The sequence below is a fragment of the Hypanus sabinus genome, chromosome 7, assembly GCF_030144855.1.
Source record: "Hypanus sabinus isolate sHypSab1 chromosome 7, sHypSab1.hap1, whole genome shotgun sequence".
Classification (NCBI taxonomy): domain Eukaryota; kingdom Metazoa; phylum Chordata; class Chondrichthyes; order Myliobatiformes; family Dasyatidae; genus Hypanus; species Hypanus sabinus.
The window spans coordinates 86,346,363-86,490,541 of NC_082712.1; the positions used below are offsets into that span (position 1 = coordinate 86,346,363).

General features: G+C 46.7%; 4 protein-coding genes across 11 annotated transcripts in view; 1 reads left to right on the plus strand and 3 right to left on the minus strand.

The window, feature by feature from the left end:
* Positions 1-30,187, minus strand: part of LOC132396937 (ephrin type-B receptor 3-like) — a 145,056-nt gene extending 114,869 nt beyond the window's left edge. For all 3 annotated transcript variants that reach the window (XR_009513182.1, XR_009513181.1, XM_059975064.1), the window contains exons 1-2: positions 30,001-30,187; positions 24,745-24,809 (exon numbers count right to left, since the gene is read on the minus strand). Coding sequence is in view for 1 of the 3 variants with exons in the window: in XM_059975064.1 (XP_059831047.1) it covers positions 24,745-24,809; positions 30,001-30,052 (117 nt within the window). In the remaining 2 variants the exon portion in view is untranslated. The remainder of the gene's footprint in view (positions 1-24,744; positions 24,810-30,000) is intronic.
* A 5,735-nt stretch (positions 30,188-35,922) lies between these two features.
* LOC132396935 (slit homolog 3 protein-like) lies at positions 35,923-46,869 on the minus strand. Of its 2 annotated transcripts, none has more exons than XM_059975059.1 (2): positions 46,809-46,869; positions 35,923-39,851 (listed from the first exon to the last, which is right to left on the minus strand). In XM_059975059.1, exon 2 carries the CDS (start codon positions 39,847-39,849, stop codon positions 35,923-35,925), a length of 3,927 nt encoding a protein of 1,308 aa, XP_059831042.1. In that variant the 5' UTR covers positions 39,850-39,851; positions 46,809-46,869. The 2 variants fall into 2 exon arrangements, with proteins under 2 accessions (XP_059831042.1, XP_059831041.1); XM_059975058.1 differs by lacking the exon at positions 46,809-46,869 and adding an exon at positions 40,319-40,421.
* Positions 46,870-48,558: 1,689 nt separating this feature from the next.
* Positions 48,559-98,802, minus strand: slc25a11 (solute carrier family 25 member 11). 3 transcript variants are annotated; one of them, XM_059975063.1, is made up of 9 exons: positions 98,495-98,802; positions 87,896-88,048; positions 84,454-84,660; positions 70,707-70,797; positions 62,816-62,906; positions 60,787-60,886; positions 58,521-58,572; positions 57,790-57,949; positions 48,559-48,691 (listed from the first exon to the last, which is right to left on the minus strand). In XM_059975063.1, exons 1-8 carry the CDS (start codon positions 98,794-98,796, stop codon positions 57,794-57,796), a joined length of 1,152 nt encoding a protein of 383 aa, XP_059831046.1. In that variant the 5' UTR covers positions 98,797-98,802; the 3' UTR covers positions 48,559-48,691; positions 57,790-57,793. The 3 variants fall into 3 exon arrangements, with proteins under 3 accessions (XP_059831046.1, XP_059831044.1, XP_059831043.1); XM_059975061.1 differs by lacking the exon at positions 48,559-48,691 and adding an exon at positions 50,534-53,455; XM_059975060.1 differs by lacking the exon at positions 48,559-48,691 and having other exon boundaries at positions 50,534-57,949.
* A 44,066-nt stretch (positions 98,803-142,868) lies between these two features.
* The window catches only part of LOC132396938 (uncharacterized), a 20,429-nt gene continuing 19,118 nt past the window's right edge, over positions 142,869-144,179 (plus strand). For 2 of the 3 annotated variants that reach the window (XM_059975065.1, XM_059975066.1), the window contains exon 1: positions 142,869-143,080. In XM_059975065.1, the coding sequence (XP_059831048.1) occupies positions 142,870-143,080 (211 nt within the window). In that variant the 5' untranslated portion in view covers position 142,869. Of the gene's footprint in view, positions 143,081-143,190; positions 143,282-144,179 lie in introns of those variants that run through there. The other variant, XM_059975067.1, reaches the window with a different exon arrangement.

A 144,179-nucleotide genomic window follows, 5' to 3' on the forward strand; every position in this document is an offset into this window, starting at 1 on the left:
AACAGGGTCTAGTTGCTCAGTCAGCGAACAGGGTCTAATTGCTCAGTCAGCGAACAGTGTCGAGTTGCTCAGTCAGCGAACAGTGTCTAGTTGCTCAGACAGTGAACAGGTTCTAGTTGCTCAGACAGTGAACAGGGTCTAGTTGCTCAATCTGTGAACAGTGTCTAGTTGCTCACTCAGTGAACAGTGTCTAGTTGCTCAGACAGTGAACAGGTTCTAGTTGCTCAGACAGTGAACAGGGTCTAGTTGCTCAATCTGTGAACAGTGTCTAGTTGCTCACTCAGTGAACAGGGTCTAGTTGCTCACTCAGTGAACAGGGTCTAGTTGCTCAATCAGTGAACAGAGACTAGTTGCTCAGGCAGTGAACTGTGTCTAGTTGCTCAGTCAGTGAACAGTGTCCAGTTGCTCAGTCAGTGAACAGTGTCTAGTTGCTCAATCAGTGAAAAGGGTCTAGTTGCTCAGTCAGTGAACAGGTTCTAGTTGCTCAATCAGTGAACAGGGTCTAGTTGCTCAGTCAGTGAACAGGTTCTAGTTGCTCAATCAGTGAACAGGGTCCAGTTGCTCAATCAGTGAACAGGGTCTAGTTGCTCAGTCAGTGAACAGGTTCTAGTTGCTCAATCAGTGAACAGGTTCTAGTTGCTCAATCAGTGAACAGGGTCTAGTTGCTGAGTCAGTGAACAGGTTCTAGTTGCTCAATCAGTGAACAGGCTCTAGTTGCTCAGACAGTGAACAGGTTCTAGTTGCTCAATCAGTGAACAGGGTCTAGTTGCTGAGTCAGTGAACAGGTTCTAGTTGCTCAATCAGTGAACAGGCTCTAGTTGCCCAGACAGTGAACAGGTTCTAGTTGCTCAATCAGTGAATGGGGTCTAGTTGCTCAGTCAGTGAACAGGTTCTAGTTGCTCAATCAGTGAACAGGTTCTAGTTGCTCAATCAGTGAACAGGCTCTAGTTGCTCAATCAGTGAACAGGTTCTAGTTGCTCAGTCAGTGAACAGGCTCTAGTTGCTGAGTCAGTGAACACGTTCTAGTTGCTCAATCAGTGAACAGGTTCTAGTTGCTCAATCAGTGAACAGGCTCTAGTTGCTCAATCAGTGAACAGGTTCTAGTTGCTCAGTCAGTGAACAGGCTCTAGTTGCTGAGTCAGTGAACACGTTCTAGTTGCTCAATCAGTGAACAGTGTCTAGTTGCTCAATCAGTGAACAGGCTCTAGTTGCTCAGACAGTGAACAGGTTCTAGTTGCTCAATCAGTGAACAGGGTCTAGTTGCTGAGTCAGTGAACAGGTTCTAGTTGCTCAATCAGTGAACAGGCTCTAGTTGCTCAGACAGTGAACAGGTTCTAGTTGCTCAATCAGTGAATGGGGTCTCGTTGCTGAGTCAGTGAGCAGGTTCTAGTTGCTCAGTCAGTGAACAGTGTCTAGTTGCTAAATCAGTGAACAGGCTCTAGTTGCTCAGACAGTGAACAGGTTCTAGTTGCTCAGTCAGTGAACAGGTTCTAGTTGCTCAATCATTGAACAGTGTCTAGTTGCTCAATCAGTGAACAGTGTCTAGTTGCTCAGTCAGTGAACAGGTTCCAGTTGCTCAATCAGTGAACAGTGTCTAGTTGCTCAGTCAGCGAACAGTGTCTAGTTGCTCAGTCAGCGAACAGTGTCTAGTTGCTCAGTCAGCGAACAGTGTCTAGTTGCTCACTCAGTGAACAGGGTCCAGTTGCCCTGTTGGTGAACAGGGACTAGTTGCTCACTCAGTGAAGAGTGTCCAGTTGCCCTGTTGGTGAACAGGGACTAGTTGCTCACTCAGTGAACAGGGTCCAGTTGCCCTGTTTGTGAACAGTGTCTCGTTGCTCACTCAGTGAACAGGGTCCAGTTGCCCTGTTGGTGAACAGGGACTAGTTGCTCACTCAGTGAAGAGTGTCCAATTGCCCTGTTGGTGAACAGGGACTAGTTGCTCACTCAGTGAACAGGGTCCAGTTGCCCTGTTGGTGAACAGTGTCTAGTTGCTCACTCAGTGAACAGGGTCCAGTTGCCCTGTTGGTGAACACTGTCTAGTTGCTCAGTCAGTGAACAGTGTCTAGTTGCTCACTCAGTGAACAGGGTCCAGTTGCCCTGTTGGTGAACAGTGTCTAGTTGCTCACTCAGTGAACAGGGTCCAGTTGCCCTGTTGGTGAACAGGGACTAGTTGCTCACTCAGTGAAGAGTGTCCAGTTGCCCTGTTGGTGAACAGGGACTAGTTGCTCACTCAGTGAACAGGGTCCAGTTGCCCTGTTGGTGAACAGTGTCTAGTTGCTCAGTCAGTGAACAGTGTCTAGTTCCTCAATCAGTGAACAGGGTCTAGTTGCTCAGTCAGTGAACAGGGTCTAGTTTCCCTGTTGGTGAACAGGGACTAGTTGCTCACTCAGTGAACAGGGTCCAATTGCCCTGTTGGTGAACAGGGACTAGTTGCTCACTCAGTGAACAGGGTCCAGTTGCCCTGTTGGTGAACAGTGTCTAGTTGCTCACTCAGTGAACAGGGTCCAGTTGCCCTGTTGGTGAACAGTGTCTCGTTGCTCATTCAGTGAACAGGGTCTAGTTGCCCTGTTGGTGAACAGGGACTAGTTGCTCACTCAGTGAACAGGGTCCAATTGCCCTGTTGGTGAACAGGGACTAGTTGCTCACTCAGTGAAGAGTGTCCAGTTGCCCAGTTGGTGAACAGGGACTAGTTGCTCACTCAGTGAACAGGGTCCAGTTGCCCTGTTGGTGAACAGTGTCTAGTTGCTCAGTCAGTGAACTGTGTCTAGTTCCTCAATCAGTGAACAGGGTCTAGTTGCTCAGTCAGTGAACAGGGTCTAGTTGCTCAGACAGTGAACAGGGTCTAGTTGCTCAGTCAGTGAACAGGTTCTAGATGCACAATCAGCGAACAGTGTCTAGTTGCTCAATCAGCGAACAGGGTCTAGTTGCTCAGTCAGCGAACAGTGTCTAGTTGCTCAGTCAGCGAACAGTGTCTACCAGGGTCTAGTTGCTCAGTCAGCGAACAGTGTCTAGTTGCTCAGTCAGCGAACAGTGTCTACCAGGGTCTAGTTGCTCAGTCAGCGAACAGTGTCTAGTTGCTCAGTCAGCGAACAGTGTCTACCAGGGTCTAGTTGCTCAGTCAGCGAACAGGTTCTAGTTGCCCAGACAGCTCACAGGTTCTAGTTGCTCAACCAGCGAACAGTGTCTAGTTCCTCAGTCAGCGAACTGTGTCTAGTTGCTCAGTCAGCGAACAGGGTCTAGTTGCTCAGACAGTGAACTGGGTCTAGTTGCTCAGACAGTGAACAGGGTCTAGTTGCTCAATCAGTGAACAGGGTCTAGTTGCTCAATCATTGAACAGTGTCTAGTTGTTCAATCAGTGAACAGGGTCTAGTTGTTCACTCAGTGAACAGGGTCTAGTTGCTCAATCAGTGAACAGTGTCTAGTTGCTCAATCAGTGAACAGAGACTAGTTGCTCAATCAGTGAACAGAGTCTAGTTGCTCAGTCAGCGAACTGTGTCTAGTTGCTATGTCAGTGAACAAGATCTAGTTGCTCAGACAGCGAACAGTGTCTAGTTGCTCAGACAGCGAACAGGGTCTAGTTGCTCAGACAGCGAACAGGGTCTAGTTGCTCAGACAGCGAACAGGGTCTAGTTGCTCAGTCAGCGAACAGGGTCTAGTTGTTCAGTCAGCGAACAGGGTCTAGTTGCTCAGTCAGCGAACAGGGTCTAATTGCTCAGTCAGCGAACACTGTCGAGTTGCTCAGTCAGCGAACAGTGTCTAGTTGCTCAGTCAGCGAACAGTGTCTAGTTGCTCAGACAGTGAACAGGTTCTACTTGCTCAGACAGTGAACAGGGTCTAGTTGCTCAATCAGTGAACAGTGTCTAGTTGCTCACTCAGTGAACAGGGTCTAGTTGCTCACTCAGTGAACAGGGTCTAGTTGCTCAATCAGTGAACAGAGACTAGTTGCTCAGGCAGTGAACTGTGTCTAGTTGCTCAGTCAGTGAACAGTGTCCAGTTGCTCAGTCAGTGAACAGTGTCTAGTTGCTCAATCAGTGAACAGGTTCTAGTTGCTCAGTCAGTGAACAGGTTTTAGTTGCTCAATCAGTGAACAGGGTCTAGTTGCTCAGTCAGTGAACAGGTTCTAGTTGCTCAATCAGTGAACAGGGTCTAGTTGCTCAAGCAGTGAACAGGGTCTAGTTGCTCAGTCAGTGAACAGGTTCTAGTTGCTCAATCAGTGAACAGGTTCTAGTTGTTCAATCAGTGAACAGGGTCTAGTTGCTGAGTCAGTGAACAGGTTCTAGTTGCTCAATCAGTGAACAGGCTCTAGTTGCTCAATCAGTGAACAGGTTCTAGTTGCTCAATCAGTGAACAGGCTCTAGTTGCTCAATCAGTGAACAGGTTCTAGTTGCTCAGTCAGTGAACAGGCTCTAGTTGCTGAGTCAGTGAACACGTTCTAGTTGCTCAATCAGTGAACAGTGTCTAGTTGCTCAATCAGTGAACAGGCTCTCGTTGCTCAGACAGTGAACAGGTTCTAGTTGCTCAATCAGTGAACAGGGTCTAGTTGCTGAGTCAGTGAACAGGTTCTAGTTGCTCAATCAGTGAACAGGCTCTAGTTGCTCAGACAGTGAACAGGTTCTAGTTGCTCAATCAGTGAATAGGGTCTCGTTGCTGAGTCAGTGAGCAGGTTCTAGTTGCTCAGTCAGTGAACAGTGTCTAGTTGCTAAATCAGTGAACAGGCTCTAGTTGCTCAGACAGTGAACAGGTTCTAGTTGCTCAGTCAGTGAACAGGTTCTAGTTGCTCAATCATTGAACAGTGTCTAGTTGCTCAATCAGTGAACAGTGTCTAGTTGCTCAGTCAGTGAACAGGTTCTAGTTGCTCAATCAGTGAACAGTGTCTAGTTGCTCAGTCAGCGAACAGTGTCTAGTTGCTCAGTCAGCGAACAGTGTCTAGTTGCTCACTCAGTGAACAGGGTCCAGTTGCCCTGTTGGTGAACAGGGACTAGTTGCTCACTCAGTGAAGAGTGTCCAGTTGCCCTGTTGGTGAACAGGGACTAGTTGCTCACTCAGTGAACAGGGTCCAGTTGCCCTGTTTGTGAACAGTGTCTCGTTGCTCACTCAGTGAACAGGGTCCAGTTGCCCTGTTGGTGAACAGGGACTAGTTGCTCACTCAGTGAACAGGGTCCAGTTGCCCTGTTGGTGAACAGTGTCTAGTTGCTCACTCAGTGAACAGGGTCCAGTTGCCCTGTTGGTGAACAGTGTCTAGTTGCTCAGTCAGTGAACAGTGTCTAGTTGCTCACTCAGTGAAGAGTGTCCAATTGCCCTGTTGGTGAACAGGGACTAGTTGCTCACTCAGTGAACAGGGTCCAGTTGCCCTGTTGGTGAACAGTGTCTAGTTGCTCACTCAGTGAACAGGGTCCAGTTGCCCTGTTGGTGAACAGGGACTAGTTGCTCACTCAGTGAAGAGTGTCCAATTGCCCTGTTGGTGAACAGGGACTAGTTGCTCACTCAGTGAAGAGTGTCCAGTTGCCCTGTTGGTGAACAGTGTCTAGTTGCTCAGTCAGTGAACAGTGTCTAGTTGCTCACTCAGTGAACAGGGTCCAGTTGCCCTGTTGGTGAACAGTGTCTAGTTGCTCAGTCAGTGAACAGTGTCTAGTTGCTCACTCAGTGAACAGGGTCCAGTTGCCCTGTTGGTGAACAGTGTCTAGTTGCTCACTCAGTGAACAGGGTCCAGTTGCCCTGTTGGTGAACAGGAACTAGTTGCTCACTCAGTGAAGAGTGTCCAGTTGCCCTGTTGGTGAACAGGGACTAGTTGCTCACTCAGTGAACAGGGTCCAGTTGCCCTGTTGGTGAACAGTGTCTAGTTGCTCACTCAGTGAACAGTGTCTAGTTGCTCAGTCAGTGAACTGTGTCTAGTTCCTCAATCAGTGAACAGTGTCTAGTTGCTCACTCAGTGAACAGTGTCTAGTTGCTCAGTCAGTGAACTGTGTCTAGTTCCTCAATCAGTGAACAGGGCCCAGTTGCCCTGTTGGTGAACAGTGTCTAGTTGCTCACTCAGTGAAGAGTGTCCAATTGCCCTGTTGGTGAACAGGGACTAGTTGCTCACTCAGTGAACAGGGTCCAGTTGCCCTGTTGGTGAACAGTGTCTAGTTGCTCACTCAGTGAACAGGGTCCAGTTGCCCTGTTGGTGAACAGGGACTAGTTGCTCACTCAGTGAAGAGTGTCCAATTGCCCTGTTGGTGAACAGGGACTAGTTGCTCACTCAGTGAAGAGTGTCCAGTTGCCCTGTTGGTGAACAGTGTCTAGTTGCTCAGTCAGTGAACAGTGTCTAGTTGCTCACTCAGTGAACAGGGTCCAGTTGCCCTGTTGGTGAACAGTGTCTAGTTGCTCAGTCAGTGAACAGTGTCTAGTTGCTCACTCAGTGAACAGGGTCCAGTTGCCCTGTTGGTGAACAGTGTCTAGTTGCTCACTCAGTGAACAGGGTCCAGTTGCCCTGTTGGTGAACAGGAACTAGTTGCTCACTCAGTGAAGAGTGTCCAGTTGCCCTGTTGGTGAACAGGGACTAGTTGCTCACTCAGTGAACAGGGTCCAGTTGCCCTGTTGGTGAACAGTGTCTAGTTGCTCACTCAGTGAACAGTGTCTAGTTGCTCAGTCAGTGAACTGTGTCTAGTTCCTCAATCAGTGAACAGGGGTCTAGTTGCTCAGTCAGTGAACAGGGTCTAGTTGCTCAGACAGTGAACAGGGTCTAGTTGCTCAGTCAGTGAACAGGTTCTAGATGCACAATCAGCGAACAGTGTCTAGTTGCTCAATCAGCGAACAGGGTCTAGTTGCTCAGTCAGCGAACAGTGTCTAGTTGCTCAGTCAGCGAACAGTGTCTACCAGGGTCTAGTTGCTCAGTCAGCGAACAGTGTCTAGTTGCTCAGTCAGCGAACAGTGTCTACCAGGGTCTAGTTGCTCAGTCAGCGAACAGTGTCTAGTTGCTCAGTCAGCGAACAGTGTCTACCAGGGTCTAGTTGCTCAGTCAGCGAACAGGTTCTAGTTGCCCAGGCAGCGCACAGGTTCTAGTTGCTCAACCAGCGAACAGTGTCTAGTTCCTCAGTCAGCGAACTGTGTCTAGTTGGTCAGTCAGCGAACAGGGTCTAGTTGCTCAGACAGTGAACTGGGTCTAGTTGCTCAGACAGTGAACAGGGTCTAGTTGCTCAATCAGTGAACAGGGTCTAGTTGCTCAATCATTGAACAGTGTCTAGTTGTTCAATCAGTGAACAGGGTCTAGTTGTTCACTCAGTGAACAGGGTCTAGTTGCTCAATCAGTGAACAGTGTCTAGTTGCTCAATCAGTGAACAGAGACTAGTTGCTCAATCAGTGAACAGAGTCTAGTTGCTCAGTCAGCGAACTGTGTCTAGTTGCTATGTCAGTGAACAAGATCTAGTTGCTCAGACAGCGAACAGTGTCTAGTTGCTCAGACAGCGAACAGGGTCTAGTTGCTCAGACAGCGAACAGGGTCTAGTTGCTCAGTCAGCGAACAGGGTCTAGTTGTTCAGTCAGCGAACAGGGTCTAGTTGCTCAGTCAGCGAACAGGGTCTAATTGCTCAGTCAGCGAACACTGTCGAGTTGCTCAGTCAGCGAACAGTGTCTAGTTGCTCAGTCAGCGAACAGTGTCTAGTTGCTCAGACAGTGAACAGGTTCTAGTTGCTCAGACAGTGAACAGGGTCTAGTTGCTCAATCAGTGAACAGTGTCTAGTTGCTCACTCAGTGAACAGGGTCTAGTTGCTCACTCAGTGAACAGGGTCTAGTTGCTCAATCAGTGAACAGAGACTAGTTGCTCAGGCAGTGAACTGTGTCTAGTTGCTCAGTCAGTGAACAGTGTCCAGTTGCTCAGTCAGTGAACAGTGTCTAGTTGCTCAATCAGTGAACAGGTTCTAGTTGCTCAGTCAGTGAACAGGTTCTAGTTGCTCAATCAGTGAACAGGGTCTAGTTGCTCAGTCAGTGAACAGGTTCTAGTTGCTCAATCAGTGAACAGGGTCTAGTTGCTCAAGCAGTGAACAGGGTCTAGTTGCTCAGTCAGTGAACAGGTTCTAGTTGCTCAATCAGTGAACAGGTTCTAGTTGTTCAATCAGTGAACAGGGTCTAGTTGCTGAGTCAGTAAACAGGTTCTAGTTGCTCAATCAGTGAACAGGCTCTAGTTGCTCAATCAGTGAACAGGTTCTAGTTGCTCAATCAGTGAACAGGCTCTAGTTGCTCAATCAGTGAACAGGTTCTAGTTGCTCAGTCAGTGAACAGGCTCTAGTTGTTGAGTCAGTGAACAGGTTCTAGTTGCTCAATCAGTGAACAGTGTCTAGTTGCTCAATCAGTGAACAGGCTCTAGTTGCTCAGACAGTGAACAGGTTCTAGTTTCTCAATCAGTGAACAGGGTCTAGTTGCTCAATCAGTGAACAGGCTCTAGTTGCTCAGACAGTGAACAGGTTCTAGTTGCTCAGTCAGTGAACAGGTTCTAGTTGCTCAGTCAGTGAACAGGTTCTAGTTGCTCAATCATTGAACAGTGTCTAGTTGCTCAATCAGTGAACAGTGTCTAGTTGCTCAGTCAGTGAACAGGTTCTAGTTGCTCATTCAGTGAACAGGGTCTAGTTGCTCAGTCAGTGAACAGTGTCTAGTTGCTCAGTCAGTGAACAGGGTCTAGTTGCTCAGTCAGTGAACAGGGTTTAGTTGCTCAGACAGTGAACAGGGTCTAGTTGCTCTGTCAGTGAACAGGGTCTAGTTGCTCAGACAGTGAACAGTGTCTAATTGCTCAGATAGTGAACAGGTTCTAGTTGCTCAGTCAGTGAACAGTGTCTAGTTGCTCAGTCAGTGAACAGTGTCTAGTTGCTCAGTCAGTGAACAGTGTCTAGTTGCTGAGACAGTGAACAGGGTCTAGTTGCTCAGTCAGTGAACAGGGTCTAGTTGCTCAGTCAGTGAACAGGGTCTAGTTGCTCACTCAGTGAACAGGGTCTAGTTGCTCACTCAGTGAACAGGGTCCAGTTACCCTGTTAGTGAACAGGGTCTAGTTGCTCACTCAGTGAACAGGATCTAGTTGCCCTGTTGGTGAACAGGGTCTAGTTGCTCACTGAGTGAACAGGGTCCAGTTGCCCTGTTGGTGAACAGTGTCTAGTTGCTCACTCAGTGAACAGGGTCCAGTTGCCCTGTTGGTGAACAGGGTCTAGTTGCTCACTCAGTGAACAGGGTCCAGTTGCCCTGTTGGTGAACAGGGACTAGTTGCTCACTCAGTGAACAGGGTCCAGTTGCCCTGTTGGTGAACAGTGTCTAGTTGCTCAGTCAGTGAACAGTGTCTAGTTGCTCACTCAGTGAACAGGGTCCAGTTGCCCTGTTGGTGAACAGTGTCTAGTTGCTCACTCAGTGAACAGGGTCTTGTTGCTCAGTCAGTGAACAGTGTCTAGTTGCTCAGTCAGTGAACAGTGTCTAGTTCCTCAATCAGTGAACAGGGTCTAGTTGCTCAGTCAGTGAACAGTGTCTAGTTGCTCAGTCAGTGAACAGGGTCTAGTTGCTCTGACAGTGAACAGGGTCTAGTTGCTCAGTCAGTGAACAGGGTCTAGTTGCTCAGTCAGTGAACAGGGTCTAGTTGCTCAATCAGCGAACAGTGTCTAGTTGCTCAGTCAGCGAACAGTGTCTAGTTGCTCAATCAGCGAACAGGGTCTAGTTGCTCATTCAGCGAACAGGGTCTAGTTGCTCAATCAGTGAACAGTGTCTAGTTGCTCAGTCAGCGAACAGTGTCTAGTTGCTCAGTCAGTGAACAGTGTCTACCAGGGTCTAGTTGCTCAGTCAGCTAACAGTGTCTAGTTGCTCAGTCAGCGAACAGGTTCTAGTTGCCCAGAGAGCGCACAGGTTCTAGTTGCTCAATCAGCGAACAGGGTCTAGTTGCTCAACCAGCGAACAGGGTCGAGTTGCTCAATCAGCGAACAGGGTCGAGTTGCTCAGTCAGCGAACAGGGTCTAGTTGCTCAGTCAGCGAACAGTGTCTAGTTGGTCAGTCAGCGAACAGGGTCTAGTTGCTCAGTCAGCGAACAGTGTCTAGTTGGTCAGTCAGCGAACAGGGTCTAGTTGCTCAGTCAGCGAACAGGGTCTAGTTGCTCAGTCAGTGAACAGGGTCTAGTTGCTCAGTCAGTGAACAGGGTCTAGTTGCTCAGACAGTGAACAGGGTCTAGTTGCTCAGACAGTGAACAGGGTCTAGTTGCTCATCAGTGAACAGGGTCTAGTTGCTCAATCAGTGAACAGTGTCTAGTTGCTCAATCATTGAACAGTGTCTAGTTGTTCAATCAGTGAACAGGGTCTAGTTGTTCACTCAGTGAACAGGGTCTAGTTGCTCAATCAGTGAACAGTGTCTAGTTGCTCAATCAGTGAACAGAGTCTAGTTGCTCAATCAGTGAACAGAGTCTAGTTGCTCAGACAGTGAACAGGGTCTAGCTGCTTAGTCAGTGAACTGTGTCTAGTTGCTATGTCAGTGAACAGGAACTAGTTGCTCAGACAGCGAACAGGGTCTAGTTGCTCAGACAGCGAACAGGGTCTAGTTGCTCAGACAGCGAACAGGGTCTAGTTGCTCAGTCAGCGAACAGGGTCTATTTGCTCAGTCAGCGAACAGTGTTGGGTTGCTCAGTCAGCGAACAGTGTCTCGTTGCTCACTCCGTGAACAGGGTCTAGTTGCTCAGTCAGCGAACAGGGTCTAGTTGCTCAGTCAGCGAACAGTGTCTAGTTGCTCAGTCAGCGAACAGTGTCTAGTTGCTCAGTCAGCGAACAGTGTCTAGTTGCTCACTCAGTGAACAGGGTCCAGTTGCCCTGTTGGTGAACAGGGACTAGTTGCTCACTGAGTGAAGAGTGTCTAGTTGCCCTGTTGGTGAACAGGGACTAGTTGCTCACTCAGTGAACAGGGTCCAGTTGCCCTGTTTGTGAACAGTGTCTCGTTGCTCACTCAGTGAACAGGGTCCAGTTGCCCTGTTGGTGAACAGGGACTAGTTGCTCACTCAGTGAAGAGTGTCCAGTTGCCCTGTTGGTGAACAGGGACTAGTTGCTCACTCAGTGAACAGGGTCCAGTTGCCCTGTTGGTGAACAGTGTCTAGTTGCTCACTCAGTGAACAGGGTCCAGTTGCCCTGTTGGTGAACAGTGTCTAGTTGCTCAGTCAGTGAACAGTGTCTAGTTGCTCACTCAGTGAACAGGGTCCAGTTGCACTGTTGGTGAACAGTCTCTAGTTGCTCACTCAGTGAACAGGGTCCAGTTGCCCTGTTGGTGAACAGGGACTAGTTGCTCACTCAGTGAAGAGTGTCCAGTTGCCCTGTTGGTGAACAGGGACTAGTTGCTCACTCAGTGAACAGGGTCCTGTTGCCCTGTTGGTGAACAGTGTCTAGTTGCTCAGTCAGTGAACAGTGTCTAGTTGCTCAGTCAGTGAACAGTGTCTAGTTCCTCAATCAGTGAAGAGGGTCTAGTTGCTCAGTCAGTGAACAGGGTCTAGTTGCTCAGACAGTGAACAGGGTCTAGTTGCTCAGTCAGTGAACAGGATCTAGTTGCTCAGTCAGTGAACAGGTTCTAGTTGCTCAATCAGCGAACAGGGTCTAGTTGCTCAATCAGCGAACAGTGTCTAGTTGCTCAGTCAGCGCACAGTGTCTAGTTGCTCAGTCAGCGAACAGTGTCTACCAGGGTCTAGTTGCTCAGTCAGCGAACAGTGTCTAGTTGCTCAGTCAGCGAACAGTGTCTACCAGCGTCTAGTTGCCCAGTCAGCGAACAGGTTCTAGTTGCCCAGACAGCGCACAGGTTCTAGTTGCTCAATCAGCGAACAGGGTCTAGTTGCTCAACCAGCGAACAGTGTCTAGTTCCTCAGTCAGCGAACTGTGTCTAGTTGCTCAGTCAGCGAACAGGGTCTAGTTGCTCAGTCAGCGAACAGGGTCTAGTTGCTCAGTCAGTGAACAGGGTCTAGTTGCTCAGTCAGTGAACAGGGTCTAGTTGCTCAGACAGTGAACAGGGTCTAGTTGCTCAGACAGTGAACAGGGTCTAGTTGCTCAATCAGTGAACAGTGTCTAGTTGCTCAATCATTGAACTGTGTCTAGTTGCTCAATCAGTGAACAGGGTCTAGTTGTTCACTCAGTGAACAGGGTCTAGTTGCTCAATCAGTGAACAGGGTCTAGTTGCTCAATCAGTGAACACAGTCTAGTTGCTCAATCAGTGAACAGAGTCTAGTTGCTCAGAGAGTGAACAGAGTCTAGTTGCTCAGTCAGCGAACTGTGTCTAGTTGCTATGTCAGTGAACAGGATCTAGTTGCTATGTCAGTGAACAGGATCTAGTTGCTCAGACAGCGAACAGTGTCTAGTTGCTCAGTCAGCGCACAGTGTCTAGTTGCTCAGTCAGCGAACAGTGTCTACCAGGGTCTAGTTGCTCAGTCAGCGAACAGTGTCTAGTTGCTCAGTCAGCGAACAGTGTCTACCAGCGTCTAGTTGCCCAGTCAGCGAACAGGTTCTAGTTGCCCAGACAGCGCACAGGTTCTAGTTGCTCAATCAGCGAACAGGGTCTAGTTGCTCAACCAGCGAACAGTGTCTAGTTCCTCAGTCAGCGAACTGTGTCTAGTTGCTCAGTCAGCGAACAGGGTCTAGTTGCTCAGTCAGCGAACAGGGTCTAGTTGCTCAGTCAGTGAACAGGGTCTAGTTGCTCAGTCAGTGAACAGGGTCTAGTTGCTCAGACAGTGAACAGGGTCTAGTTGCTCAGACAGTGAACAGGGTCTAGTTGCTCAATCAGTGAACAGTGTCTAGTTGCTCAATCATTGAACTGTGTCTAGTTGCTCAATCAGTGAACAGGGTCTAGTTGTTCACTCAGTGAACAGGGTCTAGTTGCTCAATCAGTGAACAGGGTCTAGTTGCTCAATCAGTGAACACAGTCTAGTTGCTCAATCAGTGAACAGAGTCTAGTTGCTCAGAGAGTGAACAGAGTCTAGTTGCTCAGTCAGCGAACTGTGTCTAGTTGCTATGTCAGTGAACAGGATCTAGTTGCTATGTCAGTGAACAGGATCTAGTTGCTCAGACAGCGAACAGTGTCTAGTTGCTCAGACAGCGAACAGTGTCTAGTTGCTCAGACAGCGAACAGGGTCTAGTTGCTCAGACAGCGAACAGGGTCCAGTTGCCCTGTTGGTGAACAGGGACTAGTTGCTCACTCAGTGAAGAGTGTCCAGTTGCCCTGTTGGTGAACAGGGACTAGTTGCTCACTCAGTGAACAGGGTCCAGTTGCCCTGTTGGTGAACAGTGTCTAGTTGCTCACTCAGTGAACAGGGTCCAGTTGCCCTGTTGGTGAACAGTGTCTAGTTGCTCAGTCAGTGAACAGTGTCTAGTTGCTCAGTCAGCGAACAGGGTCTGGTTGCTCAGTCAGCGAACAGGGTCTAGTTGCTCAGTCAGCGAACAGGGTCCAGTTGCTCAGTCAGCGAACAGGGTCTAGTTGCTCAGTCAGCGAACAGTGTCTAGTTGCTCAATCAGTGAACAGGGTCTAGTTGCCCTGTTGGTGAACAGTGTCTAGTTGCTCAATCAGTGAACAGGGTCCAGTTGCCCTGTTGGTGAACAGTGTCTAGTTGCTCACTCAGTGAACAGGGTCCAGTTGCCCTGTTGGTGAACAGTGTCTAGTTGCTCACTCAGTGAACAGTGTCTAGTTGCTCACTCAGTGAACAGGGTCCAGTTGCCCTGTTGGTGAACAGTGTCTAGTTGCTCAGTCAGTGAACAGTGTCTAGTTGCTCACTCAGTGAACAGGGTCTAGTTGCTCAGTCAGCGAACAGTGTCTAGTTGCTCAATCAGTGAACAGGGTCTAGTTGCCCTGTTGGCGAACAGTGTCTAGTTGCTCAATCAGTGAACAGGGTCCAGTTGCCCTGTTGGTGAACAGTGTCTAGTTGCTCAGTCAGTGAACAGTGTCTAGTTGCTCACTCAGTGAACAGGGTCCAGTTGCTCAGTCAGCGAACAGGGTCTAGTTGCTCAATCAGTGAACAGGGTCTAGTTGCTCAGTCAGTGAACAGGGTCTTGTTGCTCAGTCAGTGAACAGGGTCTAGTTGCTCAATCAGTGAACTGTCCAGTTGCTCAGACAGTGAACAGGGTCTAGTTGCTCAATCAGTGAACAGGGTCTAGTTGCTCAGTCAGTTAACAGGGTCTAGTTGCTCAGTCAGTGAACAGTGTCTAGTTCCTCAGTCAGTGAACAGGGTCTAGTTGCTCAGTCAGTGAACAGTGTCTAGTTCCTCAGTCAGTGAACAGGGTCTAGTTGCTCAGTCAGTGAACAGGGTCCAGTTGCTCAGTCAGTGAACAGGGTCTAGTTGCTCGGACAGTGAACAGTGTCTAGTTGCTCAATCAGTGAAAAGGGTCTAGTTGCTCAGTCAGTGAACAGGGTCTAGTTGCTCAGACAGTGAACAGGGTCTAGTTGCTCAGACAGTGAACAGTGTCTAGTTGCTCAGTCAGTGAACAGGGTCTAGTTGCTCAGACAGTGAACAGGGTCTAGTTGCTCAGTCAGTGAACAGGTTCTAGTTGCTCAGTCAGTGAACTGTCTAGTTGCTCAGTCAGTGAACAGGTTCTAGTTGCTCAGTCAGTGAATAGGGTCTAGTTGCTCAGTCAGTGAACAGGGTCTAGTTGCTCAGTCAGCGAACAGTGTCTTGTTGCTCAGACAGCGAACAGTGTCTTGTTGCTCGGACAGCGAACAGTGTCTAGTTGCTCGGACAGCGAACAGGGTCTAGTTGTTCGGTCAGCGAACAGTGTCTAGTTGCTCGGTCAGCGAACAGGGTCTAGTTGCTCGGTCAGCGAACAGGGTCTCGTTGCTCAATCAGTGAACAGTGTCTAGTTGCTCAGTCAGTGAACAGGGTCTAGTTGCTCAATCAGTGAACTGTCCAGTTGCTCAGACAGTGAACAGGGTCTAGTTGCTCAATCAGTGAACAGGGTCTAGTTGCTCAATCAGTGAACAGGGTCCAGTTGCTCAATCAGTGAACAGGGTCCAGTTGCTCAGTCAGTGAACAGGGTCTAGTTGCTCAATCAGTGAACAGTGTCTAGTTGCTCAGTCAGTGAACAGGGTCTAGTTGCTCAGTCAGTGAACAGGGTCTAGTTGCTCAGACAGTGAACAGGGTCTAGTTGCTCAGTCAGTGAACAGGGTCTAGTTGCTCAGTCAGTGAACAGTGTCTAGTTCCTCAATCAGTGAACAGGGTCTAGTTGCTCAGTCAGTGAACAGGGTCCAGTTGCTCAGTCAGTGAACAGGGTCTAGTTGCTCAGATAGTGAACAGTGTCTAGTTGCTCAATAAGTGAAAAGGGTCTAGTTGCTCAGTCAGTGAACAGGGTCTAGTTGCTCAGACAGTGAACAAGGTCTAGTTGCTCAGTCAGTGAACAGGGTCTAGTTGCTCAGACAGTGAACAGGGTCTAGTTGCTCAGTCAGTGAACAGGTTCTAGTTGCTCAGTCAGTGAACAGGGTCTAGTTGCTCAGACAGTGAACAGGGTCTAGTTGCTCAGTCAGTGAACAGTGTCTAGTAGCTCAGTCCGTGAACAGGGTCTAGTTGCTCAGTCAGTGAACAGTGTCTAGTAGCTCAGTCAGTGAATAGGGTCTAGTTGCTCAGTCAGTGAACAGTGTCTAGTTGCTCATACAGTAACAGTGTCTAGTTGCTCAGTCAGTGAACAGGGTCTAGTTGCTCAGACAGTGAACAGTGTCTTGTTGCTCAGACAGTGAACAGGGTCTAGTTGCTCAGTCAGTGAACAGTGTCTAGTTGCTCAGTCAGTGAACAGGGTCTAGTTGCTCAGTCAGTGAACAGGGTCTAGTTGCTCTGACAGTGAACAGGGTCTAGTTGCTCATACAGTAACAGTGTCTAGTTGCTCAGTCAGTGAACAGGGTCTAGTTGCTCAGTCAGTGAACAGGGTCTAGTTGCTCAGACAGTGAACAGGGTCTAGTTGCTCAGACAGTGAACAGGGTCTAGTTGCTCAGTCAGTGAACAGGGTCTCGTTGTTCAATCAGTGAACAGGGTCTAGTTGCTCAGACAGTGAACAGGGTCTAGTTGCTCAATCAGTGAACAGTGTCTAGTTGCTCAGTCAGTGAACAGGGTCTAGTTGCTCAATCAGTGAACAGGGTCTAGTTGCTCAGACAGTGAACAGGGTCTAGTTGCTCAGACAGTGAACAGGGTCTAGTTGCTGAATCAGTGAACAGTGTCTAGTTGCTCAATCAGTGAACAGGGTCTAGTTGCTCAGACAGTGAACAGGGTCTAGTTCAATCAGTAAATAGGTCTAATTGTTGAAACAATAAACAGGGTCTAGTTGCTCAAAAGGGCAAATAGTTTCGTTGTTCAGTTAGCAAGCAGGGTTTAGTTGTTCAAACAGTTTACGGGATCTCGTTGCTGAAACAGTGTACAGGGTCTAGTAGCTCAAATAGAGTGGAGGGAGAAGTTGTTTAATCAGTGAACAGTGTCTAGCTGCTTCCCCCACCTCTCGTCAGCACCCTCCAGAGTTCCTCCCTCAGCCACACCCTGAGGGTTGAGTGGGGCAATTTACAGCAGCTGATTGGCCCAGCGACCCTGCGCGTCTTTAGGATGTGGGAGGAAACCGTGTACCCGTGGGGGGGGGGGCATGGAGGGCGGACCCATGTGGTCACAGAGAGAAAAGCAAGCTCCACGCTCATGCACAGAGCCGGGGGGGGGGGGCATTGGGGGACAGGATCTACTCTGGGCTTTACCCACTGCTCCATTCTCAGTGCGTGCAGGAACTTGACCGGAAATATCGACATTTCGACAGCTGCCCCCCCCACACACACACGCACACACATGCTGCTCGTAATGAAAAGTATAAAATAGGAAGAATCCCCCCTCCCGCGTAGAAATGTCAAATACTGTAGGGCATTTTGTTTAAGGCGAGTGAGGGACAGTTTGAAGGAGATACGTGGGACAAGATCGTTTTTAGAAAGAGAATGGTGAGCGCATGGAGCAGACATAATTTTCTACAGTTACATGAATAGTGGAGAAATGGAGCGATATGTATCATGTGCAGGCAGATAGTTTAATATAAGTTAATGGCATCGCGTTCAGCACTGACATGATGGGCCAAAGGGCCTGTTCCTATACTGAACTGTTCTGTATTCTATATAGTTATCCTCAGCTTCTGGTCAGTATCACTTCCGCTGAAGTGACTCCATGAACGTCATGAGAGAATGACCCCATCCCAGTCCCACCTTGTTGGGGAGTTTCAGGGGGCGGGGACAGTGATGCGCCTGTGATTAGCTAATTGGGTGTCAATCCCAAGGATGGCGCTCAGCTCAGTGGGGAAACACCTCCGCGGCGTCCCGAGGGCAAGAAGGTCTCTCGTGAAACACCACTCTTAAAGTCAGCCGCACAACACAGGAACAGTTCCTTCGGCCCGCTCAACCCTGCCGACTGTAACACATTCACACAAATCCTACCTGCCTATATTTGCCTTGTAAATTTCCCACTCCTCTCCTGTCCAAGGACTCTCTAACCGTTGTAATTGTATCTGCCTCCCCGATAACCACCTCCCTCCATCGTAACTGTCAGATCGCTTTCAAAGTGTCTCCCCTCTCACTTTACCCGTGCTCTGGGGGAAACGGCCTACCTGATCTAAGCCCATCATGAATCCCGGTAACAAGGTACCGGGAGGGTAAATTGTCCCGTGATTAGGCTAAGGTTAAATCAGGGTTGTCCGGGACTGTTACGGTCTACTCCGAGCTGTATCTCTAAATAAATAAATATCAGCAGTGGCACAGAAATAGTCCAGAAGGTCAGGGTACATTGGGATCAGAGTGCGTTAGAAAATCGGAGACAAAGTTCGTCTGCTGGTTGCAAAAAAACTGGTAGTAGAGGATTTATTTTAAGATCGGGGTGGCACAGGGTCCCCTGTTGTTCGTCATATACTGTATATTAATAATCAAGATGATCATGTAGATGGGTAACACGGGGGCGCACAGTTTTAAGGTGCTTGGAAGTAGGTACGAGGGGATGTCAGGCCTAAGTTTTTCACACAGAGAGTGGAGGGTGTGTGGAATGCACTGCTGGCGAAGGTGGTTGATGTGGATACAATAGGGTCTTTTTAAAAACTCTTAGATTGGTACGTGGAGCTTAGAAAAATAGAGGGCTGTGCAGTAGGGAAATTGTAGGCAGTTTCCAGAGGAGGTTACATGGTCAACACAACATCGTGGGCCGAAGGGCCAGTAATATGCTGTAGATTTCTATGTTTCTATGACAACGATAAGAAACTTTGCTCAACTGGGAAAATGGGTAAAGCAATGGCAGATGGAATTTAACTCAAATGAGTACAAAGTGATGCATTTTGGAAAGGAGGTCTGGGTGGCAGGGTGGAGATGCATCTCCACCAAAGGAGGGGTGAGGTGCTCCTTCCCTCCACTAGCCTGCAGGTCACCCTTGGGCGAGGTGTAGCACCTGCTTAGACCCCGCTCCCCCCCCCCAATCAGTGTCACATGAAGCCATGGGAGCAGGTGGTGGACAGTCGTATGAGCAGCCGGTGCAGATCACAAGTCCTGGTTTAGCTTTCCAAAATGCACCAATTTGCTCTTGTTTGAGTTAAATTCCATTTTCCATTCTCTTTCCCTATTTCCCAGTTGAACAACATCCCGTCATGAGCTTATGCGGCCTACTTTGCCGTCCACCTCATCACCGGTGTTGTCCTGACACACAAACCTACTAATCATTTTCACCTACATAATCATCTTGACAGGCGGCAGACAATCTCGGTAGAGTACTGATCATGGCTGGGGCCTCCTGTCTTGTAAAGTCACTGCCCAGAAGAAGGCAATGGCATACCACTTCTATAGAAAAATTTGCCAAGAACAATCATGGCCGTGGATAGACCATGATTGTCCACATAATACGGCATGGCACAGCACGGGGTAATGATGATCATGGTGAAGCCAGGGCAGATCGTGCCGAGAAGGTGGTAGGGCACTGGGGAGTGTTGTTGAACAACAAGACCTAGAGCCACAAGCATAAAATACTGGAGGAACTCAGCAGGCCAGGCTGCATCTATGCTAGGGAATAAACAGCCGACGTTTTGGACTGGGACGCTTCAGTGCGACTGGTCAATGGGGAAAGGGAAAGAGGGCCAGAATAAGAAGGTGGTGGGAGGGGAAGATGTACAAGCTGGAAGGTGATTAGGTGGGCGGACAGGGAAGGGGGGTGTGAACTGAGAAGCTGGTAGCTGATAGGTGGAAGGACCGAAAAGGAATCTGATAAGAGATTAAAGTGAACCATAGAAAAAAGGGAGGGATGAGGAGCACCAGAGGGAGGTGATGGGTAGGTATGGAGAAGAGAAGAGGTGAGTAAGGCTTTTAAGAGACATTTAGATAGGCCCATGAATATGAAGGAGATGGAGGAATATGGGCATTTTGTAGGTAGGAAGGATTCGGTTTTTTAAATTTACTTTTTAGCTGCTTCAGCGCAACATTATGGGTCAAAGGGTTGTTCCTGTGCTGTACTGTTCTATGTAGGATAGGGAATAGAAGAAGGAGGTGGCGCAGACATTACTGGAGGCTCGAGAACTTGATTTGTCAATTTGGAGGCCACCCAAATGGACTATGAGGTGTTGCTCCTCAAATCTGAGAGTGGTCTCATCTTGTCAGCAGAGGAGATGACATATGGTTGACCACCGGGAAATTCTGCCTGTTGGGTACGGGGCGAACGTGCTCGACTTACAGTTTCAAATACGTAGTTCCACGCTGGGAAGAGCAGTGAGCAAGGTGTACGGCACAGAGTACAAGAGTTGGGAAGTCATAGTTCAGTTGTATTTTCTTTTTACTTAGATTTTGAGCCTTCCGGCCCCAAGAGACTACGCTTTGCAATCACACCCATGCGATCAATTAACCCATAGTTTTTGTACTGTGTAATGAAACCGAAACACCCGGAAGAAGCCCACGTGGTCACGGGGAGAACAGACAAAGTGTTTACAGGCAGCGGTGGGAATTGAACCTGGGTCACTGGACTAACCACTACACTACCGTGCTGTCCTGCAGCATTGTGTAAAGTTCTGGTCTCCTCCCTACAGGAAGTTCTTGATTAAGCAAAAGAGGGTGCAGAAAACATTTTCAAAGTTCAAAAGTTCAAAGTAAATCTATTACTAAAGAACATATTTGTCATCATATTCTAACCTGAGATTCATTTCCTTGTGTGCATTTACAGGAAAATAAGTAAATAAAATAATTAAAAAAAAACAACTATGCGTAAAAAGTGGCAAGAGTCTGGAATACGCTGGTGGGACGCTTAAGATCAGGGGTTCCAATTTTTTATGCCATGGAGACCTGCCACTACCATTAATCGAGGAGTCCATGGACCCCAAATTGGGAACCATTGTATAAGAGACTCTTGGATGAAAGAGGTAAAATGGATGGCTATGTGGAAGGGATCTCCAAGAAAACTACGATCTTGCGTGTTTCAATGACCTGGAGAGCTATATTGGCTAGAGTTAGGGCTTTATGCTTTGGCTCTTGGGAGGGTCACCCATGCCAAACAGGTCAAAGGGTAGAGGTCAGACTAGGAGTGGTCCATCGGCCCTATAGGTTCAGGGGTTCAGCTCAGGGCTAATAACCCAGAGTGGTAAAGTTCAAAGTAAATTTTATTATCCGAGTATATATATGGCACCATATACAACCCCGAGATTCATTTTCCTGTGGGCATACTCAGCAAATCCCCGGATTAGTAACTATAACAGGATCAATGAAAGACCAACCAGAGTGCAGAAGACAACAAACTGTGCAAATGCAAATATAATTAAAAGCAATACATAACGAGAACATGCGATAATGAGATGAGCAAGTGAGTGTAGTTATCCCTTTTTGTTCAAGAGCCTGATGGTTGAGGGGTAGTAACTGTTCTTGAACCTGTGGTATGAGTCCCAAGGCTCTTGTACCTTCTACCTGATGGCAGAAGCAAGAAGAGAGCATTTCTGTGTGATGGGGATCTCTGATGAGGGATTCTGCTTTCCTACAACGCCATTTCATTTAGAGATTTACCTGTGATAGAATCCTCTACCTGCTGTAGGATTTTCCATTCAAAGGCATTGGTGTTTTCATACCAGAATCAAAATCATTACCAAAACAACAATGAAGAATCCTTAAACATGAGGGAATTTGCCGATGCTGAAAATTCAAGCAACACACACAAAATGCTGGTGGAACACAGCAGGCCAGGCAGCATCTATAGGGAGAAGCACTGTCGACGTTTCGGGCAGAGACCCTTCGTCAGGGCTAACTGAAAGAAAAGATAGTAAGAGATTTGAAAGTGGGAGGGGGAGGGGGAGATCCAAAATGATAGGAGAAGACCGGAGGGGGTGGGATTAAGCTAAGAGCAGGAAAGTTGATTGGCAAAAGTGATACAGAGCTGGAGAAAGAAGAGGATCATGGGACGGGAGGCCTCAGGAGAATGAAAGGAGAGGGGAGCACCAGAGGGAGATGGAGAACAGGCAAGGAGTAATTGTGAGACAGGCAGAGAGAGTAAAAGCGGGGGGGGGGGGGGGAATAATAAATAAATACATTAGCAATGGGTTAAGGTGGGGAGGAGGGGCAATAATGGAAGTTAGAGAAATCAATGTTCATGCCATCAGGTTGGAGGCTACCCAGACAGAATATAAGGTGTTGTTCCTCCAACCCGAGTGTGGATTCATCTTGACAGTAGAGGAGGCCATGGATAGACATATCAGAATGGGAATGGGACGTGGAATTAAAATGTGTGGCCACTGGGAGATCCCGCTTTCTCTGGTGGACCGAGCGTAGGAGTTCAGCGAAACGGTCTCCCAGTCTGCGCTGGGTCTCACCAATTTATAAAAGGCCACACTGGGAGTACCGGACGCAGTATACCACACCAGCCGACTCACAGGTGAAGTGTCGCCTCACCTGGAAGGACTGTCTGGGGCCCTGAATGGTGGTGAGGGAGGAAGTGTAAGGGCAGGTGTAGCACTTGTTCCGCTTACAAGGATAAGTGCTAGGAGGGAGATCAGTGGGAAGGGATGGGGGTGGATGGGGGGAGGGCAGATGTGTGGGAAATGGGAGAGATGCGTTTGAGAGCAAAGTTGATGGTAGACGAAGGGAAGCCCCTTTGTTTAAAAAAGGAAGACATCTCCTTCGTCCTGGAAAGAAAGGCCTCATCCTGAGAGCAGATGCGGCGGAGACGGAGGAATTGTGAGAAGGGGGTGGCATTTTTGCAAGAGACAGGGTGGGAAGAGGAATAATCCAGGTAGCTGTGAGAGTCTGTAGGCTTATAATAGATATCAGTAGATAAGCCGTCTCCAGAGATGGAGACAGAAAGATCAAGAAAGGGGATGAAGAATCCTTCTACATGTGAGTGTGACGGTATTCCTGAGTCTCCCCCCCCCCCCCCCCCCCCCCCGGGACTTGTGTGACTGATAGTGAAAACTGAGAGGAAGCTACTGAAGTGATGAGGGAAGCCCTGAACACTGCCGGGTGGAGGACCTTCATTGCTGCCCCAAACGCCAGCGGTGTAACGGGCGGTATCTGGAAGGGAGGGGTTAGGTTGATATTGGAGTAGGTTAAAGGTTTATCCAGGAGCTGTTTGCACGTTGCGCATGTATGGGTAATTTGTCACGTGGTTTAGGGTGCGGTAGAAGGAAGAGTACAGGCACGTTTCCCGCTCTCTGCGTTCCGTTGAGAGGGAGAGAGACGGGGTGATATATTTTTTCGTGACCGGTAGTTTGGAGGTTAGCTCCTCTAATTTCCACTACCATATGAACAATATAAATCCAAACATTCAATTTACGATGGGGATGGAGATGAACGTTCCCGGACCTACTAATCCGACGGAAACCAGATGATAGCCCCGGACATGGCGTCTATCGGAAACCCACTCACACGGACTTAAACCTCAACAACAGCCACCATCACACCTCCCAAAGTTCTTTCTACTCTGATTAACGGTGCGAAAGCTATTTCGGACCCGGAGAGTCTCCCGAAGAAAATAAGACTATTACGCATGACGCTCCTGCGGAACGGCCAGAAGGTGGTGGAAATCAATCGGGCCCTTACAGGGACTGACAGAAAAACCAGGAATCCTAGCAACGAGGAGGAACCTTTCGCTACCGCCTGTCTTCACTATATTTCCGCCGTTTCTCGAAAGACCGCCAGATCCTTAAGAAATACCATCTACAAACCCCTAACGAAGCTCAAGTTGCGGCTTATCTGGGTCAAAGGTGACCTGGGACTCAGGTCGGCCGGTTCCCTGTGAAAGCGGAGCGGTGTATATCGCTCAGACAGGACGCTCGATGGAAACCCGCATCAAGGAGCACAGGGGGTGCATTCGTTTGGGTTACCCAGAGAAATCACCGCACTCGCAACAGCCACAGGATTGACTAAGGGGGCACTGTACTGCGCCAATAGCCTTTGGGACCAAGCCAATGAAATAAAACTAGAGAGACAGAATTTTAACGAAGACGAAGATCTGACTCTACGGAAGAACTGGAAATCGATAGTAACCAAAATGGGACAGCGAAAACCTGATTGGATGAGGACTAACCAATCAGGAGGGACATACTACGGGGTATAAATACCCCCGGACTTGCCCTGCCGTGGCGTCATCCCCGATGACGATGGCGGAGTTTGATGTGGAAACGTCGGTTACAATCTATATCTGTGCCCGACTGAAAGCCCGAGAAGAGTTTATTCGTCATATACGCCGGGAAAACACTAGATCCTCCTTTTTTAACTCTAATTTTGCTGTTTCGCTAACTTAGTTTCGTTAATATAAGATGGTACGTTTTTGCTGGCTTCGTGATAAAGGATCGAGCGAACTCCTTTCGACTTGCAGTTCGGTGATTTGGAAGAGCGTCGTACGGTGTCGAGTCCTGACACAAACCGCGGATTCGGCAGCGCAGTCGATGCGGAAACTGCGCTTGTGAATTTGCACGTGTCACGTCATTATTATTTATCGTGATAGTATTTAACTCCATTCTTGTTTTCGTAGCGCTTGTCGAGACTTGGACAGAACACAGCAACGCTTCGCTGCTGTTTTGCATTCGGCCTTCCCTGAGTTATTGGACTTTCAAGTCAATTGGCTCTGAAGACTGGCGGTATTTAGTATTTAGATGTTCTTTGCAGCCGCGATGTAGGCTTTGTTTTCCCTTTTGAGAGTTCTAGTTAACAACCCTGTTTGGCCTAGCGTTTATTGTTTTATTTTCCCTTTAACTACTTTCGAATTAAAGTTGTGAACTATCGACCTGCTTCAGTGTCTCTCAGTCAGCACTTGCCCCATATCCGAACTGTGGAGACATAACCCCCTATAGCCTGGACTGTGCTGGACTGGTTTATGTTCTGTGTTCAATCAACTCAATCTGGCACATAAAGATGTTACCTGGGATTGGAAGACTTCAGTTATCAGGAACAGTAATCTGGACAGGGACTTGAATGAGCAAGGCACAGCGGGATGAGGTAATTTATTATATAGAATCAGAGTAGATAGGCATGGTGGTCAGTACAGATAAGGTGGGCCGAAGGGTCTGGCTATCTCTGGGCTGGCACGGTAGCATGGTGGTTAGCACGACGTTCTACAGTACCAGCGACAAGGGTTCAATTCCCGCCTCTGCCTGTAGGGACTTTGTACGTTCTCCTCGTGGTCACGCGGGATTCCTCCCACAGTCCAAAGAAGTGCTGGCTGGTAGGTCATCGTGAATTGTCCCGTGATTAGGCTGGGGTTAAACTGGGGGTTGCTGGGCAGCACAACTCAAGGGGTTGGAAGGGCATCTTGCAAGACGAGGGAAGAATTTGTGAAAGTTGGCACCTTACCCCGCTGCTGGGCAGCGCCAGCCAGTTCAGCTCCTCCGTCTCCAACTGAGTGTCCATGAGCTCCTCTATCAGAGAGAAAGGGGAGAGGTTTGTATTTCGATAGAACCTTTGACAACCCGTCAAAATGCTGCCCCTGGCTGTAGCTGACACGTTGCTCCCACTTTGCCAGGCTTCCTTCTGCTTCTTCCTTCCCCTTTCTGCGTTTTTCAGAAGCCCGGTGATAACTAACAACTGCGCAATATTCACATCTGGTTAAACAGGTCTTCATCTGCTCTTTAGATGGAAAAACTGCGGATGCTAGAAACCTGAACGTGCTGGGAACACCCAGCAGGTCAGGCAGCATCAATGGAGCGAGAACAAATCTGAAGCAATGCCTTTCTTTCTGCCTAGATGCTGACTGAGCTGGTGCCTTTTGCTGGTTTTATTAATGTTCCCTGAATTGCCTGATTATCGTCCTATCAGAGGAATTCCTACCCTTGTCCCTTCCCCACCCGCACCAACTTGATTCTCACTTTCTCGGCACTGATGAAGAATGCTAGATTCAAAACAAGGACTTTATTTCACTAGAAACACGCGTGAAGATGGGGAGGAACTCATCGGGTCAGGCAGCAACAGTCGGCGTTGCTGGCCGAGGCCCGTTTCTCTCTCCATTGAGGCTGCGTGATCTGCCGAGTGTTTCTGGTTTCAGTTTAGCTCGGATTTCCATCATCTGCAGCTGTGTTTTCCTCCCCGCTCACAGTATTCCATGGCCGCCTCTGATACATGGAGTGACTGCGTTCAATGTGCGCACAGCAAGATTCCAATGAGAGCAACCTGACAACGACAGGGCAAATACCGGGCCTGAAATTATGGAGGAGTGGAACTCCCTCGCCCTCAAAGAGCCGAGCTGGGTTTCACGCTCTGGGTCCCTAGACACTCAAATCACAGGACTCAACCTCGTGGCAAGACGGCTGCTGATATCTGGCAGAATTCAAGAATAACCCAGAGAGAGTCGCAATGACTCTCAATCGCAGGAATCAGGGAGACTTCGGCAGTTCAAACTAAAGATTTATTACAGAAATCAATCGGAAAAACTAGTAAGAGCTCAGGCAAACTGTACAGAATCTTGCCGAACTAAAATCACTCACAAAGAAGAGCCTGGTCTGAGTTTCATTAGACAAGGGACCACGACGACCCAGCAAGGAGGGGTTAGCATGTCTTCTCTGAAATACTGTACACCCTGGAACAGGGCCAAGCAGACAACATGAGTGTCCAGGCAAAGCAACATAGTGGCCAAACTGGGCGGAGTTAAAGATGCGCCAGTGGGCGACTTCTCCCAACTCATCAGGGAAACTGCTAATGTTTTTCTATTCTAATGTCTCTACTTTCCTTTTCGGGGTGGTTGGGGTTCTGTCGGGGTCTTTGAGCCACAGCGGCGCTCAAAAACTGCGCCTCTGCTCGCGTACTCGCGTTCTCGGAGCCCCGCTGATCGGCCGCGTTTCGGCAATACTGGATGCCGGTTTGGCCTGAAGTCGAGTGACTTCGGGGTCTGCACTGCCCTGCGGACGCGAATTCTCACAGTGTCCTGCACTGAAGCGTAGCGGGAGCCGGAACATCGAAGACAGCGAGGGTGGCGCTGCACCCGGTAATCCATCTGCCGACCCTCAAGTTGGGGAACTCGGAATAAAAGAGCAAGGCCTCAGACTGGCTGCAACATCGAAATGGCGGCTGTTGTCATCCCTGTCGCTGTGGAAGGAGAGACATCTGTCTCTCCCTTGTCGTGGAGCGAGCGAGCCTGTGAGATGTCGATGGACTGTGGACCATGGTCTCTCTGTTGTTGGTAAGGTGGGTGGTGGGAGCGCACAGCCATGAAAGCTCACTTGCTCCTCGACTTCCTTAGGAGACTGAAAACAGAAACGATCCTCACAGTCGTTATCGATGCCCCGCAGACAGCATTCCCTTCGGAGGCATCCCACTGCCCTGCACGGGACCGCCAGAAACTGCAGCGAGCCGTGGACAGCGCCCAGCACATGACAAAAGCCAGCCTCCGCCATGGACTCCGTCTACACTTGTTCCTCCCTTTGTAAAGCTGCCAACATCAGGACATACAGTACCCCCCGCCACCCACCCCTTCGGGCAGAAGATGCACGTACACCCAGACTCAAGGACAGTATCCACCCCGTTGTTAAAAGACTATTGAATGGTCACCTAGTACAGTCAGATGGACTCTCTGCTTCACACTACGCCACGGCCCTTGCGCCTTACCTGCGCTCTCCCTAAGTGCAACACTTTATTCTGCCTTCTATTACTGCTTTTCCCTTGTACTACTTCGCTGTAATGCACGACATGCAAAACAAATTTTGTCACCGTACCTCAGTAAAGGTGACAGTAGGAAACCAATTACCAATTTCTCTCGGACATCTAAGGTTTTTGCCTCTGCCAAAAGGTTCACTGCTTTCAGAAATATATGTCCAGTTATAATGGACACCAATTACATTTTAATTTATTTATTTATTGAGCTACAGCGTGGAATAGACCTTTGCTGGCCCAGCAACCACCCCGATTCGACCCTAGCCTAATTTAGGGAAAATTTACAACACCCAGTTAACCTGCCAACTGACATGTCTTTGGACTGTGCAAGGAAACGGGAGCACCCGGAGAACACGTGGTCTCGGGGAGACTGTATCGGCGGCGGCGGGAATTGAACCCTGGCCGCCTGTAACTGTAAAACGTTGTGCTAGCCACTACGCGACTCTGCTATGCTCCCCTAGTTTGGAATAAAGACTTTGCGACCGCTCTTCACGATAGTTGGGATATCACCACACTGAACCCAGGAAGAATTCAGTCGAGCTAACCCATCCATATCCCGAGAAGCAGGAGTCCGCCAGCAGTACAGTTCTAGCCAGCATTTTCTGTGTGAGTGTGTGTTACGCCGGTAAAGGGGTTAAGGGTTACGGGGAGAATAGGGTTAAAAAAAAAACTCAACCATGGTTGATTGGCGGAGCACACTCAATGAAATGAATGGTGTCAACACAACAGGTTCTGCAGGTGTTGGAAATCCCGAGCAACACATACAAAATGCTGGAGGAACTCAGCAGGTCAGGTAACATGTATGGAAATGAATAAGCAGTCGACGCTTCGGACCGAGACCCTTCAACAGGACTGGAAAGGAAGCGGGAAGAGTGGGGGCAGGGGAAGGAGGAATCTAGACTGTGATAGGTTACGCCATGTGGGGGGAGGGGGTGTAAGAAGTTGGGAGGAAAGTTAAAGGGCCGGGGAAGAAGGAATCTGATCGGAAAGGTGAGCGGATTATGGGAGAAAGAGAAAGAGGAGAGGCACGGGGAGGGGAGGGGGTGATAGGCCAGTGAGGAGAAGAGTGCAGAGTGGGAAAGTGAAGATGTGGGAAAGGAGTCGTTTTTTTTTTACACGCAAGTTGGAGAAATCGATGTTCATGCCATCGGTTTGGAGGCTACCTGGACGGAATATGAGATGTTGCTCCTCCAACCCGACAATAGCCTCATCATGGCAAAGGAGGAAGAAGACGCCGGAAATGGGAATGGGAATAGGAATCGAATTGGCTGGCCACAGGGAAATCCCGCTTTTTGGAAATGGGAATGGGAATAGGAATCGAATTGGCTGGCCACAGGGAAATCCCGCTTTTTGCGGATGGAGTGGAGGTGATCGACAAACCCGTTCCCTCAATCTACATCGGGTCTCACCAATACAGAGGAGGCCGCATCAGGAACAGCAGACACTATAGACGACCCCAGCAGGTTCACGGGTGAAGTGTTGCCTCACCTGGAAGGACTGTTTGGGCCCCTGAATGGAGGTGAGGGAGGAGGAGGTGAATGGGCAAGTGTCGCACTTCCGGTGCTTGCAGGAATAGGTGCCAAGAGAGAGATTAATGGGGAGGGGCGAATGGACCAGGGAATCACTCAGGGAACGATCCTTACAGAAAGTGGGGAATTGGGTGGGGAGGTACGGGTGTGCGTGGCGGTAGGGTCCCGTTGAAGGCGGCGGAAGTTGTGGAGAATGATGTGTTGGGTGCTGAGGTTCATATGGTCAAGAGGAACTCTATCACTGTTAAGGCAGCGGGAAGATGGGGTGACCGCGGATGACCAGGAATTGGAGTGAGGGCAGCATCAATGGCGGAAGAAGGGAAACGCTGTTATTTGAGGAAGGAAGATATCTCTGGTGTTCTGGAAAGGAAAGCCTCATCCTGAGAACCGATGCGGCAGGGGCGAAGGAACTGAGGAAAACACTTTCACAGGAGATAGAGGTAGTCGCCGTAGCTATGGGAATCGGTAGGTTTGTAAAAGATGTCGGTTGACGGTTTGTCTCCCAAGCTTGAGACAGAGATATCGAGAAAGGGGAAAGAAGTGTGAGAAATACAGCAAGTGAATTTAAGGGCAGATGGAAGTAGGAGACAAGGGGCATAAAGCAACACCGACGCAGTCGCCAATGTGTCGCGGAAAGTGCTGGAGAGCATTGCCAGGGAAGGCTTGACCTGTTCGAAATTGCCAACGTAAAGACAGGCATAACTGGGGCTCCTGCGGGTGCCCACGGGTACACTGAGTTTGCAGAAAGTGGGAGGATCGAAAGAGAAAATGTTTGTAGTTGGCTCAGCTGCGTGGACCAGCCGTTGCACTGGGCGGGGTGGGGGGGGGGGGGTCTTTACACGGCTGGAAAACGGTGCGGCACTTGAAATCTTTCCGATTGGCAGTACGCAAACTTAGAATGAAAATTGAAAAAAATCACGTACGTCATATCCCATGAATAACACAACCGACTCTTTGAGATTCACCTTTACTCCTGGCAACTCGCCATCTGACATCTAAATTAATCCGGTTAAACTTTCTAATCTTTCTACCAGTACCATCCCTATCAATGAGCCATGCAGCTTGGAAACAGGTCATTCGGTCCATCGAATCCGTACTGACCACCGTATTGACACCAATCTTATTTCGTTCTCTCCACATTCCCATTAACTCCCTGCAGATTCTACTCCTCGCCATACAATAGGGGCAAATTACAGGGGCCGATTGACTCAGCGACCCGTGCACCTTTGGGACGTGGGAGGGAACAAAGCTCTCCTGGGGGTGGGGGGAAGAGACCACGCAGTCACAGGTAGAACGTGAAAAACTCCACACACACAAACCCGCGCGTCGGGATCCGATTCCGGAGCCGTGATGCAGCGCCTCCACCCCGATGCGCCATAGACCCTGTACGACTGGGAATCGACACAATGTGCTGGATAAATTGCATCTTTAAACCTACCGTCGAAAGCCAGCGCTGTGGAAAAAAAGCAGAGGGACAGCCAGATCGCCATGGCCAGTGGCCTTTGGGCTGGGACTCCGCAGGGACCGTGGAGCGGACTCTGTGCCCCTGTCCACCTCAGCGCTGTGGGAAAACAACGAGGGCGTCTGTCTGACTGCTCTCACCCCACAAGAGTCCCCGCCCCTCGCAGCCGGAGGCTCAAAGTACACCCACTCGCTGACTGATTTTAAAAAGGGGACTCGTGTTTGGAGAGGGAAGTTGAGATAGGGCAGTCACACACAGGGCAGCGGGTCACGGGACAGTCCGATAGTCACAGCGGTGAGTTGTAGGGGGTCAGTGGGTCCTGCGGGGTCATAACTCCAAGGCTGATGGCCAAAGAGCTCGGGGGTCTCTCTCCCCCTCTCTCCGGCCACTCTGTTAGGGCACCGTTACACCTGGCCAACATGAAAATATCTCATCAGCCAATCAATGTGGCAGGAACTCAGTGCAAAAAGGCATGCAGACCTGGCCAAGAGGTTCAGACCGAACATCGAAATGGGGAGTGTTATGTTCCGTAACTTCAAAACATTAAGCTAATTCAAAGAGGACACTGGAGACCGAAATGAGGGTCTCACTGCGTGTTCACTTTTAGCGAGGCGCTCGCATGTCACGTGGCAGCACAATTCACGCCTCCACACACATATAACACGTGACAAACAATTTAACAGGACCGGAATGTGTAATCCAACTCAAATATTGCTGAACTGTCCAATACACAACAGGGAAGAAATGTGATCGAAGTGACTTTGACTGTGCCAGGCGGGGTGGTCAGAGAAACTGCTGATCTCCTGGGATTTTCACACACAATACTCTCTGGAGATTAGACAATATGGTGAGGGGCAAAAAAGGTCAGCCAGTGAAAGGCAATTCTGTGGGTGAAAATGCCTTGTTAATGAGCGAGGTCAGAGGTGAATGGCCAGACTGGTTCAAGCTGACAGGAAGGCGGCAGTAACTCGTTACAACAGTGCTGTGCGGAAGAGCATCTCCGAGCAGAGAACACGTCGAACATTGAAGTGGGTGGGTGGCCGACACCGGCAGAAGACGACGAACACACACTCAGTGACCGCTGAAAGAGGTACGGGAGGTATCTAATAAAGTTGCCGCTGAGTGTAGATGTAATCACGGGGAAGTGGTGGAGAGGGCGGGGTCAGAAACGAAATTTCTCTCAAGGTTAAGGAAGTTCACTGAACTGGAACAAATTGTGCAGATTTGTTGGAAGCATTATCACCAGGGAGGGATGGATATCTGTAACACGCTGCTGGGGGTGGTGTCACAGACCGATACACGACAGACATGTGGAGACTGAGGCACATACAGGATTGTTTTAAAGTCTTGGGCATGTAGACAGCTAGGGTGCCTGAGACGTTTGCACAGTACTGGATTAATTTTATGTATTGCACTGTACTGCTGACGCAAAAAACTCATGGCATATGTGAATGATGTCCTGATCCTGACATGGCTCTCTATTGTGGGCTGAGAGAGGGAAGGGGGCAAGGAGAGGGTATTCATGGTTGGGTCCCATAATGATCTGTAATGATCAATCAACCAATCGCTTGGAATCAAATGCTTCTTGCCTGGTGTCTCAGGGCTGGGTAAGTCAGCACCCGCGCCACCTGTCACCTTTGGTGCTCCTTTTCTGCCATCCGTTCCTTCACCGGCATTGGGTCGACATCCTGGCGCTCTCACCCGATCAGCACCGCGGGTGTACCCCAACCCCTCAAGGACTGCAGAGGCTCCACAGGGCACTTTCTCGGGGCAGCTAGGGACGGGTGGCTCAGCTTGCGAGGCCCACATCCCTCTACAGAATGTACAAAGCAAACTGGACAGCAGAACCAGAATGAATCGAGAATTGGTTTATCATTGTCACAGGTGCAGCGAGGAGCTTCTGTTGAAGTGCCACCCAGACAGATAATTTCATCCATAAGCTCGTCGGGGTAGTACGGTAGCGCAGAAGGCAGAGTTCAGTCAATCAGTAACACCAGAGATTCTGCAGGTGCTGGAAATCCAAAGCAACACACACAAAGAGCTGGAGGAACTCAGCAGGTCAGGCAGCATCTCTGGAAATGAATAGGCAGTCGTGCCGAGATCCCTCTATCTGCTGACCTGCTGAGTTCCTCCAGCACTTCTCTCTGCAGTGAAGTGCAGTGTTCCAGTTCCAGAGGAGGTGCAGTGCCGGCAGAGGACGCAAGGCAGACTGAGAGATCAGGAGCTCATATCAAGCAGTAGTCAATCAAGGCAACTGGACTTGCTGGACAACTTAATTTGTTGCAGCTTGCCTGGATTGACTACTGCTTGATTATACACTGACCTGGACGACCGAGGAGCTCCATAGACATCAGGAGTTCCTCTTCAGCGCGCAGGGGTCTAATAACACTGGACAACAAGGTTTTTTTCCCGAAAGTGTTGCTTCCTAAGAATTGACTTTGTGGTTCTGAAAGAACGCTTGAAGCTGAACAAAAATATAATTTTACGTAGGAGTGTAGAGAAGCAAGGAAACAGCTTTTAATGAATATAATACGTTTAATATCAGAACGGTGCTGTCGCTTTGCAATAGTTCAACTAAGCTAAAAGTGCTTTGTTGATGAATTTTGTTTGCACTCAGTGTCTGCGGCCTCTCGCGTAAGTGCCCAACATTGATGGATTCCAGTTGCTCTGATTCCGAAATAACAGGGGGCTCCCTTGAGCTTGGTGATTCTTGTTAGAACATGGATCATTACAGCTCAGTACAGGCCCTTCGGCCCATGATGTTGTGCCAACCTTTTAACCCACCTTAAGATAATCTAACCCTTCCCTCCTACATACCCTTCCATTTTCTAGCACCCACGTGCCTATCTAAGAGTGTCTTAAATGCGCTTGATGTATCAGTCTCTATCACAACCCCTGGCATTTTGTTACACACACCACCAAACTCTCTGTAAAAGACATACCTGGGAATGAGTGAAGCATGAGGAAAAATGACCATCTCTTTGGATACAGGGTTGGTATTGGAGCACAGGGAAGTGATAGCTGTTACTTCTTTGTTCAGAACAGTCCAGGGATATACAAGGAGGTCAGGAGTGGGAAAGCTTGTAGACACACTTATCCCAGCAGGATTCATAGTCTCGGAGGTAATCAAAGGGATGCTGGTGTTATGGTCTGGTCCGGAGCCTGCATTCCGGGTCCTGATTTGGTTCGCAGACTCCGGACTCTGGGTCTTGTAGCCGTCTCTCCTTTCCCCCTTGAGCCCAATTGGTCACACCTGTGGATCATCGTGGCTTCTTGGGGCTCAAAGAGGTGCACCTGATGCCCATCGGCTGGCGGTGTATATCGGGGGATCTGGGACTGAGTGGAGTTGGGGGGTTGTCCTGCCTATCCTGTTCCTCCAGTTGCCCTGGCTTGGAGTTCCCCTCATTAAAGATGAGTTCTTTGAGTAAGTCTGGAAGTCACCCTGGATCTAGTTCCCTTCCTATCCCTTGCCTCTGTCGGGCAAGCGTGGCCAGACTGCTGCTGGCCCTTTGCATCCCTCGCTGCTGACGGGTTGTGCTCTTCAATCTACCCAGGTGCCCCATGACCTGCTCAGGACCCCGTGTTCCTGCCTGAGTGGTCCAGGCCCTGCCCAGGAGTTATGCTGCCCGCCCAGTAAACTCCAAGATCCTGCCTTGCCTGAACTCCGGGATCCTGCCTTGCCGGAACTCCGGGATCCTGCCTTGCCTGAACTCCGGGATCCTGCCTTGCCTGAACTCCGGGATCCTGCCTTGCCTGAACTCCGGGATCCTGCCTTGCCGGAACTCCGGGATCCTGCCTTGCCTGAACTCCGGGATCCTGCCTTGCCGGAACTCCGGGATCCTGCCTTGCCGGAACTCCGGGATCCTGCCTTGCCTGAACTCCGGGATCCTGCCTTGCCTGAACTCCGGGATCCTGCCTTGCCGGAACTCCGGGATCCTGCCTTGCCGGAACTCCGGGATCCTGCCTTGCCGGAACTCCGGGATCCTGCCTTGCCGGAACTCCGGGATCCTGCCTTGCCTGAACTCCGGGATCCTGCCTTGCCGGAACTCCGGGATCCTGCCTTGCCTGAACTCCGGGATCCTGCCTTGCCTGAACTCTAAGACTCTCCCGGAACCCCAGCATCACATTGAACGTCACGTCCCTCCCACACACCATGGTCACCACATCTTGTCTATTGTTTAGTTGTTCCTGTCCTGCCCTAGTACTTCAGTGCCTGCATCCTGCACTTGGGTCCAGCCTCCTGTCCCCTTATGACAGCTGGCACCGATCAGTTGTGGGCAAATTGCATTTCGTCAATAATATAGTACGCTTTGTTGATGAGGTTGAAGAAATTAAGAAAAATAAGGCACGGACTTTCAGGCAGTTATCTCCTTGATCCTGATCAGCCAAGTGTTGAATAAAAAACCACTGATAAACGGGTCTAAAGCTGAGGCTGTGACAGGCCTCAGAGGCAGGTTTCAGTCCTGGCGTTCAAGGGGAATTGGGCGACTTTATATTAGCAGAGGAATTGCAAGGATGAGGGGAAAAGGGTTGGTGGTTGGCATTGGGGAGATGCGCCTACATGACTCCACCACGGATAGGATGGGCCGAATGGTCTTTCCCCATGCTCTACCCAAAGAGTCATAGAGCAACAGAGCAGGGAAACAAGCCCATTCATGCAACCAGTCCATGTCACCCTGTAGTTCAAATTCCCAGCGCTCGGCCCATACCTTTCCAAACCGCACTCCTTCAAGTACCTGTCCAAGTGCTTCTTAAATGATGCCTCAACCACTTTCTTTAACAGTTCATTCCATAACCTAACCACCCTCAAAGAAATGAGTGCCCTTTTGGTCCCTTTTAGAACATCTCCCACTCGTGCCCTCCTAGTTTTTGACTCTTCTACCCTGGGGAAAGACTGTTACCATCCACCTATCAATGTCTCCCATAATTTTAAACTCCTCCAGTAGGTTGCCCTGAGTTCTATGTTCCAAGGAATAAAGACTTATCTTGGCCTACCTTCCTATAACTCAGGTCCACCAACTACACCCAGTCCTGAAAACATCTCATAAATCATCTCTGCACCCTTTCCAGTTTAACTATGTCTTTCCTATAACGGGGTGACCAGAACTGTACACAATTCTCCAAGTGTGGTCTCACCAACAACTTCTACAACAGCAACATAACACCATAAACAATTGGTGCTACATGCTAAACCCCCTTTTCACCTGTGGCGCAGACCAGTGAACCACGTGCATTTATTCCTAGGGCCCTCTGGTCTGCCCTACACATGTTTGACTTTCCAAAATGCATCGCCTTACACTTATTTGTATTGGAAGCTACTGCAACAAAAAGTGAGTATGACTGGTCCGTGAATATGTCTGCTCTCTGTGAGCCATCTCGTCCTCATCAGGACCACCCATTGGCTGATGGGACAGCCCTGATGTGTGGTCTAGATGTGGGAAGAACCCAGGGGAATCTCTGTGATGCAGAGAGAATGTGCAAATCACCTTAGACTAAACACAGGACAATTTACAATGATGCTAACAACTGGTACGTCGTTGGACTGTGGCAGGAAATCAGAGCATCTGGAGGAAACCCGCGTGGTCACGGGGAGAACTTACAGACTCCAGCAGGAATTGAACCCAGGACCCTGGTATTGTAAAGCATTGCGCTAACCACTACACTACAATCGCCCCAATATCTTCTCTATAAAATTACAATATGGTAATATTATACTGAATGTGGCAATACAGAACAGGAGGGGAACATGTGCGGGGAAATAATAATCCATTTGATACATATAATGTGCAATATTTGGTGCATAATGAAGGTGGGCCCAACTCCTTTTGCATGTATACAAATAAACCTTATAAAACTGAGAGCTTTCAATCCCAAAGCATTCCTTTGCCCCAGATCTGTTTAGAGGAAGCTAGTGAATGCATCTCCAGCAGCCTCGGTCGCATTACTGGTCCACTCCTCTTCCTCTAGTGGGGAGGCCTCTGTGGCATCTGGGCTGAAGGCAGCTCTTGGCGGAGGATAGATCTGCTGTAAGTAGGGCAGAACCAGGCTGTAGCGGACCAGCCTGATGTACCAGCTCCGTCGGGACAACTGCCTCAGGGGTCGGTAGAGTCTCCGGTGGAACCTGAGGATGTAGAAGGAGAGGGCGGAGATCTCAAAGAGGACCAGGCCAAGTGAGAGGCAGAGCAGGGTGAAGAGCAGCAGGCAGTTCCGTCCCAACTGTCGGAGAAATTCCAGCAGCCCTGATCTTCTTCCCGACCTGATGAAGGTGTTGGTGGTGCTGGGGTCGCTGGGGTCGCTGGGTGCTGCTGGGGTGCTCACAGGTGCAGAGGTTACAGAGGTGGTGACTGCACAAATTTGCCCGATGGCAATGTGTATCAGAGGTCTACCGTATAGATCTGGGGGGGCTTTACAGGTCACTGAAGTGCTGTCATTGACACCAGCATGGCTGTACACCATGTCCCTGTTGATATTAATCCATTCAACCATGTAATGGATAGAGCAATTACAGTCCCAGGGGTTGTCATAAAGGAGGACATGAAGAAGACTCTGGTTTTCAAAAAGGCCTTGAGGGATTGTTCTTAATACATTAGATGAGATATCAAAAGTCTCTAGAATTACCATTCTACTCAGAGCATCCTTGGGGAATTCCTTGATTTTGTTCGCAGAGAGGGTGAGATGTCGAAGCTCCTCCAGTGGGTCAAAGATGTGGTCAGGAATGGAAACGATGACATTCCCTTTGATGCTGAGGTCTTCCAGGTTGATCAAGGGCGCAAATGCTCCCTCCGGGAGAGCTGATATTTCATTGACATCAAGGACCAACTTCCTGAGGAGAGGCAACTTCGTGAAATCAGGAAGTGTGGTTAAGGCGTTAGACGAGAGATCCAGTTTCTGAACTGAGAGGGTGTAATCAGTGTGCAAGTGTCTAATTTGGTTGTTTGAGAGGTCAAGGTCATGGAGCTTAGTGAGGTTTGTAAAGGAGCTTAAGGAGACAGAGGTGACGTTGTTGAAACTCAATAGGAGGACCTCGGTATCTGTCGGGAGGGACAGAGGGATGGAGTCAAGAGATCGGTTGCTGCAGTTCATTGCCAGCTTTCCTTCTAGGTCAATGTATTGAGCACAGATCTCCTGGTGTGGAGACGTTTGATGGAAAAGCGTGTCAAATGTTGTTGGAGTTTCATCAACAGTGGTTCTCAGAGTCATCACTTCTGTTGTCACACTGGGACAGATCTGGTGGGCAGTGATATTAATAATTGGAGTTCCCTGCCAAGTGGTGGGAGTTGCACAAACCACCGTCTCTGAGTCCGGTTCCCCCTCATTTTTGTATATATTCCCGTCGTTTTCATCAATCCATCCCTTCAAATACCTCACTGCACTGCACTCACAGTCCCAGGGATTATTGTACAGGTACACATAAAAAATCGTGTTGTTTTCAAAGAAGTCTTGAGGGATTGTTCTTAGTTTGTTGTTTGAGATGTCAAAAAAGTGCAATCCTTCCAACCTGCCCAGTGTGTCCTTCGGGAATTCCTCGATTTTGTTTGCAGAGAGGGTGAGATATCGAAGCTCCTCCAGTGGGTCAAAGATGTGGTCAGGAATGGAAACGATGACATTCCCTTTGATGCTGAGGTCTTCCAGGTTGATCAAGGGTGTAAATGCTCCCTCCGGGAGAGCTGATATTTCATTGACATCAAGGACCAACTTCCTGAGGAGAGGCAACTTCGTGAAATCAGGAAGTGTGGTTAAGGCGTTAGACGAGAGATCCAGTTTCTGAACTGAGAGGGTGTAATCAGTGTGCAAGTGTCTAATTTGGTTGTTTGAGAGGTCAAGGTCATGGAGCTTAGTGAGGTTTGTAAAGGAGCTTAAGGAGACAGAGGTGATGTTGTTGAAACTCAATAGGAGGACCTCGGTATCTGTCGGGAGGGACAGAGGGATGGAGTCAAGAGATCGGTTGCTGCAGTTCATTGCCAGCTTTCCTTCTAGGTCAATGTATTGAGCACAGATCTCCTGGTGTGGAGACGTTTGATGGAAAAGCGTGTCAAATGTGGTTGGAGTTTCATCAACAGTGGTTCTCAGAGTCATCACTTCTGTTGTCACACTGGGACAGATCTGGTGGGCAGTGATATTAATAATTGGAGTTCCCTGCCAAGTGGTGGGAGTTGCACAAACCACCGTCTCTGAGTCCGGTTCCCCCTCATTTTTGTATATATTCCCATCGTTTTCATCAATCCATCCCTTCAAATACCTCACTGCACTGCACTCACAGTCCCAGGGATTATTGTATAGGTACACATAAAAAATCGTGTTGTTTTCAAAGAAGTCTTGAGGGATTGTTCTTAGTTTGTTGTTTGAGATGTCAAAAAAGTGCAATCCTTCCAACCTGCCCAGTGTGTCCTTCGGGAATTCCTCGATTTTGTTTGCAGAGAGGGTGAGATATCGAAGCTTCTCCAGTGGGTCAAAGATGTGATCAGGAACGGAAACGATGACATTCCCTTTGATGCTGAGGTCTTCCAGGTTGTTCAAGGGCGCAAATGCTCCCTCCGGGAGAGCTGATATTTTGTTGACATCAAGGACCAACTTCCTGAGGAGAGGCAACTTCGTGAAATCAGGAAGTGTGGTTAAGGCGTTAGACGAGAGATCCAGTTTCTGAACTGAGAGGGTGTAATCAGTGTGCAAGTGTCTAATTTGGTTGTTTGAGAGGTCAAGGTCATGGAGCTTAGTGAGGTTTGTAAAGGAGCTTAAGGAGACAGAGGTGATGTTGTTGAAACTCAATAGGAGGACCTCGGTATCTGTCGGGAGGGACAGAGGGATGGAGTCAAGAGATCGGTTGCTGCAGTTCATTGCCAGCTTTCCTTCTAGGTCAATGTATTGAGCACAGATCTCCTGGTGTGGAGACGTTTGATGGAAAAGCGTGTCAAATGTTGTTGGAGTTTCATCAACAGTGGTTCTCAGAGTCATCACTTCTGTTGTCACACTGGGACAGATCTGGTGGGCAGTGATATTAATAATTGGAGTTCCCTGCCAAGTGGTGGGAGTTGCACAAACCACCGTCTCTGAGTCCGGTTCCCCCTCATTTTTGTATATATTCCCGTCGTTTTCATCAATCCATCCCTTCAAATACCTCACTGCACTGCACTCACAGTCCCAGGGATTATTGTATAGGTACACATAAAAAAGCAGGTTGTTTTCAAAGAAGTCTTCAGGGATTGTTCTGAGTTTGTTGTTTGAGATGTCAAAAAAGTGCAATTCTTCCAACCTGCCCAGTGTGTCCTTCGGGAATTCCTCGATTTTGTTTGCAGAGAGGGTGAGATATCGAAGCTTCTCCAGTGGGTCAAAGATGTGATCAGGAACGGAAACGATGACATTCCCTTTGATGCTGAGGTCTTCCAGGTTGATCAAGGGCGCAAATGCTCCCTCCGGGAGAGCTGATATTTTGTTGACATCGAGGACCAACTTCCTGAGGAGAGGCAACTTCGTGAAATCAGGAAGTGTGGTTAAGGCGTTAGACGAGAGATCCAGTTTCTGAACTGAGAGGGTGTAATCACTGTGCAAGTGTCTAATTTGGTTGTTTGAGAGGTCAAGGTCATGGAGCTTAGTGAGGTTTGTAAAGGAGCTTAAGGAGACAGAGGTGATGTTGTTGAAACTCAATAGGAGGACCTCGGTATCTGTCGGGAGGGACAGAGGGATGGAGTCAAGAGATCGGTTGCTGCAGTTCATTCCCACCTTTCCTTCTAAGTCAATGTATTGAATACATGGAGCAGATATCAGGCTGGTCACCATTGTGTAGAGACAGCAGAAAGTCAACAGGTACTGTATCCTTGACTGCCACATGTCTAAAAGAGAAGCAAAGTATTATTACAGTTGGCCAACAAATCGCTGTTTCCCTATCAATTACCATAAATTGATGTCAAATCCTGGGTGTTTCATGTCTTAGGGCAGAGTGAGTCCTGTGAGAACAGGCCCCGAGCCATCAAGTACTCCTCGTACTTTCACCCTTTCATTCTCGCAGAACCTCTTTGAATATTTTCAATGCCAGGAGATGTCATGAACCCTTTGCATCAGCGGTAGGTCCTCAAGGGCCCAAGAACTCAGTGCTCAACTTCTCATGAATATTGGTAGTTTACCTAATTGTGGTTTATTTTGCCTGTTAATTGCGCCCTGAAGTTTTCATTTTGTGCAGTTTATCGGCAACTGCAGATCTCCCATGTGGCCTTGCCCTACTTAAGTTACACACGCTGAGTACTCGTGGCTCAATCTCTAACTATCGTTTCCATAGTGAGGTTCCAAGTGACTCACGTACCTTCATTGAATAAACTCCTGTCAGTGCTTTATACTCGGGTTTCCCATTACTCCACACCTGGATTCAATAGCTTGAGTCCATCATTAGAGCAAGTCTCAGCCTTCACGGACCTAACGTGGTTTGATCACAACATTGACCTTTCAAAAGAGTAGTTGGACAGCATTAACATTTGTTCCAACAGATACTAGCATCATTGGATCAATTACGTATGATGTTGGCCTGTCAGGGAGAAGCTGTTGGGAGATACTAACCTCGCTGCAGAAGTTCTGTTGAGTCTTTCAGGCGAGACTTACGTCCTTTTGAGATTAGTTCTAGTTCTGAGCACTCACCTTTGCGTCCTGCCCTGGATTCCCTTAACTCCCCTGAAGAATAGTTAAACCTACCAGCTCCTGATAGCAACTCCAAGTCTTCCTGGGGCCTTGAGATTGAAGTAAGTTGGCGTACATCATCTCATTTCTTTAGAAGAGAAAGATTTGCCCACCTGCTTCAAGTAGACACACTGGTGGTCAGCAGGCCGTCAACAGGCTCTTCCATCAATGTCAGGATATGCAGTCTGTGCTGGACCACCCTACAGAATTCTACACTTTGGTTGCTGAGAGCGCTTGGAACATGGAGAGACTTAGAACAGAGGAGGAGGAGCTACCATGGCGCTAGAAAGCAGCTTTTTCGAGCTCATCTGCGGATACAACTTAATTTCTACCTTTAATGTCTCGTTTTTTTTTCCCTTTTTAGGGTGGATGGGGTTCTGTCAGTGCCCTTGACCTGCAACTGCACTCAAACTGCAGTTCTTTACAGTGATGGTACCCACTTCTGGGTCTCACTGAACAGCTGTTTTTCGATATCCCAAGGGTGCGGCCTCGAAGACCAGCGCGCTTTTAGGGTTCCGAGGCTCTGCGGATGAGCCGATTTCAAGCCTGTGTCACCAACTGAAGCATCTCTCGAGAAAATGGAACATCGGGTACAGTGAATCAGCTGGTGAAGACCTCTGTACTCGGTGAATTGCGCATTGTCACTCTCTTTCTCCTGCTGGTGGGGGAGAGTTTGCTACCGATTCTTGAGTCAGACTTTAACATCACAATCAGTGAGTTTTTTTTATTATTGTTTTGTTTTTCTCCCTTCTTGTTGTATGGCACCTCTCTCCCCTTTTATTAGGGAGAGAGAGAGGGGGAGAGAGGGGGGGGAGGGAGGGGGAGAGGGAGAGAGAGGGAGAGGGAGAGAGAGGGAGGGAGAGGGAGAGAGAGAGAGGGAGAGAGAGAGAGGGAAGGAGAGAGAGAGGGAGAGGGAGGGGGAGAGGGAGGGGGAGAGGAAGAGGGAGAGGGAGAGGGAGGGAGAGAGGGAGGGAGAGAGAGAGAGAGAGAGAGAGAGAGAGAGAGAGAGAGAGAGAGAGAGAGAGAGAGAGAGATCCTATATTTCATGGTAAGTCCCGATTTGCCTTGTGACTCATCAGAACTGGACTCTAAGTCAACCCAATTGTCTACAGTGCCTCCAGAATATTCGGACTTGCTGAAGGCACTTAGCAAAAGAGAGTCACAGCACTTCCCGGTATTAATGATGGACAAACGGTTTGCACAGTTCGCGACATTTTGGACTCCCGCTTGGTTTGTGGCAAAATACAATTTTTGGTGTATGGGGAAGGACATGGTACAGAGGCAAGGTACTAGGTTCCTTCTCTGGCCATTTTGGACCCTGAATTGATAATTGATTTTCACAACTGCCATTCTGATTGCCCGGCCACAAGTGGGGAAGGGGGTGGGTCCTGTTATGAACCCTTTAGATCAGTGAGAGGCCTCCGAGTGCCCCAGACCTCAGTGTTCTATTTCATTTCAATATAATTGTGGCTTGTTTTACTGGTTAATCATTTCTTTAAGATTTTCCTGCTGTTTATTGGTAACCGCGGTTTTCTCGTACGACCTTGTACTGTTTAAGTTACGCGCGCCGCGTTTGCCTGCGTGAGTTACAGGAGAGGGTCTGGGTAAATCCATTTACCCCTCAGTTAGTGGTAAGGGTCCATGGTACACGAAAAGGATTGAGAACCCCTGCCACTCAGCAGGCCAGGACACATCTGTGGAAAACAGTAAACAGTCTACGTTTGGGGCCGAGACCCTTCAACAAGACTGGAGAAGTGTTTTCATCAGGACAGGGAGTCTTTGTTTGAGAATCCCTGGTTTGGAATCACCCAGACATCCTCTTGTTTGCAATTCACTCCACTCTACCCACCTTCTCTCCCATGTTCACTTACACTCACCATTGTTCTCTCCCATAAGATTCCACCTCCTGCAGCTCTTTGTGCTCCACTACCACCTTTCAGCCTCTGGCGCGATCTGCCTGTCCCACTTGGATCCAACTGCCCATGACCCCTTCCACCTATCGCGTGACAGCTCCTGCTCAACCCACCTCCTTCTTGCCTAGATTCACCTATCAGCTGCCAGTTCCGATCGCAAGTCTCCCCCTCACCTCTTGATACCCACTCTCTCCCTTCCAAACTCTCTGTCTCGAAGTGGGGTTTCAATACAAAATTTTAAGTCTGTCCCGAGCCTTACAGGCTCATCAGGCCAGTGTTTGGGCCGGTTTCCTTGGCGTGACACCAGTCTATCGCGAGGTTAACCCCCAGCATTTTTCCAGTACCCACTTTCAGCTGGGTGGACTGGAGCAATGTGTAATTATGTATGGTTCAAGGACACAACATGTTGCCTCGGCCGGGGCTTGAACTCACGACCTTCAGATCGCTAGTCCAACAGCTTAACCACTTGGCCACGTACCACACTCAACACAAAATAGTGTCATTTCCCTCCACATATGCTTCCTGACCCACTGAGTTCCTGCAGTAGATTGTCTTTCTGCTCCACATCCCAGCATTTCATGTCGCTCGAACTGTTTGCAAGTTCGATAAGGAGCCAGTAGTGTTTTGGACTTGCTCTTGTTTGTGGAACGTTCTCCCTGTCACAGCAGTGACAGGCACTATCTCTACTCGGCAGGCAGATGTTCTATTTCATTACTGTCAGAGACAGGAAAAGAAGCCAGTCCTTTGAGAGTTCTGCTTAACTCTGATGGTTTAGCTGGTGGAGCCGCTGCCTCACAGTTCTAGAGACACCGGTTTGATCCCAACCTCTGGCATCTCTGCAGCTTTGTAGTTTGTCTGTGGAATTTGCATGGTCTCCCTGTGACCACATAGCTTTTCCCCAGCAGCTCCAGTTTTCCTCCTGGTTAATGTGGGTTCGCTGGTGTGAGATTGAGTGGTAAAATTTGGGGGTGGGGTGGGAGAAACCGATGAGAATGTTGGGGGAATAAAATGGGATTGAGGGCCTGTTTCCTTGTTCTGTTGTCCCTGACTGATGGGGAAAAGCTGTTGGCCAGCTCCTTATTAAAATTGCAGCCAGCCCTGATGTGCCAGTCACCATCAATGCCTCAGCAAACAGACGACCACACTACTAAGAAAGACACGTGAAATCATTATTGTTGGACTCTGGAGTGTTGTGGGAACATGCTGTGTACAGAAAGATGCTGTATGCTCTTTTTAACAACTTGGCTGCAAACTGTTTCAGGTCAGCCACAGGTGTGATAGGTACAGGAAAACTCCCAATAGCAGAGATCCCAGTGCTGTTTCCTGCAGAACACTACCAATTACAGGCCTCCAGCTAGAATAATTCCCTTCGACCACTACTCTCTGTCTCCTAGAAACAAGCCATTTCTGACTCCAAACTGCAAATTCACCATAGATTCCTATGCATCTTAATCTACTGGATGAGTCTCCCATGAGGGAACTAGTCACTGGGCACCGCGGTAGTATGCAAGGCCCTTAGTATTATTCAGGACCTCACCCATCCATCCAGAATCCTCTTTGACTTTCTACTATCAGGCAGGAGACTCCGATGCATAAGATGCATAAGAACATTCAGGATGGGAACAGATTCCTCCCCCCAGCCCATTAGGCTTCTGAACACCCTAGTGAATCACATTCAAAGTGTCACCATTTAATCTGTTCTGTACCTTACAATATTTAATTTATGCACTTCCGTTTGTTACTTATGTGATTCATGTGTAGATTTTATCCTTACTTACATAAGTTAGTGTGTGTTATGTGTATTATGCTGCTTTTTGACTGTACACATGCATATAGTTAAATGACAATAAACTTGACTTGATTTGACTTGAATGGAATGGACTTGATAGAGTGGATGTGGAGAGGATGTTTCTTATGCCGGGGAAGTCTAAAACCATAGGACACAGCCTCAGAATACAGGGGTGTCTTTTTAGAACAGATATGAAGGGGAATTTCTTGAGCCAAAGAGTGGTGAATCTGTGGGATTTGTTGCCACAGTGGTCGTGGAGGCAAAGTCATTGGGTATATTTAAAGTGGAACTTGATAGATTCTTGATTAGTCAAGACATGAAGGGATACAGGGAGAAGGCAGGAGATTGGGGCTGAGAGAGAAAATGGTTCAGCCAAAATGAAATGCCAGAGCAAACACAATGGGCCAAATGGCCTAATTCTGCTCCTGTATCTTACAGTTTATCATAGCGTAGCAGTTAGTGCAACACTATTACAACTCGGGACATCAGCGGTCATTTCAGACATACTCCTTGTGGAATGCTTGGGTTTTCTCCAGGTGCTCCAGTTTCCTCCCACAGTCCAAAAACATACTGGTTAGTAGGTTAATTGGTCATTGTAAATTATCCTGTGATTAGGCTAAGGTTAAGTTAGGGGTTGCTGGGCAGCATGGGTTGAAAGGCTGGAAGGGCCTAATCCACACTGTATCTCAGTAAATAAATAAACATCAAATAAACCAACATCCTTTAATGCTGATCTTCCAGATTATTAGATATTAAAGACATTTAAAATTTGCTTTTTAATTAAAAAATTGTTGCAGTTTTATGTCTTTCAGTGAAGCAGTTAAGTTCAAAGGGATATGGTAACGGGGTTCACAGTGAATCGAGGGTGACTATGGGAACTGGGACCCAGTGAGTGGAGTTGGAACAGAGTAAACATCAGATGCTGAACCGTTGGGGGTTTGACTAGTCCAACAGCAGATTACTGGAGCTTTAATGCACTGGTTTTCTTAAACTGGTGAATTGGTAGGGACAGAGTAATAAGGCCATAAGACATTGGAGCAGAATTGGGCCATTCAGCCCAACAACTATGCTCCGCTATTCCATCACGGCTGATTTATCTCTCTCAACCCAATCTTCTGTCTTCTTCCCGTAACCTTTGATGCCCTTCCTAATCAAGAACCCATCAACTTTTGCTTTAAATAGACCAAGTAACTTGGCCTCCATAGCTGTCTGTGGCAATGAATTCCATTGTCTGTGTTTGTCTGCACTGAATTAGTCATGGAGTTATACTGCTCAGAAACAGGCCCTTCAGCCCAACTTGCCCATGCTTATCTTTAAGCTTATCTTATTACCCTCTAAACCTTTCCCATCCACACTCATTTAAATGTATTTTAACTGTTGTTAATGTTACTTCCTTTGGTAGCTTGTTCCATATCTGAACCATCCTCTGTGTAAAGAAGTTGCCCTTCAGGTCCCTTTTAAATATTTCCCCTCTACTCTTAAATCTATGTCCTCTAGTTTAGGACTAATGGGCTGTCTGGCTAGACACAGCTCAAATGCCTTCTCTGAATTTGCTGTTGACACCACAGTTGTTGGCAGAACCTCAGATGGTGATGAGGAGGCTTGCAGGAACTGGATAGAGTAGAGCTTGAGTAAGCAGGCTGTTTGTCTGGTGTCACAATAAGAACCTTGCACTCAACATCAATTAGACAAAGGAATTGACTGTGGACTTCAGGAAGTCCTCATTGAGTGGTTGGTAGAGAAGAGGGCAAGCAGCTTCATGTTTGTGGGTGTCAGCGTCTCAGAGGATCTATCCTGGGCCCAGCACATTGATGGAACCATGAAGGTGGCACACCAGTGACCATACTTCATTAGAAGTTTGAGGAGATTTGGTATGTCACTAAAGACTTTCAAATTTCCAGCCAACAATGAAAAGCATTCTGACTGAACCACTGACTGCTATGGCGGATTCAATGCACAGGATCCAAAGAGGCTGGAGAGGATTGTAGACTCAACCTGCTCCATCACATTCATTACCCTCCCACCATCAAGGACATCTCCAACTGGTTGTGCCTCAAGAGGGTGACACCCATCTGAATTACACACACAAAATACTGGAGGAACTCAGCAGGTCAGACAGCATCTATGGCAAGGAGTAAAGAGTCAACATTTTGGGCTGAGTTTTGTTGAAGGGTCCTGGCCCAAAGCATCAACTCTATTCCTTTCCATAGATGCTCCCTAACCCTGCTGAGTTCCTCCAGCATTTTGTGTGTGTTACTCTGGATTTCCAGCATCTGCAGAATCTCTTGTGCTTTTAATTCTAAAGGTGTCAAGAGTGTGTGGTACCACATACAGCCAATCCAGCACTGAATGATTCCCAATAACCACCTTCCTTACAAGGAGCCAATGTAAACAAAAACACAGAATGCATTCAAACTTACCAAGTATGTCCTCCAATGGGGGTGTTCTCAATTATTTCACAAATGCTTCCTTGTAATGCCAACTGTGAAGTATGTGCACTTATGCTGGTGTTTTCACAACTGAAGCCAGGACAAATGCATGACTTTCCGGATAAAAGTGTCTTTTTACAAGATTGACAAGACGAAAACACTCCTCAGCATCTTCTTTGTAGAACAGGAAGTGTGAAAGACTTATCAGTCAAATAGCAGGCAATTCTCTGCAGCAGCACCATAAAGAATTTTGTTTCCAAAACATACAATATCAAAAAAAAACAAGTGGCTCTGTTATTAAAGAAACATCTGCATTAGCTGGAAAAATGGCAGATGGAATTTAATGCAGACAAGTGCTAGGTTTTGCACTCGGTAGGGCCAGACAGGGTAGGTCTTACACAGGGAACAGAAGGGCAGTGAGGTGTGTGATGGAACAACGCTATGTGGGAATACAGGTCCATAATTGATTGAAAGTGGCATCACAGGTAGATAGTCGTAAAGAAAGCTTTTGGCTCATTGGTCTTCCTGAGAACAGGATATAGGACGTTATGTTGAAGTTGTATAAGACATTAGAGGCCAGAGTGGGGAATGGAAGAGGAGGGGAGGGAAAACTTTTTTTTACCAGGAGGAGGAGGAGGAATTATACAAGATATGAGTTTTGGCTGCAGTCTACCATCACTGCAGGACTAGTATGTGTCCAGGACAAATGGGCAGTGGGAAAAGTAATTGTGGGCACTACCCACCCTGCAAACTGCCTTATTTTAAAATCTCTCTTTTGGAAAGTGCTAGAGGGCTATTAAAAATTTCACACTAACTTTTCTTCCCCCAGGCAGTTAATCTGATTAGCCACTCTAGTTAGCCCCTCTGCCACGAACTTTTACCTCCATCATGCTACTGCACTGTAAGCACTTCAAAACACTCTTTAGAGTGCTGCTTATATTGTAAATAGTTCAAAGTTAATTTTATGATCAAAGTACATATGTTATGATCAAAGTACATATGTCACCATATACAACCATGAGATTAATTTTCCTGTGTGCATACTCAGCAAATCTATAGAATAGTAACTATAACAGGATCAATGAAAGATCAACCAGAGTGTAAGAGACAACAAATTATGCAATTATAAATAAACAGCAATAAAGAAAGTGAACATGAGATAACGAGATAAGAGTCCTTAAAGTAAGATAATTGATTGTGGAAACATCTCAATGGATGGGCAAGTGAGTGTAGTTATCCTCTTTTGTTCAAGATCCTGATGGTTGAGGGGTAGTAACTGTTCCTGAACCCGGTGGTGCGAGTCCTGAGGCTCTTGTACCTTCTACCTGACGGCAACAGTGAGAAGAGAGGATGGCCTGGGTGGCAGCAATCTCTGATGACGGAAGCTGCTTTTCTACAACAGTGGTTCAGTTGTTTGTGATCAATGAGCGGGAGGGCTTTACCCATTGTTAGGGCTTGTTCTGGATTTAGGGTATATAGCAAAATATTAACTTCAGCAACCAATCTTTAGACCCGAATGTAAACTGTAGATTACATTTAAAATGCAGCCCTGGACCATAGGCTCCTTAAGCTATGGACACCAGTTAATTGAAAAACCAGACTATGCTGATTAACATTCATTTTGGGTATGCATGGAGTGTAAGTGCGAAGAAGGTGTGGAAGTTGTGTGTAAGTCAAAGGAAGCATTGTAGATATATTGTAAATACAGAATTGTCCTTTGATCTTTAGCATATAAAATATCATGTACTACTGGGTCGAACAGACCTTTCTTTGAAGGAGCCTCAATATGATGCCTGCTGTTCGTTCTTGTTGAATAAACCACTTCTGTATCCACTAACTTCAGCCTCTCTCCGGTGACTTTGTTCACATTACACCTGTGATGTATTGGGTTGATAAATTATGTTGGTAGTTATGTATATACATATGCACATTTTATACTATATCCATCCTTAACCCTCTATATTTTTATATAATCCTTTATAATTGCTGATGTTGTGTGAACACACTACAGCGAATACCTAATAGATGTAAACGTATATGGTGAATAGTTTGTCCTTAATCCCAGGCGAGGATGCAACAGGACAAGGGTTAGGGAAAGAGGTAGATGTTTCCTGATGCTGTGACCATCGTAAATACACACTGGACTTAATAGGCGAACTCCATTTCACATCTGTGGTTTCTGGACACTGAAGATGAATTTCCTAGTTTCCCCAGCAGAATAAAGATTCAGAGTCTGTCTTCATAACCTGATCTTCAGCCCTGTTCCTCACATAGAACAAATTTGCACTACTAATCCAGGTTTTGAGACATCCTATCACCTGTGGTAACTGCATCTATCTGTGGAGCAGAGGATGAAGAGGTGTTTTAATGATTTGTCACTCACTGGGACAGTTTGGAACTACTTCACTGCTTCATCCTGTGAAGGCATTAGGGAGCCATTAACCTGAGCTATGCAATAAAGCTGATCCTGGTGTCAGGCAGAGAACACTAAGGTTGTGGTGCAACCATGATGATGGAATGGTCAATAGGTTTTTTCGATTAAGGGTGGCATGTAACCAGCAGTGCTCCCCTGTGTCTGCTGCTCTTATCTTTTCAAGGTAATGGGGATGTGGGAGGTAATACCAAATAAGTCTACTCATTCTAGGTATCCAAGCCACACACACAAGATATGTGAAACACTCAGCAGGCCAGGCAGCATCTACGGGAAAGAATAAACAATCGACATTTTGGGCTGAGTCCCTGATGAAGTTAGGAGACTGCTCCTGAGTTTTCAGATAGCATTATCCGAGGCAGCAAAGAAAATGATAAGGAATTAAGAGAACTTGATCAGCTAGGTAAGTGGACCAAGAACTGGCAAATGGCTTTCAAGTCAGACAAGTGCCAGGTGTTGCAGTCTGGCAAGGATAACCAGGGTGGGATATAAACGGTAAGGTCCTGAGGGGCACAAGTATTGAGCTCACTGAAAATAGTATCACAGGTAGATAGGCCTGTGAAGCTGGTGCTTGGCACTCTACCCTTCAACAGTCAGGCCATTGAGTATAAGAGCTGGATGTTATGTTGCAGTTAACAAGACACTTGGAGTACAATATACAGCTTTAGTCATCCTTTTATAGGAAAGACCCAAATTGGAAGGATAATGTCACCAGGGCTCAACATCCCAAGCTTTAGGGAGACATTGGAGGGTAAGGTCTTTATTCTTTGAAGCATAGGAGACTGCTATCCTTAAAGAGTTATATAAAATGAACGACAGAGAGACTGATGGTGAATGGATTCAGTCTTGTTCTACAGGGAAACAATTAAAAAACTAGGTGTAGCTTGAAAGCGAAGCAGAGATTTAAAAGGGCCATGAGGAGCAGCATCTTCAGAATTAGATTTAATATTGCTGGCAAGATGTCGTGAAATTTGTTGCTTTGTGGCAGCAGTACATAATAATAAAAACTGATAAATTACAATTTAAAAAAAAGTAACTAGTGGAAAAAGAGAGGGAAGAAACATGTGGGTTGTATATAGCACGAGCTGCCCAGGTGCAATAATATTTAAGGGACGTTTGGGTTATTAGCCAAACATGGGCAAATGGGAGTAGCTTAAGTGGGCATCCTAGCTGGCATGAAGTTGAGCCTGTTTCTGTGCTGTATTACGCTATGACACTCCATCAATCCCATTCCATAACACAGATTGCCAACATTGAACAACTGCAAAGTACCGTAGAAAGTTGACACATTGAAGCAATATTTAATTTATTTGTAAATATTTTCCTTCCAAGTCATTCATTTACTGTGTAATCAAATGTCACAAGATCTAATATCACTATTAGCTTAAAAATGTCCACGGCACCTCTTGTAGATAAGAGGGAACATGGGCAGCAGTACAGAATTTTCACTTGGAACTCTCTCAGACAGAGAAATACAATAGTTTGAAAATTAACAATGATGGATGGTGGTGGGGCGAGTCAAAAGTTGAGGAGTGATATCGCAAAGTGCTGGAAATATTCAACAAAAATACTGGAAATACGCAGTTCACGAGGCAGTACTCATGGAGGAACAGAGATAAGGTTCAAGACCATGACCTAGCATTAAGTTCTTTCACATGTTCACAGATACCGACTACCATTTTCAATGCTTGCTGCATTGTTAACAAAGTTTAATAACTAGGGCAACATTCTCTCCCCTCTCCCACAGGGGAGCAGTTAAGTCTGAAAGTATTTACCAGCAGACTCAAGGAAAGCATCTATCTCTTTTCTAAGACATTTGAACGGTCCTCTACTATAAGATGAACTCTTGACCTGGCAGTCTGCCTTGACATGGCCTTGTACCTTATTGTCTACCTGCACTGCAATTTCCCTGTAACTGTAACACCTTACTCTGCATTTTGTTATATTGTCTTAGCTTGTACAGCCTCAATCCACTACTGTAATAGTCAATCTGATATGCAAGATTTTCATTGTACTCAGTAGATGTAACAATAATAAAACAATTTAACATCCCAGAACCCATTCTTCAGTCTCTACTCCTTTAATAAATAATCACTCTTCTACACACAATCTTGGCAGTCAGAATAATAGCTTCTTCTCAAGATGAGGATCCAGCCCTCTCTTAACTCATCAACAGCTGGTAAGGATGGGGTTAGCTGGTGTTTTTCTATTCCTCACAAACCTGTTGTCTGCTTTTGGATGGTGCGAATGGAGGTGCACAGAGTAGGAAGGAATTTTCCCAACTCACCCCATTCAGTTAGCTATGCCCCTCCTGGGGTACAGTAAAGCACTTTATTAGTAACCTGGAGCATTTATGTAGAACACAAGAAAATGAAGGTGTGTAATACCATGGCAAATAGGGTGACCTCCTGTGGAACACATTCATCTTGGGGGTTACCAGATGGCAGAGAACCATCCAGGACAGCTCAGCAACCAAATCTAAGAGACACACAAGAGACAAGTGCGGAAGTTTGGAGCAAAGCAACAACTACTGGAGGGACTCAGCAGGTCGAGCAGCATTTGTGGAGTTGAAGGGAAGACTGATGTTTCTGGTTGAGACCCTGCATCTTTGAGGCATTAGTCAGCCTGCAGTTGAAGTTTCATGAGCAGTTTTGGGATCCTCATCTAAGAAAGGATGTGCTGGCATTGGAGAGAGTCCAGAGGTGGTTCATGAGAATGATCCTGGAAATGAAAGAGTTAACGTACAAGGACTGTTTGATGACTCTGGGCTTGTACTCACTGGTATTTAAAAGAATGAGCAGGATCTCACTGAAACCTATTGAATGTTGAACGTCCTAGAGTGGACATGTAGAGCATGTTTCCTATAGAGGGAAAGTCTAGGACCAGAGGGCATAGCCTCAGAATAGAATGATGTGTCTTTAGAACAGAGATCAGGAGGAATTTCTTTAGCCAGAAGGTGGTGAATCTGTGGAATTCATTGCAACAGGTAACTGTCGAGACCTTGTTTCTGGGTATATCTAAAGTGTAGGTTGATAGGCTCTTAATTAGTAAGGGCCTCAAAAGTTATGGGGAGAAAGCAGGAAAATGGTGAGTGGGATAATAAATCAGAATAAACCAAAGAAAATCTGCAGATGTTGGAAATTCAAGCAAAACACATCAAATGCAGGAAGAACTCAGCCGGCCAGGTAGCCTCTATTGAAGAGTAAACAGTTTACACTTCAGACCGAGACCCTTCTTCAGGACCATGTCCTGAAATGTCCACTATCTACTCTTTTCCAAAGATGATGGAATGGTGAACCAGTCAATGCGCCAAATGGCCTAATTCTGCTCCCGTCTTAGTATCAGTCAATCTGAAACGTCTTGTCCCTACAGCAGTTTTCTGTGCCAAACCAAAATGCATGTGGAAGAACTTACATTTATGCAGTACCTTTCTTTACCTCAAATTGCATCACAGCTAACAAAGACCTATTCCTGTCTGTCACACGAAGCAAACTGTGGCAGGTAATTTGTGCACAGTAATTTCTGATGAAAAGATAGTGATGTTGTTTGAGGATTAATTATCAGCCCAGATACTGCTCTTGCTCTTCTTCCATAACATCATGAGTTCCTTTCCATCCAACTGAAAGGGCAGATGGGAAGCTCAGTCCATCTTCACAGTTGATAAGTTAACTTTGCCAACACAGTAATCCTGTGGTGCAGAAACGACTGAATGATGGTTTCAAATGCCTGGAGTGACTCTCAAATCCCAGATCCTCCATCACTGAGAAGCACAGTGTGATCAATACAGCCAGCACACAAATTAGGCTAGACTTATAGGAAGATGTTGATACAAGGGATGTTGACTCCTAAACAAGTTCAGCCTTTGAATCCCTTGGGTAAATGTTGTGATGGCAGAAGCTTCCAATGGTACCATTAGCGGTATTTGTGGGTTAAGGTATCTTCAAGTCTACTTGAATGGTTTACATATATTAAACTAATGTAAATATGTTGTTAGCATATTTAACTTTTGATGGCCTTTGCCATTGCGCTTTACTTGGAGGATACTATTCCAAGTAATTTTGACTTTCCCAATGTGATGTGACCCGCCTGCTGTTAAAACTTACAGAAATGTTCGGACATTGCAGTGACCGATTCCAACCTGTGCCTTGCCTCAGGCACCATGTCGCTAACCCCCGATGTGAGATGAAGAGTTTGGCTGATGCATGCCCTACAAAATAAAAGAACCTTAAATGGAAAACTCTGCCATCTCCACCACCTACTCTGCTGTTGCAGCTCCTTCCTTTCCTAGGTTGCCCCCACCCCCCATTCCATCCCCTGGACACAATGACACACACACTCACTAAAGAAACTGTACGTCCACACCACCTATCTGCTCTGCTTTGGTTAGAAGCCATCGACTTATACAATATGAGAAGGTGTAAGTGTTAGCATCAGGGGCCTATTGAAGGTCGGAGTGAGAAGATAGAAAGAGGAGATCTGGGTAAATCTGGTCTTTTTCTGCAGCTCAGGCATGGTGAGTATCAGTGTTCTAGCACTACCAAAGGTCTGGAGAGAGAGTATAAAAGGAGCAGATTCAGGTAAGGCCTATCATTTCTGGCTGCACAGGATGGGCAAGTATTGACATCAGAGACCTACTGAAGGTTGGACTGAAAAGAGCAACCTGGGTAAATCCAGTCTTTTTTCATCGGTTCAATCATAGTGAGGTTCAACTTGTTCAGACAAGGGGGCCTCACTGAGCTGGTCCTATTTGCCTGCATTGCAGTTTACTTGCCTCTACAGCCTCCTCTGGCAGCTTGTTCCAGAACCCATCACCCCCTTGGTGGAAAGTTATTCCCCAGGTAACCTTAAAAATTCACTACTCTCACCTTAAATCTATTGCTGTCATTTATCTAAGGAAAAGACTGTGTCACCTCATCTAAGCCCCTCATGACTTAATGAAATTTTAGTATTAGTAGTAGAGTTGAGTATGATGTTCTATTGGTGGGTCCCAGGTGGCAGTAGAGGCTGATCCAGGATCCACATATCTGGGATGTTATGGTGAATTCCCTTAATGAAGAACGCCTCTATGTGACTTTGTTTAACATGGGAAGGTTGATGCATGAGCAGCTGCCACATGGTCTTTGACAGATTAGGGTTAGGGTTCAGTGACATGGAATGCAAGACATCACTGCTGTAGCCTTCCTCAGCCTTCACTAGTTGTGATGTGTCATCATCTTCCGCCAGCTCCACTGCTGAGATCTTGCCTGAATTGCTCTTTGTCTGGAACCTCCCTCTTGCTTACCACCATGGCTGACCCTACCAGGAGCTAAGTGCCAGATGTCTGGAGCAGTGGATCCACGGACCCTTCAGTTAATGGTCAGAGTCCATGGCATAAATAAGGCTGTGCACCCTTGCTCTAGAAGGTCACCCCCTTAGCCTCTTATGCTCTGGAGGGGAAAAAAGCCTCAACTTATCCAGTCTCCCTACATAACTCAAGCTGCTTAGTTCTAGCAACATTTAGGGAAAATGAAGTAAGGGAATGATTATTTAAACCTTTACTGCAGCAAAAGGTTTTCTCTAATTCAATTTGTTGCTTCTCGAGGGTTTTGTTAGGTGCAATGAAGGGCAGGGAAAACATCTGCCTGATGTGCCTTTGAAACACAGGTCTATAACAGCCAGTAACATTTAACAGTCTTTTAGATAAGGCCAGTGGAGAGGGATCTGTGAAATAAGCTAGTGAAGCTCTTAACCTCCAAACGGACCACAACACTGGAGTAGGGTTTGAGGCTTGTGTGCTTCAATAACCTAGAGAACTATGTTGGCTGGATTCTATATGTATGTGGGAAGATATGGACAGACAGCGATGGAGGATCTTCATTGCTGCCCTACATGTCAGTGGCATAATGGGCAATAAGTACAGTCGGCCCTCCTTATCCGCGAGTTCCACATGTGCAAATACAACCGACCACGAATTCAGAAAACCCGGAAGTTCTCTTCTAGCACTTGTTCGAGCATGTACAGACTTTTTTTCCTTGTCATTATTCCCTAAACAATACAGTATAACAACTATTTTACATAGCATTTACATTGTATTAGGTATTATAAGTAATCTAGAGATGATTTAAAGTATATGGGAGGATGTGCGTAGGTTACCGTGGATCGGGATTGAAAAAAAATCCTAAGTTCGCTTACTAAGTAAGTTGGAACAGGTACATCCGGTATTGTTTAGCATCAGTCAGTCAGATGTTTGGCTTAGTATATATTTTACCTTTCTATGCATATAAAACACTTAAGAACATATGTTTCAGCACCAGGCTTGGAAATGGAGGTTCCCGAGTTCGATCCAGTGACAGATCACCCCCGAGCACACTCTCCATCTGTGCCTGGTTGATGTGGAGGATCAAAACCCCAAAACCCAATAATTAAACCACTGCATTGCTTAGTAATAATTGTAGCTTTCATCGGGGCAGGGCCTTTCTCACTTTATCCTTTAAAATTGTTCTGAACATTGACCGACTGTAACCTAACACTTTTCCAATGACTGATGGCGTTTCACCTCTTTCCAACTGCTTTATTATTTCCACTTTATTTTCAATTGTGATTGTGATTATTTTCGTGAACAGAAACACTGTGGATTCAGAGCTCCGCCGCTGGGTCCTAATGTCCACCGCATTGAGACAGGTTGAATAAGGGACTTGAGCATCCGCATTTTTTGGTATCCACGAGGGGTCCCAGAACCACTCCCTCGCGGATAAGGAGGGCCGACTGTAATCTCTTGAGGACCTGAGCTCATCCATTTGGCAATGATTGACTTGTTAAAACAAGTACAACTTGATTTACTACACCTTGGGTAGGAGGAGATCAAAGACCTTCGTTTGTAACATCTGTCATGCAAGTTAAATGTTCGGCATACCTCCTGCTGTAGAAACTTGCATAATAATGAGTTCTTCAGAGACTATCTCTTTGTTAATAGGTGAGGGGGAGGACCTGTACTCCCAAGCACAAACCTCAGTGAACTGTGCAGTAGAGCAGGAATTGAATGTAAACCCATTACACTTGTAGTTTGTGTGTCCAGGCAGAGAATAACTGGAAGGGGATGAAAGGCTGGGATCGATTAAACATTTACAACAGGCTGCTGTAGTGGCACCAGTGTGATGTTGCTTAAGCCTGCTATCTTGAGCCAGAGTGGTGAGCAGTGGAAAAGGGGGTGACATTCATTCCTTACCAACCCCTCCACCACCACCACTACCCCCAACTTGCCCAACCCAATGGTAGGCTTCAGAACAAAGACACAAGCCTTTGGCCTGTTTAACCACCAGTCCAAGGATTCAGACAAGCAAAAGCAGACAAATGGGATTAATGTAGATGGGCATAATGGTTGGCATGTACAAGATGGGCTGAAGGGCCTGTTTCTGTACAAGTCTACATGACAGTTGGGACGGAGGGTCTCAGTACAAGTCAAGACTGGTTGACTGGCTACTGGGTCAATTTTCACAATGGGAACAGGAGATGGGATCCCTGTAAATATCCACTATGGTAGAATAAACAACTTCCCAAAGCTCTACCTCCTTTGCTCCTCACCTCCACCGTGCAGGCCACCAAGACCTAAGAGTTCAGACAACAAGGGTTCCTTCCCAACACATCTCCAATTCTCATCTTCAAAGGAGACTAGTCCTGGGAGATCCCTTTGAATGGAAGGGCTAGAACAAGGGGAGGCATGATCAGTGAGAGTTAAGTGTTTTTTTTAAAAGAGATACAGGGTGGTAACAAGCCTTTCCAGCCCAACAAGCCTGTTTTTTACAATTATACTCATGAGATGTATTAACCTACTAACCAGCATGTCTTTGAAATGTGGGAGGGAACCGGAACACCCTGAGGAAACTCATGTGGTCACAGGGAGAATGTGCAAACTTCTTACAGATAGCAGAAGGAATTGAACCTGGATTCTGGCGCTGTAATAATGTTACAGTAACCGATCTGCTCAAGTTGTTAATGAAGGCATCAGGAAGCAATTCCCCATCAAGAGTCTGTCAGATATCTGAAGAAGCTGTTGAGACTAGGGTGGGATGAGGGGTCTGGGGATCAGGGAACCTGGGGTTAAGTTTGGAACTTTGGGACTGACGAGAGTGTTTCAGCAGGGATAAAAGCCTAAACTTTTACAACATTTGAATGTCCCAATATGTCCCACTGCCAATGAGTCAACCAGTTTGTGCTCAGCAATATGATAATCTGATGATGTTAATTAAGGATTGGAGCATTGAGGCAAATTACCCATGATGTAACTGAAAGTTCAAAAAGGTTTAAGGGACAGATGGGTCATGCATCTTTGAACTGTGCTCAGGGAACGGAGTGTTTCCCCAGGGCAAAGGACAGTGCACTCTTGTTCACATTCTCATAACCACACAGACAACGGGCTTCTAACCCCTGACATTCAGGCAAAGTAAAATATCAACCTAACCTTTTGAGTGGTCAATAGTAGATCTGGTTATGTGTTGTCCTCCTAACCCACCCCTCCACTCCCAAATTGTTTAAACCCCTGGCAGCAGAGGCTAAAGGAGTCACCATTTTATTTATCCAAGAAGTAGAGCTTGTAATATTTGTTCATCTGCTCCAGGAAGATGAAGGTGAGGACTGTGTGTGGACCCAAGCGTGCGTAGTAGGGAGTGAAACCCTTCCAGAGGCTGAAGACACCCTCGTGTCGGGTGACCTTTAAGAGGACGTCCTGGGAGACAAATGAGAAACAAAAGAAACTCAGAGCTGGGACTTAACCTTTGCTGATCTTGTCAACCCTGCTTTCCCACTATGTGTCCATTACCCTTTGTGCCTAACAACATGAGTATCCACCACCCTTGGAAGAATTCCAAACACCGGCCTCTTCACTCTCAGACACAACAATGCCTCCTGGCTCCAGAAACAGCCTATCAGAATCAAGCCAGTCATTCCCTTCAAGAACAAAATCTTAAGGACTATGGTAGATACAGCGTTGAACCAATAGTTATTGTTCAATCCCAAGCACAAGGAAGTCTGTAGATGCTGTAAGTCCAAAGCAACATATACAAAATGCTGGGGAATCTCAGTCGGTAAGGCAACATCTATGGAAAAGAATAAACAGTCGACATTTTGAGCCAAGACCCTTCTTCAGGTCCTTATGAAGGGTCTCCACCTGAAACATCAACTGTTTATTATTTTCCATAGATGTTGCCTCCCACATTTTGTGTGTGTTACTGTCCAAGTCCTGTATAAACCCTCACTCCCGACTGTGATGTCAATGAGAATAAAACAAGGTTCCTCACCAATCCATTCCTGTACTCTGGTTTGCCATCGATCATCCGCATATTTTGAATCCTGTGAAGTAAACAAGATAACTTTAACTTCCCTGCAACCTCCAGCTTAAACAAAAGGGGAGAAGAGAGGCTGAGGGAAGGGAGGGGTGAACAAAGTATTGAAATCCACTGATATAAAAATAAACCCTCTCAACCCCGATTGTCCAACAAGGACTACCCAGGGGTGGTTGTGAAATATCTTTACTACCAAGTTCTTGGATTTTGGAAAGACCCTGAGAAGTCTTAGATGCCTTTCATAGTAGACGATCCACAATCAGAACATATTTTACTCCAGCTTGACCTTCCTCTCCTGTTCGCTCTCCGATCTCTAACCATATATTTATTTTCATTCTGTTTCTATTTCTTTAGCAGTTTGGGTTGGCTTTTAAACACCGGCGATTCTGCAGACGGTGGAAAACAGAGCAACAAGCACACATACAAATGATGGAGGAAAATCTTGCCCCCTTTCTATCCAGTCCTGATGAAGGCTCTTGACCCAAAACATTGACCATTTATTCCTCTCCATAGATGCTTCCTGACTCATTGAGAACCCCTGCTCTAGTGTGTAAGTGAATAGTAGAATCTGGTAGGAGTTTGATGGGAATGTGCAGGGAATAAAAAAATGGGATTACTGTAAATGGGTTGTGGATGTTTATCATGGAGTCAATGGGCTGAAGGGCCTATTTGTGTGTAGTTCTAGTCACCCAGCTAAAGGAAAGTTGTCATTAGGTTGGAAAGGGTCCAGAAAAGATTAACGAGGACATTACTGGACTGGAAGGCTTGAGCTGTAAGAGGTCGGATTGTTTTCCCCTGGAGTGTAGGAGGCTGAGGGGCATACACAAAAACACAAAGGGTGTAGGTAAGGAGTCACAGTCCTTTTTCCAAATCATCATCAGCAGCATTATGTGCTGTGTTGTATGACATAGGCAAATGTCTATCCATGACCATGATAGTTTTTGGCAATTTTAACTATAGAAGTGGTTTGCCATTTCACTTTTCTCCGCAGTGTCTTTACAAGGCAGGTGACCCCAGCCATTATGAATACTCTTCAGAGATTGTCTGCCTAGCGTCAGTGATCGCATAACCAGGACTTGTGAAATGCACCGGCTGCTCATATGACCATCTGTCACTGTTCGCATGGCTTTATGTGACTCTGATCAGTTGGGCGGGGGGGGGGGGGGGGCGCGCTATGCAGGTGTTACACCTTGCCCAAGACTGACCTGCAGACTAGTGGAGTAGTGGAGGGAAGGAGCAGCTTTGCAAGTGACGTAGTTCCACCCCGTCACCCCATTTCCCAGGATAGGAGAGTCTAATGCTACAAGGTATAGACTTAAGGTGAGGGGAAAATTTTAACAGACTTCAAGGGGTGACTTTTCCCCCCATAGATGGCTGTATGTGGAACAAGCTGCCAGAGGAAGTTGCAATTACAATGTCTGTACAAGCACATGAATAGAAAAGGCAGAGAGCATGCGTTCCCAGCCTGAATTCCATGGACCCCTTGCTTAATAGGACTGGTCCATGGCATAAAAAAAGGTTGGGAACCCTTGGCCTAGAGGGAAATGGAAAAAAGACAGGCAAATGGTATTAGCTGATAGACATTATGGTCAGCAGGAACAAGTTGTACCGAAGGGCTGCGTCAATCTATGATTCTATGATTCATTGACTACAATGTGCCATCACACCCTCCCACAGAATGGACAATACTGTTGGAAACCACTGTTATTTTTTAGTAACACTTTTTATAAGATTTGTACTTTTCAACAAATTTATGTATTTGTCACATACGTGGTAGTTCAGCTCCCTTACTGGTAGAAAGCGATATAGTAGCTAAACTAATGGTTTATCACCTTTCTCATTTTTCATTGGCTAAGTAGCATATTACCCACATGATGTAATTGTTTTAATTATGTAGTCTATTAAGTAGTTTATTCCTCTTACTTACAAAAGTATTAGATTTTTCAGAGATGCCATTTTGGCTTCTTTATACCTTTAGCATAGTTTCTCAGCTCTTTATTTAACTTGCTTAGTATTTGTATGATTGTTTGTTCTTTAAAGTAAACTGAAATCTTAGAGTTAAGACTGCTCATCATTCCTGACTCCTGAAAGAATCCTAAGGATCAGAAAATAAGCAAAAATCCAGCAATTCAAACTGATGTTGCATCTGAAGTAAACAAGTTGTGCAGAGAGTGATCTTGGCACCTTCAATCGCTTTAGGAACATAAGCTAATTTTGTCACCTAGTTTTGGCGATGTCGACTGGCATGGAGGCGGCTGTCGTCACGAGCCCGCTGATCATACTGGCACAGAAATGGCAAAGGATGTTATCGCTGAAGTAACCTAGGTTCACAAAAAAAAAAGCATGATTCAGAAATGCTTCACCATTCAGTACAAAACACTGAATCTGGTAACATATAAAATGACCATATATTTCTTTGGAATATCTTGTCAGACCTCTAACCAGCTTCTACAACACCAGTCCTGATGAAGAGTCTCGGCCTGAAACGTCGACTGTTTACTTCTCTCCATAGATGCAGCCTGACCCACTGAATTCTTACAGTATTTTGAGTGTTTTACTCTGCAATTCCAGCATCTGAAGAATCTCGTCTTTTCTGTGTCCATCTAGTTTTCCATATTTGAGGATTCAAATCTCTTTGCAGCAAATGGTACAATACTTGAGCTGCTCAGAGATTTTCCAATCACTGTCAAACTAACAATGTACTTATAAAACCTCATTAACATAATAAAATATCATAAGGCACTTTCTGTGTTTATAAATCCATATATGATATTAAAGGTGGCAGGGTGGAGATATGTCTCTACTAAAGGAGGTATAAGGTTCTCCTTCCTTCTGCTAGCCTGCAGGTCGCCCTTGGGCAGGGTGTAGGACCTGCTTAACTCCCCCCGATCAGGGTCATGTGAAGCCATGGGCACAGGTGGTGGATGGTCTTATGAGCAGCTGGTGTATATCACAAGTCCTGTTTATGTGAGCACTGATGCAAGGCAGACCATCTCTGAAGAGTATTGATAATGGCTGGGGTCACCTGTTTTGTAAAGACACTGCCCAGATGAAGGCAATGACAATCCACTTCTGTGGAAATTTTACCAAGAACAACCATGGTCATGGAAAGACCATGATCACCCATGTCATACGACACAGCATATAACGAATAAATGAACAATATTAAGACAAGATAAAATTGCTCTCCTGAGGAAAATTTCACAGGGAACTAGCAACTAGAATATTCAATTAGTCTTCTGCCCCTATACCGAGGGGCAGATGAACGACTTGCACAGCAGGACAGCTGCCAGTCTCCACTAGAATTTCCTCTGGCTTGGCCCTACCTGCCATCTTTAAGACAATTGATTGGCGGTTTGATTAAAAGGAGAGGTTTTCAGCAAAGATATGAAGGACAGAGAGGTTTGGGATCTTTCTAGCAATGCTGTCGCTGAAAGGAGTAAAAAAAAACTGCACCTGATGTGAATTAGCAATAAAGGCAGACAATCAGCAGGCCAGGCAGCCACTGGCAGAGAGAGAAAAACAGAGTTGACATTTCAGGTTTGAGATGAAAGTCCAATAACCTGAAACATGAACTCTTCACCTTATCCCAGATTGCTGCCCAACAAGCTGAGCATTTCCACCACGTTCTGTTTCCAATGTTTACCATGAGATACTTGGGAGTAAGTGAGGTGCTCACAAGAGAACCGGTGAAGTAGCATGTGGACTAAGGGCTAGTTTGGAGCCACTAAGTTTAAGCAGAATATTTGTCCGAGAAGCCAGTAGACAAAGAATATAAAATCATCGTACTTCGTTCCACCATCCACCTTCCATGGGAACCAGGGACAGCACTATGCCACAGCCAAGCTTGGTACTAACTGGTACTTAATACATGGGATCACATCAGAGAGAAGCATCACTTAAATCAGTCCTTTGGCTGATCAACTCAGACCCGAACATCAAGCACACATTCCGTATTAATCCTCCATCAATCCAGTTTTCTGTTCTTCCTACATTCTCATCGACTCCTCCTAGATCCCCACTCACTCACACGCTAAGGGCAATTTACAGTGGCAAACTAACCCACCCACCCTGTATGTGTTTGGGATGTGGGAGGAAACTGGAGCACCTGGGGGAAACCCACAGACAGTGCCAGAGGTCAGGAACTAACCTAGGTGGCTGGCACTGTGAGACAGCAATTCTATCACAACAAGGGCTTCTCACTGCCAGAAGAGAGCAAGAGCCATGCCGTACAGAGGAAGATATCTCACCTAGACCCAAAAGGAACTGCTTAGACTGAGAGTAGGAAGCCAGTTGGGCTGCATTCACCACCACAGCTCGTGCCATCGTTGGAACACAACCCTGGGGGAAAGAAAACAACAGGTGAGAGAATGAATGAATGAATTGCACATCTTTAGTACCTCACACAATTTTAGAATACTCTATCAAATTTCATGCCCATAAAAACCTATCATTGTGTGGTAGTGTACAAAACATGTCAGCCAGTAGATAAACAGCAAGCTCCCATGAACAGAAATGTGACAAATGTGAGGATTGACTGATGTTTATTGTTACTGAGTGACTAGTGATGGCTTTGTGTGCCCTTTACCTAATTTCTTCTTGTTTACTTTCATTTAGTGAGGAGGGTCACAGTTTAACACCTCACCTGGAAGTATGGTCTCATAGCCCTAGAGCAGCTGGCTACACTTTTCAGCTCAGACTTCTGTCAGGGGAGGGGGGTGTTGACTGCCCCCACTCAAGCCACTGACTTGAGAAAAGAGGGAGCATGACTCACTAAGCCACCCCGTCTGAAGTTACAGTGCAGTTTTCTCTTCCCAGTGTTTACGTTATCAATCTTTTGGTGACTGAAGGCTACTACTGCAGAATCACCACCCAAGCACTGTCAAGAGATCACAAGAACAGCCTCATTATCGACATGCCCAGCTACTTAAGAGCTTCCCAAGATACTAAAAAGGAATGACACACCTAGTGGTCACTGAAAGACTGATGACTTTAAATTATAATTTTGTGAGGATCAAAGTGGACAAATGCAAATGTTGAATAGCTTAAATGCATTTAACACAAGATTAGGTACATTCAGGAACTAGCAGGCTATATTAATAGGATGGGATGAAGTAGAATGTGTGGGGCATGTAGAGTTAACACTGGCCTGGAGCTGTTGAGGTGTTTCTGTGTTGTAAACTTAGTGCCTTTACCTTGCACACAGATCATTGCTATTTCACTGGTACCATGCTCTGTCAATCGTCAAGTTGTGTTTGACTTAAATGCAATTGTGAAGACAGTACGCAGCTCCTCATGAGTCTGCAGAGATTCAGCATGACAACTAAAGCTTTGGCAAGCTTCTGTAGATGCATATTGACTGACTGCATCATGGTCTGGTACGGAAGCACTGATGCCTTAGAACTGAAAATCTATACAAAAGGTACTGGATATGGCCAGGTACTTCAGGGGTAAAGCCCTCCCAACCATCAAGCACATCTACATAAATTTACTTTGAACTTTTTAAACACAGTCCGAGGATTGTGTTGGGGGTAGCCCTCAAGTGTCATCACACTTCCGTTGCCAACGTAGCATGCCCACATCTTGGCAGGGTTTAAGTAGTTTAATTCCTGGGAGCTTCCCAGCATGTGGTGAGAGCAAGTACTCGAAGCCACTAGACCACTTGGACTATGGTATTCAATTACATCGGTACTGTTCAACATCTGTTCCATTAACTTGCTGGGATCCATAGCTCTCCTTACCTTTAAACAACTGATGATTCCACAGGGCAACTCATTTATGAAGCCCAACTTACGTTTATCCCCACATATGAACAAGTTCCCATAATATTAAATCACAAGTCCAAAATATGTACGCATCCATCCTTACGAAACATGGGACTAATTTTTGTAATTGTTCTTTCTTGTCAGCTTCTGTAGTTTAGATGTCATTCATAGCAATACGTGATTTTTTTGTGTACTTTCCAACCTACACCTCCAAAAGGACCACATCCTTGTCAGGGTTTGGAGGCTTGTGTGCCTCAATGACCCAGAAAGCTATGCTGACCGGAGTCAGGGCTTTATGCTTTGGCTCTTGGTAGGGTCACCCATGCCAAACAGGTCAAAGGGTAGAGGTCAGACTAAGAAGGGTCCACTGGTCCTCCAGGTTCAGGGGTTCAACTCAGGTCCAACAAACCTGTCTGGTCAAAAGAATTTGTTATGGAAACAGCAATGAAGAATCCTACATCTGTATGCCAAGGACAGACAGCTTCAGAGAACCTTCATTACTGCTCTAAATACCAGCAGCATAACAAGCAGTAACCTTCAATCTACAGAACAAAATTCACTTGGGAGTTTCTGTAAAAACTGAACTTATTCATTACCTGGGAACAGGCTATAATAACCATAACCATATAACAATTACAGCATGGAAACAGGCCATCTCTGCCCTTCTAGTCCATGCCAAACGCTTACTCTCACCTCGTTCCACCGACCTGCACCCAGCCCATAACCCTCCATTCCTTTCCTGTCCATATACCTACCCAATTTTACTTTAAATGACAATACCGAACCTGCCTCTACCAGTTCTACTGGAAGCTCGTTCCACACAGCTACCACTCTCTGAGTAAAGAAATTCCCCCTCGTGTTACCCCCAAACTTTTGCCCAACTCTCAACTCATGTCCTCTTGTTTGAATCTCCCCTACTCTCAATGGAAAAAGCCTATCCACATCAACTCTATCTATCCCCCTCATAATTTTAAATACCTCTATCAAGTCCCCCCTCAACCTTCTGAGCTCCAAAGAAGTGTTCTCTGACTCAAGAATCAATGGCAAACTCTCCCCCACCCTCAAGAGAAAGAGAGAGTAATCTTTAACATCAATGAATTGCCAGGCTTGGTGTGCAGGAAATGACTTGTATGAATCACTTCCTGAGCACCCTAGTTCTATTGTTAAAATACTATCACCCTACTCTGGGCTCCGTGCACTGTTGGAACTAGCTTTGCCACAGCTACCCAATCAGCTGCCTATGTAAGGACTCCTCCACCCTACCCAATCATGCTACCTAATTAAATAGCAAATGACAAAGTGCCCCAGGGCGAGATGTCCGCAACTCTACAACTCGGGGATAAAATTAATTACGTCAAAAGTCTTAATTTTTAAAATAGTTGCCTTCGTTTTGGCCCAAGCACTTGAAACACCAGATCCAAGGACAGCTTCTATCCCAGATTAACATAAAAATACAGCACAGGAACAGACCCTTCAACCCACGATGATGTGCCAAACCAGCCAAGAAGTAAATCAATAGAACCCGAAAACTAATCCCTCCTACCTACCCAATGTTACCTGGGTTTCAGCACTTAAGTTACAGAGAAAGGTTGAACAAGTTAGGTCTCTGTTCATTGGAGCGTAGAAGGTTGAGGGGAGATTTGATCGAGGTCGGAGATTTTGTGGGGCAGATCGGGAGTCTCGGATGGTATGTTGCCTCCCTGGTGCCAGGGTCCGGGACATCTCAGATCGGGTGCAGGCTATTCTTGAGAACGAGGGCATGAACCCAGATGTAGTGGTCCATGTAGGGACCAACGATGTAGGTAAGGTGAGTGAGGGGGTCCTGCTTAGAGAGTTTGGGGAGTTAGGAGTGAAGCTGAAAGGCAGGACCTCCAGGGTGACAATCTCGGGATTGCTACCTGTACCACGTGCGAGTGAGGCGAAGAATAGAATGATTATGCACATCAATACGAGGCTGAGAGCATGGTGCATGAAGGAAGGGTTCAGGTTTTTGGATAATTGGTCTTTGTTCCAGGGACATTGGGATCTGTTTCGAAGGGACGGTCTACATCTGAACCGGAGGGGTACTAACATTCTTGCAGGAGTGTTTGCCAGTGCTGCTCGGAGGGGTTTAAACTAGATGTGCAGGGGGCAGGGATCCAGATCCAGAGGGTTGGTCAGAAGGTGCATGGGGTTAAATGTGTACAAGGTTTGGGTGATCTTGAGAAGGTCATCAAAATTCAGGGTGCAATTAGCCCGATGGAAGTTCAAGGAGCTGGGTTAGGTACAGTAGACAGTGTTTTAAGCAAAGAGAGGAGGAATGGGCTAAGAATTCTATACTTGAATGCGCGAAGTGTCAAAAATAAGACAGAGGAGCTTGAAGCTCAGATGAAAATGGGGAACTACGATATTGTTGGGATAACGGAGACATGGCTGCAAGGGGATCAGGCCTGGGAACTGAGTGTACCAGGGTATATGTACTATCGTAGAGACAGAAATATGGGAAGAGGGGGTGGGGTGGCCCTGTTGGTGAGGAATGAGATTCAGTCCTTAGCAAGAGGTGACTTGGGAATAGGGGAAGTAGAGTCTGTGTGGATTGAGCTGAGGAATAGTAAGGGTAAAAAGACCCTAATGGGTGTTGTGTACAGGCCCCCAAACAGTAGCGTAGATATTGGGTACAAGTTGATTAGGGAGATAACATTGGCATGTGCTAAAGGTAATGCAGTCGTTATGAGAGATTTCAACATGCAGGTGAACAGGGAGAATCGGGTAGGTGCTGGACCCCAGGATAGGGAGTTTGTGGAGTGTCTAAGGGATGTATTTTTGGAACAGCTTGTGCTTGAGCCAACCAGGAACGAGGCTATTTTGGACTTGGTGATGTGTAATGAACAGGAATTGATAAGCGATCTTGAAGTAAAGGAGCCATTAGGAAGTAGTGATCATAACATGATAAGTTTTTATCTACAATTTGAGAGGGATAAGGGCAGATCAGAGGTGTCAGTGTTGCAATTAAATAAAGGAGACTACGGAGCCATGAGGGAAGAGCTGGCCAAAGTTAAATGGGCGGATGCCCTGGCAGGAAAGACAGTGGATCAGCAGTGGCAGATATTCTTGGGGATAATACAAAAGATGCAAAAGCAGTTCATTCCAATGAGAAGGAAGGATTCAAAGAGGGGGAAGGGGCCACAGTGGTTGACAAAGGAAGTCAGAGATTGTATAGCATTAAAGAAAAAGAAGTATGACAGGGCTAAGATGAGTGGGAATACAGATGATTGGGAAAGTTTTAAGGAACAGCAGATCTTAACTAAAAAAGCAATACGGAGAGAAAAAATCAGGTATGAGCTCAGTCTAGCCAGGAATATAAAAGGGGATAGCAAAAGCTTTTTTAGCTATATGAAGAGAAAGAAGATAGTGAAGAACAATGTTGGCCGCTTGAAGAATGAATTGGGAGAAATTGTTATGGGAAACAGGGAAATGGCAACAGAATTTAATGCATACTTTAGATCTGTCTTCACCAGGGAGGACACAAGCAATCTCCCAGATGTACGGATGGGCCAGGGTCATAAGATATCAGAGGAATTGAGACAGATTGACATTAGGAAAGAAACTGTGATGAGTAGACTGGTAGGAATGAAGGCTAATAAATCCCCGGGTCCAGAAGGTCTGCATCCGAGGGTTCTAAAAGAGGTGGCTCAGGAAATTGCGATTGCATTGGCAATCATTTTCCAATGTTCTTTAGATTCAGGATCAGTTCCTGAAGATTGGAGAGTGGCTAATGTTATCCCACTTTTCAAGAAGGGAGGGAAGGAGAAAAAGGAGAACTATCGTTAGCCTAACGTCAGTTGTGGGGAAGATGCTTGAGTCCATTATTAAGGACGAAATAGTGGCACATCTTGATGGCAGAAATAGGATTAGGCCGAGCCAGCCTGGATTTACCAAGGGCAAATCATGCTTGACTAATCTGTTGGAGTTTTTTGAGGGTGTAACAAGGATGTTAGACGAGGGTAAGCCAGTGGATGTTGTGTACCTAGATTTTCAGAAGGCATTCGATAAGGTGCCACATAGGAGATTGGTGAGTAAAATCAGAGCTCATGGCATTGGGGGCAGGGTTTCAACATGGATAGAAAACTGGTTGGCAGATAGAAAGCAAAGGGTAGCAGTGAATGGGTGTTTCTCGGACTGGCTGGAGGTGACTAGTGGGGTACCACAGGAGTGGAGGGTTATGGGCTGAGTGCGGGTAGGTGGGACTAGGTGAGATTAAGAGTTCGGCACGGACTAGGAGGGCCGAGATGGCCTGTTTCCGTGCTGTAATTGTTATATGGTTAATGTCCAAATCCCTTCATCTTCCACATATCCATGTGCATTTTAAGAGCTTGTAATGTATTTTCTCCTATCTTTCAAAAGCCTCTAATGCATTTGCCTCTCCTACCATACCAGGAATCCACCACTCTATAAGTTAAGAAAAAACCTCACATCCTCTTCTTACCTTCAATGCATGCCCTCTGGTATTAGACATTCTACCCTGGGAAACAGAAACTCCCTGTCTACTCTATTGATGCATCTCATAATCCTAAAACCTTCATCAGGTCTCTCCTCAGCCTCTGGCACTCCAGAGAAAACAACCAAAGTTTGTTCAACTTCTCTTTATAGCAGATGCCCTCTAAACCAGGCAGCATCCTGGTAATCCTCTCCTGCACCCTCTCCAAAGCCTCAACATTCTTGAACGAATCTCCCATAAGCAAAAGATGAACTCTTCAACTCTTAAATCTTCCAATCTACTTTATTTGTCTATCTGCTCTGCACTTTATTTTAAAATGTAACATTATATACTGTATTGTTTTCTTTTTGTTATCGTAATGTAATTATGTGTGGCATAATGGCAGAATTACACACAAAACACAAGCTTTTCACTATCTGGGTACATGTGACAGCAGTAAACCAATAAACCAGCCTCCTTTAGAGCACTAGTTAAAAGGATCATGAAGCCTCTGAATTGTGTCTGAGGTCTTTAACTTACAGCAGGACCACCTCCTCAAAACTCTTTTGAGAGTGCTTAATGAATTGGTTTCAGGTGAAGTATGTGAAGGTGCAAGGAGCACGAGGCCATTCACCCCTACAAGTCTGCTTTCTTGTCTTGGCCAATAAGGTGTAACTAAGTAGGATCTAGAGAAGGTTCACAAGGATGATCCCAGGAATGAAGGGTTAACATATGAGGCACATTTAATGTCTCTGGTCCTCTATTTGCTGGAGTTTAGAAGAATGGATGGGTGATCTCACTGAAATCTACTGAACTGTGTGGGTTTCTTCTGGGTACTCTGGTTTCCTCCCACTGTCCAAAGACATTTCAATTGGTAGGTTAATTGGTCATTGTAAATCATCCCACAATTAAGCTAAGGTGAAATGGATGGGTTGCCATGTGGCATGGCTTGAAGATACATGTTCTATCTCAAGAAGTAAATATATATTGAAAGGCCAAGATGGAATGAAGGTGGAGAGGATGTTTCCTACAGTGGAGTCTAGGACCACAGGAAGCAGCCTTTAGAACAGAGATGAGGAGGAATTTCTTTTGCCAGAGGGTGGTGAGTCTATGAAATGTGTTGCTGCAAATGGCTGAGGAGGTCAAGTCATTGGGTATATTTAAGGCAGAGGTTAATAGATTGATTAGTAAAGATGTCAAAGGTTATGGGGAGAATGCAGGAGAATAGGGTTGAGAGGGAAAATAAATTAGCCATGATTGAATAGCAGAGCAGACTTAATGGGTGAAGCGGACCAATTCTGTCCCAATATTTTATGGTCTTACATGCCTTCTTAACTGCTTTATCTACTTGTCCTGCAACACCTTGCATGATGCAAAGATCTGATTCCCAAATTTCAACTTATCTTAATCTTGGGACAGCACAGTAGTGTTGTGGTTAGCACAACGCTTTACAGAACCAGCAACTTTGGTTCAACTCCCATTGCTGTGTGTGAGGAGTTTGTACATTCTCCATGTGATGGCGTGGGCTTCTTCCAGGAGTTCAGGTTTCTTCCCACAGTCCAAAGACATACTGGTTTTTTGGTTAATTGGTCATTATAAACTGTCCCAAGATTAGGCTAGGATTAAATCAGGGGATTATTTGTGGTGCGGCTGGAAGGGCCAGAAGAACCTATTTTGCACTGCATCTCAATAAATAAATCAGTACATGATTGCTGAGCATCTACAATTCTCTGGGCAACAGAATTCCAAAGATCCACTACATTTTCATTGAAGAAGTCCTTCATCTCACCATTGAATGGCCCAGCCCCTCACCCTGCCACCATCAACCATAGTTCTGGGCTCATCCCAGTGAAACTGCATTGCACGTTCTATTTGGCATTAACCCTTGTAGATGAGATGTGCTCCTTGGTGAGAACTTACTCGCCAGAGTGTGAAGAGCCCCTCCTCGCGGGTAATGCGAAAGAGTGCGTTGAACACGTTTTTGTAGCCCCTACGTTCTGAGACGGGCAACCTAGAGAGAAAGGACATGTTCAACAATTAAAATTAAGTCTGGATAAAACCTATCACAGCTATGGCCTGCATGACTATACACTTCTGCACAAGATTATACTTGGTTATCCAATGCTGATGAATAAAGAACTTCCAAGTTCCCAAATGGATTTGTATATTAACACATATTCTAGATGCTGGAAATCCAGAGCAACACATACAGAATGCTGGAGGATCTCAGCAGGTCATGCAGCATCCATGGAAAGGAATAAACAGTTGATGTTTTGGCCCAGGACCTTTCATCAGGACTATATACATTTAATTAACTCCGGCTTTGCTCTCTCACACCATCATTTCCACATCAATCCTACTGAAAATCCTTTGTTAGTTAAAAGATTACTGTGACCTCATCTTGTTTTAAGAAACAACTTCCAGCCTATTCAGTGGTCCCATGACCCAAAAGAGAGGAGATATTGGTAACCCGTTTTCACCAACTTAATGATAAAAGCTTTGTTCTTCGTACTTTTGGATCCCTTTTGCAAGTGCATAGTCCAGACAATAAAAAATTATGGCGTTAAGAAAGGACCAACAATCTACAGGATTCTATGTTTGCTAAAAATGGACCTTAATTTAAACTTGCTTCCCTCCTTAGGGTTTAGACCATAAGATATAGGAGCAGAATTAGGCCATTTGGCCCATCGAGCAACCAACGCACTGCTGGAGGATTTTAGCAAGAAGAGCAGCATCAGTTGGAAGAAAGAAATTATCAACATTGATGATCATGGGGGTCTGAGACTTTCCAGAGGAAGAGAGCTAATTTGTAGAAGGATAGAGTGAATCTGAGGACATTTCTCTCTCTCACACTCAGCAAAGGGAGATGATCTGAAGTTCACTGCCTGAAAGGTGTTGGAAAAGGATACTGGGGGAGGAGTTTCAAGATGGCGACGTAGACATCTGCCTTTTACGCGCTCTTCATTTTTTAAGCTATAATCACCCTTTAACCAAATCTTTTCGTACTTAATTACATGGGTTGATATTTATGATTTATTTCTTTTTTAAAATAATACTTGATTTAATTTTTTCAAACTTAAAATGTCTGTATCTAAGAAATCGTCTAAAGACCCTATATCTCTCGATGCAATCTCCAGTCTTCTGGATACTAAACTTGCAAGTCTGGAAAATAAACTTACTGCGAAAATGTCTGAGCTTGAAGAAGTCGTTAGATCATTTGATACCAAGCTTCAATCGCAGGCAGCAGATATTGAACGGCATGAAGAAAAGTTTGCGGCTCTTGACAAGATAATTTGTGAAAAAATACGTACAATCGAAACTTTGGAGGAGAAGGTACGGTCGACCGCTAAAATAGTGGAGCAGAATAAGTTTAAAATCACCGATCTTGAAAACCAATCTCGCAGACAGAATTTGCGTATTATTGGATTTCCCGAAAATGTTAAGTCTGGTGACTTAACTGAATATTTCTCTAATTTATTGTGGGAAATTTTTGGCGAGGACGCTTTGCGGGTTAAACCTACTATTGATCGTGCCCACAGAGTTTCGAGATTTTCGGCTGCGAAAGACAAACCACGAGCTGTGATTGTCCGTCTCCATTATCCTCGGGAGAAAGAGCTTTTAATTCGATTAGCTCGTCAGAAAGGTATGATTTCTCACAGAAGCAACAACTTTCGTATTGTTGAAGATTATTCATTCGAGGTAATGAGGGCGAGAATCACTTTTAAACCGGTGATGGCAGAGATTCATTCGATTGGACTTAAACAAGCTTTAAGATACCCAGCGAATCTCAGAATTACGTTGAGCGACAACAGTCAGCGTTTCTTTAATACTCCGGAAGAAGCGAAGAAATTCGTTGAAGAATATCGCTCTACTAGTACAACTTGAACTATGTGTTATGTGGAAGAACTTTTGGAGAGAAGACGCCATTCCGTTTTAGGCTTTAACTTATGAATCGGCGGTATAGCTTTTTACTTTGGTCTGTAGACCTGGTTTTTTTAATTATCATGATTTACAGATGCTCTTTTAATTTTACTATAATGTCTTTTTTCTTATTTAATTTTTTTCCTCTGGATTAGATATACATGTTAAGACTTTGTAATAATGATTTATTTTTTAAGATGTCGTTTCTTCTTCCCATAAGACTTTGCTTTCCGTAAGCGTTTATTTGCCTGTATTTGAGAATGGGACGAATGTTTTGAATTTTTGGACCTTTTTTTTATATATATTGTAGTGGTTATTGAACCCTTTTTAAATTTTATTTTGATTACCTTTTTTTAAAAAATAGATTGGTGAATTTACATTTATATTTTGTAATATGGTCCTTTTTGGTTTTTGGATAATTGGTCTTTGTTCCAGGGACATTGGGATCTGTTTCGAAGGGATGGTCTACATCTGAATCGGAGGGGTACTAACATTCTTGCAGGAGTAATTGCCAGTGCTGCTCGGGGGGGTTTAAACTAGATGTGCAGGGGGCAGGGATCCAGATCCAGAGGGTTGGTCAGAAGGTGCATGGGGTTAAATGTGTACAAGGTTTGGGTGATCTTGAGAAGGTCATCAAAATTCAGGGTGCAATTTGCCCGATGGAAGTTCAAGGAGCTGGGTTAGGTACAGTAGACAGTGTTTTAAGCAAAGAGAGGAGGAATGGGCTAAGAATTCTATACTTGAATGCGCGTAGTGTCAGAAATAAGACAGATGAGCTTGAAGCTCAGATGAAAATGGGGAACTACGATATTGTTGGGATAACGGAGACATGGCTGCAAGGGGATCAGGCCTGGGAATTGAGTGTACCAGGGTATACGTGCTATCGTAGAGACAGAAATATGGGAAGAGGGGGTGGGGTGGCCCTGTTGGTGAGGAATGAGATTCAGTCCTTAGCAAGAGGTGACTTGGGAACAGGGGAAGTAGAGTCTGTGTGGATTGAGCTGAGGAACAGTAAGGGTAAAAAGACCCTAATGGGTGTTGTGTACAGGCCCCCAAACAGTAGCGAGGATATTGGGTACAAGTTGATTAGGGAGTTAACATTGGCATGTGCTAAAGGTAATGCAGTCTTTATGGGAGATTTCAACATGCAGGTGAACAGGGAGAATCAGGTAGGTGCTGGACCCCAGGATAGGGAGTTTGTGGAGTGTCTAAGGGATGTATTTTTGGAACAGCTTGTGCTTGAGCCAACCAGGAACGAGGCTATTTTGGACTTGGTGATGTGTAATGAACAGGAATTGATAAGTGATCTTGAAGTAAAGGAGCCATTAGGAAGTAGTGATCATAACATGATAAGTTTTTATCTACAATTTGAGAGGGATAGGGGCAGATCAGAGGTGTCAGTGTTGCAATTAAATAAAGGAGACTACAGAGCCATGAGGGAAGAGCTGGCCAAAGTTAAATGGGCGGATGCCCTGGCAGGAAAGACAGTGGATCAGCAGTGGCAGATATTCTTGGGCATAATACAAAAGATGCAAAAGCAGTTCATTCCAATGAGAAGGAAGGATTCAAAGAGGGGGAAGGGGCCACAGTGGTTGACAAAGGAAGTCAGAGATTGTATAGCATTAAAGAAGAAGAAGTATGACAGGGCTAAGATGAGTGGGAATACAGATGATTGGGAAAGTTTTAAGGAACAGCAGATCTTAACTAAAAAAGCAATACGGAGAGAAAAAATCAGGTATGAGCTCAGTCTAGCCAGGAATATAAAAGGGGATAGCAAAAGCTTTTTTAGCTATGTGAAGAGAAAGAAGATAGTTAAGAACAATGTTGGCCCCTTGAAGAATGAATTGGGAGAAATTGTTATGGGAAACAGGGAAATGGCAACAGAATTTAATGCATACTTTAGATCTGTCTTCACCAGGCAGGACACAAGCAATCTCCCAGATGTATGGATGGGCCAGGGTCATAAGATATCAGAGGAATTGAGACAGATTGACATTAGGAAAGAAACTGTGATGAGTAGACTGGTAGGACCGAAGGCTAATAAATCCCTGGGTCCAGATGGTCTGCATCCGAGGGTTCTAAAAGAGGTGGCTCAGGCAATTGCGGATGCATTGGTAATCATTTTCCAATGTTCCTTAGATTCAGGATCAGTTCCTGAAGATTGGAGAGTGGCTAATGTTGTCCCACTTTTCAAGAAGGGAGGGAAGGAGAAAACGGAGAACTATCGCCCTGTTAGCCTAACGTCAATCGTGGGGAAGATGCTTGTCCATTATTAAGGACGAAATAGTGGCATATCTAGATGGCAGAAATAGGATTAGGCCGAGCCAGCATGGATTTACCAAGGGCAAATCATGCTTGACTAATCTGTTGGAGTTTTTTGAGGGTGTAACAAGGATGTTAGACGAGGGTAAGCCAGTAGATGTTGTGTACCTAGATTTTCAGAAGGCATTCGATAAGGTGCCACATAGGAGATTGCTGAGTAAAATCAGAGCTCATGGCATTGGGGGCAGGGTTTCAACATGGATAGAAAACTGGTTGGCAGATAGAAAGCAAAGGGTAGCAGTGAATGGGTGTTTCTCAGACTGGCTGGAGGTGACTAGTGGGGTACCACAGGGCTCTGTATTGGGACCACAGCTCTTTACGATTTATGTCAATGATTTAGATGAGGGCATTGAAAACTATATCAGCAAGTCTGCTGACGATACTAAACTGGGTGGCAGTGTGACATGCGAAGAGGACGTTAGGAGAATACAGGGAGACTTGGATAGGCTGAGTGAGTGGACAGATACTTGGCAGATGTCATTCAATGTGAATAAATGTGAAGTTATCCACTTTGGAAGCAGGAACAAGAGGGCAGAGTATTGTCTGAACGGTGTAGAGTTAGGTAAGGGAGAAATGCAAAGAGACCTAGGAGTCCTAGTTCACCAGTCAATGAAGGTGAATGAGCAAGTGCAACAGGCAGTGAAGAGGGCAAATGGAATGTTGGCCTTTGTTACAAGGGGAATTGAATACAAGAGCAAGCATGTTCTTTTGCATTTGTACAGGGCCCTGGTGAGACCACACCTGGAATATTGTGTACAGTTTTGGTCTCCAGGTTTAAGGAAGGACATTCTGGCAGTTGAGGAAGTGCAGCGTAGATTCACTAGGTTGATTCCTGGGATGGCAGGGCTGTCTTACACAGAGAGATTGGAGAGATTGGGCTTGTACACGCTGGAATTGAGGAGATTGAGAGGGGATCTGATTGAAACGTTTAAGATAATTAAAGGATTTGATAGGATTGAGGCAGGAAATATGTTCCAGATGTTGGGAGAGTCCAGTACCAGAGGGCATGGATTGAGAATAAGAGGTCAGTTATTTAAAACAGAGTTGAGGAAGAGCTTCTTCTCCCAGAGAGTTGTGGAGGTGTGGAATGCACTGCCTCGGAAGACGGTGGAGGCCAATTCTCTGGATGCTTTCAAGAAGGAGCTGGATAGATATCTGATGGATAGGGGAATCAAGGGATATGGGGACAAGGCAGGGACTGGGTATTGATAGTGAATGATCAGCCATGATCTCAGAATGGCGGTGCAGACTGGAGGGGCCGAATGGTCTACTTCTGCACCTATTGTCTATTGTCTTTCAAAATGTCGTTTTTTCTTCCCATAAGTCTCTGTTTTTGAAACGTCATTTTCTTATATTTGAATATGGAATCTTTTTTTAAAGGCATATTACACTATTTTAAACTTCAATGGTTATCCTTTTTTTATTATTGATTTTTTGCTTTTTTATATTATTTTTTCATTTTGATTGATATATATTCTTTCTTTTTACAACCCTGTATTTATATCTGGGTGTTATATAGTTTCTCTTTTCTTTCTTTTCATGAAGTCGCCATCTTGAAAATGGGGGTAATATTAGTATTAGTTTGTGCGCCTGCCGCTTGGCTTCTTTTCATGGGGTTGGGGGAGGGGGTAGGGATCTTTTTTCACGCTTTTGCTTTTTATTTTTTTGCTTTTAGTTTATGGGCTGACTTTAAATTATTAAAATTGTTGAGGTAACATGTTCTCCGGTTGCTCCTGAATCATTTTTCCTTCTTCCTGAATTATGGGTTATGTGTCTTTTTAACCTTTTATGATATACACAATTAATATTGGCATGATGGATAAGTCTATTAACTTTATCTCTTGGAATACTAATGGTTTAAATCATCCGATTAAACGTAAAAAAATATTTAAAGTTAATGCTAATATTATTTTTGCACAGGAGACCCATATTAGGAGGGAGGATAATCAACGCTTTTTTAGGTTCTGGAAAGGTCAACAATTTCACTCAAATTGTACCGCCAAAATTAGGGGTGTGTCTATTTTTATAGACCCCTCAATTTCGTTTACACATCATGAAATTATTTCTGATCCACAGGGCAGATTTTTGTTGATAACTGGTTCACTTTTTAATCGAAAAGTGGTTCTAGTTAATATTTATGCTCCAAACTTTGACTGCCCTGAATTTTTTAAATGTTTATTTACTTCCCTTCCTAATCTAAATGAATATATGTTGATAATGGGTGGAGATTTCAATTGTTGTTCGAATCCTTTGATGGATAGATCTAAACCTATTCAAATTCTTCCGAATAGATCAGCCTTACTTATTAATTCTTTTATGGTTGATTCGGGAATTACTGAAATATGGCGGTTTTTGAACCCTAAAGATAAAGAATTTTTGTTTTTTTCACATGTATATCACAGTTATTCTAGAATTGATTATTTCCTTATTGATCAGCGTTTATTAACAGATGTTACTGATTGTAAATATGATTCTATTGCTATTTCGGACTCTTCCATTAATACTAGATCTTGGAGACTCAACGCTACTTTGCTTCAAGATCCAGAATTTATCACCTACATAAAACAGCAAATTGACTTGTTTTTCTCAACAAACTATACTGAAGAGATTGACAAAGGAATACTTTGGGACTCTTTTAAGGCTTTTATCCGTGGACAAATTATCTCATATTCCGTTGGCAAAAGAAAACAAAGATATTTAGATATTGCTTTATTAGTGGATAAAATTAAATAAATTGATAAGATTTATTCCGTGACTCCTACCAAAGAACTTTATAAGAAGAGAGTTGAGCTTCAAATGGAGCATAGTTTATTATTATCTTCTTCAATTGAGAATCAATTAATTAGGACCAGGGCTCAATTTTATATCCATAGTGATCGAACTGGTAAATTGTTAGCTAACCAATTAAAAGCTATTTCGACTAAGCGACAAATTATTAAAATTTGTAAACAAGACGGTAATCTGACTACTGATCATAAAGAAATCAATAACACTTTTCAAGATTTTTATAAATCTTTATATCAATCAGAATTTGATGGCGATCTGTCCATGATGGATAATTTTTTTAACAATTTGAATATTCCCAAACTGACAGATGAAGATCGTAGCTTGTTCGATGCTCCTATCTCTATGGCCGAAATAGGAGAGGCTATCTCATCAATGAATTCAGGGAAAGCTCCTGGTCCTGATGGTTATATTATAGAATTTTTAAAAACTTTTTCTTCTTTGCTTTCCCCTTGGTTATGTGAAATCTTTAATGATGCATTTGCTAAGAAGAGATTACCTCAGTCTTTTTATGAAGCTACTACCTCTCTAATTCTTAAAAAAGATAAGGATCCTACTTTATGTGCATCTTATCGCCCTATATCACTATTAAATGTAGACTCTAAGATTCTTACAAAAATTTTAGCTATTAGGTTAGAAAAGGTACTATCACAGATTATTTCAGAAGACCAAACTGGTTTTATTAGGAATCGGTATTCCTTTTTTAATGTTAGAAAATTGATTAATATAATTTATACTTCATCACCCACAATTCCAGAATGTGTTATTTCATTAGATGCTGAAAAAGCTTTTGATAGAGTTGAATGGACATACTTATTTAACGCTTTGAGATATTTTAATTTTAGTCCTAATTTTATATCATGGATCAAACTAATATATTATAAACCTGTTGCTTCTGTTCTTACAAATAATTATAGATCCTCTTTTTTTCAATTATCTCATGGTACGAGACAAGGTTGTCCCTTAAGTCCTTTATTGTTTAATATTGCATTAGAACCTTTAGCCATTGCTATTCGTGAATCTCCTAATATTTTTGGTATTACCCGTAATGAGAAGTTATACAAGTTATCACTTTATGCTGATGACTTGTTGTTATATATTTCTGATCCTGACAGGTCTATTCCCGCTATTTTATCCTTGTTGGCTCAATTTGGTAGTTTTTCTGGTTATAAACTAAACTTGGATAAGAGTGATTTATTCCCTTTAAACGCGCAAACTTTATTGAATGACAGGATACCATTTAAAGTTGTTAATGATAACTTTATCTATTTAGGTATAAAAATTACCAAGAAATATAAAGATTTATTTACATTGAATTTTTTACCTATACTTCATCAAATTCAACAACTTACTACAAGATGGTCTCCCTTATCCTTATCATTAGTTGGTCGGATTAATGCTATTAAAATGATGATTCTACCAAAATTTTTATATTTATTTCAAGCTTTACCAATTTTTATTCCTAAATCTTTTTTGATAACATTGACTCAAAAATTTCCTCATTTGTGTGGCAAAATAAAAATCCCAGGTTAAGTAAAAGGCAATTACAAAAATCTAAAAAAGATGGTGGGTTAGCTTGACCTAACTTTAGATTTTACTATTGGGCGAATAATATTCGTAACTTAATTTATTGGAAATTAGATTTGGATTCACCATTGTGCCCATAGTGGGTAAATTTAGAATGCAATGAGGCACAGGGATATTCTCTATTCTCCGTTCTTGGTTCTTCTCTTCCTGCCGATTTAGTTAAATTCAATAAACAGATATCCAACCCTGTTGTCAAACATACATTACGAATTTGGTTTCAATTTCGTAAGTTTTTTTACTCTGAAAAACTTTGTTCTTGATAGCCCTATTTTACTTAATTTTTTTTCAAACCTTCTTTGACAGATCAAGCTTTTAGCATATGGAAAAGGAAAGGTATAAAATGTTTTCATGATCTTTTTTTTTGAAGGTAGTTTGATGTCTTTCGACCAACTTTCCAACAAATTTGAGTTACCTAAATCTAATTTTTTTAGATATCTACAAATCAGAAATGTTTTACATAAAATTCTACCATCCTTCCCCAATTCAACTTCAATGGATTTTTCAGATTTGATTTTTACCTTAAATCCTTGTTAGAAGGGATTAGTGGCTTTTATTTATAATATGATTATGAAGATACAACCAGAAATATCAGGTAGAATTAAACAAGAATGGGAAAAAGAACTTCAATATAATATACCAATAGAAAAATGGGAAAAAATTTTACAAATGGTTAATTCTTCTTCTATATGTGCTAAACATGCTTTAATACAATTTAAAATTGTACATACAGCTCATATGTCTAAAGATAAACTTGCTCGATTCTACTCTCATATTAACCCTCAATGTGACAGATGTCATTCAGATGGGGCTTCATTGACCCACATGTTTTGGTCATGTCCCACCTTATATAACTATTGGAAGGACATATTTGCTACCATTTCCTCAATTTGGAATATCGATTTACAACCTCATTTTATTACTGCAATTTTTGGTATACCAAATGAGGATGGTAATCAGTTTTCCCTTTCAATTAGACGAATGATTGCTTTTGTAACATTAATGGTCAGAAGGTCTATATTACAAAATTGGAAAGAAGTAAATCCTCCTACCACGTTTCAGTGGTTCTCTCAAACTATTTCTTATCTGAGCTTGGAAAAAATTAGAAGCACTATTTTTGACTCATCAGTTAAGTTTGAAGAAACTTGGGGACCGTTCATTAGATATTTTCATATGAATTAATCTGGCCTCTCCCAGACCTTCTCTCTGTTTATTCTTGTTCTGGTATGGAGTTCCGGAGTTTTTGGCACTATCATATACATATAAACTGTTATTATTGCCCATGTTAGTTTAGTTTAGTGTTTTTTTTCCAATATATATTTTTTGCTTGTATTTTTAAAATTTTTTTTCTTTTGATGATTATTCTTATTTTTTTTCATATAATTATTATAGGCTTGATTGATTAATGTACTATGTTTTCCTGTTGATATTTTAATAGTGTTACGTACTCGTGACACATGACAGTGGAGCCCTTGTCATGTGACGGGGGTTGAAGCTGTACTGGACTTGAGGTGATGGTCTTGTGATGGTGGTGGCGTCATTTTCCCGCCAGTGGAGATCATGTGACGGGTTTTTTTTACAGGTTATAAAAGGTAGACCCCACCCTGTGAGGAGGGGCAGTTCGAGGCTGGATTTGCCAAGTTGACTTCATGCCACTGCATGTTTGAAGTGATGACGCAGTTTAGTTGAAGGATGAAGTTTTTATTTAATGTCTAAAGTTTAAAAGGTCATTGCCAGCAGGTTCTTTATGATTCTGTTATTTCGCAATTAGGGGAGAGTGAAGATTCAAAGTTGGAAGTTAAAGATCGAGGAGATTCGCTTTCTACGGTGAAACGGGGGCGACCTTTGTTTGATCCTTATTTGGAAGGATTTCGTTGACTATCTTCGTGTTAATCCCTAGGTTTACCTAGAAAGGATTGAAGGTAGTGGAGAAGGAAAGGTCAGTGCCTTTAAGCCGTTCTGTTTCGTAAATTCTTCGTGGGAAGTTCGACGTCGGGGATCGAAGCAAGCGACGTGAAAGAGAACCTAAATCGTCCTGTAAAGTCTCTCCTTTTAAATGGACTGTGAGCATATCGAACTTTTGGCAATACCACTTTTAAGAACTGTTTTGGAATATCACTTTACGAACTGTTTGAACAGCCGCTCAGCAGCTGTTTCCGGTTACGGTAGTGTTTGTTTACTTTTGGGGGGTTTGTTTTCTGTGTTTAATAAACATGTTGTTTGTTATAAGAAACCCTTGCCGATCTCATATATTTATTGTTGCCTGAATACGTAACAATAGGATATTGTTATCCTATTATTATTAATTCAATTTCAAGTCTATTGTACTTATAACCTATTCATTATTATGTTTTTTTTATATATGGAATTCAATAAAAAGATTGAAAAAGAAAAGGAAAAGGATACCTTTGTCTTAGATGACACCTGCATCTATAAAGTGACAGATTAAAGCCAAATGGTAAATTAGATAATGTCTTTTACTGCACAGATGTGATGGGTTAACTGGCCACTCCGTGAGGAACACTTCAATGTACATTAGCCATTAAGACCATAAGACATTGGAGCAGAATTAGGCTATTTGGCCCATTGAGTCTGCTCTGTCATTCTGTCATGACTGATTTATTATCCCTCTCAAATCCGTTCTCACACCTTCTCCCATAATGTTTGACACCCTGATTAATTAAGAAACTATCAACCTCCACTTTAAATATACCCAATGATTTGGCCTCCACAGCCATCTGTGGCAATGAATTCCACAGATTCACCACCCTTAGAAGAAATTCCTTCTCACCTCTGTTCTAAAAAGGTGTCCTTCTATTGAGGTTTTGCTCTCCGGACTCCCCCATTATTGGAAACATGGCCATTCTAGCTCGGCCTTTTAATATTCAATAGGTTTCGATAAGATCCCCTTTCATTCTTCTAAACTGCAGCAACTACAGGCCCTGTGTGATCAAACACTCCTCTTACATTAACCCTTTCATTCCCAGGATCATTCATGTCAACCTCCTCCAGACCCTCTCCAATGACAGCACATCCTTTCTCAGATAACGGGCTCAAATTCCTCATAATACTCCAAATATTCTCACAGTAATCCCACATTATCTTATTTCATTATTTAGAAATAATAGGTTCTCTGGCTCAATGGGCCTGCACCACTCAATTACACCCATGTGACCAATTAACCTACTAACCCATATATCTTTGAAATGTGGGAGGAAACCGGACCACCCAGATAAAACACATACGATAACGGGGAGAAAGTACAAGGTCCTTACAGACAGCAGCAGGTTGCTAGTGCTGTAATTGTGTATGATAAGTACTATGCTACTGTGCCCCCTCCCCAAATTCCCTCCACATTCTCATCAATTTGCGTGAATTACAAATATCTCGATCAGTTAGGGAGATGGGTTGTGGAATGCCAAATGATTTTTTACTTAGCTAAGTGTGAGGTGATGCATTTTAAACATTCAAACCAGGATTAGAACCAATACAGGTGGCCCCTGCTTTTCGAACGTTCGCTTTACGACAACTCGCTGTTACAAAAGACTTACATTAGTACCTGTTTTCACTAACCAAAGAGGATTTTTGCTTTTACGAAAAAAAGACGCTCGCTTTATATGTGTGTTTACCCCGAGAAAGACTACAATGACCATGAAGCCTTGTGCAGGCAGTTGTTTGCGCATGCGTGTACTTGCATATGAGTGTATGTGCCGATTTTTTTTTTCTCCAAACCGATTTTGGCTCACTGCCTTCCTGAGTTTGATAAGTGAAACTACACCTTACCTACAATATTTCTACTTTATATCGGGTGTAAATTTATCATATAATTCCTGCTTTTACTATATGTTCATGTTATTTTAGGTTTTATGTGTTATTTGCTTTGATTTGGTAGGTTATTTTTGGGTCTGGGAACATTCAAAAATTTTTCCCATATAAATTAATGGTAATTGCTTCTTCGCTTTACGACATTTCGGATTACAAACAGTTTCACAGGAACGCTCTACCTTCGGATTGCTGGGGAAATATGTACTGTGAATGGCAGGGCACTGACTGGGGAACAGAGGGATCTGGGAGTTCAAGTGCCATTTTGCCGCACAAGTAGACAAGGCGGTGAAGAAGGTGGTTAGCATGCTGTCCATCAGTCAGGGCATCGTTAATGAGTAGGGGTATTATACTGCAGTTATATAAGTCGTTGCTGAGACGGCACTTGGAGTACTGTGGACGGTTTTGGTAACCTTGTTACAGGAAAGACATTGTCATGCTGAAGAGGATACAGGAGAGATTTACTAGAATGCTGCCTGCACTGGAGAACCTGAGTCATAGGGAGAGTTTGGCCACACAGGATCTCTGTCCCTTGGGGTGTAAGGGAATGAGGGGTGACCTCAGAGTAGTTTATAAAATCATAAGGATAATGGATAAGGTGGATGGGCACATATACAAGTTAAGTTAGGAGACATTTAAAAGAGACCCAAGAGGTCACTTCAGAGCAGGGGTTCCTAACCTGGAGTCCACAGATCCCTCAGTTAATGGAGGGGTTCATGGTGTTAAAAAGATTGGGAACCCCTGCTTTAGTGGGTAGTGTGTGCCTGGAATGAGCTGCTAGAGGAAGGGGTTGGGATGGTTACAACTGCAACATTTAAGAGGCATTTGGTTAAGTATATAGAGGGGTGGGGATTGGGAGGGTTATTGACCTATCTAAGGTAACTGGGACTAGCAGGTCGGTATGAGCCAGTTGAGACAAAAGGCCCGTTTCTAAACAGCAGGGCTCTATGGGAATCTAATACTCATCCATACAGTAGAGGCAATAAACCTATCAATTTGCATGTCTTTGGCATGTGGGAGGAAACCAGAACACCCGGGATAAACCATCCTAGCCACAGGGAAGCGCACAAACTCTACACACACCCACAGTGCCAGAGGTTGGGATCAAACTGCATCTCTGGAGTTGTGAAGTGGCAGCTCTACCAGGTGTGCCTCTGTGCCACCCACTATCAAATCTATTCTTAGCGTTCACTGGTTTGAAATACAAGCTATGTAGCTAATTTCAGGCACCTACCTGCCATCAGCAGTCATCCTGATCAGTGATACCTCAGCAGGTGTCCCCACGAAGGCACCTATTGCACCCGCCGTCATCCCAATTCCAGCTTTGATGAAGAAGTTGGGCGGCGTCCCGTCAGCCTTGGTGAGCTTCTCAAAGAGGATGGTGTAGATGCCCAAGCGGGTAGTTGTGTACGTGGCCTGGCGCAGCAAGCCAGCAGACAGACTGTATGGGACAGAGAGGGGCAGTGAGGAAGAAGCACTGTGATGTCACTGCCTGAACAAAGACAAGTGTTTCAAAGTTCAGAATATATATATATGTCACCACATACATCCCTGAGATTTTTTCCTGCAAGCATACTTAGCAAATTTATAGAACAGTAACTATAAGCAGAATCAAAGGACAACAAACTGTGCAAATGCAAATATAAATAAATAGCAATCAATAACAAGAGCATAAAATAACAAGATAATGAGTCCTTAAAGTGAAACCATCCGTTGTGGGGAAAATTAGAAATAGGATGAGTGTAGTTATCCTCTACTGTTCAAGAGCCTAATGGGTGAGGGGTAGTAATTGTTCTTGAACCTGCCGGTACAAGCCCTGAGACACTTGCACCTTCTACCTGATGACAACAGCAAGAAAAGAGCATGGCCTGGGTGGTCAGTTGTCTTCAACAACCATGTAGGTGCTATGGCCAAGAGAAGCACACCAGCACCTCTACTTCCTCAGAAGGCTCAGGAAACTCACCCAATGACTCTCACCAGCTTTTACACATACGGCAATAGAAAACATCCTATCTGGATACACCACAACCTGGTATGGCAACAACTCTGCCTGAGACCAGAAGAAGTTGCAGAGTTGTGGACACAGCCCAGTTCATCACGCATACCAGCCTCCCCTCCTTGGACTCACTTGTTGGATCTTGCTATTTTCTGATCCTTAGGGTCCTTCTGGGAATCAAGAATGGCGAGCAGTCTTAATTCTTAATGATCGTTTATTTTAAAGTATTAACAACCATTCAAATACTAAGCAAATTAAGCAATGAACGAGAAACGAAGTGGAAATGATTGAGTAACAAAACAAGCGAAGATAAAAGTTGGCACCTCTGAAAAATCCATCATTTTTATAATCTGAGTAAGAAACATTCCTTAGATGAAATAAACCAATCATTGGTTACACAATTATATCATGTAGACAATGTGCTGATTCTTGGCAAATGAAAAATGAGGAAGGTGATAAACTATTAGTTTAATTGCTATACCGCTTTCTGCCAGTAAGTGGGGATGAACAACCACATACTGTACTGTGAAAAATACACGAGTTTGTTAAAGTACAAATGATTAAACTAAAACTTTAGTCTTATATTAATTAATCTTATAAAAATATATATATTTTTTAAAACAGTTGCTTCCAACACTTCTTGCTGCCTTGGGGAAGCAGCCAGCATAACCAGGGACTTCTCCCACCCTGATCATTCTCTCTTCCCCCACTTCCCTTGGGCAGAACATGCAAACACTTGAGAACATGTACCACCAAACTCAAGGACTGATTTTATCTTGTTGCTAAAAGACTGGTACAGATCTGTTATTGATAAAGATGAACTCTTGATCTCTCAATCTACTTTGTCACGTCCATCTTATTTGTCTACCAGTAATGCACTTTGTAAGAATAACATCAAATTGTGTACTCCGCTGTTTTCCTTTTGCACAATACTGTATTTGTCCAAGTGCCACGGAGAACGAGTTTGGAAAACTGGCAGGAGCAAAGGATGTTATGAATGGTAAGGGTGAAGCACTATGGGAGGGGTGTGGGACAGGTGGCAGAGAAGCAGTGCCAGGGTGAGGGGGGGGGGGGGTATTGGCACGGGTGCAGATACACATACAGCCCTGAGACACCAGGCAAGGTAATTTAATTCTAAACAATTGGTTTATTGATAATTACAGTATGTCTCTCTGGTGCTTCCGGCGCCCTCTCCTCTCCCCTTTTCCCCACCATGATCACCCCCTCCCTGCCCCCTTCCCACTAACAATCCACAACAGAGTCCCATATCAGAATCAGGTTTATCATCACTCACATATGATTTTTTTGTGGCACAGTACAGTGCAATACATAAAATTACAGTACTGTGCTAAAGTCTTAGGCACCCTAGCTATACACATATGTTCAATATACTCATGATCTGTCTGGATGGAACACATACAAAAGCTCTTCGTCACTGCATCCTAGTACATGCGACAATTACAAACCATCTTCCTGATGGCAACTGAGTTGGTCCCCCAACAGGAAGGTGCTTGTGCCAAGTTGGCTGATTTTACCAAAGGTAGGCATTATAATGGAGGTTAAGCCACAATGCTGCAGGACAATCCTCACTTTCTGGGGCCCAAGATTTGGAGTTTTCAGCACTCTACTAAATACTACAAGAATGCCAGTCTGCCAGTACTCTGAACCCCTCAGCTCCCACTGCATCACCATCCATGAACAGGACAGGAACTGACGACATTCCAATTGATTTACTGCTGGTGAGATCTCTCTGCCACAGAGTGGATACCGCCTTGTTGTCGCTGGTGAGATCACTGTGCACAGAGAGGGGAGACTGCCATCTTATCGCTGGCGAGATTGCTCTGCACGAAGAGGATAGATTGCCTTTTTGTCACTGGTGAGATCACTCTGATACAGAGAGGGGAGACTGCTTTTTTATCGCTGATGAGGTTGCCCTGATATGGAGAGCGGAGACTGCCTTTTTATTGCTAGTGAGATTGCTCTGCTATGGAGAGGGAGAAGTTTGTCCAGGTTTTCTACAATTGTATGTAGGCTTGGACTGTGGACTTTTTTCAGTCGTATGGGTTTTTTTTATTCTGTTTTTCACCAGGTCTTTCTTGTTTTTTTTTGCGCGTGGAGAAAGGATTTGGGTGTTACTGATCATGTTGCCCTTCTTTTCTTTCTTGTTTCATGGCTATCTGGAGAAGAAGAATATTAGAGTTGTATACTTTGATAATAAATGAACCTTTGAGGTTCCAGTAACAGGTGGGTCTCAGGAGAAAATCCCAGTGGAAATCTGTCACAGGTTACCTCGGTGGTGAAGAACTGATAGTTTGTCCTTGTGGAAACTTATAGAATCAAAGGTGTGACACAGGAGACCATTCAACACATCATCATGACTCTGCTAGGTCTTTTATAGAATTACAGGTACTGGGAAGTAAATCTACTTTGAATTACTTTAACTGACAGTATTTCACACAATTAGCTTTAATAGATGTGGATGAGAAGGAGATTGGTTTTGTTGTGTTGGCCCTTGTGATTTAACAAGCAGGGAGCAACCTGTTGGGAGTTATTGAAAAGGTACTAACTTGAAGGCAACAGAAGCTAATATTTCAACAAGGTGAGAGGTAACAATATCCAGGGAGATGAGTTTACAGACAGCACTGACACGCTTCCACAAGTGCTAAATGCCTCAACTCACCCGGTGTAGATTCCACTGATCCCCTCAGCTCTCAGAATGCTGCTCACGGCATGAAAGCTGGTCTTGTACTCCTTTGTTCGGGCTCCCTGCCCACTTAGCTGCATACGGTTTTTCACCAAGTCCAGCGGCTGGACGAAGAACGTGGCCCCCATCCTAAAAGATAAAGTGCACACTCACTTAGCCTTTCATAGAAGAGGAATCCTGCTGTCTGAGCTCCTCAAGCAGAGGGATACATCAGTACTGGAGATTATAAAATATCTCCTATAGTGGGGGAGTCTAAGACCAGAGGACACAGCCTCTGAATAGAGGAACGTCCATTTAAAATAGAGATGAGGAATCCCTTTAGATGGAGAGTAGTGAATCTGTAGAATTCATTGCCATAGGCAGCTGTGGAGGCCAAGTCAATGGGCTTATTTAAGGCAGATGTTGATAGATTCTTGATTAGTCAGGGCATGAAAGGATATGGGAAGAAGGCAGGAGATTAGGTCAGAGAAGGAAAATAGATCAGCTATGGTCTGAGCAGACCAGACCAGACTATGGGCCAAATGGCCTAATTCCACTCCTTTATCTTATGTTGCTATTGTAATCACTAGACAATTTCTCTGAGGTCAGCTACAGTGCATGCCTAATACAGAAAAAAGCTCTGCTCTTTTTTTGGAGCAACCAACTGACAGAATGTCTGGAGCATATAAGAAATCTTGTAAGTCCCCTTAAGCTTTGACGGGAAATGAGATGCCCTCTCCCAGTCTGTCTCCTGTTCATGCTGCTTTGTATTTGACCTGATGAGATTGGGCAGACAAAGTAAGTCATGCTTGCTCCTTTATAAAACTCTAGTTAGGTCACACCTAGAGTACTGCGTACAGTTCAGGTCATCGTACTACAGGAAGGATGTTGAAGAGGGTGCAGAAGAGGATTACCAGAATGCTTCCTGGATTAAAAGGCATGTGCTATTAAGAGAGGTTGGACAACTTTCTCTGGAGCAGTGGAAGCTGAGGGGAGATCTGATAGAGGTTTATAAGATCATGAGGGGCATATTGAGAGAAGAGAGACAGCATCTTTTCTCCAGGGTTGAAGTGTCTAATACCAGAGGGCATGCATTAAAGGTAAGAGGGGGCAGGTTCAAAAGAAATGTGAGGGACAATTTGTTTTTACGTGGGTGCTTGGAATGCACTGCCTGAGATGGTGGTAGAAGCAAACATATTAGGGATTTTTAGGAGAAGTTTAGATAGGAGCATAAATGTGAAGTAAATAAGGATATAAGAAGGGATTAGTTTAGTTGACTATTTAATTACTAATTAATTGGTACAGCACAACACAATGGGCCAAAGAGCCTGTTCCTGTGCTATATGGGTAGCGAGGTGGGGATACATCTCTACCAAAGGAGGTGTAAGGCACTCTTTCCCTCCTCTAGCCAGCAGATCACCCTTGGGCAAAGTGTAGCACCTACTTAGCCATTCTCCACCTGATCAGGGTCATGTAAAGCCATAGAAGCAGGTGGTGAATGGGTGTATGAGCAGCTGGTACACATCGCAAGTCCTGGTTATGCAAGCACTGATGCCAGGCAGACAAACTCTGAAGAGTATTGATAATGGCCGGGGTCACCCCTCTTATAAAGACACTGCACAGAGAAAGGCAATGGCAAACCGTTTCTGTAGAAACATTTGCCTAGAAAAATTATAATCATGGAAAGACCATGATCGCCTACGTTATATATGACAAGACACATAACGAACGAACAAACTATTCTATGCTACTCCTGGTGAAGAGCTGAAATATCCCTGGGCAAATTTTATAGCTGCAAAGTCATGGTACAGGAGTTCATTCAGCTCATCATGACTCTTCTAGCTCTTTTTCAGAATAATAGGTAAAAGAAATACTTGTAAATGGCGAAAATAAATTATTTTGTTAAGTCAAAGCGAAACACACAATGGTTTCTGTGTGGTGTAAAGCATGGTTATCAGGTGTTGTTGTGTTATACCTAGTGATTCAACAGCCAAGATGCAATTTGTTTAGTGTGCATGCAATCAATTCCAACTCTGGATAGTAACAATAATGTTTATTAATCAACCACCATTAATAATCTACACTTACTACAGAACAGAACTGGAGGAAGGTAGGTAGCAGAAGTTAGGATATGAGGAACGTTGAGGAGGATGAGAGCTTCCTCATACAAAAAACAGGGGTGACAGGTTAACAGAGGTTGCTGAGAAATAGGATAACAACAGGTGTATCGTGGATGAGCTCAGGTTTCCAAACAGTGAAAGATGACAGCGGCCCAGGAGAGGTTTAGTTATTTTAAGTCTGTCAATGTTGTAACAATAAACACCAAGAGGATGGGACGGCACTGGTTCAATACAGAGATCCCCAAAACAAGATAAGCTGCAGATGCCTGAAATCCAAGAAAAAAACACACAAATACAGGAGGAACTCAGCAGGTCAGGCAGCATATATAGAAACAAGAAAACCTACAGCACAATACAGGCTCTTTGACCTACAAAGTTGTGCCGAACATGTCCCTACCTTAGAAATTACTAGGCTTACCTATAGCCCTCTATTTTACTAAGCTCCATGTACCTATCTGAAGGTCTCTTAAAAGACCCTATCGTATCCACTTTCACCACTGTTGCCAGCAACCCATTCCACACAATCACCACTCTCTTACCCCTCACATCTCCTCTGCACCTACACCTTAAATCTGTGTCTTCTTGTGGCAACCATTTCAGCCCTGGGAAAAAGCCTCTGACTACTTGCATGATCAATGCCTCTCATCACCTTATACACCTCTATCAGGTCACCTCTCATCCTCCTTCACTCTAAGGAGAAAAGGCCAAGTTCTAACTATTCTCATAAGGCATGCTCCCCAATCCAGGCACCATCCTTGTAAATCTCCTCTGCACCCTTTCTATGGCTTCCACATCCTTCCTGTGGTGAGGCAACCAGAGCTAAGCGCAGTACTCCAAGTGGGGTCTGACCAGGGTCCTATATAGCTGCAACATTACCTCTCGGCTCCTAAATTCAATTCCACGATTGATGAAGGCCAATATACCATACGCCTTCTTAACCACAGAGTCAACCTGCGCAGATGCTTTGAGTGTCCTATGGACTCCGACCCCAAGATCCCTCTGATCCTCCACACTACCAAGAGTCTTACCATTAATAATATATTCTGCCATTATATTTGACCTACCAAAATGAACCACTTTACACTTATCTGGGTTGAACTCCATCAGCCACTTGAGTCCAGTTTTGCAATCTATCAATGTCCCGCTGTAACCTCTGACAACCCTCCACACTATCCACAACACCTCCAACCTTTGAGTCATCAGCAACTTACTAACCCATCCCTCCACTTCCTCATCCAAGTCATTTATAAAAATCACAAAGAGTAAGGGTCCCAGAACAGATCCCTGAGGCACTCCACTGGTGACCGACCTCCATGCAGAATATGACCCGTCTACAACCACTGTTTGCCTTCTGTGGGCAAGCCAGTTCTGGATCCACAAAGCAATGTCCCCTTGGATCCCATGCATCCTTATTTTCTCAGTAAGCCTTGCATGGGGTACCTTATCAAATGCCTTGCCGAAATCCATATACACCACATCTACTGCTCTTCCTTTATCAACGTGTTTAGTCACATCCTCAAAAAATTCAATCAGGCTCCTAAGGCACAACCTACCCTTGACAAAGCTATGCTGACTACTCCTAATCATATTATACCTTTCCAAATGTTTATAAATCCTGCTTCTCAGGATCTTCTCCATCAACTTACCAACCACTGAGGTAAGACACACTGGTCTATAATTTCCTGGCCTATCTCTACTCCCTTTCTTGAATAAAGGAACAACATCCACAACCCTATAATCCTCCGGAACCTCTCCCATCCCCATTGATGATGCAAAGATCATCACCAGAGGCTCAGCAATCTGCTCCCTCACCTCCCAAATGGGGTACATTTCGTCCAGTCCTAGCGACTTATCCAACTTGATGCTTTCCAAAAGCTCCAGCACATCCCCTTTCTTAATATCTACATGCTCAATCTTTTCAGTCTGCTACAAGTCATCACTACAAACACTAAGATCTTTCTCCATAGTGAATACTGAAGTATTCATTAAGTACCTCTGCCATTTCCTCCGGTTCCATACACACTTTCCCAGTGTCACACTTGATAGGTCCTATTCTCTCACGTCTTATCCTCCTGCTGTTCACATACTTGTAGAATGCCTTGGGGTTTTCCTTAATTCTGCCCACCAAGGCCTTCTCATCGCTCCTTCTGGCTCTCCCTAATTTCCTTCCTAAGCTGCTTCCTAGTAGCCTTATAATCTTCTAGATATCTAACATTACCTAGCTCTCTGAACCTTTTGTAAGCTTTTCCTCTGTTCTTGACTAGATTTATTACAGCCTTTGTACACCACGGTTCCTGTACCCTACCATAACTTCCCTGTCTCATTGGAACGTACCTATACAGAACTCCACACAAATATCCCCTGAATATTTGCCACAATCCTTCCGTACTTTCCTTGAGAACATCTGTTTCCAATTTAAGCCTCCAATTTCCTGCTTGATAGGCTTGTAAGTCCCCTATAGAAATGAATAAACAGTCAATGTGTCAGGTCGAAACATTGATGCTGCCTGACCTGCTGAATTCGTCCAGCATTTTTCATATTTTGCCTTGGTTGAATACAATTCCCTTTACACTGTTCTGTCACACACTCCCAGGGCAGGAATAACAGGGGTTGGATTCAGAGTGAAGCTCCCTTTACACTGTCCGGTCACACACTCCCAGGGCAGGAATAACAGGGGTTAGATTCAGAGTGAAGCTTCCTTTACACTGTCCTGTCATACACTCTCAGCACAGGAATTACAGGGGTTAGATTTAGAGTGAAGCTCCCTTTACACCGTCTTCCACACTCCCAGGGCAGGAAAAGCAAGGGTTAAATTCAGAAAGAAGCTCCCTTTACACTGTCTGGTCACACACTCCCAGGGCACGCGCAGTCCACAACGGCCTTGGAGGAGTTTCGAGACCGTTGGGCTCCGCGGGGTGTAAATGCCATCGTAGATAGGGATGGCAACATTCTGGTGTAATGTCTATTGTCTATTTGTAGTGCAGTAATTGTGTTTGCCACTATTTTGTATATATTGTATAGCACCGAAATTTGTAATAAAGGATTTTGTAATAAAAAAAAAGGGCAGGGACAGCAGAAGCTACAAAGTAAAGCTTCCTCTGCATTGTCCCATCACACACCCACTGGGCAGGTTAGATATGATGTAAGGTTCTCTCTACATTGCCCCATAACACACTCCCAAAACTGCTACTGGATTCCAGATGGAGTTCCTCACCTTGTCCTGGCTTCTCTGAAAGACATTGTACACATAATGATCACCAGCAATCTATGCAGATCTTCAAAGAGTACACCTTTGTCGTAGGGTTTGGAGGCTTGCGTGCCTTAGTGACCTGGGGAGCTATGTTGGTAGGGGTCAGTGCTTTATGCTTTAGCTCATGATAGGGTCATCCATGCCAAACATGTCAAAGGGTAGAGGCTAGACTAAGTGCAGTCCACTGCTTCCCCAGGTTTCTGGGGGGATGGGTTCAGCTCAGGTCTAACAACCCTGACTGGCCAAACAAAATTGTTATGGAAACAGCAATGAAGAATCCTCCTATATCTGTGTGTAGCCAAGGAGAGATGGAGGACCTTAATTGCTGCCCTATACACCAGCAGTGTAACGGGAGGTCATTTGTGCAGCTAGGTCTCACAGTTATCATGGGCAAGGTGGACTGGAAGAACCCATTTCAGAACTGTGCGATTCTACAATTCAATGGTGACTCTAACTGATGAAATCAGCAATCACACTTTCCTAGGGGGCATGGTTTAAGCTATGTCACTAGTTTCTTTGTGAAGCAAACATTGACTCAGACTTTGAACCATGGTCAATGCCACAGTTCATGTGTGGGACCTTCAAAGATCTAGTCCAAAAGTCTAGGTATGTTATCTTCTGCCAAACACACTGTATTGCTAGACCTGTTGAGGAAGGCTTAAGCTAGCTTGGCAGGGGAATAGAGAGGAATTTCTTCAGCCAGAGAGTGGTGAATCTGTGGAGGCCAAGTTATTGGAAATATTTAAAGTGGAGGTGGTAGGTTCTTGATTAGTAAGAGTGTCAAAGGTTTCAGAGAAAAGGCAGGAGAACGGGGTCAACAGGGAAAAATGAATGAATGACAGAACAGACTCAATGTGCTGAATGACCTGATTCTGCTCCCATGGTTACAGTCTTACAGTATTCTCCCCACATTCAAAAGTTAAAGATTAGAATTCCCACCGCTGCCTAGAAGGAGTTTCTACATTCTCCCTGTGACTATATGGGTTTCCTCCCAAAGTCCAAAAACTACTGGTTGGTAGGTTAATTGATCATTGTAAATTGTCCCGTGATTAGGCTAAGGTCACATTGGGGGTTGCTGGGCGGTGCAGCTTGAAGTGCCAGAGGGGCTTATGTCGCGCTGAAATTCAATAAATAATCTGTCACAAGTACATCCAAATGCATTGTTTTGTGTCCAATCAAATCAGCGAGGATTGTGCTTGGCAGCCTACAAGTGTCACCACAACATAGCATGCCCACAACTCACTAACCCCAACCCAATACGAGTTTGAAATGTAGAAGGAAACCCTCAAGGTCACAGGGTAGATGTACGCTCTTCTTATAAACAGCGGAATTGAATTGAACCCCAATCTCCTGCTTGCTGCCTCCTTAGAGTATTCCACTAACCATTATGCCTCTATTCTGCTCTCTGGATCTAGGGGCAGCTCCCATCAACTCTCTTCAGATTCTGCCATCCACTTGCACACGAGGGGCAATAACAGTGACCAATTTACTTACCAACCAGCTGTTCTTTGGGATGTGGAAGCAAGCTAAAGCACGTGGCTGAAAGCCATGCAGTCACAGGGAGAACTGGCGAACTCTACATAGGCAACATGCCAGTCAGGATCAAACCCAGTTTTCTGGGGGCTGTGAGTCAACGGCTCCACGAGCTGTCACTGTGCCACCCACAGAGCAAGCAGATTATCTGTCTCTATCCACAAGACCTTAAGTGCCTTGAGAGAATCACCCTCATTTTGTCTGTAGCTTGGAAAGCAGGCAAAGAAAGATAAGTATAAATAGAGATTCTGCAGATGTTGGAAATCTTGAGCAACACACACAAAATGCTTCAGGAACTCAGCAAGCCAAGCAGCATCTAGCGAGAAGAATAATCAGTCAATGTTTCGGGCTGATACCCTTCATCAGAACTGGGAAGAGGGCAGAAGCCAGAATAAGCGGGGGGGGAGGGGGAAGACAAGCTGACAGGTGGTAGGTGAGACCCAATGAGTAGGTGGGGGAGGGGCATGAAGTAAGAAGCTGGGAGGTGATAGGTGGAAGAGGTAAAGGACTTAAGGAGAAATTTAATTGGAGAGGGGAGTGGGTCATGGGAGAAAGAGGAGGGGCACCAGAGGAAGGTGATGGACAAATGAGAAGGGGATGAGAAAGTAACCAGTATGGGGAAAGGAAAAAGAGAGGGAGGAGATTGGAGAAATAAATTATTGCTGTCCTAAGACACCTTTCTATAGAAAGCTATTTGACCTTGACATTTGAAGCAAAGCTGAAGATCTAATTTGCCAGTGGATTGAATACCAACCAGCTCTCCACTCATTGCTAGAATTTCACAAGATTCATCTTGCCTTTGGAAAGTAAGGAGAAGTTAAAGTAGGAAGAGAACTCAGTGTACAGCAGAGATCAGGCAGTGGTGACTGAGGGCACATCTAGACATTCACTGAGGCTGTACACACTCAGTGTGGTACTGAGGAAGAGCTAGCAGTCAAAGGGGCAAGTTAGCTGACCTTGAAAGTGGAACATTAAACTGTTCTAAAAGCAAAACATGCTGGAAATACTCAGCAGCCCTCCGTGGATATGAAAGCCGCATTTAGCATAGATGAATTCTTAGCTGACACGCAGTCACATCCAGAAATTTAGGAAACTCTTAAATAGGTAGCACATGGATGACAGAAAAGTGGAGGGCTATGTAAGAGGGATGGTTAGATTGATCTGAGGGCAAGGTCAAAGGTTGCATACAGTCCTGCAATGAACAGAATGAAAAATAAGCATTCTGTAACTCAGTGGCTGAATGAGCAACAGAGACTGAAACCCTCATTATGTTTAAACTGTATTGCAATATGAACTCAAAAAATTGTGACTTGCAGGGATAAATCAAAGCTGGATTAGATTGGGTAGGACTTTTATTTGGACTGCTACAGATGGATATTACTGCCTCTCCCAACAGGTAACATATTTATTTATGGAGAATATAGCAAAACAGAGTCACCAGTGAATCATCCTGGATTGGTTTGCATTGAGTAAAACAGAGGGGAAGGGGGGCTGTTTAATGCCCTGGATTCACTCAATGGAATAGTGAATTACTGTATCTATCATGAATTGAGGTGTCAAATACTTAGCTGCATCTCTTTCCAGGAGACCCATACTCAATACAAAAATGGCTTCTTCCCTCTGCCATCAGATTTCTCAGCACTATCTCTTTATTTTGAACTATATTTTTGTAATGTACGGTAACTTAATGTCTTTGCACTGTGCTGCTGCCGCAAAACAACTATCAGATTATAAAGCAATACATGCAAAATGCTCAGCAGGTCAGGCAGCATCTGTAGAAAAGAGTAAACAGTCAAAGATTTTGGGTCGAGACTAGAAAGGAAGGGGAGAAGTCAGAGTAAGAAGGTGGGGGGGGGAGGTGAAATGAAGAGCTGGGAAGTTGATTAGAGAAAGAGATAAAGGACTGGAGAAGGGGACTCTGCTTAGGAAACGACAGAAGACCACAGAAGGGAGGGGAAGGAAGAGGAGCACCCAAGAGAGGTAATGGGCAGGTAAGCAGATAAGGTGAGAGAGGGAAACAGGAATGGGGAAGGTGGGGGAACTACCAGAAGTTCAAGAAATCAATGTTCATGCCATTAGGATGGAGGCTACCCAGACAGAATATAAATCTGATTTTGTTTTACTAGTGCCAGGAAGGATCTGCGGGTTAGTTTAACAGTATTACATCATCAGTAACTAGTATTCATTTCCTCTGCTGCCTGTGAGGAGTTTGACCTTCTGCCCAAGGCAGTATGGGTTTCCTCCCACAGTCCATACAGGTTAGTAGGTTGTACAGATAGGTTAGTAGGTAAATTGGTCACATGGGTGTAACTGGGTAATGTCCCTCCTTCCGTGTGTGTGCATGCCCATCCCAAGCACGCTGGAATGCATCTCAACACAAATAAATAATCTTTTTTCTCTCCAGTTGTCAAGATTCTTCTACGTCCACCTGGAAATCTAAAATAATAACAAAATGTACCAGAAAAATCTCAAAGGGTCCCAGACCTGAAACATTAACTCTTTCACTCCAAAGTTGCTACTTGACCTGCTGAATACTTCCACCATTTTTTGTTGTTTAGACAAGTTAAATGTACCACCAGAAGAATGCATTTTTGACCGAATAAGACTACCTCAGTCACGTCTGACTAAATGTCAGTCAAGGTCTAGATGGGCGCATTCCTCCTTCTATGTGTTCCAAGACCTTGGAGCAGGATTTCAATAAACAGTTGCCTTATAAATGTCAGTTAATGACAGAGAATCATGTAGCTTTCTCCAAGTGACTTGTTCACATGAATAGGAAAGCACTGTGAAACTAGGAGAGGCAAAATGTGCAGTAATTCCACCTCAATTTGGAATAGTTTGAATACACTAGTATGCAGAATATTAATAATTAGAGAAATTATAACAATGTGCTTAAATGAGTGCAAATTTTACAGCAAAAATTAAATTCTTATTGTTCTCAACAAAATCAAAACACGAGGATATATTATGTAACAGACACTTGTACAATAATTTGTTAATGCAAATATATTTCTATCCATAAAAATACTGCAAGTTAAGCTCAGTGCACTGTATCCATTTCTAATAATTAATAAACCTTTCCAGTATAAAAATTAATGCATATTAAATTCTTAATACACTAAAGATTTCTAATTGCAAAGTTATGACTTTTTTCATACAGACAAAAAAGCAAATTATTTGAATGTTGATTCGTATTGAATTCATAATGTAGCGACAAAAATATTTTTCTCTAGATTACAAGCATAATTCTTAATGAACTTGCATGCCTCAACAGAAAAGCCAATAAATAACCGTTCAGATACAGAACCATTTTGCAAGATAAAATCTTAACACGGTGCCTTAGTTTTTAGTAGCAACTTAATCTTTCCATATGAGAAATAATGCAAGTTAAATAATTGCAAATTTAAATATAATCTCGGAGATAATTCTGCTGAACTCTGGACTAACAGCACTGCAGGAACCGGTCAAATTAAAACAATTGTTGAAAGTAAACGACGGTGATGAGAGAACTAAATTCTCCATTAGAGAGGTAAGGGAGCGGGGCTGCAGCGCCGGCCTGGTGAAGGAGCGAGGAGAGGTCCCGGGGATGGGGAGGCATGGAGTGAGAGTCAATGAAACCCGGCAAGTCTCCCACCCCCACCCCATGACAACTTCTGCGGCTTAAAGCCGCCTCTTAACGCTGGGTTACGTTACCCCGCCAGCCCCCCGAAGAGGAATTTTATGGCCTTGGGGGAAGTTCGCCGCTTCTCCGCCGCCATTTCCACGTTCACCAAGGTGACTCGGGGCGGGCACGCGCACGCTCGGAAGGAGGGGCAACGTCGTGAGCGTGGGAGTGCGCGTGCGCGTGCGCAGGGGCACCGGGCTGAGGCTGAGAACGTGATTGGAGGCGGCCAGGAGAGCGCTGAGGCGCCATGTGGCGTCTCCCTCAGGGGGAAGGGTGCTGAGGCATACAGTATGGCGTCTGCCTCAGGACACAGGGAGCTGAGATGCACCATGTGACATTTTGCATCAGGAGGGCGAAAGGGAAGCTGAGGTGTCTTCCTCGGAGGGAGGGGGGGGGAGGAAGAAAGCTGAGGCGCTCTGTGGCTGCCACAGCAGGGAGGGATGCTAAAGTGGCACCTTGCTGCAGGAGGAAGGGTGCTGAGGTGGACTACTGTGGCAACTGCCTCAGGGGCAACTCCTTGGTGGAATTCTGGTTTTCCCACCTGTCTCTGAGTGAAGAAGTTCCCCCTTAAATATTTCACCTTAAACCTGTGACCGCTTGTTCTCAAACCTGAAGGTGAAAAGTCTGAATGTATTCACCATAAACAAGAAAATCTGAGCAACACACACAAAATGCTGGAGGAACTCATCGGGCCAGGTAGTCCTGCTGAAGAATTTTGGCCCAAAACATTGACTTTTTTCCATAGCTGCTGCTTGGCCTGTTGAGTTCCTCCAGCATTTTGTGTGAGTTGCATTTATTCATCATATCTATAATCCCTGTTAAATTTTTGTAAGGTTCCCCCTCATTCTCCTGAGCTCCAGACAATAAAGTCCTAACCTGCTTAACCTTTCCTTCTAGCTCAGGTCCTCAATTTAAGTTGTATTTCCTACATTCAGTACAATAGAATGAACTGACTAGAAGCCCTTTGGGATTGTGAATGGGAAGAGAAAGATATTTGCAGAAACAAATTCTTAGGCAAGAATTTTTTTGCAGGGACAATTTAATAAACAGTTCTGATCTGAAAGTGTCACTGAAAATAGAGAGTGGTGTTTAATGGACACCATTAAAGTGTGAAATAATGCATTTTGGTAGGACTAAACAGGGTAGGTCTTACACAATGGTAGGGCACTGAGGACTGCGGTAGAACAAAAGGATCTGGGAATACGGAATTCATTGAAAATGACAGCACAGGTAGATAGGGTCATAAAGAAAGCTTTTGACGCATTGGCCTTCATAAATCAAAGCACTGAGTACTGGAGATAGGATGTTAGACTGAAGTTGTGTAAGACATTAGTGAGGCCTAATTTGGTGAATTGAGTGTACTTTTGGTTGCCTACTGCCTATTGTCTTGTTTATTAATTATTTTATTTATTAACTATTGTACTGCCCTGCACTGTTTTGTGCACTTTATGTAGTCCTGTGTAGGTCTGTAGTCTAGTGTAGTTTTTGTGTTGTTTTACGTAGTCTAGTGTAGCCTTGAGTTGTCTCACATAGTCCAGTGTAGTTTGTGTTGTTTCATGTAGCACCATGGTCCTGGAGGAAGGTTGTTTTGTTTTTACTGTGTACTGTACCAGCAGTTTATGGTTGAAATGACAATAAAAAGAGGCCTGACTTGACTAACTACAGGAAAGATATAAACAATGTTGAAAGATTGCAGAGAAAATTTACAAGAATGTTGGTACTGGAGAACTGAGTTATGTGGAAAGATTGAATAGGTTAGAACTTTATTCCTTGGAACGTAAAAGATTAAGTTGAGATTTGATATAGGTATACAAAATTATGAGGGGTAAAGATAGGATAAGTGCAAGCAGGCATTTTCCACTGCAGTTGGGTAAGACTACAACTAAGAAGTCATGGTTTAAGAGTGAAAGGTGAAAAGTTTAAGAGAAACACAAAGGGAAACCTCTTTAATCAGAGGGTTGTGAGGGTGTGGAATGAGCTGCCACCACAAGTAGTGCATGCAAGTTCGATTTTGATGTTTAAGAGAAGTTTGGATAGGTACATGGATGGTAGAGGTGCAGAGGGCTAAGGTCTGGGTGTAAATCAATGGGACTAGGTAGTTTAAATGTTTCGGCATGGATAAAATGGCTGAAGAGTCTACCTGTCCTGTACTTTACTGTGACTATAGTGGGGCAACATGGAAGCATTGCGGTTAGCGCATCGCTTTACAGATCAACCGTAAGACTGAGGTTTGAATCCCACTACTGTCAGTTGTATGTTCTCTTCATGACTGCACAGGTTTCATCCGGGTGCTCCAGTTTCTTCCCACATTCCAAAGACACACTGTTAGGTTTAGTGAATTGTAGGCATGCTATGTTGGTGACGCTTGCAGGGTGCCCAGCACAATCTAATCTGATTTGATTTGACACAAACAATGCATTTCACTACGTTTTGATGTTCGTGTGGCAAATAAAGGTAAGCTCATGATTTTTATCTTGAAGACTTTGGGACACAGTGTTTCAACAGTCAGGAGATGGCGTATAGAGGTTGGGATGCTATAATGCAGTTGTAAAAGGTTCAAGATTGGGAAAACAGTACAAGGTTGAATGCCATCATCCTAGTTATTTAATCTATATGCTAAACACATAATGAAGAATGCTAGTCTAGAGGACTCAAATGTTGGAATCAAAGTTGCCGGATGAAATATTAACAACTTCAGATATGCTGATGGTACTACTCTGGTGACTGAAAGTGAGGAGGATCTGAGGATGTTTCAAAGTGAAAGAAGAAAGTTCAAAAGCTGGCTTGTTGCTCAATATTAAGAAAACCAAGATTATGTCAACCTACACTATTAACTCTGTGGTAATAAATGGAAAGGAAACGGAAGCAGTGACAGATTTTGTCTTTCTTGGTTCAAAGATTTAACATAGAAACCTTACAGCATAATACAGGCCCTTAGGCCTACAAAGTTGTGCCGAACATGTTCCTACCTTAGAAATTACTAGGCTTACCCATAACCCTATATTTTTCTAAGCTGCATATACATATCCAAAAGTCTCTTAAAAGAACCTATGGTATCCGCCTCCACCACCATTGCGAAGCCCATTTCACGCACTCACCACTCTCTGAGTAAAAAACTTACCAATTTACCCCTGACATCTCCTCTGTACCTACTTCCCAGCACATTAAACCTGTGTCCTCTTGTGGCAACCATTTCAGCCCTGGGAAAAAGCCTCTGACTATCCACATGATCATTGCCTCTTATCATCTTATACACCTCTATCAGGTCAACTCTCATCCTCCGTCACTCCAAGGAGAAAAGGCCAAGTTCACTCGATCTATTCTTATACGGCATGCTCCCTAATCTAGGCAACATCCTTGTAAATCACCTCTGCACCCTTTCTATGGCTTCCACATCCTTCCTGTAGTGAGGCAACCAGAACTAAGCACAGTACTCCAAGTGGGGTCTGACCAGGGTCCTATATAGCTGCAACATTACCTCTCGGCTCCTAAATTGACTTCCATGATTGATGAAGTCCAATATGCCTTCTTAACCATAGAGTCAACCTATGCAGCTGCTTTGAGCGTCCTATGGACTCGGACCCCAAGATCCCTCTGATCCTCCACACTGCCAAGAGTCTTACCATTAATACTATATTCTGCCATTATATTTGACCTACTAAAATGAACCACTCCACTCTTATTTGGATTGAACTCCGTCTGCCACTTCTCAGCCCAGTTTGCATCCTATCAATGTCCCGCTGTAACCTCTGACAGCCCTCCATACTATCCACAACACCCCCAACCTTTGTGTCATCAGCAAACTTACTAACCCATCCCTCCACTTCCTCATCCAGGTCATTTATAAAAATCATGAAGAGTAAGGGTCACAGAACAGATCTCTGAGGCGCTCCACTGCAGGACCGGATTAAGCTAGTGCGGAGCCTGTAGCATATGTTATAAAGGGGCCCTAAATTTTAAAAATGCATATAAGTATTAAAACATAAATTATTTACTTTCCTAATAAAGTAATTCCACTTTTTCAGTTGCTATACTGCCAGATAATACGGCAAACGTCTGACACTTGAGTAATAGTATTACAGGTACTTACATGTAGGTATTAATTTCAAATGTCAAAAGTAACAAAACTACAATTTAAAAGTTATATTTTCTAGATTTAGCATGAGCAAATTTGTTGATGATGCTATTTCACGCAGAAGTTTATGTTCAATGCTCAGTTATCAAATGATACAACTGAAACTCTATAAGGTCTTGTTTGGCGCCAATATGAGAAGCAAGATCAGTTTTTAACAGTTCAGTAAGCTCCACAACTTCTTCATCAAGACTTTCTTCCAGATATGATTTAATAAGATTTGATGACCTCTTTACAAACTCTTCAGATGTAAACAACAGTAACTGATGAACGCCATTCACCTTTAGATAAGCTTTCTGTCTTTTTAACAGGGCAGAAAGCAAGCTGTCAATAATGGCAAGAAATGTTCGGCTTTTAAACTTCTGAGAAGGTGTTTGAGATTCAACAAGTGGATCTAGAGTGCTGGAATCACTGAAATCATCATATGCATGATTTTGCTTGCGTTATCTTCGAGTTTGTTGTTGATAATCTTCACACAGTCAGATTTTTGGCTTTTTGCTCAATGTCTGAAACAGTGTTCAGGCTGGCGAATAAATACAAGACAACATGGATGCACCCAAGATCCAAATATTGGCACATGTTTGACTACGTTATAGTACATCACCGAGACATCCAGGATGTCCTCATCACCAGAGCCATGCAAGGAGCGGAGTGCTGGACTGACCACAGGCTGGTCTGCACCACATTAAAGCTACGTATTGCTCCCCACCATCCCAAGCGCCCGAAGTTCAACAGAACAGCTTTTAACACCGCCAGACTCCAAGAACCGCTGTATCTTCACAAGTTCCAGAACACCCTTGATGAAAAACAGTCTGGCAACGGACCACTAAATGGTGGGCCAACCCAGAAGTGGAATCAGTCTAGAGAGATGGTGATGGAGACAGCAAAATCAGTCCTTGGCCCCAAGGACCAGAACCACCAAGATTGGTTCAACAAGAATGACAGTGCCATCAAGGATCTCCTGACCAGGAAGAACAAAGCATTCGTGGACTGAAAAAAATGATCCAAGCTCCATTCCCAAAAAAGAGCGGTTCAAGTCCCTTCAGGTCCATGCCCAACGGTGGGACCTGTGGTGGGATAGGAACTCAAAACTGCTCCTCAATTCCATCAAGATGATCTTCAACCCCTCAAGATCTGGCTCATCTCCACAATTGTCAGCTGATGGAACCACACTGTTAAAGGACAAAGAGAGCATACAACACAGATGGAAAGAGCATTTCTGTTACGCGAGGGCGACGGAGGAAAACCCAAGTGCACATCGGCTCAGTTGGGGAGGCTGGCATAGATCCGAACGTAGAGCAGGAAACCAGAGGGATCTTGACAAGGAGACGGGGTTCACAGGGACTCTCTAGAAACTAGAACGGAACTTGGAACTAACGGTTCTGATCGGAACAGGGAATGAAGTATCACATGAGAGCAGACCAACAAACTGGCAACCTGTGATAGAGTCATCCTCGTATTTATTTCCCAGTCTCTGATGAAAGCCAGGCGTACGATTATTGGGTAACTAGCAGCAATTGACTGAATTGGGGCATGATCAGAGAGAAAAAATTGTTAATGGGGAACGTTCAGCTAGCTCCTGAACCGCCCTTCATTGGTTGACCAGTCTGCTCTGGACCAAATCCCCTAACAGCCTATTCACGAGGAACTAGATGATCCTCCCTCAACAGATGAAGTCAAGAAGACTGTCACGCAGATGAGCAGTGGCAAGGCGCCCGACAAGGCTGGAATACCTGCTGAACTGTACAAGGCACTCAGCAAGGAATCACTTGAGGCTTTCCACAGCACCCTGACTACCATTTGGGAAGAAGAAGAGATGCCCCCTGACCTCAGAGATGCAATGATGATTGCCCTCTACAAAAATAAAGGTTCAAGGATCGACTACAGGAACTGCAGAGGCATCTTACTACTTTCCATTGCCGGAAAAATCCTTACCTGCATCATCCTCGATAGATTGTTTCCAACAGTGTCAGAAGAGAACCTTCCTGAGTCGCGATGCAGTTTTCATCCCGAATGCAGCACTGTTGACGTGATCTTCGCAGTGAGACAGATACAGGAGAAGTGCCTGGAACAGAACATGACATTATACTCTGTCTTCATTGATCTGATGAAGGTGTTTGACACGGTCAACAGAAACGCACTGTGGATCATCCTTAGAAAGCTTGGCTGCCCGCAGAAATTCACTACACTCACCCGCCTGCTTCAGGATGGCATGACAGGAGAAGTGTTCTCAGATGGTTCCCCATCTGCGACTTTCAACATCCCAAATGGCGTGAAGCAAGGGTGCGTTCTAGCACCAGAGCTCTTCAACCTTTTCTTCACCCAGATGCTGAAGTGTGCTGTTAAGGACCTAGACCTGGCTATTTACATAAGATATCACCTACACGGATCAATGTTTGACCTGAGACACCTTGCTGCAAAGACCAAAACGTTGAGGAGGCTTATCACTGAAGCTCTGTTTGCTGATGACTGTGCCCCCATGGCCCACCAGAAGAACCACCTGCAGGCGGTTGTCGACAAGTTCTCCGCTGCCTCAAAGCTGTTCAGCCTGACAGTCAGCCTTAGTAAGACAGAAGTTCTCCTACAACCTGCACCAAGTAGTCACCCTCCTCAGCCATGCATCACCATCGATGGCACTGTTCTGAAGAATGTGGAGAGCTTCAAGTATCTAGGAAGCACCATCTCCAGTGACGGATCCCTTGACAAAGAGATCATAGCAAGGATCCAGAAAGCCAGCCAGGCTCTTGGGAAACTCCGTGTCGAAGTTCTGGACCACAAGGACATTCAGCTTTCAACCAAGCTCAAGGTGTACAAGGCTGTGGTCCTCACCTCTCTCCTGTATGGCTGTGTGGTGAACTATGTGCCTGTCGGGACACGCCCCCTGCTGACTGCTCCTGTAGCTCCTCCCACAGGCCCCTGTATAAAGGAGATCTGAGGCCTGACGCTCGGCCTCAGTCTCCAGGACATTGTATGATAGACACTCACTCCTGGTTCCTTCTTCCAGTCAATAAAAGCCGATATCTCGCCTTATGTCTCAGTGTGAGTTATTGATGGTGCATCAGGCTGTGAAACGTGGACCCTACCACAGGCACAGCAAACAGCTGGAGCAGTTTCACATGCGCTCTCCACGTCGATCATGAGGAGTCGATGGCAGGACCGAATCACCAACCAGGAAGTCCTTAACAGAGCCAACAGCACAAGCATTGAGGCAAGGATCCTCGAGGCCCAGCTACACTGGACTGGCCATGTAATCCGCGTGGGTGAAACAAGAATCCCCAGGCAGCTGCTCTATGGTGAGCTTGAGCATGGCAGTCGCAATCAGGGCCACCCAAAAAAAGATTCGAAGACAATTTGAAATCGTACATCAAATGGTCAGACCTCCAGCCTCGACAACTTGAGGAGTCCGCAGCAGACAGGGCTGCATGGCACGCCCTGACCAGAAAAGCTGCTTCTGACTTTGAGGATGACCAAAATCAGCGCCTTGCAGCAGCACGAGACCGACGCCACAAACCTGAGTATGCACCTGTTCCAACAAACACCATTCCATGTCCAACCTGCAACCGCATGTGTGCTTCAGCCTTCGGCCTCCAAAGCCATATGCATATCCACAGCTGACTGCACAATGTTTAGTCTTTCTCGGACCCTGAGAGACAACCACCACTTGTTCTTTCGTGTTCAATAGATGCTGGTTGTTGCTGTATCAAGCCTTCTGCCCCACTAGTACTAGTTGTTCTTATATTTCCAGCTTCAGCCATTATAGCACCATCACCAACTCTATGAACATCAAAGTAGTCTGAAAACGTATGTGTTTTTAATATCACAAGTTGGTCTCTTTTTTTTTCTTCCTTCGCTTTACGTTTTGCACTTCCAGAAGCATAATGATGTCCAATATCTCTGGCTCGATTGCTCATTGCTATCTGCAATGGAAAAAAATTAATGAAATATGCACTTAAAAACAAATAGTTTATGTTACAAAAAGCTAAGTAGTGGTATCAACAAAGACTAGTGAACAATAACAAATTTATGTGACTGTTGTGGCTACGAGTGTGTGTGGATCACATGCACTCACCAACCAACTAGGAATAGTGTTCTCAAAATTATTTATTTAGTTGCTTATTCAAAGTCATTTCAATTGGGAAATACAGGTTGAAACTCACAGTCTAATCCTATCTTCTATGTTCCTGGGCTGGTTCGGACTACATAAAATCAGGAAAAAAAATGAGGAATCATGAACTGAATCACATAAAACTGTTGAGTCGCACATCCCTTGTGGCAGGCTCACCGCGGCGGCGCACCCTCCAGCGGCGTAGCAGCGCACGCTGCTGCGGCTTGGGAGTGTGGCGGATAGCACAACAGTCACCATGACACAGCAAGGAGCCAACACACGCCTGCACACAGCATGCAGCTCCCCCAACATGAAAACAACAGCGTTGCCAGATCATTGTGAGAATACGGTGCGATGCCGATTTCACCAGACAGCAGCCTACAAGCATTTAGTGCGGGGCCCTCGAAAATGTGGGGCCCGTAGCATACGCTACTTTTGTTTCTAGGTTAAACTGGCACTGCTCCACTGGTAATTGACCTCCATGCAGAATATGGCCCATCTACAGCCACTCTTTGCCTTCTGTGGGCAAGCCAGTTCTGGATCCACAACGCAATGTCCCCTTGGATCCCATGCCTCTCTACTTTTCCAATAAGCCTTGCATGGGGTCCTTATCAAATGCCTTGCTGAAATCCATATACATTACATCTATGCCTCTACCTTCATCAATGTGCTGAGTCACATCCTCAAAAAATTCAATCAGGCTCGTAATGCACGACCTACCCTTTACAAAGCCATGCTGACTATTTCTAATCATATTATACCTCTCCAAATGTTCATAAATCCTGCCTCTCAGGATCTTCTCCATCAACTTACCAACCACTGAGGTAAGACACACTGGTCTATAATTTCCTGGGCTATCTCTACTCCCTTTCTTGAATAAAGGAACAACATTCGCAACCCTCCAAACCTCCGGAACCTCTCCCGTCCCCATTGATGATGCAAAGATCATCGAAAGAGGCTCAGCAAGAGGCTCCCTCACCTCCCACAGTAGCCTGGGGTACATCTCATCCGGTCCCATCGACTTATCCAACTTGATGCTTTCCAAAAGCTCCAGCACATCCTCTTTCTTAATATCTACATGCTCAATCTTCTCAGTCTGCTGCAAGTCATCACTACAATCACCAAGATCCTTTTCCATAGTGAATACTGAAGCAAAGTATTCATTAAGTACCTCTGCTATTTCCCTTCTGGCTCTCCTAATTTCCTATTTAAGCTCCTTCCTGTTAGCCTTATAATCTTCTAGATCTCTAACATTAACTAGCTCTCTGAACCTTTTGTAAACTTTTCTTCTCTTCTTGACTAGATTTATTACAGCCTTTGTACACCACAGTTCCTGTACCCTACCATAACTTTTCTGTCTCATTGGAACATACTTATACAGAACTCCACACAAATATTCCCTGAACATTTGCCACATTTCTTCCGTACTTTTCCCTGAGAACATCTGTTTCCAATTTAAGGTTCCAATTTCCGGATAGCCTCATGATTCCCCTTACTCCAATTAAATGCTTTTCTAACTTGTCTGTTCCTATCTCTCCCCAATGCTATTGTAAAGGAGATAGAATTATGATCATTATCTCCAAAATGCTCTCCCACTGAGAGATCTGACACCTGACCAGGTTCATTTCCCAATACCAGATCAAGTACAGTCTCTCCTCTTGTAGGCTTATCTACATACTGTGTCAAGAAACCTTCCTGATCACACCTAACAAACTCCACCCCATCTAAACCCCTTGCTCTAGGGAGATGCCAATCGATATTTAGGAAATTAAAATCTCCCATCGCAACAACTCTGTTATTATTACACCTTTCCAGGATCTGTTTCCCTATCTGCTCCTTGATATGCCTGTTACTATTGGGCTGCCTATAAAAAAACACCCAGTAAATTTATTGACCCCTTCCTGATCCTAACCACCACCCACAGAGACTCCCTCCATGGCGTCCACCTTTTCTGCAGCTATGATACTATCTCCGATCAACAGTGCCATGTCCCCACCTCTTTTACCTCCCTCCCTGTCCTTTCTGAAACATTTAAAACCTGGCACTTGAAGTAACCAATCCTGCCCCTGAGCCATCCAAGTCTCTGTAATGGCCACCACATCATATCTCCAAGCACTGATCCACGCTCTAAACTCATCCGCTTTGTTCACAACACTCCTTGCGTTAAAATAGACACATTTCAAATCATCCGTCTGAGCGCATCCTTTCTCTATCACCTGCCTATCCTCCCTCTTGCACTGTCTCCAAGCTTTCTCTATTTGTGAGCCAGCCACCTCTTCCCCAGTCTCTTCAGTTCGGTTCCCACCCACCCCTCCAACAATTCTAGTTTAAACTCTCCCCAGTAGCCTTAGCAAACCTCCCCACCAGGATATTGGTCCCCCTGGGATTCAAGTGCAACCCATCCTTTTTGTACAGGTCACGCCTGCCCCAAAAGAGGTCCCAATGATTCAGGAATCTGAATCCCTGCCCCCTGTTCCAATCCCTAAACCACGCATTTATTCTCCATCTCATCCAATTCCTATTTTCACTGTTGTGTGGCACAGACAGTAATCAGGAGATTACTACCTTTGCAGTCCTTCTTCTCAACTTCTTTCTAAGCTCCCTGTGTTGTGTTTTCAGGACCTCTTCCCTTTTTCTACCTATGTTGTTTGTACCAATATGTACCACGACCTCTGGCTGTTCTCCCTCCCACTGCAGATATCCTAGACGCAATCTGAAACATCCCAGACCCTGGCACCTGGGAGGCCATCCGAGTTTCTTTCCTGCATTCACAGAATTGCCTGTCTGACCCCCTGACTATAAAGTTCCCCATCACTACTGCCTTCCTCTTCCTTTCCCTACCTTGCTATAATTGGCAACTGCAGCCACAAAATTAAATGGCACTTACTTATGGGGAGGGCAGCAATGGCAAATTTAAATAAAATACTGAAGAGGAGAGAAGTAACATTGTCTACGAAGATCCATATCATCAAGTCTATGGTATTTCCAGTTGGGATGTATGGCTGTGAGAGCTGGACTATTAGTAAAGTTGAACACAAAAGAATCAATGCCTTTGAACTTGGTTGCTGGGAAAAAGTGTTAAGAGTTCATTGGACAGCAAGTCAGCACTTGAAGAAGTGCAGCCAGACTGCTCATTAGGAGGCTAGATTATGAGACAAAAACTCAGATATTTTGGCCACATCATGAAAAGACAGGATTCCTTGGAGAAGACTCTCATGTTAGGCAAAACAGAAGGTAAAAGAAGCAGAGGATGACAGAGGCTATGATGGATAGATAATATTACTCAGACAATGTATATGAGCCTTGGGAATCTTTGAGAGGCAATTTCCAACAAGAAGGCTTGGTGTGCAGGAGTCCATGAGGTCATGAAGAGTCAGACTCGACCTAACGACTGAACAACAGCAAAAAGATGTTGGTGAGGCCATATTTGGCATACGTGTTCAGTTGGAGCCACCCTGCTGCAATGAAAGCTGAAAGAGTGCACAGGAGATACACAAGGATATTGTGGGACATGAAGGACTGAGCTGGTGGAGTGGTGTCGCGGCTCAACTTTGCACTTAACATCGAAGAGACCAAACAACTGATTCTGGACTGCAGAAGGTACTTGCTCGGCTAGGTTAGCTTTAGAGGAACGCGGGTCAAACGCAGACAAGTGGGACTAGCTGAGATGAGGGTGTCAGTCAGTATGGACCCTGTGCAGTTTGACTCAATGTGTTGCAGATTGAGATACTCTGCAACAGCCGCAGGGCCGTTGTGATATGCTCCTCTGCTCCTGAAACTGGCAGGATGTTTGTGGTGAAGAAATGCATGACAGGCACTTGTAAATTCCCCATTAAATAGACACACTGCTGGGAATCCCTTTCAAATACTGAGGCAACGTGGGGATCTCCAGTAAATACTGAGGCCACCTCCAGTAACCTGCATGATAATGTCACATACTCGGTGACCACAGGTAGTTACCAGCACTGCCCTGTATATACTGCCACGCCCTAGACACCTCTGTAAGGACTGACATTCTCCTTTCAATACTGTAAATACTGACATATTCCCTGAGACTCCCTGTAAACACTGAAACACACCCCGGAAACCCTTGTAACTACTGACACACTCCAATACCGACATTTTCCCTGGGATCCGCTGTGAATACTGACAACTCCCCAGCATCTCCTGTAAATACTGACACACTCCTTGGGACCCCATGTAAATACAGACAGACTCACCAGGACCCCTGTAAATACAGACACACTCCCCAGGAACACTGTAAATACTGACACACTCCCCAGGACCCCTTGTAAATACTGACACACTCCCTGGTACACCCCTGTAAATACTAACACATTGCCAAGACTCCCTGTAAATGCTGTTACACACCCTGGGATTCCCTGTGAATACTCACATACTCACGGGGACCCCCTATAAATACTGACACACTCCGCTGGACCTCCTGTAAATACAGACACACTCCCCAGGACCCTTGTAAATACAGCCACACTCCCCTGGACCCCTGCAAATACTGACACACTCCCCGGGACCCTCTGTAAATACTAACACACTCCCCGGGACCCACTGTAAATACTGACACACAGTCCGGGACCCCCTGTAAATACAGACACACACACTGAGACCCCCGTAAATACTGACACACTCCGCTGGACCCGTTGTAAATACTGACACACTCCCCGAGACCCCCTATAAATACAGACACACTCCACTGGACCTCCAGTAAATACTGACAAACTCCCCGGGACCCCTGTAAATACTGGCACACTCCCCGGGACCCTCTGTAAATACTGACACACTCCCCGGGACCCCTGTAAATACTGACACACTCCCTGGGACCCCTGTAAATACTGACACACTCCCCGGGACCCCTGAAAATACTGACACACTCCCCAGGACCCCCTATAAATAAAGGCACACTGCCCGGGGCCCCCTGTAAATACAGACACACTTCCCTGGACTCCTGTAAATACTGACACACTCCCCAGGACCCTCTGCAAATACTAACACACTCCCCGGGACCCACTGTAAATACTGACACACAGTCTGGGACCCCCTGTAAATAACGACAAACTTCCCTGGACTCCTGTAAATACTGACACACTCCCCAGGACCCTCTGTAAATACTAACACACTCCCCGGGACCCACTGTAAATACTGACACACAGTCCGGGACCCCCTGTAAATACAGACACACACACTGAGACCCCCGTAAATACTGACACACTCCGCTGGACCCAATGTAAATACTGACACACTCCCCGAGACCCCCTATAAATACAGACACACTCCCCTGGACCTCCAGTAAATACTGACAAACTCCCCGGGACCCCTGTAAATACTGGCACACTCCCCGGGACCCCCTATAAATACAGGCACACTGCCCGGGGCCCCCTGTAAATACAGACACACTTCCCTGGACTCCTGTAAATACTGACACACTCCCCGGGACCCTCTGTAAATACTGACACACTCCCCGGGACCCCTGTAAATACTGACACACTCCCCAGGACCCCCTGTAAATAAAGGCACACTACCCAGGGCCCCCTGTACATACAGCCACACTCCCCTGGACCCCGTGCAAATACTGACACACTCCCCTGGACCCCTGTAAATACTGACACACTCCCCGGGACCCTCTGTAAATACAGACACACTCCCAGGGACCCCTGTAAATACTAACACACTCCCCGGGACCCCCAGTAAATACTGACACATAGTCCGGGACCCCATGTAAATACAGACACACACACTGAGACCCCCGTAAATACTGACACACTCCGCTGGAACCGTTGTAAATACTGACACACTCCCCGGGACCGCCTATAAATACAGACACACTCCCCTGGACCCCCGGTAAATACTGACAAACGCCCCGGGACTCCCTGTAAATAATGACACACTGTCCGGGACCCTCTGTAAATACTGACACACTCCCCTGGACCACATGTAAATACTGACAAACTCCCCGGGACCCCTGTAAATACTGACAAACTCCCAGGGACCCCTGTAAATACTGACACACTCCCCGGGACCCCCCGTAAATACTGACACACTCCGCTGGACCCGTTGTAAATACTGACACACTCCCCGAGACCCCCTATAAATACAGACACACTCCCCTGGACCTCCAGTAAATACTGACAAACTCCCCGGGACCCCTGTAAATACTGGCACACTCCCCGGGACCCTCTGTAAATACTGACACACTCCCCGGGACCCCTGTAAATACTGACACACTCCCCGGGACCCCTGTAAATACTGACACACTCCCCGGGACCCCTGAAAATACTGACACACTCCCCAGGACCCCCTATAAATACAGGCACACTGCCCGGGGCCCCCTGTAAATACCGACACACTTCCCTGGACTCCTGTAAATACTGACACACTCCCCAGGACCCTCTGTAAATACTAACACACTCCCCGGGACCCACTGTAAATACTGACACACAGTCCGGGACCCCCTGTAAATACAGACACACACACTGAGACCCCCGTAAATACTGACACACTCCGCTGGACCCAATGTAAATACTGACACACTCCCCGAGACCCCCTATAAATACAGACACACTCCCCTGGACCTCCAGTAAATACTGACAAACTCCCCGGGACCCCTGTAAATACTGGCACACTCCCCGGGACCCCCTATAAATACAGGCACACTGCCCGGGGCCCCCTGTAAATACAGACACACTTCCCTGGACTCCTGTAAATACTGACACACTCCCCGGGACCCTCTGTAAATACTGACACACTCCCCGGGACCCCTGTAAATACTGACACACTCCCCAGGACCCCCTGTAAATAAAGGCACACTACCCAGGGCCCCCTGTACATACAGCCACACTCCCCTGGACCCCGTGCAAATACTGACACACTCCCCTGGACCCTCTGTAAATACAGACACACTCCCAGGGACCCCTGTAAATACTAACACACTCCCCGGGACCCCCAGTAAATACTGACACATAGTCCGGGACCACATGTAAATACAGACACACACACTGAGACCCCCGTAAATACTGACACACTCCGCTGGAACCGTTGTAAATACTGACACACTCCCCGGGACCGCCTATAAATACAGACACACTCCCCTGGACCCCCGGTAAATACTGACAAACCCCCCGGGACTCCCTGTAAATAATGACACACTGTCCGGGACCCTCTGTAAATACTGACACACTCCCCTGGACCACATGTAAATACTGACAAACTCCCCGGGACCCCCTGTAAATACTGACACACTGCCCAGGATCCTCTGTAAATACTGACAGACTCCCCGGGAACCCTGTAAATACTGACACACTCCCCTGGACCCAATGTAAATACTGACACAATCCCCGGGAACCCTGTAAATACTGATCCATTCCGCGGGACCCCCTGTAAATACAGACATACTCACTGAGACCCCTTGTAAATACAGACACATTCCCCGGGACCCCCTGTAAATACTGACACACTCCCCAGGACCCCCTGTAAATACTGACAAACTCCCCGGGACCCCTGAAAATAATGACACACTCCCCAGGACCCTCTGTAAATACAGGCACACTACCCGGGGCCCGCTGTAAATACAGCCACACTCCCCTGGACACCCTGCAAATACTGACACACTTCCCTGGACCCCTGTAAATACTGACACACTCCCCGGGACCCTCTGTAAATACTGACACACTCCCCGGGACCCCTGTAAATACTAACACACTCCCCGGGACCCCCTGTAAATACTGACACACAGTCCGGGACCCCCTGTAAATACATTCAGACTCCCCTGGTCCCTCTGTAAATACAGACACACACTCCGGGACCTGCCGAAAGTGCTGACACACTCCCCGGGACCTGCTGTAAGTGCTGACACACTCCCCTGGACCCCCGGTAAATACTGAAACACAGTCCGGGACCCGCTGTAAGTACTAACACACTCCCCTGGACCCCATGTAAATACTGAGAAACTCCCCGGGACCACCTGTAAATCAGGACACACTCTCCGGGACCTCTATAAATACTGACCATCTCCCCAGGGCCCCCTGGAAATAGTGACACACAGTCCGGGACCCCCTCTAAATACACACACACTCACTGAGACACCCATAAATACTGACACACTCCCATGGTCCCGTTGTAAATACTGACACACTCCCGGGACCCCCTGTAAATACAGACACACTCCCCTGGACCACCTGTAAATACTGACAAACTCCCCGGGACCCCATGGAAATACTAACACACTACACTGGACCCCCTGTAAATACTGACACTCTCCCAGGACCCCCTGTAAATACTGACAAACTCGCCCGGGACCCCCTGTAATTACTGACACACACTCCGGGGCACCCTGTATATACAGAAACACAGTCCAGGACCCGCTGTAAGTACTAACACACTCCCCTGAACTCCATGTAAATACTGACAAACTCCCTGGGACCCCCTGTAAATACGGACACACGCTCTGGGACCCCTGTAAATACTGACAAACTCCCCGGGGCCCCCTGTAAATACTGACACACAGTCCGCGACCCCCTCTAAATACAGACACACTCACTGGGACACCCATAAATACTGACACACTCCCATGGACCCGTTGTAAATACTGACACACTCCCAGGACCCCCTGTAAATACAGACACACTCCCCTGGACCACCTGTAAATACTGAAAAACTCCCCGGTACCCCATGTAAATAATAACACATTCCCCTGGACCCCCTGTAAATACTGACACACTCCCCAGGACGCCCGGTAAATACTGACACACTGCCCAGGACCCCATGTAAGTACTGACACTCTCCCCAGGACCCCCTGTAAATACTGACAAACTCCCCCGGGACCCACTGGAAATACTGACACACTCCCCTGGACCTACTGTAAATAATGACACACACCCCGGGACCCCCTGAAAATATAGACACATTCCTGTGGAAGCCATGTAAATACAGACACATTCCCTGGGACACCATGTAAATACCGACACAATCCCCGGGACCCCTGTAAATACTGACAAACTCCCCCGGGACACACTGGAAATACTGACACACTCCCCTGGACCTACTGTAAATAATGACACACACCCCGGGAACCCCTGAAAATACAAACACACTCCCGTGGAACCCATGTAAATACAGACACTTTCCCCGGGACACCATGTAAATACCGACACAATCCCCGGGACCCCTGTAAATACAGGAACACTCCCCTGGACCCACTGTAAATACTGACACACTCCCCGGGACACCCTGTAAATTCAGGCACACTCCCCTGGACCCTATGTAAATACTGACACACTCCCCTTGACACCATGTAAATACTGACACACACCCCAGACCACATGTAAATACTGACACACTCCTCGGACCCCATGTAAGTACTGACACACTCCCCTGGACCCCAAGTAAATACTGACACACTGCCCAGGATCCTCTGTAAATACTGACAGACTCCCCGGGAACCCTGTAAATACTGACACACTCCCCTGGACCCCATGTAAATACTGACACACACCCCGGACCACATGTAAATATTGACACACTCCCCAGGAACCCTGTAAATACTGACACACTCCTCGGACCCCATGTAAATACTGACACAATGCCCGGGAACCCTGTAAATACTGATCCATTCCCCGAGACCCCCTGTAAATACAGACATACTCACTGAGACCCCTTGTAAATACAGACACAATCCCCGGGATCCCCTGTTAATACTGACACACTCCCCGGGACCCTCTGTAAATACTGACACACTCCCCGGGATCCCTGAAAATAATGACACACTCCCCAGGACCCCCTGTAAATACAGGCACACTACCCGGGACCCCCTGTAAATTCAGCCACACTCCCCTGGACCCCTGCAAATACTGACACACTTCCCTGGACCCCTGTAACTACTGACACACTCACCGGGACCCCCTGTAAATACTGACACACAGTCCGGGACCCCCTGTAAATACAGACGCACTCACTGAGACCCCCGTAAATACAGACACACTCCGCTGGACCCGTTGTAAATACTGACACACTCCCCGGGTTCCCCTTTAAATACAGACACACTCCCCTGGACCCCCGGTAACTACTGACAAACTCCCCGGGACTCCCTGTAAATAATGACACACTGTCCGGGACCCTCTGTAAATACTGACACACTCCCCTGGACCACATGTAAATACTGACAAACTCCTCGGGACCCCCTGTAAATACTGACAAACTCCCAGGGACCCCTGTAAATACTGACACACTCCCCGGGACTACCTGTAAATACACGCACACCCCCTGGACACCCCGTAAATACTGGCACACTCCCCGGGACCCCCTGTAAATACATTCAGACTCCCCTGGTCCCCCTGTAAATACAGACACACACTCCGGGACCTGCCGAAAGTGCTGACACACTCCCCGGGACCTGCTGTAAGTGCTGACACACTCCCCTGGACCCCATGTAAATACTGAGAAACTCCCCGGGACCACCTGTAAATCAGGACACACTCTCCGGGACCTCTATAAATACTGACCATCTCCCCAGGGCCCCCTGGAAATAGTGACACACAGTCCGGGACCCCCTCTAAATACAGACACACTCACTGAGACACACATAAATACTGACACACTCCCATGGACCCGTTGTAAATACTGACACACTCCCGGGACCCCCTGTAAATACAGACACACTCCCCTGGACCACCTGTAAATACTGACAAACTCCCCTGGACCCCATGGAAATACTAACACACTACCCTGGACCCCCTGTAAATACTGACACTCTCCCCAGGACCCCCTGTAAATACTGACAAACTCGCCCGGGACACACTGGAAATACTGACACACTCCCCTGGACCCCATGTAAATACTGACAAACTCCCCTGGGACCTACTGTAAATACTGACACACTCCCCTGGACCTACTGTAAATACTGACACACACCCCGGGACCCACTGAAAATACAGACACACTCCCGTGGAAGTCATGTAAATACAGACACATTCCCCGGGACATCCTGTAAATACTGACACAATCCCCGGGACCCCTGTAAATACAGGAACACTCCCCTGGACCCACTGTAAATACTGACACACTCCCCGGGACACCGTGTAAATTCAGGCACACTCCCCTGGACCCCACGTAAATACAGACACACTCCCCTGGACACCATGTAAATACTGAAACACGCCCCGGGACCCGCTGTAAGTACTGACACACTCCCCTGGACCCCAAGTAAATACTGACACACTCCCCGGGACCCCCTGTAAATACATTCAGACTCCCCTGGTCCCCCTGTAAATACAGACACACACTCCGGGACCTGCCGAAAGTGCTGACACACTCCCCGGGACCTGCTGTAAGTGCTGACACACTCCCCGGGACCTGCTGTAAATACTGACACACTCCCCTGGACCCCCGGTAAATACTGAAACACAGTCCGGGACCCGCTGTAAGTACTAACACACTCCACTGGACCCCATGTAAATACTGAGAAACTCCCCAGGACCACCTGTAAATCAGGACACACTCTCCGGGACCTCTATAAATACTGACCATCTCCCCAGGGCCCCCTGGAAATAGTGACACACAGTCCGGGACCCCCTCTAAATACACACACACTCACTGAGACACACATAAATACTGACACACTCCGCTGGACCCGTTGTAAATACTGACACACTCCCCGGGTTCCCCTTTAAATACAGACACACTCCCCTGGACCAGCGGTAAATACTGACAAACTCCCCGGGACTCCCTGTAAATAATGACTCACTGTCCGGGACCCTCTGTAAATACTGACACACTCCCCTGGACCACATGTAAATACTGACAAACTCCTCGGGACCCCCTGTAAATACTGACAAACTCCCAGGGACCCCTGTAAATACTGACACACTCCCCGGGACTACCTGTAAATACACGCACACCCCCTGGACACCCCGTAAATACTGGCACACTCCCCGGGACCCCCTGTAAATACATTCAGACTCCCCTGGTCCCCCTGTAAATACAGACACACACTCCGGGACCTGCCGAAAGTGCTGACACACTCCCCGGGACCTGCTGTAAGTGCTGACACACTCCCCTGGACCCCATGTAAATACTGAGAAACTCCCCGGGACCACCTGTAAATCAGGACACACTCTCCGGGACCTCTATAAATACTGACCATCTCCCCAGGGCCCCCTGGAAATAGTGACACACAGTCCGGGACCCCCTCTAAATACAGACACACTCACTGAGACACACATAAATACTGACACACTCCCATGGACCCGTTGTAAATACTGACACACTCCCGGGACCCCCTGTAAATACAGACACACTCCCCTGGACCACCTGTAAATACTGACAAACTCCCCTGGACCCCATGGAAATACTAACACACTACCCTGGACCCCCTGTAAATACTGACACTCTCCCCAGGACCCCCTGTAAATACTGACAAACTCGCCCGGGACACACTGGAAATACTGACACACTCCCCTGGACCCCATGTAAATACTGACAAACTCCCCTGGGACCTACTGTAAATACTGACACACTCCCCTGGACCTACTGTAAATACTGACACACACCCCGGGACCCCCTGAAAATACAGACACACTCCCGTGGAAGTCATGTAAATACAGACACATTCCCCAGGACATCCTGTAAATACTGACACAATCCCCGGGACCCCTGTAAATACAGGAACACTCCCCTGGACCCACTGTAAATACTGACACACTCCCCTGGACACCATGTAAATACTGAAACACGCCCCGGGACCCGCTGTAAGTACTGACACACTCCCCTGGACCCCAAGTAAATACTGACACACTCCCCGGGACCCCCTGTAAATACATTCAGACTCCCCTGGTCCCCCTGTAAATACAGACACACACTCCGGGACCTGCCGAAAGTGCTGACACACTCCCCGGGACCTGCTGTAAGTGCTGACACACTCCCCTGGACCCCCGGTAAATACTGAAACACAGTCCGGGACCCGCTGTAAGTACTAACACACTCCACTGGACCCCATGTAAATACTGAGAAACTCCCCAGGACCACCTGTAAATCAGGACACACTCTCCGGGACCTCTATAAATACTGACCATCTCCCCAGGGCCCCCTGGAAATAGTGACACACTCCCCAGGACCCCCTATAAATACAGGCACACTGCCCGGGGCCCCCTGTAAATACAGACACACTTCCCTGGACTCCTGTAAATACTGACACACTCCCCAGGACCCTCTGCAAATACTAACACACTCCCCGGGACCCACTGTAAATACTGACACACAGTCCGGGACCCCCTGTAAATACAGACAAACTTCCCTGGACTCCTGTAAATACTGACACACTCCCCAGGACCCTCTGTAAATACTAACACACTCCCCGGGACCCACTGTAAATACTGACACACAGTCCGGGACCCCCTGTAAATACAGACACACACACTGAGATCCCCGTAAATACTGACACACTCCGCTGGACCCAATGTAAATACTGACACACTCCCCGAGACCCCCTATAAATACAGACACACTCCCCTGGACCTCCAGTAAATACTGACAAACTCCCCGGGACCCCTGTAAATACTGGCACGCTCCCCGGGACCCACTATAAATACAGGCACACTGCCCGGGGCCCCCTGTAAATACAGACACACTTCCCTGGACTCCTGTAAATACTGACACACTCACCGGGACCCCCTGTAAATACTGACACACAGTCCGGGACCCCCTGTAAATACAGACGCACTCACTGAGACCCCCGTAAATACAGACACACTCCGCTGGACCCGTTGTAAATACTGACACACTCCCCTGGACACCATGTAAATACTGAAACACGCCCCGGGACCCGCTGTAAGTACTGACACACTCCCCTGGACCCCAAGTAAATACTGACACACTCCCCGGGACCCCCTGTAAATACATTCAGACTCCCCTGGTCCCCCTGTAAATACAGACACACACTCCGGGACCTGCCGAAAGTGCTGACACACTCCCCTGGACCCCCGGTAAATACTGAAACACAGTCCGGGACCCGCTGTAAGTACTAACACACTCCCCTGGACCCCATGTAAATACTGAGAAACTCCCCAGGACCACCTGTAAATCAGGACACACTCTCCGGGACCTCTATAAATACTGACCATCTCCCCAGGGCCCCCTGGAAATAGTGACACACAGTCCGGGACCCCCTCTAAATACACACACACTCACTGAGACACACATAAATACTGACACACTCCGCTGGACCCGTTGTAAATACTGACACACTCCCCGGGTTCCCCTTTAAATACAGACACACTCCCCTGGACCCCCGGTAAATACTGACAAACTCCCCGGGACTCCCTGTAAATAATGACACACTGTCCGGGACCCTCTGTAAATACTGACACACTCCCCTGGACCACATGTAAATACTGACAAACTCCTCGGGACCCCCTGTAAATACTGACAAACTCCCAGGGACCCCTGTAAATACTGACACACTCCCCGGGACTACCTGTAAATACACGCACACCCCCTGGACACCCCGTAAATACTGGCACACTCCCCGGGACCCCCTGTAAATACATTCAGACTCCCCTGGTCCCCCTGTAAATACAGACACACACTCCGGGACCTGCCGAAAGTGCTGACACACTCCCCGGGACCTGCTGTAAGTGCTGACACACTCCCCTGGACCCCCGGTAAATACTGAAACACAGTCCGGGACCCGCTGTAAGTACTAACACACTCCCGTGGACCCCATGTAAATACTGAGAAACTCCCCGGGACCACCTGTAAATCAGGACACACTCTCCGGGACCTCTATAAATACTGACCATCTCCCCAGGGCCCCCTGGAAATAGTGACACACAGTCCGGGACCCCCTCTAAATACAGACACACTCACTGAGACACACATAAATACTGACACACTCCCATGGACCCGTTGTAAATACTGACACACTCCCGGGACCCCCTGTAAATATAGACACACTCCCCTGGACCACCTGTAAATACTGACAAACTCCCCTGGACCCCATGGAAATACTAACACACTACCCTGGACCCCCTGTAAATATTAACACTCTCCCCAGGACCCCCTGTAAATACTGACACAATCCCCGGGACACCGTGTAAATTCAGGCACACTCCCCTGGACCCCACGTAAATACAGGAACACTCCCCTGGACCCACTGTAAATACTGACACACTCCCCGGGACACCGTGTAAATTCAGGCACACTCCCCTGGACCCCACGTAAATACAGACACACTCCCCTGGACACCATGTAAATACTGAAACACGCCCCGGGACCCGCTGTAAGTACTGACACACACCCTGGACCCCAAGTAAATACTGACACACTCCCCGGGACCCCCTGTAAATACATTCAGACTCCCCTGGTCCCCCTGTAAATACAGACACACACTCCGGGACCTGCCGAAAGTGCTGACACACTCCCGGGACCCCCTGTAAATACAGACACACTCCCCTGGACCACCTGTAAATACTGACAAACTCCCCTGGACCCCATGGAAATACTAACACACTACCCTGGACCCCCTGTAAATACTGACACTCTCCCCAGGACCCCCTGTAAATACTGACAAACTCGCCCGGGACACACTGGAAATACTGACACACTCCCCTGGACCCCATGTAAATACTGACAAACTCCCCTGGGACCTACTGTAAATACTGACACACTCCCCTGGACCTACTGTAAATACTGACACACACCCCGGGACCCACTGAAAATACAGACACACTCCCGTGGAAGTCATGTAAATACAGACACATTCCCCGGGACATCCTGTAAATACTGACACAATCCCCGGGACCCCTGTAAATACAGGAACACTCCCCTGGACCCACTGTAAATACTGACACACTCCCCGGGACACCGTGTAAATTCAGGCACACTCCCCTGGACCCCACGTAAATACAGACACACTCCCCTGGACACCATGTAAATACTGAAACACGCCCCGGGACCCGCTGTAAGTACTGACACACTCCCCTGGACCCCAAGTAAATACTGACACACTCCCCGGGACCCCCTGTAAATACATTCAGACTCCCCTGGTCCCCCTGTAAATACAGACACACACTCCGGGACCTGCCGAAAGTGCTGACACACTCCCCGGGACCTGCTGTAAGTGCTGACACACTCCCCGGGACCTGCTGTAAATACTGACACACTCCCCTGGACCCCCGGTAAATACTGAAACACAGTCCGGGACCCGCTGTAAGTACTAACACACTCCACTGGACCCCATGTAAATACTGAGAAACTCCCCAGGACCACCTGTAAATCAGGACACACTCTCCGGGACCTCTATAAATACTGACCATCTCCCCAGGGCCCCCTGGAAATAGTGACACACAGTCCGGGACCCCCTCTAAATACACACACACTCACTGAGACACACATAAATACTGACACACTCCGCTGGACCCGTTGTAAATACTGACACACTCCCCGGGTTCCCCTTTAAATACAGACACACTCCCCTGGACCAGCGGTAAATACTGACAAACTCCCCGGGACTCCCTGTAAATAATGACTCACTGTCCGGGACCCTCTGTAAATACTGACACACTCCCCTGGACCACATGTAAATACTGACAAACTCCTCGGGACCCCCTGTAAATACTGACAAACTCCCAGGGACCCCTGTAAATACTGACACACTCCCCGGGACTACCTGTAAATACACGCACACCCCCTGGACACCCCGTAAATACTGGCACACTCCCCGGGACCCCCTGTAAATACATTCAGACTCCCCTGGTCCCCCTGTAAATACAGACACACACTCCGGGACCTGCCGAAAGTGCTGACACACTCCCCGGGACCTGCTGTAAGTGCTGACACACTCCCCTGGACCCCATGTAAATACTGAGAAACTCCCCGGGACCACCTGTAAATCAGGACACACTCTCCGGGACCTCTATAAATACTGACCATCTCCCCAGGGCCCCCTGGAAATAGTGACACACAGTCCGGGACCCCCTCTAAATACAGACACACTCACTGAGACACACATAAATACTGACACACTCCCATGGACCCGTTGTAAATACTGACACACTCCCGGGACCCCCTGTAAATACAGACACACTCCCCTGGACCACCTGTAAATACTGACAAACTCCCCTGGACCCCATGGAAATACTAACACACTACCCTGGACCCCCTGTAAATACTGACACTCTCCCCAGGACCCCCTGTAAATACTGACAAACTCGCCCGGGACACACTGGAAATACTGACACACTCCCCTGGACCCCATGTAAATACTGACAAACTCCCCTGGGACCTACTGTAAATACTGACACACTCCCCTGGACCTACTGTAAATACTGACACACACCCCGGGACCCCCTGAAAATACAGACACACTCCCGTGGAAGTCATGTAAATACAGACACATTCCCCAGGACATCCTGTAAATACTGACACAATCCCCGGGACCCCTGTAAATACAGGAACACTCCCCTGGACCCACTGTAAATACTGACACACTCCCCTGGACACCATGTAAATACTGAAACACGCCCCGGGACCCGCTGTAAGTACTGACACACTCCCCTGGACCCCAAGTAAATACTGACACACTCCCCGGGACCCCCTGTAAATACATTCAGACTCCCCTGGTCCCCCTGTAAATACAGACACACACTCCGGGACCTGCCGAAAGTGCTGACACACTCCCCGGGACCTGCTGTAAGTGCTGACACACTCCCCTGGACCCCCGGTAAATACTGAAACACAGTCCGGGACCCGCTGTAAGTACTAACACACTCCACTGGACCCCATGTAAATACTGAGAAACTCCCCAGGACCACCTGTAAATCAGGACACACTCTCCGGGACCTCTATAAATACTGACCATCTCCCCAGGGCCCCCTGGAAATAGTGACACACTCCCCAGGACCCCCTATAAATACAGGCACACTGCCCGGGGCCCCCTGTAAATACAGACACACTTCCCTGGACTCCTGTAAATACTGACACACTCCCCAGGACCCTCTGCAAATACTAACACACTCCCCGGGACCCACTGTAAATACTGACACACAGTCCGGGACCCCCTGTAAATACAGACAAACTTCCCTGGACTCCTGTAAATACTGACACACTCCCCAGGACCCTCTGTAAATACTAACACACTCCCCGGGACCCACTGTAAATACTGACACACAGTCCGGGACCCCCTGTAAATACAGACACACACACTGAGATCCCCGTAAATACTGACACACTCCGCTGGACCCAATGTAAATACTGACACACTCCCCGAGACCCCCTATAAATACAGACACACTCCCCTGGACCTCCAGTAAATACTGACAAACTCCCCGGGACCCCTGTAAATACTGGCACGCTCCCCGGGACCCACTATAAATACAGGCACACTGCCCGGGGCCCCCTGTAAATACAGACACACTTCCCTGGACTCCTGTAAATACTGACACACTCACCGGGACCCCCTGTAAATACTGACACACAGTCCGGGACCCCCTGTAAATACAGACGCACTCACTGAGACCCCCGTAAATACAGACACACTCCGCTGGACCCGTTGTAAATACTGACACACTCCCCTGGACACCATGTAAATACTGAAACACGCCCCGGGACCCGCTGTAAGTACTGACACACTCCCCTGGACCCCAAGTAAATACTGACACACTCCCCGGGACCCCCTGTAAATACATTCAGACTCCCCTGGTCCCCCTGTAAATACAGACACACACTCCGGGACCTGCCGAAAGTGCTGACACACTCCCCGGGACCTGCTGTAATGCTGACACACTCCCCTGGACCCCCGGTAAATACTGAAACACAGTCCGGGACCCGCTGTAAGTACTAACACACTCCCCTGGACCCCATGTAAATACTGAGAAACTCCCCAGGACCACCTGTAAATCAGGACACACTCTCCGGGACCTCTATAAATACTGACCATCTCCCCAGGGCCCCCTGGAAATAGTGACACACAGTCCGGGACCCCCTCTAAATACACACACACTCACTGAGACACACATAAATACTGACACACTCCGCTGGACCCGTTGTAAATACTGACACACTCCCCGGGTTCCCCTTTAAATACAGACACACTCCCCTGGACCCCCGGTAAATACTGACAAACTCCCCGGGACTCCCTGTAAATAATGACACACTGTCCGGGACCCTCTGTAAATACTGACACACTCCCCTGGACCACATGTAAATACTGACAAACTCCTCGGGACCCCCTGTAAATACTGACAAACTCCCAGGGACCCCTGTAAATACTGACACACTCCCCGGGACTACCTGTAAATACACGCACACCCCCTGGACACCCCGTAAATACTGGCACACTCCCCGGGACCCCCTGTAAATACATTCAGACTCCCCTGGTCCCCCTGTAAATACAGACACACACTCCGGGACCTGCCGAAAGTGCTGACACACTCCCCGGGACCTGCTGTAAGTGCTGACACACTCCCCTGGACCCCCGGTAAATACTGAAACACAGTCCGGGACCCGCTGTAAGTACTAACACACTCCCGTGGACCCCATGTAAATACTGAGAAACTCCCCGGGACCACCTGTAAATCAGGACACACTCTCCGGGACCTCTATAAATACTGACCATCTCCCCAGGGCCCCCTGGAAATAGTGACACACAGTCCGGGACCCCCTCTAAATACAGACACACTCACTGAGACACACATAAATACTGACACACTCCCATGGACCCGTTGTAAATACTGACACACTCCCTGGACCCCCTGTAAATATAGACACACTCCCCTGGACCACCTGTAAATACTGACAAACTCCCCTGGACCCCATGGAAATACTAACACACTACCCTGGACCCCCTGTAAATATTAACACTCTCCCCAGGACCCCCTGTAAATACTGACACAATCCCCGGGACACCGTGTAAATTCAGGCACACTCCCCTGGACCCCACGTAAATACAGGAACACTCCCCTGGACCCACTGTAAATACTGACACACTCCCCGGGACACCGTGTAAATTCAGGCACACTCCCCTGGACCCCACGTAAATACAGACACACTCCCCTGGACACCATGTAAATACTGAAACACGCCCCGGGACCCGCTGTAAGTACTGACACACACCCTGGACCCCAAGTAAATACTGACACACTCCCCGGGACCCCCTGTAAATACATTCAGACTCCCCTGGTCCCCCTGTAAATACAGACACACACTCCGGGACCTGCCGAAAGTGCTGACACACTCCCCGGGACCCCATGTAAATACTGAGAAACTCCCCAGGACCACCTGTAAATCAGGACACACTCTCCGGGACCTCTATAAATACTGACCATCTCCCCAGGGCCCCCTGGAAATAGTGACACACAGTCCGGGACCCCCTCTAAATACACACACACTCACTGAGACACACATGAATACTGACACAGTCCCATGGACCCGTTGTAAATACTGACACACTCCCGGGACACCCTGTAAATACAGACACACTCCCCTGGACCACCTGTAAATACTGTCAAACTCCCCTGGACCCCATGGAAATACTAACACACTACCCTGGACCCCCTGTAAATACTGACACTCTCCCCAGGACCCCCTGTAAATACTGACAAACTCGCCCGGGACACACTGGAAATACTGACACACTCCCCTGGACCCCATGTAAATACTGACAAACTCCCCTGGACCTACTGTAAATACTGACACACACCCCGGGACCCCCTGAAAATACAGACACACTCCCGTGGAAGCCATGTAAATACAGACACATTCCCCGGGACACCCTGTAAATACTGACACAATCCCCGGGACCCCTGTAAATACAGGAACACTCCCCTGGACCCACTGTAAATACTGACACACTCCCCGGGACACCGTGTAAATTCAGGCACACTCCCCTGGACCCCACGTAAATACAGACACACTCCCCTGGACACCATGTAAATACTGAAACACGCCCCGGGACCCGCTGTAAGTACTGACACACTCCCCTGGACCCCAAGTAAATACTAACACACTCCCCGGGACCCTCTGTAAATACAGACACACTCCCAGGGACCCCTGTAAATACTAACACACTCCCCGGGACCCCCAGTAAATACTGACACATAGTCCGGGACCCCATGTAAATACAGACACACACACTGAGACCCCCGTAAATACTGACACACTACCCGGGACCCCTGTAAATACAGCCACACTCCCCTGGACCCCCTGTAAATACTGAAAACTCCCCCGGGACCCATTGGAACTACTGACACACTCCCCTGGACTCCTGTAAATACTGACACACTCCCCAGGACCCTCTGTAAATACTAACACACTCCCCGGGACCCACTGTAAATACTGACACACAGTCCGGGACCCCCTGTAAATACAGACACACTTCCCTGGACTCCTGTAAATACTGACACACTCCCCAGGACCCTCTGTAAATACTAACACACTCCCCGGGACCCACTGTAAATACTGACACACTCCCCTGGACCCCTGTAAATACTGACACACTCCCCGAGACCCCCTATAAATACAGACACACTCCCCTGGACCTCCAGTAAATACTGACAAACTCCCCGGGACCACTGTAAATACTGGCACACTCCCCGGGACCCCCTATAAATACAGGCACACTGCCCGATGCCCCCTGTAAATACAGACACACTTCCCTGGACTCCTGTAAATACTGACACACTCCCCGGGACCCTCTGTAAATACTGACACACTCCCCGGGACCCCTGTAAATACTGACACACTCCCCAGGACCCCCTGTAAATAAAGGCACACTACCCAGGGCCCCCTGTACATACAGCCACACTCCCCTGGACCCCGTGCAAATACTGACACACTCCCCTGGACCCCTGTAAATACTGACACACTCCCCGGGACCCTCTGTAAATACAGACACACTCCCAGGGACCCCTGTAAATACTAACACACTCCCCGGGACCCCCAGTAAATACTGACACATAGTCCGGGACCCCATGTAAATACAGACACACACACTGAGACCCCCGTAAATACTGACACACTCCGCTGGAACCGTTGTAAATACTGACACACTCCCCGGGACCGCCTATAAATACAGACACACTCCCCTGGACCCCATGTAAATACTGACACACACCCCGGACCACATGTAAATACTGACACACTCCCCAGGAACCCTGTAAATACTGACACACTCCTCGGACCCCATGTAAATACTGACACAATGCCCGGGAACCCTGTAAATATGATCCATTCCCCGAGACCCCCTGTAAATACAGACATACTCACTGAGACCCCTTGTAAATACAGACACAATCCCCGGGATCCCCTGTTAATACTGACACCCTCCCCGGGACCCTCTGTAAATACTGACACACTCCCCGGGATCCCTGAAAATAATGACACACTCCCCAGGACCCCCTGTAAATACAGGCACACTACCCGGGACCCCCTGTAAATTCAGCCACACTCCCCTGGACCCCTGCAAATACTGACACACTTCCCTGGACCCCTGTAACTACTGACACACTCACCGGGACCCCCTGTAAATACTGACACACAGTCCGGGACCCCCTGTAAATACAGACGCACTCACTGAGACCCCCGTAAACACAGACACACTCCGCTGGACCCGTTGTAAATACTGACACACTCCCCGGGTTCCCCTTTAAATACAGACACACTCCCCTGGACCCCCGGTAAATACTGACAAACTCCCCGGGACTCCCTGTAAATAATGACACACTGTCCGGGACCCTCTGTAAATACTGACACACTCCCCTGGACCACATGTAAATACTGACAAACTCCTCGGGACCCCCTGTAAATACTGACAAACTCCCAGGGACCCCTGTAAATACTGACACACTCCCCGGGACTACCTGTAAATACACGCACACCCCCTGGACACCCCGTAAATACTGGCACACTCCCCGGGACCCCCTGTAAATACATTCAGACTCCCCTGGTCCCCCTGTAAATACAGACACACACTCCGGGACCTGCCGAAAGTGCTGACACACTCCCCGGGACCTGCTGTAAGTGCTGACACACTCCCCTGGACCCCCGGTAAATACTGAAACACAGTCCGGGACCCGCTGTAAGTACTAACACACTCCCCTGGACCCCATGTAAATACTGAGAAACTCCCCAGGACCACCTGTAAATCAGGACACACTCTCCGGGACCTCTATAAATACTGACCATCTCCCCAGGGCCCCCTGGAAATAGTGACACACAGTCCGGGACCCCCTCTAAATACAGACACACTCACTGAGACACACATGAATACTGACACACTCCCATGGACCCGTTGTAAATACTGACACACTCCCGGGACCCCCTGTAAATACAGACACACTCCCCTGGACCACCTGTAAATACTGACAAACTCCCCTGGACCCCATGGAAATACTAACACACTACACTGGACCCCCTGTAAATACTGACACTCTCCCCAGGACCCCCTGTAAATACTGACAAACTCGCCCGGGACACACTGGAAATACTGACACACTCCCCTGGACCCCATGTAAATACTGACAAACTCCCCTGGGACCTACTGTAAATACTGACACACTCCCCTGGACCTACTGTAAATACTGACACACACCCCGGGACCCCCTGAAAATATAGACACACTCCCGTGGAAGCCATGTAAATACAGACACAATCCCCGGGACCCCTGTAAATACAGGAACACTCCCCTGGACCCACTGAAAATACTGACACACTCCCTGGGACACCCTGTAAATTCAGGCACACTCCCCTGGACCCTATGTAAATACTGACACACTCCCCTTGACACCATGTAAATACTGACACACTCCCCGGGTCCCCCTATAAATACAGACAAACTCCCTGGGACTCCCTGTAAATACTGACACACAGTCCAGGACCCCCTGTAAATACAGACACACTCACTGAGACCCCTGTAAATACTGACATACTCTGCTGGACCCCTGTAACTACTGACACACTCACCGGGACCCTCTGTAAATACTGACACACTCCCCGGGTCCCCCTATAAATACAGACAAACTCCCCGGGACTCCCTGTAAATAATGACACACTGTCCGGGACCCTCTGTAAATACTGACACACTCCCCTGGACCACATGTAAATACTGACAAACTCCCCGGGACCCCCTGTAAATACTGACAAACTCCCAGGGACCCCTGTAAATACTGACACACTCCCCGGGACCCCCTGTAAATAAACGCACATCCCCTGGACACCCTGTAAATACTGACATACTCTGCTGGACCCCTGTAACTACTGACACACTCACCGGGACCCTCTGTAAATACTGACACACTGCCCAGGACCCCATGTAAATACTGACACTCTCCCCAGGACCCCCTGTGAATACTGACAAACTCCCCCGGGACCCACTGGAAATACTGACACACTCCCCTGGACCCCATGTAAATACTGAAAAACTCCCCCGGGACCCACTGGAAATACTGACACACTCCCCTGGAGCTGCTGTAAATACTGACACATTCCACTGGACCTGCTGTAAATACTGACACACACCCCGGGACCCCCTGAAAATACAGACAAACTCCCGGGACCCCCTGTAAATACAGACACACTCCCCTGGACCACCTGTAAATACTGACAAACTCCCCGGGACCCCATGTAAATACTAACCCACTCCCTTGGACCGCCTGTAAATACTGACACACTGCCCAGGACCCCATGTAAATATTGACACACTCCCCAGGATGCCCTGTAAATACTGACACACTCCCCTGGACCCCATGTAAATACTGAAAAATTCCCCCGGGACCCACTGGAAATACTGACACAGTCCCCTGGACCTACTGTAAATACTGACACATTCCACTGGACCTGCTGTAAATACTGACACAAACCCCGGGACCCCCTGAAAATACAGACACACTCCAGTGGAACCCATGTAAATACTGACACACTCCCCGGGAACCACTGTAAATACTGACACAATCCCCGGGACACCCTGTAAATAATGACACACTCCCTGGACCGCCTGTAAATACAGAAACACAGTTCAGGACCCGCTGTAAGTACTAACACACTCCCCTGAACTCCATGTAAATACTGACACACTGCCCAGGACCCCATGTAAATACTGACACACTCACCAGGACGCCCGGTAAATACTGACAAACTCCCGGGACCCCCTGTAAATACGGACACACTCCCCTGGACCACCTGTAAATACTGACAAACTCCCCGGGACCCCATGTAAATACTAACCCACTCCCTTGGACCGCCTGTAAATACTGACACACTGCCCAGGACCCCATGTAAATATTGACACACTCCCCAGGATGCCCTGTAAATACTGACACACTCCCCTGGACCCCATGTAAATACTGAAAAATTCCCCCGGGACCCACTGGAAATACTGACACATTCCACTGGACCTGCTGTAAATACTGACACACACCCCGGGACCCCCTGAAAATACAGACACACTCCAGTGGACCCCCTGTAAATACTGACACACTCCCCAGGAACCACTGGAAATACTGACACACTCCCCGGGACCCCATGTAAATAATAACACATTCCCCTGGACCCCCTGTAAATACTGACACACTCCCCAGGACGCCTGGTAAATACTGACACACTGCCCAGGACCCCATGTAAGTACTGACACTCTCCCCAGGACCCCCTGTAAATACTGACAAACTCCCCCGGGACCCACTGGAAATACTGACACATTCCACTGGACCTGCTGTAAGTACTGACACACACCCCGGGACCCCCTGAAAATATAGACACACTCCCGTGGAAGCCATGTAAATACTGACACTTTCCCCGGGACCCCCTGTAAATACAGACACACTCCCCTGGACACCTGTAAATACTGACAAACTCCCCCGGGACACACTGGAAATACTGACACACTCCCCTGGACCTGCTGTAAATACTGACACACACCCCGGGACCCCCTGAAAATATAGACACACTCCCGTGGAAGCCATGTAAATACAGACACATTCCCCGGGACACCCTGTAAATACAGGAACACTCCCCTGGACCCACTGTAAATACTGACACACTCCCCGGGACACCGTGTAAATTCAGGCACACTCCCCTGGACCCCACGTAAATACAGACACACTCCCCGGGACACCATGTAAATACCGACACAATCCCCGGGACGCCTGTAAATACAGGAACACTCCCCTGGACCCCATGTAAATACTGACACACTCTCCTTGACACCATGTAAATACTGAAACTCTCCCCGGGACCCGCTGTAAGTACTGACACACTCCCCTGGACCCCAAGTAAATACTGACACACTGCCCAGGACCCGCTGTAAGTACTGACACACTCCCCTGGACCCCAGGTAAATAATGACACACTGCCCAGGATCCTCTGTAAATACTGACAGACTCCCCGGGAACCCTGTAAATACTGACACACTCCCCTGGACCCCATGTAAATACTGACACAATGCCCGGGAACCCTGTAAATACTGATCCATTCCGCAGGACCCCCTGTAAATACAGACATACTCACTGAGACCCCTTGTAAATACAGACACATTACCCGGGACCCCCTGTAAATACTGACACACTGCCGAGGACCCCATGGAAATACTGACACACTCCCCAGGACCCCCTGTAAATACTGACACACTCCACTGGACCCCTGTAAATACTGACACACTGCCGAGGACCCCATGTAAATACTGACACTCTCCCCAGGACCCCCTGTAAATACTGACAAACTCCCCCGGGACCCACTGGAAATACTGACACACTCCCCTGGACCTACTGTAAATAATGACACACACCCCGGGACCCCCGGAAAATATAGACACATTCCAGTGGAAGCCATGTAAATACAGACACATTCCCCGGGACCCCATGTAAATACCGACACAATCCCCGGGACCCCTGTAAATACTGACAAACTCCCCCGGGACACACTGGAAATACTGACACACTCCCCTGGACCTACTGTAAATACTGACACACTCCCCTGGACCTACTGTAAATAGTGATCCATTCCGCGGGACCACCTGTAAATACAGACATACTCACTGAGACCCCTTGTAAATACGGACACATTCCCCGGGATCCCCTGTTAATACTGACACACTCCCCGGGACCCTCTGTAAATAATGACACACTCCCCGGGACCATCTGTAAATACTGACAAACTTCCCGGGACCCCTGAAAATAATGACACACTCCCCAGGACCCCCTGTAAATTCAGCTACGCTCCCCTGGACCCCCTGCAAATACTGACACACTTCCCTGGACCCCTGTAACTACTGACACACTCACCGGGACACTCTGTAAATACTGACGCACTCCCCGGGACCCCTGTAAATACTAACACACTCACCGGGACCCCCTGTAAATACTGACACACATTCCAGGACCCCCTGTAAATACAGACACACTCACTGAGACCCCTGTATATACTGACATACTCTGCTGGACCCCTGTAACTACTGACACACTCACCGGGACCCTCTGTAAATACTGACACACTCCCCGGGTCCCCCTATAAATACAGACAAACTCCCCGGGACTCCCTGTAAATACTGACACACAGTCCAGGACCCCCTGTAAATACAGACACACTCACTGAGACCCCTGTAAATACTGACATACTCTGCTGGACCCCTGTAACTACTGACACACTCACCGGGACCCTCTGTAAATACTGACACACTCCCCGGGTCCCCCTATAAATACAGACAAACTCCCCGGGACTCCCTGTAAATAATGACACACTGTCCGGGACCCTCTGTAAATACTGACACACTCCCCTGGACCACATGTAAATACTGACAAACTCCCCGGGACCCCCTGTAAATACTGACAAACTCCCAGGGACCCCTGTAAATACTGACACACTCCCCGGGACCCCCTGTAAATAAACGCACATCCCCTGGACACCCTGTAAATACTGACATACTCTGCTGGACCCCTGTAACTACTGACACACTCACCGGGACCCTCTGTAAATACTGACACACTCCCCGGGTCCCCCTATAAATACAGACAAACTCCCCGGGACTCCCTGTAAATAATGACACACTGTCCGGGACCCTCTGTAAATACTGACACACTCCCCTGGACCACATGTAAATACTGACAAACTCCCCGGGACCCCCTGTAAATACTGACAAACTCCCAGGGACCCCTGTAAATACTGACACACTCCCCGGGACCCCCTGTAAATAAACGCACATCCCCTGGACACCCCGTAAATACTGGCACACTCCCCGGGACCCCCTGTAAATACATTCAGACTCCCCTGGTCCCCCTGTAAATACAGACACACACTCCGGGACCTGCTGTAAGTGCTGACACACTCCCCTGGACCCCCAGTAAATACTGAAACACAGTCCGGGACCCGCTGTAAGAACTCACACACTCCCCTGGACCCCATGTAAATACTGACACACTCCCCGGGACCCACTGTAAATACTGAAAAACTCCCCGGGACCCCATGTAAATAATAACACATTCCCCTGGACCCCCTGTAAATACTGACACACTCCCCAGGACGCCCGGTAAATACTGACACACTGCCCAGGACCCCATGTAAATACTGACACTCTCCCCAGGACCCCCTGTAAATACTGACAAACTCCCCCGGGAACCACTGGAAATACTGACACACTCACCTGGACGCCATGTAAATACTGAAAAACTCCCCCGGGACCCACTGGAAATACTGACACACTCCCCTGGAGCTGCTGTAAATACTGACACATTCCACTGGACCTGCTGTAAATACTGACACACACCCCGGGACCCCCTGAAAATACAGACACACTCCCGTGGAACCCATGTAAATACTGACACACCCCCCGGGACCCGCTGTAAATACTGACACAATCCCCGGGACCCCTGTAAATACAGGAACACTCCCCTGGACCCATGTAAATACTGACACACTCCCCGGGAACCACTGTAAATACTGACAAAATCCCCGGGACACCCTGTAAATACTGACACACTCCCTGGACCGCCTGTAAAGACAGAAACACAGTCCAGGACCCGCTGTATGTACTAACACACTCCCCTGAACTCCATGTAAATACTGACACACTCCCCTGGACCACCTGTAAATACTGACAAACTCCCCGGGACCCCATGTAAATACTAACACACTCCCTTGGACCCCCCTGTAAATAATGACACACTCACCAGGACGCCCTGTAAATACTGACACACTGCCCAGGACCCCATGTAAATACTGACACTCTCCCCAGGACCCCGTGTAAATACTGACAAACTCCCCCGGGACCCACTGGAAATACTGACACACTCCACTGGACCCCATGTAAATACTGACACACTCCCCTGGACCATATGTAAATACTGACACAATGCCCGGGAACCCTGTAAATACTGATCCATTCCGCGGGACCCCCTGTAAATACAGACATACTCACTGAGACCCCTTGTAAATACAGACACAGTCCCCTGGACACCTGTAAATACTGAAACACTCCCCGGGACCCCTGTAAATACTGACACAATCCCCGGGACCCCTGTAAATACTGACACAATCCCCTGGACCCCATGTAATTACTGACACACACTCCGGGACACCCTGTAAATACTTACACACTCCCCGGGACCTGCTGTGAGTGCTGACACACTCCCCTGGACTTCCTGTAAATACAGAAACACAGTCCAGGACCCGCTGTAAATACAGACACAGTCACTGAGACCCCCGTAAATACAGACACACTCCCGTAGACCCGTTGTAAATACTGACACACTCCCGGGACCCCCTGTAAATACAGACACACTCCCCTGGACCACCTGTAAATACTGACAAACTCCCCGGGACCCCATGTAAATACTAACACACTCCCTTGGACCCCCCTGTAAATAATGACACACTCACCAGGACACCCTGTAAATACTGACACACTGCCCAGGACCCCATGTAAATACTGACACTCTCCCCAGGACCCCCTGTGAATACTGACAAACTCCCCCGGGACCCACTGGAAATACTGACACACTCCCCTGGACCCCATGTAAATACTGAAAAACTCCCCCGGGACCCACTGGAAATACTGACACACTCCCCTGGAGCTGCTGTAAATACTGACACATTCCACTGGACCTGCTGTAAATACTGACACACACCCCGGGACCCCCTGAAAATACAGACAAACTCCCGGGACCCCCTGTAAATACAGACACACTCCCCTGGACCACCTGTAAATACTGACAAACTCCCCGGGACCCCATGTAAATACTAACCCACTCCCTTGGACCGCCTGTAAATACTGACACACTGCCCAGGACCCCATGTAAATATTGACACACTCCCCAGGATGCCCTGTAAATATTGACACACTCCCCAGGATGCCCTGTAAATACTGACACACTCCCCTGGACCCCATGTAAATACTGAAAAATTCCCCCGGGACCCACTGGAAATACTGACACAGTCCCCTGGACCTACTGTAAATACTGACACATTCCACTGGACCTGCTGTAAATACTGACACACACCCCGGGACCCCCTGAAAATACAGACACACTCCAGTGGAACCCATGTAAATACTGACACACTCCCCGGGAACCACTGTAAATACTGACACAATCCCCGGGACACCCTGTAAATACTGACACACTCCCTGGACCGCCTGTAAATACAGAAACACAGTTCAGGACCCGCTGTAAGTACTAACACACTCCCCTGAACTCCATGTAAATACTGACACACTGCCCAGGACCCCATGTAAATACTGACACACTCACCAGGACGCCCGGTAAATACTGACAAACTCCCGGGACCCCCTGTAAATACGGACACACTCCCCTGGACCACCTGTAAATACTGACAAACTCCCCGGGACCCCATGTAAATACTAACCCACTCCCTTGGACCGCCTGTAAATACTGACACACTGCCCAGGACCCCATGTAAATATTGACACACTCCCCAGGATGCCCTGTAAATACTGACACACTCCCCTGGACCCCATGTAAATACTGAAAAATTCCCCCGGGACCCACTGGAAATACTGACACATTCCACTGGACCTGCTGTAAATACTGACACACACCCCGGGACCCCCTGAAAATACAGACACACTCCAGTGGACCCCCTGTAAATACTGACACACTCCCCGGGAACCACTGGAAATACTGACACACTCCCCGGGACCCCATGTAAATAATAACACATTCCCCTGGACCCCCTGTAAATACTGACACACTCCCCAGGACGCCTGGTAAATACTGACACACTGCCCAGGACCCCATGTAAGTACTGACACTCTCCCCAGGACCCCCTGTAAATACTGACAAACTCCCCCGGGACCCACTGGAAATACTGACACATTCCACTGGACCTGCTGTAAGTACTGACACACACCCCGGGACCCCCTGAAAATATAGACACACTCCCGTGGAAGCCATGTAAATACTGACACTTTCCCCGGGACCCCCTGTAAATACAGACACACTCCCCTGGACACCTGTAAATACTGACAAACTCCCCCGGGACACACTGGAAATACTGACACACTCCCCTGGACCTGCTGTAAATACTGACACACACCCCGGGACCCCCTGAAAATATAGACACACTCCCGTGGAAGCCATGTAAATACAGACACATTCCCCGGGACACCCTGTAAATACAGGAACACTCCCCTGGACCCACTGTAAATACTGACACACTCCCCGGGACACCGTGTAAATTCAGGCACACTCCCCTGGACCCCACGTAAATACAGACACACTCCCCGGGACACCATGTAAATACCGACACAATCCCCGGGACGCCTGTAAATACAGGAACACTCCCCTGGACCCCATGTAAATACTGACACACTCTCCTTGACACCATGTAAATACTGAAACTCTCCCCAGGACCCCCTGTAAATACTGACACACTCCCCAGGACCCCCTGTAAATACTGACACACTCCACTGGACCCCTGTAAATACTGACACACTGCCGAGGACCCCATGTAAATACTGACACTCTCCCCAGGACCCCCTGTAAATACTGACAAACTCCCCCGGGACCCACTGGAAATACTGACACACTCCCCTGGACCTACTGTAAATAATGACACACACCCCGGGACCCCCTGAAAATATAGACACATTCCAGTGGAAGCCATGTAAATACAGACACATTCCCCGGGACCCCATGTAAATACCGACACAATCCCCGGGACCCCTGTAAATACTGACAAACTCCCCCGGGACACACTGGAAATACTGACACACTCCCCTGGACCTACTGTAAATACTGACACACTCCCCTGGACCTACTGTAAATACTGATCCATTCCGCGGGACCACCTGTAAATACAGACATACTCACTGAGACCCCTTGTAAATACGGACACATTCCCCGGGATCCCCTGTTAATACTGACACACTCCCCGGGACCCTCTGTAAATATTGACACACTCCCCGGGACCATCTGTAAATACTGACAAACTTCCCGGGACCCCTTAAAATAATGACACACTCCCCAGGACCCCCTGTAAATTCAGCTACGCTCCCCTGGACCCCCTGCAAATACTGACACACTTCCCTGGACCCCTGTAACTACTGACACACTCACCGGGACACTCTGTAAATACTAACACACTCACCGGGACCCCCTGTAAATACTGACACACAGTCCAGGACCCCCTGTAAATACAGACACACTCACTGAGACCCCTGTATATACTGACATACTCTGCTGGACCCCTGTAACTACTGACACACTCACCGGGACCCTCTGTAAATACTGACACACTCCCCGGGTCCCCCTATAAATACAGACAAACTCCCCGGGACTCCCTGTAAATACTGACACACAGTCCAGGACCCCCTGTAAATACAGACACACTCACTGAGACCCCTGTAACTACTGACACACTCACCGGGAGCCTCTGTAAATACTGACACACTCCCCGGGTCCCCCTATAAATACAGACAAACTCCCCGGGACTCCCTGTAAATACTGACACACAGTCCAGGACCCCCTGTAAATACAGACACACTCACTGAGACCCCTGTAAATACTGACATACTCTGCTGGACCCCTGTAACTACTGACACACTCACCGGGACCCTCTGTAAATACTGACACACTCCCCGGGTCCCCCTATAAATACAGACAAACTCCCCGGGACTCCCTGTAAATAATGACACACTGTCCGGGACCCTCTGTAAATACTGACACACTCCCCTGGACCACATGTAAATACTGACAAACTCCCCGGGACCCCCTGTAAATACTGACAAACTCCCAGGGACCCCTGTAAATACTGACACACTCCCCGGGACCCCCTGTAAATAAACGCACATCCCCTGGACACCCCGTAAATACTGGCACACTCCCCGGGACCCCCTGTAAATACATTCAGACTCCCCTGGTCCCCCTGTAAATACAGACACACACTCCGAGACCTGCTGTAAGTGCTGACACACTCCCCTGGACCCCCAGTAAATACTGAAACACAGTCCGGGACCCGCTGTAAGAACTCACACACTCCCCTGGACCCCATGTAAATACTGACACACTCCCCGGGACCCACTGTAAATACTGAAAAACTCCCCGGGACCCCATGTAAATAATAACACATTCCCCTGGACCCCCTGTAAATACTGACACACTCCCCAGGACGCCCGGTAAATACTGACACACTGCCCAGGACCCCATGTAAATACTGACACTCTCCCCAGGACCCCCTGTAAATACTGACAAACTCCCCCGGGAACCACTGGAAATACTGACACACTCACCTGGACCCCATGTAAATACTGAAAAACTCCCCCGGGACCCACTAGAAATACAGACACACTCCCCTGGACCTACTGTAAATAATGACACACACCCCGGGACCCCCTGAAAATATAGACACATTCCCGTGGAAGCCATGTAAATACAGACACATTCCCCGGGACACCATGTAAATACCGACACAATCCCCGGGACCCCTGTAAATACTGACAAACTCCCCCGGGACACACTGGAAATACTGACACACTCCCTTGGACCCCATGTAAATACTGACAAACTCCCCTGGGACCCACTGTAAATACTGACACACTCCGCTGGACCTACTGTAAATAATGACACACACCCCGGGACCCCATGCAAATACTGACACACTCCCCAGGACCCCCTGTAAATACTGACAAACTCCCCCAGGACCCCCTATAAATACAGACACACTCCCCTGGACCCCTGGTAAATACTGACAAACTCCCCGGGACTCCCTGTAAATAATGACACACTGTCCGGGACCCTCTGTAAATACTGACACACTCCCCTGGACCACATGTAAATACTGACAAACTCCCCGGGACCCTCTGTAAATACATTCAGACTCCCCTTGTCCCCCTGTAAATACAGACACACACTCCGGGACCTGCTGTAAGTGCTGACACACTCCCCTGGACCCCCGGTAAATACTGAAACACAGTCCGGGACCCGCTGTAAGTACTAACACACTCCCCTGGACCCCATGTAAATACTGACAAACTCCCCAGGGCCCCCTGGAAATAGTGACACACAGTCCGGGACCCCCTCTAAATACAGACACACTCACTGAGACACCCATAAATACTGACACACTCCCATGGACCTGTTGTAAATACTGACACACTCCCGGGACCCCCTGTAAATACAGACACACTCCCCTGGACCACCTGTAAATACTGACAAACTCCCCGGGACACCATGGAAATGCTAACACACTACCCTGGACACCCTGTAAATACTGACAAACTCCCCTGGGACCCACTGTAAATACTGACACACTCCCCTGGACCTACTGTAAATACTGACACACACCCCGGGACCCCCTGAAAATACCGACACACTCCCGTGGAAGCCATGTAAATACTGACACACTCCCCGGGACCCCTTTAAATACAGGAACACTCCCCTGGACTCACTGTAAATACTGACACACACCCCGGGACACCCTGTAAATTCAGGCACACTCCCCTGGACCCCACGTAAATACAGACACACTCCCCTGGACACCATGTAAATACTGAAACACGCCCCGGGACCCGCTGTAAGTACTGACACACTCCCCTGGACCCCAAGAAAATACTGACACACTGCCCAGGATCCTCTGTAAATACTGACAGACTCCCCGGGAACCCTGTAAATACTGACACACTTCCCTGGACCCCATGTAAATACTGACACAATGCCCGGGAACCCTGTAAATACTGATCCATTCCTCGAGACCCCCTGTAAATACAGACATACTCACTGAGACCCCTTGTAAATACAGACACATTCCCCGGGACCCCCTGTTAATACTGACACACTGCAGAGGACCCCATGTAAATACTGACACACTCCCCAGGACGCCCTGAAAATACTAACACACTGCCCAGGACCCCATGTAAATACTGACACACTCCCCAGGACGCCCTGTAAATACTGACACACTCCCCTGGACCCCATGTAAATACTGAAAACTCCCCCGGGACCCACTGGAAATACTGACACACTCCCCTGGACCTGCTGTAAATACTGACACATTCCACTGGACCTGCTGTAAATAATGACACACTCCCCTGGACCCCCTGTAAATACTGTCAGACTCCCCGGGACCCACTAGAAATACTGATACACTCCCCTGGACCTGCTGTAAATACTGACACACTCCCCTGGACCCCTGTAAATACTGACACACTCCCCTGGACCCCATGTAAATACTGACAAACTCCCCGGGACTCCCTGTAAATACTGACACACAGTCCGGGACCCCCTGTAAATACAGACACTCTCACTGAGACCCCCTGTAAATACTGACACACTCCCTGGGACCCCTGTAAATACTGACACACTCCCGTGGACCCGTTGTAAATACAGACACACTCCCCTGGACCCCCTGTAAATACTGACACACTCCCCGGAAACCCCCCGTAAATACTGACACTCTCCCTGGGACCCCCTGTAAATACTGACACACTCCCTGGAAACCCCCTGTAAATACTGACACACTCCCCGGGTCCCCCTGTAAATACAGACACACTCCCTGGGACCCCCTGTAAATACTGACACACTCCCCGGAAACCCCCTGTAAATACTGACACACTCCCCGGAAACCCCCTGTAAATACTGACACACTCCCCGGAAACCCCCTGTAAATACTGACACTCTGCCCAGGACCCCTATAAACACTGACATACTCACCGGGGTCCCCTGTAAATAATGACACACTCCCCGGGACATCTTGTGCTCATTGACATAATCTCTGGAGACCAGCTGATTCATCACGAGAGCAGGAAGTGCACACCATCAAGTTCTTTGACTTTTTATCTGAAAGGCACATCCCTTTCAGCACAACACCCCTTTCATCTCAGTTTATGCACTGAAATCTCCGAGTTGGGATCTGAAGCCCCAAAGGCTTTTGCTTCTGAAGGTAGGGAACTGTCTTGTTTGCCTTTAATTCTTGCTCAGTTTGAAATTCATCACCGAATCTGGCATGATACCAACAGCAAAAGTAAAAGTGAAAGTAAAGGCTCCTTAATAGGGAGGCTGAAGCCTGTTGGAGGTTAAACAGCTCGGTGCTAGTACTGTGAAATGGAACTCCATGTCACTCATAATGCTGAGTCGGCTACAGGTATGTGGCTTTCCAGTCTGCCAATCCAATCCCAGCAGAAGCGAAGTCTCTAGTTCGGTTTTGCTGTTCTATGTGACTTTTACATCCTTGAGCCAAAACTGAGTTATAGGAGTGGCAGTAACAAAAGTTATTGCAGCTTTGTAAGAGCTGAAGAAGGTTTAAAAGCAGGATAAAGGGACAGGGAGGCAGAGAGGGGTAGAGAATGAATTCAGGAGTTTCAAGTTCTGACAGGAAGGCAATGGTGGGCTGATTTAAAATCAGGAATGACCAAGAATCCAGAATTGGAGGATTGCAGAAATCTTGGGAGTGTTGTGGTGTGGAGTCAGGGAAGATCCTTCAATCCGTGAATAACCGGTCACAGCTGCCTTTGATGAGGGATTTCACTGCCCCGATCCAAATCCACCAGGCCTCAGGGCATGTTAAAGCTAACTTGGGACTTCCTGCTTGAGTGGTCAACAGAAAGGGGAGAAAAAGCAACACACACAAAGTGCTGGAGGAACTCAGCATCTGTAGAAAAGAGTAAACAGTCGATGTTTTGGGCCAAGACTCTTCATCGAGAAAGAGAAGTCAGAGTAAAAAGGTGGGGAATGGGGAGGAAGAAGGGCAAGGAGGCAGGTGATCGGTGAAACCGGGAGAGGGGGAGGGGGTAAAATAAAGAGCCGGGATGCAGTTTGGTGAAAGAGGTACAGTAATGGGCTGGAGAAGGTGGAATCTGATAGGAGAGGATAGAAGACCATGGAAGAAAGGGAAGGGTGGAGGAGCACCCAAGGGAGGTGATGAGCTAAGGAGGTAAGGAGATAAGCTGAGAAAAGGAAACAGGGATGGGGCATGGTGAAGGAGAGTGGGGGAGGGGGAAATTACCAGAAGTTCAAGGTAACGATATTCATGCCATCAGGTT

Bases quoted from the DNA above. Each gene is read 5' to 3' on its own strand.
- slc25a11 (XM_059975063.1), bottom strand. From the start codon at position 98,796: ATGGTGCATCTCAGCTCCCTGTGTCCTGAGGCAGACGCCATACTGTAT. The intron at 84,661-87,895 runs GTGAGTTGAGGC...TGTCCCATACAG, and splicing joins ATCAGTGGAATCTACACCGG to TCTGTCTGCTGGCTTGCTGC. The intron at 70,798-84,453 runs GTAGGTGCCTGA...CTTTCTCTCTAG, and splicing joins AGGATGACTGCTGATGGCAG to GTTGCCCGTCTCAGAACGTA.
- LOC132396935 (XM_059975059.1), bottom strand. From the start codon at position 39,849: ATGTGGCAGTCAAGGATACAGTACCTGTTGACTTTCTGCTGTCTCTAC.